General features: G+C 35.1%; 11 protein-coding genes across 20 annotated transcripts in view; 6 read left to right on the top strand and 5 right to left on the bottom strand.

Annotated features, from left to right (window-relative positions):
- The window catches only part of LOC106074543 (uncharacterized), a 29,353-nt gene extending 24,546 nt beyond the window's left edge, over positions 1–4,807 (top strand). The window contains exons 16-21 of the mRNA XM_056021227.1: positions 172–295; positions 651–836; positions 1,653–1,772; positions 2,260–2,408; positions 3,157–3,272; positions 4,585–4,807. Of these exons, the coding sequence (XP_055877202.1) occupies positions 172–295; positions 651–836; positions 1,653–1,772; positions 2,260–2,408; positions 3,157–3,272; positions 4,585–4,766 (877 nt within the window). The 3' untranslated portion in view covers positions 4,767–4,807. The remainder of the gene's footprint in view (positions 1–171; positions 296–650; positions 837–1,652; positions 1,773–2,259; positions 2,409–3,156; positions 3,273–4,584) is intronic.
- A 1,823-nt stretch (positions 4,808–6,630) lies between these two features.
- On the top strand, positions 6,631–17,223 carry LOC106074542 (dynein intermediate chain 3, ciliary-like). Of its 3 annotated transcripts, XM_013235319.2 has the most exons (17): positions 6,631–6,732; positions 7,940–8,168; positions 8,545–8,706; positions 8,809–8,927; positions 9,032–9,174; positions 9,301–9,414; positions 9,648–9,904; positions 10,637–10,816; positions 11,327–11,370; positions 11,483–11,618; positions 12,154–12,300; positions 12,454–12,540; positions 12,723–12,770; positions 13,260–13,418; positions 15,052–15,223; positions 15,823–15,855; positions 17,100–17,223. In XM_013235319.2, exons 2-15 carry the CDS (start codon positions 7,986–7,988, stop codon positions 15,217–15,219), a joined length of 1,947 nt encoding a protein of 648 aa, XP_013090773.2. In that variant the 5' UTR covers positions 6,631–6,732; positions 7,940–7,985; the 3' UTR covers positions 15,220–15,223; positions 15,823–15,855; positions 17,100–17,223. The 3 variants fall into 3 exon arrangements, with proteins under 3 accessions (XP_013090773.2, XP_013090774.2, XP_013090775.1); XM_013235320.2 differs by lacking the exon at positions 12,723–12,770; XM_013235321.2 differs by lacking the exon at positions 15,052–15,223.
- Positions 17,224–21,378: 4,155 nt separating this feature from the next.
- Positions 21,379–26,837, top strand: LOC106061815 (phosphomannomutase 1-like). Its single transcript, XM_056021485.1, has 7 exons — positions 21,379–21,521; positions 23,442–23,559; positions 23,747–23,823; positions 24,618–24,709; positions 25,586–25,685; positions 25,796–25,987; positions 26,113–26,837. Exons 1-7 carry the CDS (start codon positions 21,447–21,449, stop codon positions 26,212–26,214), a joined length of 756 nt encoding a protein of 251 aa, XP_055877460.1. The 5' UTR covers positions 21,379–21,446; the 3' UTR covers positions 26,215–26,837.
- Positions 26,838–34,123: 7,286 nt separating this feature from the next.
- On the bottom strand, positions 34,124–40,468 carry LOC106061816 (calcium-regulated heat-stable protein 1-like). Of its 3 annotated transcripts, none has more exons than XM_056021482.1 (4): positions 40,348–40,468; positions 37,882–38,032; positions 35,960–36,085; positions 34,124–35,608 (listed from the first exon to the last, which is right to left on the bottom strand). In XM_056021482.1, exons 2-4 carry the CDS (start codon positions 38,004–38,006, stop codon positions 35,428–35,430), a joined length of 432 nt encoding a protein of 143 aa, XP_055877457.1. In that variant the 5' UTR covers positions 38,007–38,032; positions 40,348–40,468; the 3' UTR covers positions 34,124–35,427. The 3 variants fall into 3 exon arrangements, with proteins under 3 accessions (XP_055877457.1, XP_055877458.1, XP_055877459.1); XM_056021483.1 differs by having other exon boundaries at positions 37,882–38,042; positions 40,348–40,440; XM_056021484.1 differs by having other exon boundaries at positions 40,367–40,437.
- Positions 40,469–43,616: 3,148 nt separating this feature from the next.
- On the top strand, positions 43,617–49,783 carry LOC106057033 (active regulator of SIRT1-like). The gene is made up of 4 exons (XM_013214060.2): positions 43,617–43,805; positions 47,927–48,085; positions 48,593–48,696; positions 49,640–49,783. Exons 1-4 carry the CDS (start codon positions 43,763–43,765, stop codon positions 49,763–49,765), a joined length of 432 nt encoding a protein of 143 aa, XP_013069514.2. The 5' UTR covers positions 43,617–43,762; the 3' UTR covers positions 49,766–49,783.
- Positions 49,784–53,455: 3,672 nt separating this feature from the next.
- Positions 53,456–65,244, bottom strand: LOC106057011 (COP9 signalosome complex subunit 3-like). Of its 2 annotated transcripts, none has more exons than XM_056021481.1 (15): positions 65,226–65,244; positions 61,885–62,014; positions 59,210–59,322; positions 59,023–59,072; positions 58,257–58,349; positions 57,892–57,966; positions 57,662–57,766; positions 57,137–57,226; positions 56,527–56,577; positions 56,308–56,409; positions 56,055–56,126; positions 55,075–55,161; positions 54,408–54,521; positions 54,096–54,176; positions 53,456–53,802 (listed from the first exon to the last, which is right to left on the bottom strand). In XM_056021481.1, the coding sequence occupies exons 3-15, from the start codon at positions 59,295–59,297 to the stop codon at positions 53,743–53,745; spliced, it is 1,068 nt and encodes a 355-aa protein (XP_055877456.1). In that variant the 5' UTR covers positions 59,298–59,322; positions 61,885–62,014; positions 65,226–65,244; the 3' UTR covers positions 53,456–53,742. The 2 variants fall into 2 exon arrangements, with proteins under 2 accessions (XP_055877456.1, XP_055877455.1); XM_056021480.1 differs by lacking the exon at positions 65,226–65,244 and adding an exon at positions 64,639–65,195.
- Positions 65,245–67,472: 2,228 nt separating this feature from the next.
- On the top strand, positions 67,473–78,436 carry LOC106072621 (5'(3')-deoxyribonucleotidase, cytosolic type-like). The gene is made up of 5 exons (XM_056021479.1): positions 67,473–67,759; positions 68,682–68,782; positions 71,125–71,185; positions 76,949–77,063; positions 78,065–78,436. Exons 1-5 carry the CDS (start codon positions 67,514–67,516, stop codon positions 78,208–78,210), a joined length of 669 nt encoding a protein of 222 aa, XP_055877454.1. The 5' UTR covers positions 67,473–67,513; the 3' UTR covers positions 78,211–78,436.
- A 2,928-nt stretch (positions 78,437–81,364) lies between these two features.
- Positions 81,365–85,071, top strand: LOC106057018 (5'(3')-deoxyribonucleotidase, cytosolic type-like). 2 transcript variants are annotated; one of them, XM_056021478.1, is made up of 6 exons: positions 81,365–81,540; positions 82,473–82,672; positions 82,900–83,000; positions 83,102–83,162; positions 84,470–84,584; positions 84,768–85,071. In XM_056021478.1, exons 2-6 carry the CDS (start codon positions 82,493–82,495, stop codon positions 84,914–84,916), a joined length of 606 nt encoding a protein of 201 aa, XP_055877453.1. In that variant the 5' UTR covers positions 81,365–81,540; positions 82,473–82,492; the 3' UTR covers positions 84,917–85,071. The 2 variants fall into 2 exon arrangements, with proteins under 2 accessions (XP_055877453.1, XP_055877452.1); XM_056021477.1 differs by lacking the exon at positions 81,365–81,540 and adding an exon at positions 81,579–81,705.
- Positions 83,258–104,156, bottom strand: LOC106057023 (ribonuclease Z, mitochondrial-like). The gene is made up of 20 exons (XM_056021476.1): positions 103,626–104,156; positions 102,906–102,959; positions 102,638–102,726; positions 102,017–102,141; positions 101,483–101,537; positions 100,928–101,014; positions 100,737–100,801; positions 100,231–100,289; positions 99,751–99,866; positions 99,272–99,434; positions 98,206–98,517; positions 94,230–94,369; positions 94,040–94,136; positions 93,326–93,467; positions 90,823–90,974; positions 90,035–90,134; positions 89,657–89,777; positions 87,277–87,355; positions 86,022–86,169; positions 83,258–85,641 (listed from the first exon to the last, which is right to left on the bottom strand). The coding sequence occupies exons 1-20, from the start codon at positions 103,859–103,861 to the stop codon at positions 85,492–85,494; spliced, it is 2,490 nt and encodes an 829-aa protein (XP_055877451.1). The 5' UTR covers positions 103,862–104,156; the 3' UTR covers positions 83,258–85,491.
- Positions 104,157–116,867: 12,711 nt separating this feature from the next.
- LOC106059445 (uncharacterized) lies at positions 116,868–121,055 on the bottom strand. 3 transcript variants are annotated; one of them, XM_056021474.1, is made up of 3 exons: positions 118,697–121,000; positions 118,110–118,198; positions 116,868–117,458 (listed from the first exon to the last, which is right to left on the bottom strand). In XM_056021474.1, the coding sequence occupies exons 1-3, from the start codon at positions 120,701–120,703 to the stop codon at positions 117,161–117,163; spliced, it is 2,394 nt and encodes a 797-aa protein (XP_055877449.1). In that variant the 5' UTR covers positions 120,704–121,000; the 3' UTR covers positions 116,868–117,160. The 3 variants fall into 3 exon arrangements, 2 of the variants coding, with proteins under 2 accessions (XP_055877449.1, XP_055877450.1); XM_056021475.1 differs by lacking the exon at positions 118,110–118,198 and having other exon boundaries at positions 117,268–117,458; positions 118,697–121,005; XR_008776694.1 differs by lacking the exon at positions 118,110–118,198 and having other exon boundaries at positions 117,322–117,458; positions 120,802–121,055.
- A 1,171-nt stretch (positions 121,056–122,226) lies between these two features.
- On the bottom strand, positions 122,227–135,312 carry LOC106059444 (uncharacterized). 2 transcript variants are annotated; one of them, XM_013217074.2, is made up of 6 exons: positions 134,801–135,312; positions 133,630–133,755; positions 132,066–132,227; positions 126,374–126,545; positions 124,742–124,925; positions 122,227–123,415 (listed from the first exon to the last, which is right to left on the bottom strand). In XM_013217074.2, exons 1-6 carry the CDS (start codon positions 134,924–134,926, stop codon positions 123,055–123,057), a joined length of 1,131 nt encoding a protein of 376 aa, XP_013072528.1. In that variant the 5' UTR covers positions 134,927–135,312; the 3' UTR covers positions 122,227–123,054. The 2 variants fall into 2 exon arrangements, with proteins under 2 accessions (XP_013072528.1, XP_013072529.1); XM_013217075.2 differs by having other exon boundaries at positions 134,841–135,312.
- Between the last annotated feature and the right edge of the window lie 8,327 nt (positions 135,313–143,639).

Raw genomic sequence — 143,639 nt, 5'->3', positions numbered from 1 at the left:
TGTAATTACCTCCCCTTTTGAAGTCATCTGTAAGTTAAGAAAATATTCAGAACCGTGATGTAATTGACAAATAACGCCAACTAAAATGTAGTTAAGTAACATGAAATTAAAGGTTCTAAATGATAAATCGCTGTCTGTGATGTCTAACCAGACAATTTCTCTTTTGGACAGTCATTTGGACTTCATCAACCTCATGTCATACGACTTCCATGGAAGCTGGGATCCTTACACCGGACATAACAGTCCACTGTATGGTCATGCAGGTGAAACTGGAGAAAATGTCAATTATAATATTGTGAGTATGAAGGCTGTATATGACATCTAAAATGTAAATGTTTTATGCAACGGAAAATGTGCAAATTAATATTAAATGTATATTAAATGTACCAGTATCTAAACATTGACTAGAATTCTAGCTGATGAATTGGTGTTCTAGGAAAAATCTGCATAAACGTATACATAATTTAAGACTTTGTCTGAAAAGGGGATGGATTATTTGGGTTTAAAGTTTAATTTTTATTACATTATAAAATTGTATATTTTTTCCCCTTTGCAGTCACTGTTCTTGTTCGCCACACCAGCAGGCTACTAATTAAAGTTTCAAGTTTCTGCTATTATTTATTAGATTTTAATTTTTCTATAAAACTCAGGACTTTGCTGCCAAGTACTGGGCTTCCAAAGGAGCTCCTAAAGACAAAATCAACATTGGTTTGGCCACCTATGGAAGAACCTTCACCCTGAGTGATCCAAATAAACACGAACCTGGAGATGCTGCCCCTAGCCCTGGTCCAGCTGGACAGTTCACCAGAGAGGCTGGCTTTATGGCTTACTATGAGGTTCATTTTTTACTTGTAATGTTTCTGTAAACAATTTTAGAATGTTACGAAATATTTCAACATGTAATCCTCAGTACACCTTAATGATCTTCGGTCATTTGTATTATCTTGTATTATATATTTTCGTATCAGCAATCGCATCTCAAATTAGGGGCATTATATTCTTCCATATCCCATTGGCTTATGTAGTGCATTGCTGCTGAGTTAATGAGGCGTGGTAGAGCGTTTAGCTTCCAAAGTTTGAGTCCCGGTGAAGATTGAAGTTTAACTTCGGGGATTTATAAGACTAGAATGATTGCTCCCAACTCTAATGGAACATGACATTAGTTATGGAAAGTAAAGGCAGTTGGATGTTGTGCTGACAACCTGATTATCGGTTTACGTCTTTAAGATGAGATATAGGCTCCATCATCTGAATAATGCTCGAAAAGTCTTCTCATTCAAATCAATTCTTGTTTCTTTTACTAGCAGAACTTACGCTCATCTCATCTGTCCCTTGACTTTCGTGGTAACGGTGTTGTGACAATTCGTGTTACCAAATCCCTCCACTTTTCCAGGTCAGCAGCTGTTCTAAGTAGGACATCAAGAGAGAGACCGGTCCATTCTTTTACATAGTCCAGCCAGCGTTTCTTTGAACGACCCTGTCTTAATAGAACATAATAAATATTTTCTTTACTACTTTTTAAATTGTTGAATAGTGATTTAATTAGTGACAACTTGGCTAACAATAATGACATTTATTGCAACACCGTCATGCTGATAGCAGCAATAGAATTGTTTCTTATTTTTATTAACTGTGTATTATTTGTATTCTAGATCTGCGAGCTGATCAAGAGCGGAGCCTCAGTTCATCAAATCAACGATCAACAAGTTCCCTATCTAGTCAAAGGAAATGTCTGGGTTGGTTACGACAACCCCCAGAGTTTGAGGAACAAGGTACAGCTGTGAGATGAAAAATGAAATGTAGTTTTTACTGTTCAAAGATTATGTTATATCATAGGGCAGTAGAATTTAGGTCGTCACTTTAATCACAGGATGCAAAGTCGCGGAAGCGGTATAAGTTCTGCTGTTCAAACAACACTGAATTGAAGAATAATTGTGAATATCGCGAAGTTTCTTTTCATATAGAATAGAACAACAACACATTGCTTGGCAGTGTCGTAGCTAGGTTGGGGGAGGTGGGAGGAGAATTTGAAAATCCCCAGGGCCCCCCCACTTAAAGGGGGGGGGGGCAAAAGAGTGTTCGAAATTATTTTTTACATTAAATATTACGCAAACTGCTAGGGCCCCCCCCCCTGAAGAGGTCAAGCCCCCAGGGCCCTCAAATAATGTCTAATTCCTAGCTACGCCACTGTTTGTTGGGTCATCTCTTACCATCCTAAGAAATCATTTACATATCAAGATGTGTTTTTTAACTAAACAGGTGAAATACATCAAAGACAATGGCTTCGGTGGTAGCATGATCTGGGCGCTTGATTTAGATGATTTCCACGGCACTTCTTGCGGCCAGGGAGCTTACCCCCTGGTCCACGCCATAAGTGATGAATGTGGATCAGCACCCTCAGGACCTAGGTACCCTATAGCGATTATCATGTCCAGTACCACACTAACAACTACATCCAGTACCAGACAAACCTCTAGATACTCTGTAGCTAACTCCACATCCAGTACCAGACAAACATCTAGATACTCTTATAGCAAAGTCCACGTCCAGTACCAGACAAACATCTAGACACTCTATAGCAAAGTCCACGTCAGCTACCACAGACACAACTACACCCTTCTATTAGTATAAGAATATATTTGTTGTGAAAATTATATGCTGTATCTGTTGTCGTTCTTATGTTTACATGTGCTTGTAACTCGTCCGTGAGAATGTGTTCACGAAATGTGTGTTGTGTAGTCATTCAGTGTATTAAAGCCAGACTTTACAGACATGTTTTTCGACTCTGTTATCATTATGTTCATAACAATAGTATTAATATTATTGTTCGCTATAGTCTAAAACAAACGTGGCTAATCACATAGACATCATTATAGATATTATATCGATCCACGCTTTTCGCTTAATTGTATTCCACTTGAAACATTTTGAAACAAATTCAAAATGTGTTCTCCTTAGAATCATAGCATATATTTACTTATAAAGTAGGATATTTTATCGTGAGCAGTATGTTTCCATAATTACATAATCCAGCCATCTTCTATATTTGATACCTTCATCTGGCAGTTGTTTTAGGGCTAATCTTTGTCAGTAGTCGATTAAATAAGGATATATTTCAATATGTTTGATAAGAGTTTGTATTTGTCTTTTTTAAAGTGTGACATTAGCTCCAGTTGTCACATCTAGACCAGTGGACACACACACCCAGGCCCCAGCTCACACACAAGGACCAGTTGTCACACATACTGATCAGCCAATACAAAGTGGAGGAAGTAAGTATCCATCTGATGTGCCCCAGGTTTGAATGCTGATTATAGTTAATAAAAATAGATTTTAAATAAGTAAAGTTTTCTTATAGACCTTCATACCTATATGACTGGTGATAGAAAGGTCATCTGTTTCTCTGGCCCACAGTTAACGAGAGTGTCATGTGACCAGCACAACGACCAAAGCATTTCTTTTCCCCAAATAATGTCAGGCACCCATTAGAGCTGGATGGAATCAGAGGCGCCCTAAAGATCCTGAAATTCAAAATCTTAGCCTTCAGGATTTGAACCCGTGATCCCTTGGTTCAGAGTCCAAGTGTTTTACAACTCAGCCAATGCGCCTCCTGAAATAAAGATTACAGTTAATAAATTAGATTTTAAAATTAAGCTAGCCTTTAGATGAATTTTTTTTAAGTAAAAATTATTGTTTCTAGATTACATCATCAGTTGCGTAGCCATAAGTTCTTTTTCTCTTGGAGAATAAGCGTCACACTGTTCTTAACCTAAACACAAGGTTTTGCTTTTACCATAGTTAAATCCAGAATGTTTTCCTGTAAACAATATTTTGCCCTGATAACTGAGCTGAAATCCATAGTGAAGATACCTCAGGAAGATACATTGCATCCTCAACTGAGATTGAAAACATGAAAATGTGTGACTGGAATGACAAGTTAATTAAGCGTCACGATGACTTTCTAACCAATAAAAAATGCAGAATCTCAGGGATAGATTCTTATCACAATAGAATCAGTATTGCAAAGAGATTCTTGATAGGTATTAAACCAGACAAAGAAATAGAAGCAGACAATGCAAACGAAGTCAGGATCTCAAAGAGCAGACAAGCCATGCACAGTATGAGACTATTGAGATGCTAGAAAAAAAAAAGATTGAAGACAAGAATTCAAAAGTCTATATGAGTGATCAAGAAATAAAGATTTGGGAAAGGGTTTACAAGTCTCCCTTTCAATTCAGTAACAAGTTTTAAATAATTAAACTTGACTATGTTTGGAGTGCAGTGGACTGTAACAGTAATGTACTATGTTTTGCATGTTTCGGGTGTTCCTTTAGAGTCACCGATAATTCACTTACTGGTCCGAACCCCCGCAGGACTACGGCTGATATCAGCGGGCAGGGTATGAACCCGGGACCATCGAGAAGACCGAACGACAGTCCAGAGCGCATACTGCACGACCAGGCAGACTTAAGTCAATCAACATCAGCACCCGGTTAGGCTGTGAGATACTATAAAAATCATACTTGTTTTGAACATTACGTTACTATTTCCTAATTCCAATGTACTCTCTTCTCTTACTCGTAGATTTGGCCACCATCTGCAAGGACCAGAACTTGAGTGACGGCATACACGAAGCACCTGGGAACTGCCAAGAGTTCATTGAGTGTGCTGGTGGGCAGACTTTCATCATGCAGTGTGGGTCTGGAACTGTCTTCAACAAGGTCACCAAGAATTGCGACTTCCCTGCTAGAGTCGCCGGTTGTTGATAATAATTATAATTTCGTCGAATAAAAATGTATACAACTTATCTTCATTTGAATGAAAGTTGTTTGTTTCTGTGAAGATGTGCCTTGAGTTCAAGAAAGAAAGATGGTAAGAAGTCCTGAGATATCTTCACTTTGGTTTTCAGCTCAGAGTACAGAAACTTGGTGGCTGAGTGGTAACGCGCTTGGCTTCCAAACCTAGAGGTCTCTGGTTCGAATCTCGGTGAAGCATGGGATGTTTAGTATTTTAAGGACTGCTCTTTAGTCTACCTAGTTCTAATGAGTACCTGAAGTTGATCGATAACCGTTGACTAAAGAAACAGTTGACCTTTGCATGACTAGATTGACACATGAAATGCGTAGGACGTAGTTATCTTCTTTTTTTGAAGTATCTTCTGTAATATTTAAGATCTGCCACATTGATAGCAAGGTCTGAAAAGGGTAGGTACCTTATTAGCCTACTTTACTATCAGAGTACAAGAATCGTAGAGACAAAAATCTGGATATAGTCTAACCAAGGAGGGAGTGGCCTATAGAACTAAAAAAAAATAAAGCTGTTTTCTTAGGCAGAGACAAAAATGTTTGGGTTTAAAGAGTCTGGGGATGGTCGAATCTCTCTATGGTAACTTAAATAGAGGTCATGATGAAACTATTGCTGAAACAATGAAGTAGGCCTAGTCTGATCTAGCAAAATCAAAATCTTAAATGAAAGTAGGTCTATCATGCTTACATCTCATACAACCTACTCAACAAAACAAAGAATCTATTACAAACACAAAATAGAGCCGTGAAATGTATAACATGAATATTCACATTTGACAAGAGTAACACCATTAGCCTAATGGTCACGAGATTTAGAGACGCTTCAGGACAGAAGACTAAAAAAGTAAAACAGCAATAATACAAAAAAACACAGAACCAAAACTTATAAAGTAACACACAACCTGATAAAATACTCAGAAAGACACTTCTTCTTCTTGAAACTCTCAGGTAGAGCTGCGCCTTCGGCTCTTGGAACTCTAGGCCAGCAAAAGTGAACAAGAGCTCCCTCTCAACGGCCTGAATGAAAACAGTGTACACTCTTAAAATTCTGTCTTGCGGGTGGGTCACGGCAAGAGGCCACGTACACTAAGACCCCCGCCATTTTCGTTTTCTATACCAGGCTAACTGTGCGGGACACGCCATTTATGTAACAGCCCCTTGAGGAACAGCGCCTAGATTGTGACAAGGTTGTGGGAGCTTTTTTACAACTCCGCGCAGTGCAATGAGGATGCTCTCGCACCCCCTTTTGCTACCCTTTAGCCTAATAGTTTCCTCCAACGATCGTTTCCACCCGGGCGCCACTATGAAGCAGGGGCTCAGAAAGACACAAAGATAAAGGCACGTTTCCTATTCCATATGCTAGGACTAATTCGTAAAGGTGTTCCATCTTCGGCCCTACTTCCATTATTTCATGAAACGAGTTACCTGAAGCAGCCAGGAAAACAAACAACTTAGCAGAGTTTAAGTCTTCAATCGATATAGGCTACACGCTCAGGGCGTAATTATCTTCTCTTTTGAAGCATGTGTGTTATTTATAAGATAAGATGATTGTAAGAAGATAATTTTTTTATCATTATTAATTTTTTTATACGTTAATTGTTTATACAAATTATTGATAGCTAAATCTGACTCTTAGATCTAGGACTTTTACAAAAGAATGATAAATTCCATCTCCATTACTTTTTCTCGATATCGTACGAAACACCCCCCCCCCCTTCCTTTTTTTTTCCAATCCTTTACCTTTTACCTCGAGTAAGATGATTGCTATTATGAAGTTATTAAATACATTAATTTACAACGTGGCGAAAAGGTTTGACTACGTTGAGTTTGTCGTCTCTTCGACCAACGCGAGATCGCAGTTGCTATGAGAAACGATTATAGCTTTGAGTCAATCCAAAATAAATTAGATCTATATACTGGAGTTAAGGTAGGACTAGATCTTAATCCGATTATTAAAATCTTTAGTCTCTATTGTATTATTATATCAAGATCTAAATGCAAACAAAGAAACTTTCTTATATGATATATATAGTTCAAGACTGAGTCGGCTAGATAAACTAGATTAGTCAGTCACTCAATCAGAGTCAATCCACTGACTACAGAGTCTGTGGCAGAGATCGTGATGTGATTATTTATTATTAATAGATGTAGATCTAGATCCTAGATCTAATCTTTCTTTTTAATTTTTTCTTTTATTTGTTTAAAAAGATATTTCAAAGTAATCCAGCTCTGTTTGCTTGCTAAATTATAAACATAATAAACTTATTTGTTAGTCTAGTACTTCACAATAATGTACCTTAGTTGTATCCTTGTTTTCATTTCTCATTTAGTTTTGACTTTTTTTTTTCTAATTTAGTAGCTTGGATTTATTATATAATACACATTTATCTTATGTACATTGAAGACTTTATAATTAAAGTATCGTTAAATAACACAGTACAATAATTGATCTTTCAAAATATACTTACTTTTATGCCTCAGTTTGTGAAACGTTTATCAAATTTATGACAAAGATTACAAAGATTGTTCATGACCATTGTGTATCTTTGTGACTCTAAACTGAGTGTTTATAAAATTAAGCTTGTTGAGAAAAAACGCTAATAAATTTAGGGGGGGGGAAATGAAAACATGGTGACTGAGTGTTAGATCCCTTATTGGCTGGCACTCAGAAATTTTATTTCCTAGAGCTTGCTAAGAATTTAATTCATATATTTTATACCAGTATTGAAGCTATTATAATTTTTGTCATGGACATTTTTTCAGAAATTAAGATTATTATATCCTAGCCTTAACCTTTTACAGGATGGCAGTGGACTAGGTTCAAACTCTGTATCATTTTGATGACAGTCCTAAGAGCATATTACGCTGGGTTCATCCAGCTTTAATTACATATGACTGTCAGCTGTGTAGATGAACTGGCCATTTGGCATGGTCTCAGAACCAAATTAACTTTATGCCATCTGTCTTTTAGAAATTAGGGCCTCGAAAGGATTTTTTTTTTCTAGACAGATTTGCTCATATTTTAAAGTAGATGATGAAAACATTTTAATACAGCTATTGACACACTTTTTTTTTTCCTTGTCATTTTATATTGAAAGTACAAACCTAATGGATCAAATACATTCTGTTAACAGATCTGGATTCAGAAACGTGTAAAAGACTTGAATTTCAAACACCAAAATGGAGATAGTTTATGTGTATACCAAGAAAAGGTCAGAGTTTGGCAGGCAGTGCAATTTCTCTGACAGAGCTGCTGAACTTCACGTGGATATTCCTCCAGATGACAATGTGTTGGAAGACTTTATTGAGCGTAATCCAGTGGATATCGGTATACAATGTGTTCAAGAAATGTCTGAGCATGATGTAATTACCATAGTTTCTTTGTTGCTTTTATTTTTGCACTGCATTTTGTAGTGTCTCAGGTCAGAAAAAGTATATGTTAAAAAGGTTATTAGTGATTTTTTTTCTCACTAAAGCTATGGCACAGACCAAAGGTTTGGAACTTACTACTCATTGATCTCAGACAGACAACATGCTACATTACATTGAAGAACTCTAAGATCTATCTGTTTAAAACAGTTTTTTAGATTAGTTTGTCATTTTAGCTCTTGTGTTTATGTTTGAATGTTATCACAGCGCCTTGAGCCTACATTGTGTTTGTTAACAGCTGTCTATAAATTAAATTATATATGTAAGCTCTAAAAAATATTTGTAATGTTTCATACATTTCTGTATTTAGGCAAACACAGAAAGATTTGAAACAAATGTGCGAGGTATCAACCATACTGAAGGAGGTTGGCCTAAAGATGTGAATCCTAATGAGCTAGAACAAGTCACACGTTACAGAAAAAAAGTCGAAAAGGATGAGGTTTACATTAGTGCTGTACTTCAGCTGGGCAATGTAAGAAAACTAAAAGAACTTGATCAGTTAGTTAGAAGTTTAAAATAGTTTTTAAAAGCAATTTTTTGATAGTACATTTCTCCTCTTTTATCTTCTATCTAGTCCATGGAGCACTGCATCAAACAGAACAATGCAGTTGACATCTATGAAGAATACTTTGAAAATGTTGATGCAGAAATTATAGATGAAGCAGCTACTGCCAAAACTATCAATGTTTTTAGGTATTTGTAAAACTAAATATATCTTTCAGTCCTTATGATTTGGTTACATATGAATCAAAAAGTTAGTCTATTTCATTTTAAAATATTCATTTATATCTTAATAGAGATCCAAATGATATAAAACGAACAGCCACGCATATTTCATGGTATCCAGATGGACCCCGCAAGCTTGCAGTGGCTTATTGTAACCTAGTATTCCAAAGCACATCTCCAGAGACAAGTATGGAGTCATATATCTGGGATGTGGGTAAGTTACAAATAACTTTGTTGTTACATGTATTCACATAATAGAGATTATCTCTTTGTAATACTTTAATTTAAAATATTATAACATGAAGCATATCTGTACGTATTTTAATAAATGTTTTTACAGAAAATCCCAACAAGCCAGAAATGACAATTAAGCCAGTATCTCCTCTGACATGCTTGGAGTACAATCCTAAAGATGCTCATATATTACTAGGGGGATGTTACAATGGTCAAATAGGTACATTATGTTAAACATCAACCTATAGAAAGATACAAAATCTTACAACAGAGTTGAGTACACATATAATGATTAGTTAACACACAAAAAATTTAAATAAGAGAAGAAGTTTTTTCTTCATAATCATTACAATAAAACGCAAGACATAAATTCTTTAGGACTTTATTTCACAGTAAGGCCTTTTTTTTTTTGTTGTAAGCAATATGTTTCAATGAATCTATTGATTGTTATAGCTTACTGGGACACAAGGAAAGGTTCTCAGCCTGTGGAACTGACACCCATTGAACAATCACACAGAGACCCTGCCTACAAAACAATATGGATTCAGTCTAAAACAGGCACAGAATGTTTCTCCACATCCACAGATGGTCAAGTACTTTGGTGGGACATTAGGAAAATGGGAGAGCCTACAGATAAAATGTATTTAGACAAAAAGCAAGAATTTCACAATGCACAGGGTGCTTACTGTTTAGAATATGAACCAACAATGGTAAGATTTGAATTATCTCATTTTGGTTTTTCTTTTTCCTCTAAAAAATTAGTGGGTTTTTTTGTGCAATGTATTTGTGGTGTTCTTGTTAAGAGCTGGTGTAGGAGTGACAATTTTATTAAAGTAGTGTATACAATAAAATTAAATATATTGACTCATTCTATCAGTAATGAAACAAAAAAATGTTGAATTCTGTTTTGAAAAAGACAATGACTTTTTAACAATAGGGCAAAATGCGAATGGCTGCCTGGTCGTGTGGTTTGTGCGCGGAAATGTCATTCAGATCTATCTATGGTCCCAGGTTCAAATCCTGCCCACTCCCATCCCCCGTCATCCAGTGAGAGGTTTGGACTAGGAAGTAACTTATTTTCAACTCTGAAAGAACATCCCAAACATGTAAAACAACAAAACAAACAAACAAAGGATTAAATTTAAATTTAATGACAGATGGCAGATACATGTTTATTCATGTATAAGGTCAGGAATGTCATCTGTTGAGACTTTTGAGACAAATAGTTTATAATCAGGACACCACCTTACACTGTATTGTTGTTACAATATTAATTATTTGTTGATAAACACACCTTTTTTTTTTCTCCTGAATTCAGTTGCATCCTCACCTCTGACATACTTCACACTTTCACCTGTAAATATATATGTTACAAATACTTTGTATGAATAATATGTTTCTTATGTTAAATAATTAATGTGTCAAGTTTTTTCCTTCTGCAGCCCACAAAGTTTATGGCAGGAACAGAACAAGGCAATATTATATCATGTAACAGAAAAGCTAAAACTCCCTTAGATAAAATAGCAGCAGTTTTCACAGGTCATATAGGTCCAGTGTATGCATTACAAAGAAATCCTCAATTTACCAAAAACTTCCTCAGTGTTGGAGACTGGTGTGCAAGGGTAAAACTTTTTTTTTTAAAGACTGCTTTTTATTAAGGAAAGAAGCCAAAGTCAATAACCAAAGTCTTCAAAAAATTCTTCATCAAAATACTATTTTACAACTTGATACTTACAATTAACTCAATCAAAAATCTGTGATCCGTTTAGAAAAAGTGAGGAAAAGTAAAAAAGAAATAAAATTTAGTTTTGAGAAAAAATGGTAATACTGACCAAAACAATTCAAATATCAATCTATTCATAAATAGAAATTTACTTTTAAACAACTTATTCTGTACAAAAATCAAGCTTTATTCAGATCAAGTCAAATTTTTTTTCCCTACAAATACCCTAATTTTATTTTCAACATTTTCCCTCTCCTTAAAGATTACAATTCTTTGATATCTATATAGGAATTTTAATTCATATCTTTATTGCCTAGCCTATACATTTCAATTATTATAAATAGTTTACATTATTGTTTAAAGTATAAACAGAAACATTTACATTTGTTTATTTTCAAATTAAATCTAGATTTGGTCAGAAGATATTAGAGAATCATCTATTATGTGGACCAAGTAAGAAGATTTTGTTTTATTGTCTCGAGAAGTTTAAAATAAAACTTGAACATTTCCTAAATAGAATGTTTAAATCTCAAATTACAATCATATCATTTGTTTATTTTTTCAGGCAGTATTCATCATACCTCACAGATGGCTGTTGGAGTCCAATCAGGCCAGCAGTGTTCTTCATAACTAAAATGGATGGTACACTGGATGTTTGGGATATCATTTTTAAACAGAACAATCCTACTCTCACACTTCAGGTACCAATACTATCTAGGTGTTTCAACATACAAAATTACTGAAATAAAAGTTTAAAAATGTGATGAACAATAATTTATGCTTCTTACTACAAAGTTCCAGTTTAATTGGTAATCTACTATAAGAAAATATTTCACTCATAAGTAATCAAGAAGTCAACATATAATTTCTCACTTTGCTAGTCCAATCATTATATAGCTAGTACAAAAAAAGTACCCCTTACAGATCTTGCAATATATAGTGCAAATAATGTAAGGATCATCTATTTCAATGGCAGACAATTAAGAAGGCTGCCATGTGTCTAGAACAATGACTAACCGCATTTACTTTCCCCAACTAAGGTATCCATTTGAATTGGGTGGACTAATCATATCAATATATAGTTACTTTCAGAATAATTTATCTATTAGATTTCTATGCTACAAAATCTCATACAATTATAAATACTTCTCATGCTCTTTAACCTATAAGCTGTCTACTTTAGTTAGTAAAATAATAGACAAAAAAATGTTGATGATTGGTTGATATATCCTCTAGGTATGTGACTGCCCATTATACAGTTTGAGAGTACAAGAGTCCGGGAAATTGATAGCAACAGGTTCACAAGATGGCACCACAACGTTATTAGAACTTTCAGAAGGACTGTACACTATGGGACGCAATGAGAAAAATTTGGTCACAAATGTAAATAGAATTTTTATTTCAATTTTACAGGGCAGATCGCCTCTGTTTCATTTGGTTTAAATATGTAAAAATTTGCTCTAAATCATTCAAGCTCCATTTAAGGTATTTAAAAAACTACTATTAATTATTATATTTTTTGTTCTTTTTATGAAGATGTTTGAAAGAGAAACAAGACGAGAAAAGATTTTGGATACAAGACATAAAGAAATCAGACTTAAGGAAAGAACAAAGGAAGGAAAGGTATTGTGCTATGATATAAACCAATCTTTTCTAAAGAGTATAAACTCAGTGTTTTCGGTTAACAGCTGGAGACATCTAGTTTACTTAAACTTATATATTGCTTTTGTTAAATAGATTGAATTTAGGGAATCAAAATAATCAAAATAATGTTTATAGAAAGATTTCCAATGAATAAATAACAGGATGAGAAAAAAGATGATAAGAAACATGAAACTCATGAAACTCACAAGGTTGTTTAAAAAGTTCTAAATTTTTATATTTGAAAAATTTGTTCGTTACTAAGATTTTTTAATTTTCATTATGTTTTGGTTTGTTATTTTCTTGAAATAACTTCTTGTTTAAAAGAAAAAAAAGAATTGAATTTTTTTTTCTATTGGCTAAAACCTTACTTAAGTAGATCTACTTTTCTGATATAGTAAAATAATAATGATAGCATTTAAATTATCCTCTCTTTAGAAGAATGTGTATAAATTGTAAGTTAAAATACTTTTACGTATATTTTTCTGAAATGTACACAAGAGTTCAATATCTGTTGAAGAATATAAAGATAGCTTGCCACATCAGACCCTAGACTGGAAATAATTAGTAAACTCTAATTAACCTGCTCTTTAGTATTTATACAAAAGTTTTCTGAAAGCGATTAGTTATTATATGTGGTATAAACATTCCACTCTGTTACATTAAAGATTTTGTTCATAACATTTTTTTTTAAATTTTAGACTGAAGGTGAAGAGGGAGGAGAGAAACCAAAAGAGGAAGTGGTGGAGGATGAAGAAAACTTGTACACAAAAGCAGAGAAAGAATTCTTTGATATTATATCAAGTGAAAAGAAAAAACAGCCAACACCAAACAATGATTTCAGCGAGGTAGAGAAGAAGGTAACGAAATAATGATTTCTTCCTATACTTCTTGTTTTCTTTTCAAATATGCTGTACTCATTGTTTACTGAAGCATGGACCATCAGTTATTTAACTTTAATGCAGTTTGTTTCTAATGATGTTAAGCCAAACTGAAAAGATATAAATGATTCCCATCAATTAAAATGAAAAACCTTTTTTTTTTCACATTTAAAGGATTTCTGTGCCTAATTTAGAAGATATTTTTTTTTACAAAGGAATCAGGCCTAAGTTTAATTTTATAAAATGACTCTGAGAGCTTTAACTTTCTGAGAATCACAATAAAATTTAAGGACTTTGATTTTGTGAGTGTGCGTTTGTTTGTGTGTGTGTTCAAAGGATTTGGTTTCGTTTTGTGTGTGTAATGTGGCAGCTGAAGAATTGGTGGGCTGTTATGTGGTGGTTGAAGAATGTGGTTTAGTTGTTTTATGTGATGTGGTGGTAGAAGAATGTGGTTTAGTTGTTTTATGTGATGTGGTGGTTGAAGAATGTGGTTTAGTTGTTTTATGTGATGTGGTGGTTGAAGAATGTGGTTTAGTTGTTTTATGTGATGTGGTGGTTGAAGAATGTGGTTTAGTTGTTTTATGTGATGTGGTGGTTGAAGAATGTGGTTTAGTTGTTTTATGTGATGTCGTGGTTGAAGAATGTGGTTTAGTTGTTTTATGTGATGTGGTGGTTGAAAAATGTGGTTTAGTTGTCTTATGTGATGTAGTGGCTGAAGGAGTTGGCTTAGAATCCAGGTGAAGAATAGGATTTATTGATGTTTCTTATTCCACCTAACCCAAACTGGGAACTTGACAGTTTTGAGAGTGGCTATTATTGGTTTGGTTCCTAAGTGACCAGTTAAACATCAAAGCTATTTCAAGCTTTTTGAATGGTAATTTAAAGTTGTCTTCTTGTTTGAGATAAACAATGTTTTTAGTTGATTTTTATATAGGCCTATTTAATAATTGTATTAAGTTTAAATATTAAAATAATTTGTAGCTACAATGTTTAGAATGTTATAAATGAAATTGTTACATAAGAATGGCATATGTAGCATTTTTAAAATATTTAAGAATGTTAATAATATATTTGGAGACTTGTTTGTAAAATGTTTTACATGTTTCGGATGTTCCTTCAGAGTTGAAGATAGTTTACTTCCTAGTCCCAACCTCCCGCAGGACGACGGGGAATAGGAGAGTGCAGGATTTGAACCCTGGACCATCAATAAATCTGAACGACAGTCCAGCACGCAAACTGCACGACCAGGCAGCCATCCAACCACATTGAGTGGCTGAGTGGTAAAGCGCTTAGCTTCTGAACCCCGGCTTCGAATCCTGGTGAAGAATCGGATTTTAATGTCAGATCTTTAGGCACCTCTGAGCCCACCAAGCTCAAATAGGTACCTGACAATAGTTTGGGAAAAGTAAATTTGGTTGGTTGTTGTGCTAGCCACATAACACTCTCATCAACCATGGGCCACAGAAACAAATGACCTTTACAGCATTTTCCCTATAGATCGCAAGGTCTGAAAGGAGAACTTTACTTTTAATATTTTAATATAAAAAAAACTGATTTCAGTAGAGTTTGATACAGATTAATAGTGAATGTTTCATAAACTGGGTGTCCCTAGGATTGGTTAGATGAACAACTCAAAATTACTCTTGATATCCCTGAGAGTGTGGATGATTCACTGGCAGATGCCACTGAAGTACAACACTCATCTATTGTGGAAGATGACGAGAACAGCAAAGTAGAGACTGTTCCTGTAGAGGATGAAACCCCTGATGAACATGACTAGCAAGGCAGTTAAAAATAATTCATATTTTTTGCATCTTTGGTTTCAAAAGTTATTTGTTTGGAGCCTTTGAATTGATGAAGTCATTATTTCATGTTTTCTTTACTTTGTTTAGTTTTAATTGCATTTTTTTCCCATTTCTTTTTGAGATTTATTTTTGGTCTCATTTAGCATTGTTTGATTAGAAAATAACAAAAATAAAATTTATATTGATAGCAGTAATGAACTATTTAAACCTGTAGAAAACCTTGTCCTATCAAGCATTTTCCTTCATCCCTCACTGTAGAGTGGTTTCCTTGGTCTGGTATTTCATGTCAGCCTGTCTTTCTTTTTCTTAAAGGAGGGTCCTAACAAAAAAAAAAAAAGAAACAAATAATATTAAATGAAAATAAAAGCAAAATGGAAAGAATTAATTTAATAGACCTTTAGTCCATGTGACATTCGTGTGAGCTTTGAATTTGTTAGTGTACTCTCAAAACACTCTCTAAACTAAAAAGTGCAAACAAAAGCTTAAATTAAACCCTCATAGCTCAGATTTTAATCATGTCTCAATTTTTTTGTTTCATTTATTATGTTATTTCATTTTTATGAATATTTTCATTGCAGGAGAATGATATTAACTCAAGTGATGCAAATGATGTAAGTCATTAATCATTACTTAATTAAAGTTAAGAAAAAAAAAGGAAAAATTTAGCTTTTAAACAGTTTTCTTAGGGCAGAAAAGGTGCTAAAAAGGTTTTTAACTATTCCAAAACTTGAAAAGCCCCCCCCCCTTTTTTTTTTTTGTCTTCATTCTCATTTGAAAATTTTTCTCTATAGTTTTTTTTTAATTAAAAACATTGCTTTAAAGGATAATTTTAAAAATTTTCATTGATACTAAAATCATTTCTTTCATTAGGCCTATGTTATTTCTACCATCTACCATCACTTGATTTACAAATCTAAATAGAGTCATTATTTTTAGGCTAGACACTATATATTTCTATATATGTGTGATATTATTTAGCCCCCCATTTAATTTTATTATACCAAAGGTAGAATGAATAAGAAAAAGTAGTCACATGTCACTCTTTTTCTATAACCATACACCGCATAAGCAAGTTAGCTGAAGAATTTCAATTTCACAGTTTTAAGGACTTTTTGTTGTGTTCTGTTTTTTTCTTGTTAAAACATTTTTAGTGGTCCCTGAAGTATTTGTGCAATATGTCCATTACAATTAGATTTCCAGAACTGAAATTAAAAATCCGATTTCAGTATGGTCATTATGGTGCTCTAAATAAGTCAGATGGGTAATTGTGGTATTCTGAAAATTCATCCTTTTCTTTCTAAAATTAGGTATATATAGTGCATTTGCTTTTTTAAAGAGTATGGTATTCTTTGACTGAATATCCTTTTGAAAACTTGTTTTGAAGTGTATTTTTCAATTGTTAAAATTTAAAAGCATCTTTAGTTCTGGTTTGTATTTTGGTCAAAAAGGGCTTGTTGCATTTTTTTTTTATTCAAGTTATGAGGATATTTTTAGTACTCTGTGTTACATAGAAGTTTTATGGTAGCTAAGCAGTAGAGTGCCTAAAATTTAAATCCATATAAGAAGATGTGATTTTTATTCAGAAAAATTTCAACATTTTAATAAATGTGTTCTATGGTCCATGAAAAGCTTTGAAGACAGCTATATGACTCATGATATTGAGAAAAGCAAATTAACTCAATAATTAATTTTTAAGAAAGGTTCTCTCTTTGCTACACCATTTAAAATAACTTAAGATTACATTTTTGAAAGTTGAAATAAGCTGGTCATAAAATTACATGTGAAATTGATTTATATAGTGCAATTCTGCTGAATTTTAAGAATAAACTAATAATTTTGTTAACATTTTTTGCAGGAATCAGAAAAGAAAGACTAAACCTACAGTCTCAAGAAAAAGAAAATATTTAGGAGGAATAAAATTAGCATTTTAATTTTATTTAAAATTCTGAAACAAAAATTTCCAACATTAATCACAAAGATGTATAGAAATATTGAGGCAGCAATTAATCATTTCTAATAAAAGTATTGTATCTATACATGTTTCTAAACAGATTTATACAGATACTATTATCATAAATATTTTTAAATACAACTTCTCTTTAGTGATATGAACCAAATTGGTAAATATAAGATACAAATAAATACTACATTCTTAATTGAATTGTATTAATAATTATATATTACAATAATGTTAATAATAACTATATCAAGAGAATTATGCTTCTTTTCTTTTTTCAAGTCTATAATGTCCATTTGTTGATTGAATGTTTAACAAAACAAACAAACACAAAAAAATATGATTGTTTGCAATGTAAACAATATATATATTCTTTAATAATGTATAAACTATTACATAAATTAGTTCAATACTTAAAGCCAAGGAGACTTGTTTATTTTTCTGTTTATTTTTCTATTTGTTGTTTATATTTATATATAATGCAACATCAAGTCTGCCTTTTTTTTTAATTACTACAACTTTTAAGAAAGTTTGGTACAGCAATTGTCTCAATAATATATGATAGGATATTAATTAAATTTTTTTACAATGAAATAAAAAAAAATACAAAAAAAAATACATATATTATTGTAGTCTACTAATTTTGTTGATAATAAATGTGTACATCTTTTTAGATTAAAAATTATTTAAAATATTTTCAATGTCATTGAGGAGCATTCATATCAATCTGAAATGCTTGTTATTTGAATTTATGGTGATGATTCTCTCATTAGCTGATGTGCTTGGATGTTTTGGCGACCGTGATGATGTTTCATTTTTTTAGCTAACAGTCTTTTTATGGTTTTAAAGAGAAGATGAGCAAAGATAAGAAAAATGACTAACTTGCCATTGGGGGATGACATAGATGGTGAGGAAGGAACAGAGAAAAAGCTAAAGAGCTAGCTGACTTGGTGTTGACTGACTTCTACAGCAAATATGGCAAGCAAATCAATGCTAAAAAACAACAACACTGTGACCAACAGCAAACAAGGCTTTATCATAGACATTGGTTGTGAAGGTGAAAAACTGATATGTGTCAAAAGATTTAGATATATTGGAGCTATGATTTAGACAAAGGAAACAATCCTGAATTATTGGCCAGAATAATATAGTCCACAGCTACACTTAAATTTCTAGCCTCAAGACTATTTAGAAAGTCAAAGGCAATTTCCTGGGCTTAAAAATCAAACTGATGTGCTCTTTGGTTATGGTGACTCTTGTATACTTGCTTTTTTTTTACTCAACCAGGTCTACCTGCAGAATTACTGAGGAGGATCCTAGCCATGAAATCAAGATGCTTTCACCTACAATGACAATACCACAAATTAGAAAATTCAAAACAGGATCATAATGGCAATTTAGCCATGACGTGACTATTGTAAAATAAAAACACAAGCTAAGACTTCAATGTCATAATACAAGATCTTCAGGGCTGGAAAAGAGCTTTCTGCCAATAACAGTACCAGGGGAAAAAAAAGCTTAGCAGTCAAAAGAAGCGTTGGGAAAACTCATCTAATAATGGACGGGTTTGTCAGTGAAAGAGACTAGTTAGCAAAAGACAGAGAGGAATGGAGAAAGCAGACAGATCATGTTTGGTGCTTCAACAGACCAACAGACTGAAGAAAATATTTTGCATTTAGGCTAGATGGGCTTATCAAAGTATAGAATCTTATTTCTTATTTACGTCTATCATTATTTAATAATACTGTTATAAACCTGGTGGTGGCACAAATGGGGGTAGTGGTGTGTGTGTAGTCAGCCGACGCAAATCGCCCCAGGCCAGCGTTAGACGAGCGGTCAGCCGAGACGAGTTACGACGGTCAGCCGAGTAGCGTGTCAACAGGACGGTTCGGGAAGGATCGCCGTCGTGAACAGAGCTCAGGAGCGTCACGAGAGTTGTAGTCATCTGACCACCTAGAAACGTCGAGCGGCGTTCTGTGCGGTTCGAGAAGGAGAGTAGGGACCCTATATAAGAGCGGAGGTGTCGCAGTCAAGACGGTTCAGAAAGCGGGTTCACGACAGGAGTTCAGAACACGGTCGACTACAGCACAGTTCAACGGTGTGGTTCTGTACGGAGCATTACGACGGTTCAGTGCGGAGTACTGTCAAGTACAGTTGAGACGAACGGCGTCTTGATCTTGGTCTGTGATCGAGTCCGACACAACGAGCCCAAGTGTGTGAAGTCAGTCCCGAACTGTTGAACCCAGTGCAAGCCCGGAACGAGACGGAGAGGCCAGTGCAAGACTTGATACGGCGGAACGGTGTTATCGGAGAGATATTTGTTATCGCAGAGCTATTTGTACTGTTCTACGTGCTGCCAATTGTACAGTATTGGCTGTTATTTATGGACATTAAACCTTTACGTTATTTTGGAGCCCTGACTTGTCAAGTTATTTAAGTTGGTGGTGTATGGTGCAGTTTGCAGAGAGCCTGGATAGTGAGTAACTACAAATTAGAAGAGGTATAAATTAATACAAAAATCCTTTAAGTGCTGTTATGCATTAATACCTCTGCAGACATAAAAATGTTAACATGTTTTATCAATTACATTTTAAACCTAGTTTGTTTTTAAGTTTAGTCTACTTTTAGTACTTTTATCTTTTTTTTATTTTGTCATTCTTTGTCAAGCTTTGTCCTTTTTAATTGTGCATGTGTCTAGTTAAAATTTCCACTTTGGGTACATAGTTGAACTTTATTTATCTTTTCTTACAGGTATTGCACATGTAGGCCCTATTAGGCCTATTGTGTTCCATTTGTTTTATCTTTATAGCATGTCTACATTTTAGAAATAGATAAGAATCTACATTTGGCACTTGAAATTTTTTTTTTTTAATGGCATTTGGAACAGAGGTCCAGAAATAGTCTGCAATCATTGCAATTAACAATATTATAAGTCATCAAAGGGCACCTGACCATCCATTGGATTACTTCCAAAAAGTGTATTGAATTCTGCCAAAACTGCAGGTTTGTCCATATTGCTCACCTTGCTTAAGACTATGCTTAAATAAATTGCCATAGAAAATTTCCCTTGGTGTCTGGTTCTGCCAACAGCATGGGAGCATAGGCACTTATCACTGTAAGGAATTTAGATCTATCCATTGTGCAAAATGTATGTCCTGTAGATTCTTGGCAATATATTACTTAACAGAGGTGCTTCCTTAAGCACAATAAAGATCAGCTTGGGCTCCATTTGGTATAGAGTATGGAGGGTAGCAGATGGACTCTGAGAGAGACAGCTGGAGACCCAAAGAAAAGCACTAGCCATAGACAGAAGCAGATGCTGATAAGAAAATATACCTAAAACAGCTTTGTCTGCATCAGGTTTTGCAAAATATGTAGGTCAAGACTTGATTTACGTGGTCATGTTAAATAGGCCTACTTAACTTGTATGCTTAATCTTGGGACCAAATTTTAAGTCATTGCCTTATTTTAATATTTTCCTAAAAGCATATATAAGGTGCAGTATAGAAATTTCATCCCGTTATTGTCTAAATCATGCACGCTGTCTTCTGTGTTGTAATATTGTGTGGACAGAGTCAATAACTGCAGTAGAACTAGACTGCTATAAATTACAGACGCTGAGACGGTACCCATGCAGTTTGTAAGTTTATGTAACCTGTAGGCTACGAGACGAAGTAAACATTGGTACAGAAAATATTGAATGGCAAAACAGCCTTTATTCTTTATTTAGCCTTACTTTTGAATAAGTATTAGATCTAAATATAATTCAATAACTAGTCTTTTTATATATATTTTTTTTTCATTATACATGAATCCTTGTGAAAACTAGGATTTTAAATTTCGGGATCTTTAGGGCGCATCTGAGTCCACCCAACTCTACTATGGGTACCTGGCATTAGTTGAGGAAAAAGTAAATAAGTCGGTTGGTCATTGTGCTGGCCACGTGACACCTTAGTTAACCTTGGACCACTGAAACAGATAACATTTACATAATCTGTCCCATAGATCCATGAGCGTAGCCAAATGGGTTTTGAGTTTAAACCCCTCTTCAGCGGGGTTTGAAAAATCCCCCTCCCCAGTCTGGCCACGCCCATGCGTAGATCACAAGGTCTGAAATGGAAACTTTACTTTATATACCAGTAGGCCTTCACGGATGTGTACTTATAAAAATAGATACCGGTATCTGTATATTTAGGTTTGTAACTCTTTTTAGCGGAAAGATTGTTATAGTCTTCATTTACAAACATGGCAGCCTCGCGACGTGACACGTCCACTATATGTTTATTTGATGTTGATGGAACACTTACGCCATCAAGACAAGTAAAAATAAATATTTTTTTAAATATTGTATAGATAAAGCTGTTTTATGTTTATTCTAATATATTGTCATGAATTTTAATTAGGCCTTATCACTTGAATTAAGAACTCAAAGCCGCAACTTCATTTGTCATTTGAGTTGAGTCACTAACACTTCAACTTGAACTTGGATTTCATCATCTGAATCTCAATCTGATTATATTATAATTATTCAATATTATTATTATATGATTATTATTATCTTATACTTATCATATCAAGATTAATGATGATTATGCATGGATGCATTTTGATCATTGCTGCTCATTTATTGCATCGGCCATGGCTCAGGCTGGAAGCTTCATCCCTTCTGAGTTCTGCTGTCAGCACTGTGCTACTGTCACTACTTACTAGATCTAGATCTAGTACTAGTCTACTACTAGTCTACTAGTTGAGTACTACTGTCATCACTAGACCTAGATTCTAGATCTATTTGAAGTATTTGTCATTAAATGACTCTAAATGAGTAAAGAGTGAGAAGAGAGATCTATTAGAATAATTTAGATCTTCCCAGCATCTTTACAATCCTCAGACAGTGCCACCTGGCCCTGCACTTGTTTGGTCATGACCGCTGGATGGAGGACAATCATATCCCGAGAGTTATCCTTTATGGTTGCAACAGGCTCGAGAAAAACTGGTCACCCCCACTTCCTTTATGTGGATGTAATCAAATGGGACCTCAAAGCAGTGGAAATTAAAACTGATTTCAGGAAAGACTTAGCCCTAGACTGCACTGTGATGACTGTGTGACAGTGTAATTGATTCTTTGTTTCATTAATTTTATCTAAATCTTTGGGCTTTGGCAAGCTTTTGAATGATGAATTGATCATAAGTTATCATATGTTGATCTTTTTAAATATTGATTTTAAAAAACATCATGCAGGGAAGCTTCAGTGATTTCCTTAATCCAAAAGCCATGATATAATATTGATTTGTTTACCATCTCTATTTTAGATCTAAAGCATCCCAGGTAAAAAAAAAAAACTTTTGAGAAAAAAATAGAAATTTATAAATGCAAAAATGCAATATATATATTATATTAAAGAATGCAGCCTATTCTTTGAAATCAAACTCTGAATTAAATCCTAATGATAATTGGGTTTGGAATTATAACATCAACTTACCAATTTCACTCCTAACATGTGTTATGCATTATATAAAAAGAAAAAGAGCTTACACTTGTATGTTAAACTTATGTTTTTGATTGCCTCAGCTTCTGGATGTCTGGTTTTGTGATTAATTGACTCCAACCATCTAAAAAGAAGCTTTCTCTAGCATTTTTTATAAAAGTATGAATAATACAATTATTAACAGAAGAACATTAAATCTTTTTCTTGTATTTAGTAGTTGTGAACTTCACTCTTCTCTAAATAGGTAAAAGCCAATTGTTAATATTTTGTTAAATTGTCATTACATTGAAACAAGTCTGATAAGTTTAAGTTATTCTTTATTTTCATTTGCTTTCATGCCATAATAACTATCACACCTTTTTTTCTTTGTGACACATAGTGGACTGATATTTAGTAGGCTTGAGTGCCTTTAAGATTTACTTCCTTTTTGATCATTCTGCACTTTATTCAGAAGCCTCTTCCCAACTTCCCATCCATGAAGGTGCTGCACTGTTTAATACAGACATCCCTTTTTGCATTTTCCTCACATATTGACCTCAATTTTATTGCTATTATTTGTATGCATGATTCATTTTATCAAAGGTTATTGCTATTGTGATGACATATATATATATATATATATATATATATATATATATATATATATATATATATATATATATATGAATGCAGACTTGGAAATTCTATGTTGTAGAGAACCTGATAGTTTAACTCTATTACTAAGCAGAGTTTTACATAAATCTTTTGTCAACAGCTTATCAGACCTCATGTTGAGGAATTTTTGCAAGAACTTAAAAAAAAAGTTTTGGTGGGTCTGGTTGGTGGATCAGACTTTGTGAAAATAGCTGAACAGATGGGAGATCACTCAGACAGTAAGTACATCATTTAATTGAAAAAAAGCAATAAAATTAATTAGTATATATTTAAAAACTATTGTTGATGTGTATATTGTCATAAAGATTTTCTATTTCAATTTTTTAAACTCAGATTAGTTCATGTTATGAAATACTGATAAGTACTTTTCTTTTGAAATAATTTTTTTTTTAATTTGTTTTCTAGTATTGAATCGGTTTGATTATGTTTTTGCTGAAAATGGATTGGTTGCTTATAAAGGAAATGTTCAAGTTGGTCAACAGGTATTTCTATTGAACTATTGTATATAATGTTGTTGTAAAATTCTAAAGTTAGTTATGATGGAACTCAACTGTGGTAGATAAAAAAAATAAATTGAACATTCTTTCTTCACCTGAGCTATTGGATTAAGGTCAGCAGCAGAATACTTTGTTTGCCTTTAAAATCACCACCACTTTGTTAGTCAGAAAAAGATGGTCTCATTCTACCAGGCTAAAGGAAATGTGTGGTTTATCTGATGAGCATTATTACTGACATTTTCTAAGACTCTCTTTACTACTCTCAGTACGTTTTAATAGTGCTTTTTTGTGACGGTGCGCACCCACTGGTATGGTGTACTGGCAGTTTTTCAATGTGGGGAAAAAAATTATTACTTTTTCTTGTATTTTAACTTTTATTATTAATTTATTAGTAGGTAAAAGTTAGGCAATCCAACTCTGAGTACTGGCACGAATTTCTTTACAAAAAAAACTGCATTTTAATATCATGTAATAAAAAATTGTAGTCTTTTATCAAGTATTGTGATTTGTGCTTTAGATGGCCTGGACTAGTCCTGAGTTCAAATCATGGTGAATGTTTGGAAATTATTGTATAATAATATTTACAGAAAGAACCTATGAAACCTATAAAACTAAACAAGATATTAATTTCTTTAATACCAATCATGTTAATTTTTTGCATTATTCACTGTTTTCATATGTTTTTCTTGGTAGACAGTTATTGTGTATCTCTATAAAAAGAAAAATAAGTGAATACAAAATTTAAAAAAAAAAATGATGGTAATTTTTTTTTCTTGTAGAATCTCAAAAAATATGTTGGAGATGAAATCTTACAAAAACTTATCAACTTTGCTCTAAGATATATGTCTGAACTTATTTTACCTTGTAAAAGGTAGGTGTACATATTTTGTTTTCATGTGTGTTAATAAAATAACCGAGAAATCAAACAAGACTTAGGTTGTTTTTTTTTAATTTTACAGATCAATTAAGCGAATAGGACAATAATTTATTTAACCCTAGACCAATACATAATGCATTCTCTTTTCACAATTGTAAGACAAATTTTCTCACTGATGATAAAGATTATTATTATTATTATTTCATAGTAAGCTCTGAAAAACAGTTTGTGTTATCCAATGTTTTATCTCTAATACATTGAATATCATAACAAAAGTAATTCCACAAACATCCAACAAGATTATTTAATAAGTGAATACAAATCTATACGTTTCTCCTTCACATACTTTCAATACTAATGCTTTTGTACTAGTTAATTGGAGGTGTCTGTGTCAGATTGTGTACAATATATAGATTGTCTCTAGATATTAGGTATTAAAACCTGACATTTCATAAATATATTTTTGATACGGTCTGAAAGAAATAGCAAAGAAAATCTACAAATTAAATTTTAACTTTTAAATTTTTCTTCTTCCTATTGACATTTTTTATCATTATTACAATCTAGGATTCTCAGATGTTAATGTATTATAGTTTTTATTTATACATATGTGACTATGAAATTTCAATAATGGACTTCTTAAATCATCAGTTTTCAATTTTATTTTGGAGTTGTAAGGTGGGTGCAGGAATAAGGAGACTACCGGCACTGAAACATTGGGACAGATTTTGCAATGGCACAGCTTCAAAATAAGTTTTAAACATTTAAACGGTTTTATCATAGGAGTACATGCTGCTTATGGATTTTTCATCTTATTAAAAAAAGAAAGGGGGGATGATATCTGTACAAACCAATTTTTTTTTATTTTAGAGGGACTTTCATTGAGTTCCGAAGTTCTATGATCAATATATGTCCAGTTGGAAGGAGCTGTTCACAAGAAGAAAGAGATGCTTTTGTTGTTTTTGATGAGGTCAGTCTATACTTTGACCTCTCCAAACATCGTGTATTTTATATGACATCTTTACTTGATGTTTTCTTGAGTTTAACTGACATTAAGATGTATTGTTCCCTATTTAATAGGAACACAAGATCAGAGACAAATTTGTTGAAGCATTAAGAGCAGCCTTTCCCAATGAGGGTCTTGTATTTGCAATTGGTGGTCAGATCAGCATAGATGTTTTTCCAGAAGGTTGGGACAAGCGTTACTGCTTGCAATTCTTAGAGAAGGATAACATAAAAAATATACATTTTTTTGGGGACAAAGTTGAAAAGGTGAGAACTTTTACTGACGTTTACAAATAGTTGTTTGTAATCAATGTATTTTAGATTGTGGTTTAGTTTCTACCCAAATTAAAAAAAAAAATTAATTAATATTAAAAAAAAATTTTTTTTTACAGGGTGGAAATGACCATGAAATATATGAAGATCCAAGAACTATAGGGCATAAGGTTGTAAATCCTGATGATACAATGCAGCAGCTTCGGGACTTGTTCTTTTAACTTAAAAAATAACTCCTAAATAAATAAATGTTCATTTTTTATGCAAAACATTTCATTGAAGACCACAAAGGAATGATGAGAGTTAACTTTTGGAAACGTTAATATGCCTTTGGACTTGTAGTCTTAAAGTTTTGTTTGTGATATATTTAATTAAAACTTGATACCGTATAGTAATTTTGTTGTTCTGTTTGGAATTAAAACAGTATCTAATACATTCCTCAGAAATAAGTAAGTATAGCAAGTTTGCATTCCTTTGCGGTCTACATTTTTTTTTTTCTCATGTTCACACAAAAAATATTTATAAAACTGTTTGCGGGCAGTATTTGGTTTTGTTAATTATATATATTGTATGTTATAAATGGTGCTTTATCTATCAATTCCAAGTGATATTTTTATGAAGGTGAACAAAAGGATTTATCTTGGGTTAGAATTCACTGATAGCTGCAATGTATGTAAAAGTAAAATGTGATTGAAGTCCCATTCATTTCTGTTCTTCAAATGTTGAACTATTTCCATTCAATCATTTATTCCTCATTAATTTGTTACATATTTTGATTGCATCATTTCATTATTAGTACATTCTCTTCATTTTTTACATAACTCCCTAATGGATACACAAGGCTTTAAAAAGTTTAATTTTGTACATTATTTTTTAACAAAAAGCTCTTTATATCTCTAACATAATGACTTTTTTCTTCAAGTGAAAACCTAATTGTGCAGAGTTACTTTCAATTTCTTTCTACAATCATCTCAAATAAAAGAGTTGATACCCCATTGTATAAAGCCAATCATAATAATGGAGTGTTTTATGTTGTTTTTTTTTGTTTTGTTCTTAAGTAATTGAAAAATATTATTTGGAACCTGATTTTTTTTTTTCGCTCGATTGAGAGTTAAGATACATTTTTGGAACTTGAAATAGAATTGAATGGGTAAAGCCATTGTTACTTATAGCAAACATATTGTTATAAACCTGGTGGTGGCACAGACGGGGGTGGTGTGTGTGTGTGTAGTCAGCCAACGCCAATCGCCCCAGGCCAGCGCTAGATGAGCGGTCGAGCGTGACGAGTTACGACGGTCAGCCGAGACGAGTTTCAACATGACGGTTCGGGAAGGATCGGCGTCGTGAACACAGCTCAAGAGCGTCACGAGAATTGTAGTCATCTGACCACCCAGAATGGTCGAGCGACGTTCTGTCCGATTCGAGAAGGCCAGTAGGGACCCTATATAAAGAGCGAAGGTATCAGAGACGAGTCAGTCACAACTTCCCGATCTACAGTTCGTTACAACGGCTCAGTACAAGGCCAGTGAGAGACGAGACAGACCAGTGCAAGAGTTGATACGGCGGAGAGATATTTGTACAGTCTTGTGTTACGTGCTGCCAATTGTACAGTGTTGGCTGTTATTTATTGACATTAAACTATTACGTTACTTTGAAGCCCAGAGTTGTCAAGTTCTTTAAGTTGGTGGTGTATGGTGCAGTTTGCAGAGAGCCTGGATAGTGAGATTCGTAACAACTGGTGTCAGAAGTGGGATCTGCAATGGCTACTACGAAAACGCTAGACCAACTCCTTGTGAAGGAACTGAGGCAAGAGCTCCGTAATCGAGATCTGAAGACGAGCGGAAACAAAGAAACCTTACAAGAACGCCTTCGGGAAGAACTGGTGAAGGAAAAAGAAGATCCGGACACATACCTTTTTGAAGTCGAACCGGACTTGCTGGGACAGATCGCCAGTAGCAAACAGGAGCAGATGGCAGCTGTTCGTGAGGAGATCGGTTCTATGCGAGAACAGATGAACTCGGGGCTAGAAAACACCAATTCCAAGATAGACACGATGGACTCGGGAATCAAAACGGAGTTATTGGCAATGAACCAACGCATACATGCTGTGGAGGAGAGAATCACCAACATTGACGAGCAGATGAATCAGAGGGTCGACGCAGTGGAGAAGGCCATCGACGAAATGAAGCTACAAGCCCAACGCAAGCACACCAATGTACCAGAAGCAGATATGACATCATTTGTAACTGAAGTCTCCGCGAAAATGAAGCCCCCCGTATTTGATGGTTCCGTGTCCTGGTCAGTATACAAGAAGCAATTTGACGCAGCAGCCAAAGTTAACAATTGGAACAGTGAGGAGGAGAAAGCAACAGCCCTCGTGTTATCCCTAAGAGGAAAAGCCTCCGAATTGCTACAGTCTCTACCGAACCAGCAAGACTTCGCCGCCCTTGTCCAGGCTATGGAACTCCGATACGGGGATGAACATCTGCAAGAAGTATATCGTGTGCAACTAAAGACCAGACAACAGCGCCTCGATGAAACACTACAGGAGCTAGAGACAGACATCGAACGTCTCGCACATTTGGCCTACCCAACAGCCGCACAAGATTTTCTGGAAGTCATTATTACAGACGCCTTCATTGATGCGCTTCGAGACCCCGAGTTGAAGAAAGCCACCAGAGTTAGTGGTAGACGTAAGGCCAGTGAAGCCCTCGTATACGCTCTCTCATATGAAGCCGCCAAAGACGCATCAGGGAGCACTCATCAAGGCCGAAAGTTGGAAGTCAAAGAGGAAGAATTTGCACAACTTGTGAGAAGGGTGACAGAGGCACTAGATGAACGACGAACAAACCAGATACCAGAAAATCAACCTAGGGCTCCTGTACGATGCTGGAATTGTGGTGAACTTGGTCATATACAAAGAAGCTGCACTAGAAGATTCCCACAAACTGGAACCCATTACAGATCAGAAAGGTATGCACGACCAAGTTCCCGGGGCTACCAGGGAAACTAGCACGCGCCGGCTTCAAGGGGCGGAACCCGGCGACACAGACAATGAGAGCCCCCGCAACCATCATCCCGGTCGCCGTGCTAGGGCAGAGTAAGAGTCTGAAAATCAATGGAAAAATTGGATGTCAAAATTATCACTTCCTCCTAGATACTGGTGCTTCACGATCAGTCATACGGACGGATAAAGTGGACAGTAGCAAGAAAACGCCAGTTAGGGCCTACTCGTTGAAAACAGCCAGTGGAGAACTGATGCCCATAAAAGGCCTGATCGACACAACAGTCGAGATCGGAAATCAGTCATTCAAACACGAATTCCTGATTGCTGACGTCACAGATGACTGCATAATAGGGCTCGACTTCATGCTGAAATATGACTTTTCCTTGAATATCGGCGGAGGCACTTTACAATGTGGAGACCTCGAAATACCCTTGCTTGGCGACGAGAATGAAGAAGATGGCCGTGTCAGAAGGATTAAGTTGGTAGAAAATACAACCTTGCCTGCTAAGTCAGAAATGATCATTTGGGGGAAAATTGAGGACGGCTATCCCACGACAGGAACAGCGCTGGTAGAAAGCTTGGACACCAACCCCAACGGGATAGCAGTAGGAAAGACACTAGTCAGGATTGGGAAAGACCTAATGGTGCCCGTAAGAATTATGAACCTCAGTACAGTAGAGAAACATTTGCGGGAAGGTTGCACCATCGCTGGCTGCCATGCTCTTGAGATGATAAGAAACTGTAGCAGTGAAAACCCCGACGAAAGACTCGAGTCCAGTGAACCGCACGTTACTAAACTTCTGACAGAAGTCAAAACGATCTTGTCGAAAGAACAGTACACCAAGGCAGAACAATTCCTCAGAGAGTTTTCTGACATATTGCCATCTGATGAAATGGACTTTGGGCGAACAAATCTAATCCAGCATCGAATAGACACAGGAAACACTAGGCCTATACGACAGCAACCACGTCGCCTGCCGCTAGCAAAACACCAAGAAGCTATGGACATCATAGAACGAATGAGGCAGCAAGGGGTTGTTGAACCATCCAACAGTCCATGGTGTTCACCCATCGTCTTGGTAAAGAAGAAAGATGGATCCACGAGATTTTGTGTCGACTATAGATTATTAAACGACGCCACACACAAGGACAGCTACCCGCTTCCTAGGATCGACGACACATTGGACACACTTGCTGGGTCACAGATCTTTTCCACCCTTGACCTGAAGAGCGGTTACTGGCAGGTGGGACTACACCCCGAGGACAGAGATAAAACAGCCTTCTCTGCTGGTAATGGTCTCTGGCAATTTACCGTTATGCCTTTTGGACTCTGCAACGCCCCTGCAACCTTTGAAAGACTTATGGAGCATGTGCTAAGAGGACTTAACTGGACCACGTGTCTTGTGTACTTAGATGACATTATCGTCATAGGCAGAACCTTCGAGGAACATATCGCAAACCTGAAGGAAGTATTCGAACGAATCAGAAACGCTGGAATGAAATTGAATCCAAAGAAGTGCTTCTTGTTCAGAAGGAGCGTCAAGTACCTTGGGCACATCGTGTCGAAGGAAGGAGTCAGCACAGACCCGGATAAAGTTGAAGCTGTAAAGGGATGGCCGATCCCCGCTAATATCCAGGAGTTAAGAAGCTTTCTTGGACTCTGCACGTACTACAGACGTTTCGTACCAAACTTCTCCAGCCTCTGTAGCGCCCTTCATCAATTGACTGAACCGAAGCGGCCGTTTATTTGGACAACGGAATGTCAGGAGGCCTTTGAGCGACTTAAAAAGGCTCTTGTTTCATCACCCATTCTGGCCTACCCGATACCAGGCGAGACGTTCATACTTGACACCGATGCGAGCAATACTGGAATAGGTGCTGTCTTATCCCAAAAGATAGATGGAACTGAGAGGGTTATAGCTTACTTTAGTCGGAGCTCGTCCAACGCCGAGAGAAACTACTGTGTCACAAGGCGTGAGCTACTGGCAGTTGTGGATGCCATACAACATTTCCACAAATACTTATATGGGCAAAAATTTATCCTTAGGACAGATCACGCTGCTCTTCAATGGCTGTTGTCATTTAAAAATCCTGAAGGTCAAGTCGCCAGGTGGATTGAACGTTTGCAAACCTATGACTTCGAGACACAGCACCGAAAAGGACTAATTCACCAGAATGCTGACGCGCTGTCTCGACGACCTTGCAGAATGGAATGTAAACACTGCAGCAAGGTTGAAGAGAAGGGATTTATCATTGATTGCCAACGTCTTGGGGTACAAGCTTCCGAGTCATGGTCCGACGAAAGAATTCGAGAAGACCAGTTAAAAGATGAAGATCTGGCTCCCATTCTGCTTATGAAGGAAGACGGGCAAAGACCGGAATGGCATCACCTTTCTGATAAGGGAACTGCAACCAAGGCATATTGGGCGCAATGGGACTCACTGACAATCGACAATGGAGTTCTCAAGAGAGTCTGGGAAACGGCAGATGGAACATGCAATCGCTTACAGATGTTGCTGCCCAAAGTGAGAGTTGCTGAGGTGCTGCAAGAAATCCATAATAATTCCAGTGGGTCACATTTAGGCGTCAACAAGACCTTTGAAAAAGTACGCCAGCGGTTTTACTGGTTCGGCTACCGAGATGATGTAGAAGAATGGTGCCAAAGGTGCGACACATGTGCAGCAGCAAAAGGCCCACACAGGAGAACGAGGGGACGTATGCAGCAATACAACGTCGGAAATCCCTTTGAAAGAATAGCGATCGATGTAGCCGGACCATTTCCTGAGTCCCAGAAAGGAAACAAGTACATTCTAGTAGTGATAGATTATTTTACTAAGTGGCCCGAAGCATATGCAATACAAAACCAAGAAGCCACCACCATAGCGGAAACACTCGTGGAGAATTGGATTAGCCGTTTTGGTGCTCCTAGAGAATTACACTCCGACCAAGGCCGAAACTTCGAATCCAAGATATTCCAAGAGATGTGCCAGGTACTCGGCATCGAAAAGACACGCACAACTCCTCTTCACCCCCAGTCAGACGGAATGGTAGAACGATTTAACCGAACACTGGAACAACACCTGTCGAAAGTCGTCGATGAACATCAACATGACTGGGACACCTATATCCCAATGTTCCTTATGGCATATAGAGGATCGATTCACAGCACCACCGGTTACACTCCAGCAAAGATGTTGTTCGGCCGAGAGCTGCAACTACCATGTGACTTGTTATTCGGGATTCCGGGAAATGTGCCAGCCTCTTCGACAGACTATGTCGCAAATCTCCGAAAACGGATGGAGAAAACTCACGCTCTAGCCCGCAGAAACATCAAGATCAACAGTGACCAGGTGAAGACAAGGTACGACAAACGGGCCAATGCCGCTGGGTTTCATGAGAACGATCTAGTTTGGTTGTACAACCCACAAAGACGAAAAGGCAAGTCCCCAAAACTTCAAACAGACTGGGAAGGACCCTACCGCGTGGTAACAAGAATCAACGATGTCGTGTATCGAATACAAAAGAGCCCAAGGTCCAAACTGAAGGTCGTCCACATCGACAGACTCCACAAGTACCATGGTGAAGCCGGATCTGCCCGGGACGGACAGATCTAAGGAGGGGGCAGTGTTATAAACCTGGTGGTGGCACAGACGGGGGTGGTGTGTGTGTGTGTAGTCAGCCAACGCCAATCGCCCCAGGCCAGCGCTAGATGAGCGGTCGAGCGTGACGAGTTACGACGGTCAGCCGAGACGAGTTTCAACATGACGGTTCGGGAAGGATCGGCGTCGTGAACACAGCTCAAGAGCGTCACGAGAATTGTAGTCATCTGACCACCCAGAATGGTCGAGCGACGTTCTGTCCGATTCGAGAAGGCCAGTAGGGACCCTATATAAAGAGCGAAGGTATCAGAGACGAGTCAGTCACAACTTCCCGATCTACAGTTCGTTACAACGGCTCAGTACAAGGCCAGTGAGAGACGAGACAGAGAGACCAGTGCAAGAGTTGATACGGCGGAGAGATATTTGTACAGTCTTGTGTTACGTGCTGCCAATTGTACAGTGTTGGCTGTTATTTATTGACATTAAACTATTACGTTACTTTGAAGCCCAGAGTTGTCAAGTTCTTTAAGTTGGTGGTGTATGGTGCAGTTTGCAGAGAGCCTGGATAGTGAGATTCGTAACAATATGTTACAACCTTGGCATACCAATCAAAAATGTCACTTCACCTGTCACACATTGTTGTTCTTTTTTTTTTTTAATCTTAGTTTGAAAGTTTTAGTGTTAGTGATCAGGTAAAGAAGCTGTTAATGCCTACCGTAACTACTTATTTAATCAACATTTTTTTCACAAAGCTTTGCATTTCAGTCAGCTTTACAAAATCATAATAGTGGGAAGGTATTTCTAATACCAATTATCACCTGATCATGAATATACTAGCAACTAAAGATTAAATGTTTTGTTAGTGGTTAGTACATTTTTAATGAATTGGTCAATATGCTGTGTGAAAAGAATTAGCATTTCTAGGTTATTAAAGAATGTATCAAGATTGTAAGCATGGATGTATATGTTATATGACAGAAAGTTTCATGACCATGTGTAAATGTTTATGTATCTCTATAAAAATTTTAATTCATATTTCACTTGTATACTATGGGATTGTTTTATTTGATTACCAGTAGATGTTAATGCTTTTGGAACTGTAATGGTTGGTACTATGCATTTATACAATGCAAATTAAAAGTTGTGTATTTATTCTTGCTTTTTTTTTTAATTATTCATCCCTTTTTGTCAATGGACCTCATTCACCAAACAAACAACATTTAGTCACGTGATCTTATTGAGAAAACAACAAAACAAACGGTCACGTGACAACCATCATAAATTAAACATGAGATCGTAAATTATATAGAAGCGATAGAGCACCAATAGGCTAAATGTTGTTTGTTTACGATTGGTGAATGAGGTCCATTGAATTTAAACACCACACACATAAACAGAATTCTGTTTTGTTCAGATTGTGCAGACACATTGTCTGGCTTAGTTGTTGATTACAAAATATACATACAAAAAAAACAACAACTAGCATATATACAAGTTGAAAATAAATTGAAACACACCTAGCAATTACATTTTGTAATCCAGCATTTATTTCTTACAAGTTAGGCACTTCAAAATCACTCGTCTAAACATTACACTCAGCAAGGAAAAAGTGCATGCCTTCCATTCACTCATTAACAAATGAAACTAAATAGTATTCTTTTCTCTCTTGTCAATCATAAGTACTACTGGGCCTACTCTTTGTAATCAAATACTTTTATGTCAAAAGATAGTTCTAATTTCTTGAATGAGAGCTTTTCATTTTGGGTGGAATTAAATCTGATGAAACAATGACAAAATGGCAACAAGTATTGCTGTTGAGTTAGTTAGCCTGTCAGCTTAAGTAAGGACAAACAATTACTATAAGATATATTGCAAGTATATTTAGTAATACAATAATACAGCACAATAATGATTTGTTAGTGGAACACTGTTGTGTTATTGGTATACACATCTACAGTTGATTTAGTGACTGAAGAAGATAACAGTATCAAAGTTGTTACCAGCTGTACAAAATTATAAGAACAAATAGTTTGAAACACAACACTGCTATGATTGGTGAGCTATATACATATTATGTTTATATTGCATACAACTAATGATGACTATAAAAACAATATGACTACTAATGTTTTTTCTTTCAAATTTCTTTAATAGTACTTAATGAAATGTAAATAATACTAATTCAGTGAGCACAAATAATTCTTAACTTTAGATGAGACCCGTCATAATCAGAATTATTGGTGGCTTTATGCAGGCAACGCTGTTCAAACCTTTCCTGGACCCATAAGACTTTTCCAAAGTAAAGAAACAACCATTGTCAAAACTGACACAGAAATGATCAAGAGAATATGGAAGAAAATGTCAACAATACATTTTTGTACAAAATGCGTAACAAGTAACTGAAACTCACCAAAGAGACATAAATGCAAAAAAAAAATAAAATATACATATATAAACTTGTTTAAGAAATAAAAAATGTGTAAAAATTTAACATGATAAAAACATAGTTTACAATCCAGGTTTTCGAGCCAAGAAAAAAAAAAGACAGTCGCCCTATTATTTAAATGAATGCTATTAATTTGCTATCAAAATCATTTTGCATATATCCTGTTTAATTGCATCATCATCCTTTACTGTTATTAATTTTTGAATGTACGTATTTGCAAACAACATTCAAATTAATGTTGAAAAAATTTAGATGTAACTTTAATAGACATCTTTATAGCAAAATGATCAAAGTGCAAAAAATGTATTAGCTCCTAGAAAATTTTAAATCTTGGATTTTAAGCATTCCAGTTTTTAGTAGTTTGTACATTTTAAAAAGCTAACTAATCTGCATATTTTTCTGGTGATGTCGGCACAGGAGAATCCCATCTTTCATGCAGTACTCCAGGCTTCAAATGTGTGATCACTACATGGACAGCTTGAAGTTTTTCATTTCTTGGTGGGATTGTCACTGTTTTAAAAGTCACATGATCACCTTCTTTAGGCACCCATTCACCTTCAATGCTGAAATGTTAAGATTACAATATAATACCTGATTTAGAGATTCCAATATACCCATAAAGTACATTCAAAAATGTATTATGGTGGTAGAATGAAAAGTGATTGAATTCTGAAGCTCAATTTTCAGTAAAATTCCATGTAAGATAATCATAGAGACCATTCAGCTTTAATTTTATTGAAATAGTATATTATTTTAATTTGTAATATTATTATAATTTGAAGGAATATATATTTCAATCTAATACTTAAGAATTTTTTTTATAAATTCCAATATTATTATAAAGTATGGCAAATATATTGTCCTAGTGCTTGTTGCTTTCCTATTAAACTATGAGACAGGTCAGTTGAACTTACTCTGAAATGTGGACAAATATGTCTTCCTTTTTGCCATCTTCTTGGTGGATAAATCCATGACCTTTTTGTCTACAGAAACTTTTGACTACACCTTTACAAGTTGGACCTTCAGCTGCTCGCTCCGACCTAAAGGATATAGATTCATATTTTTAAAAATAATTTTCACCTAATATTTCTATATATATCTATATATATATATACTAGCCACATGTTACCCGCAGCCTGCGGGTCTTAATTTGCGTATCACTGTCGATATAGTCACTGAGAGTGTTTTGTAAACAATTAAACGAAATAATAATGTTATAAGTAAAGCGAATGCGTGAAATAATGTAAAAATAGTATGAATGGAGCTATAAAAATAGCTAATTGACCTAAATCCAATTTTTTAAATATAAACATTTGCTTGTAGGCCTACATATATTTGATTAAAATATGAAATGAATAGACTTTATTTTGTATGTTCATGTGTTAAAGTATAAAGTAGATCTATCATCTTGAGTTAGAGATAGCCTAAATCTAGACTTAAAATATTGGCTTGGATAGAGTTCTTTATGCGCTTGCGTGGAGGCTTCGATCTGCGAATGCGTGACCTTTTTTGTTAGATGTACGGAATCATGAATGGAACTATCAAAATGTATGTCGATTCGGCTTAGCAGCTATAACGAACGAATGTATGAAAAATGCTTTCAAAAAACCAATTTGAATGTTAATTTGATTAAAATATGAAATGAATGGACTATAATTAGTATGTGTTATTGTGTTAAAGTATAAAACTATCTTTGCGAAGAGAAGTTTTATCATCTTAAGAGTTGAATTAGAGTTTTAGACCTAGGAATAGAGAGATGTGTAACCTTTCTGCTTATCTAATGAAAGAATGTACGTCAGGACTTTTAAATTTTTTTGAGGGTATTAAGTTTGTTTTAGGGCTACTATACATACGTTACGGTTCTAGTTAGTACCCAAGGAACATTTCTGCCAAGTTTTATCAAGATTGGTCAAACGGTTTTGATTTTATGCGGGACATACATACGCCTTAATTTCTACTTTATAGTATAGATATATATTTCTATATTATATATATGCACACACACACACATTGTACACTCAGATATGAGTAAGAAGGTTAATTTATTTATGATCCAATTATATAAATTAAATCTTATGAACCAAATGTACTTCTTAAATAATAATAATAATATATCCCATGTCTAATTTACCATAAGACAATGACAAAAGGCGCAGAAAAATAAAAATTAAGGGTGTCAGGGGTGAATGTTTCCATCTTTTAAACTACGCCTTTAAACATGCATTGTAATGTGTAGTCCAGTTATATTAACTGTCCTATTCATTAATGCACACACCATCTTTTTCATCTGAATGTGTTACAGAAAGAAAGTTGCTTAAAATATTTTTCATTAAAGTACAAAAATCAATAAAAAGCTCAACATAATCAAACAACTGAAGTTGATGATGGTGCAGAAAGATTAACCTTTTGTGTAATGAAGATGGTTGCTTTATAATTTTTTTTTTTACATTCCTTCAGAAATGAGTATTTGTATGCCCTACACCAAATTTCCTGCAGAATGATGGCAGGGGAGCTGCATATCACATGACCAGGCAGCCATAAGGCAGAGATTAAGGCATAATTAAGTCTGATTTCAATGATTTCAAATAGAAGTTAAGAAAAACTGAAATTCTTTATTCAAAGATCAGTCTTTCAGGGTTTAACTGTATCTAATGTAGGCAAATAATAAAAAAAAAGATTTGCTGGTATTCTTCTTCTTAATTTTGTGTTACAAGCCTTTAAATTTATTATTTTGACACATTAAATGTATATTCCCAAAATTATTATAGTCCACTTTAAAAAGAAAAAAAAAGTGGTTGTTTCATTTCTCATTTAGAGGAAGAGAAAAGAAACTTACATAGATTTTGTTCTTGTTCTCCTTGTTGGAATAGGACTAGGTATGAGAAACCTTCTGCCAGGAGACTCAGAAATCTGAGCATTGTTGAACGCTTGAGTCTGTGGGATGTCTTGTGGACTTGACATTCTATAGCACTAGTGTCTTTAATTGTCTGTAGATATCTAATACAAATTAAGAAGAAAAGTATTTTCAATACAGCATGGACCAAAACTATAGTATTATAGTCTATAAGTTAACTTGACAAGTGTGGAAGTTGGAATTGTTAATTAGATCTAGTTAATACTAAATCATCTGAATTACATATTTACAGAAAACAATTAAATATGTCACAATTTTCATCTCATTGCATTTAGATTTAGTAATGGTTAATGTATACATTGTGATCTTTTGAGATTGAAAAGTGCATAGTGTAATTTTAAAATTAAAAAAAAAAATATGTGACATGGTACACAAAATGGCATCTTTGATGAAACACGAAACACCTGGGTTTGGTTATAGTAATATTCTACTAATTCCAAAGAGTATTGAACAGACATTTTTGTTGAAATTGGTTAAAACAATATAATCTTATTGCAATATCTGATTTCATTAGTTTATTTGAGTTATTTCTTAGACGTGGTCCTAAAAAATGTGTCACAGGTGCATCAAAAAGTGTCCTACTTGGAATTTTAATCCTATATCAATTGTTAAGCAGTAGACCTGTTCCCAAGTCTGCTTTTACTAAAAATATCAATAATAAATGAACACAGTGTAATTTTTGTTTGAAACTGTACAAATTTATATAACTTTGGTAAAATAGGCAGAGGTGGAAGTGAAGCACCTCAAATGCACTTGAAAAATAAGACTAGATTTTTTTTTATACAAAGTAATTTATGTAATGGGAATCACTTAATGGCCTCACTGATATGGCTTAGTACACAAGTTGAGCAATTTCCACAGGAAAAGGCTACATGATGTTTAGTAATTAACAGGAAACATTAATAGACAAGGTGTTCCACATTTTTTCATTGTAGCACCTGAAACGCTGCAGCAAAAAAAATTTTTTAACTTGTACTGGAAAATCTCAGAAATCTAGGTACAAGTTATTTTTTCAACAAAGTTTTGGAATATATGCATAAAATTAATTATTCTCAAGTTTGATCTGAAATACTTTGAATACTTTTTCTTAAATTTTATTTGAAGATCTCATTGTTTATCTTTGTTTGTCGCGCTTCATTGGACAAGTCTTAATCTAGATCTAGTGTAGATCTAAATCTACTCTATATATTATATTTCATGTAAATCTAGTTCTAAATCTTGTTCTTGGTGCATTCAAGTCATAACCCTGCATCCTTTAGTCTTTGATCAGGCAATTATGTCTACTGTATTTTTAAAAGATTGCTGAACACACACACACCTAAAAGTATAATAGATCTATTAGTGGTTAATAAAAACTATTTTGTGAATCACTCATAAAAGAGTAATTAATAATGTATTTACAAAATGCACCTGAACACAAATGTGGGTACCCCCTTAATCGGCACTGCTGTGGAGATGTACATGTCCCTAAGGTATTTATTTTTTATACATACATACTTTATATAATATATTATTGAAATGGGTTAAAACAATATAATCTCATTGCAACATCTGATTTCATTTTTATTAAGTTTCTTTTTATACATACTATAATATCATTGAAAAGTTCTAATAAACTATTTTAATGATAGATATGCTATCTTACTAGATTTTTCCAAAGCTTTTGATAAAGTTCACCACCATAGTTTGCTTAAAAAATTAAAATATTTTGGCATTGATGGTCCATTGCATCATTGGATTAAAGATTTTCTGATAGAGAGAGAAAAAACTGTAATAATAAATGGCTCTAAATCAACAGCAATAACAGTAAACTCAGGCGTACCTCAAGAACAGTCTTAGGTCCACTACTATTTTTAATTTACATTTTATAAACGATTTACCAAATTGCATTAGTTCAGGGAAAAAAAGTCAGATTATTTGCAGACGATTGCATAATATATAGAATAATAAAAACAACACAAGATACAGAAATTTTACAATATTCTAGATCTAGAGTCTAGAGCCACTATTCACTAGACTCTATATTATAATCTAGCTAGGATTTATTAAAATTAAACTTTTGGGTATTGGACCTGAACTTCTGGGCTGGAGACTTGACTGGGTTACATTACTATGATTAGATTTCATTAGATCTACAAATTTGTTACACTCACAACTCTGAACTACTCACACTAGACAATCACTAGTCACACTCACACTGCCACTGCCTGACTGCGGGCACTGGACTGGTGACTGGGTTATGGGCCGCCTAACTAGGTATGGTATGGACACTATCATAGTCTATGGATGTGCAATTCGAATTCTACTAAACTCTAGGTATCTATCCATCTAGTAAACTAAATCTAGAATAGATCAATTGTAAAATCTACACACTAGATCTAATCTTACCAAGCAGAATGCAACTCACTCTCGTCTAGATCTAGAGTAGATTCGAGTCTGGTTGTAATCTAGATTTTAGAAGGATCAGGTTGTAACTTCCGGCCAAATACACTGGCCTAAAAATAAAGAAGACTTTAAAACTGCGCAAAACTAGTTTTTACTATATAGATCATGGTCCTCAGCCTGTGGTTCGCGGCCCATTTGGGGGTCGAATGACCATTTGCCAGGGGTGGCCTAAGACCATCGGAAAATGGTTTGGTTATTTTTGCTATTTGTAATCAGAAGTTTTCGTTGTTGTTGTTGTTTTTAGTTTTTAGCATGTTTTAACATACACACTTGTAACATGGATGATATACATTTATATTTATGATGTGGTTGTACAGATAACTACATAGACTTTTTAGACTTAGACTTAGGTCCTCCCGCGCCGTTCGGCGCATTGGGCGGCAAGCTGTCTCCATAATGATCTGTCACTGGCAATGTCTGAAGCCTCTTCCCATCTGGTGTCCACTGTTCTGAGGTCCTCCATGAAGGTGTGTCGCCAGGTGATACGAGGACGTCCCTGTTTGCGCTTTCCTCGTTTTGGCTTCCATGTTATCGCAACTCTTGGTGTGCGTAATTCATTTTGACGTAGAACATGTCCCGCAAACCTCATGCGACGCTCAGTCACAACCTCACTAAGTGTTCGACTCCCAGTTCGGCAAAGGATTTCCTTGTTTGAGATCAAGTATCACTAAAATAAAATAAAAGGTGGGGATAACACATCTAGATATAAGAACAAAGACATAAAGCCAGGGGATATGGATGGTATTTGGAGTCAATGTAACATCATTGTTAGAAAGTAGACAATCTTTTTATTGATGGTTTCTTCTTTGTAGTTGTTAAAGAAGATATCTTCGTTGTTGCAGAAATGATTGAAATTAGAGTCCATTAAATGCGTCGTAGCACCATTGATGGGTCAAATGTTTCTTTGGTTAAGATTTAATGACGTCGTGAAGAAACTTTCATTAACAATACGCTATCGTATTATAGTCCACGTTATAAAGGAAATAAATTCATTATGGAACAATCCATGAACATGGACAAAAAACGTTAAGAAAACAAAATGACAATTTTTTGCGGTATGTTTTACTTCAATAGTTTAAGCTGGAACTGAAATACCAAGACGCGTCATTGGTAAAGCCAAATGTATGAGGCCGAAACAATATCCGAGCTTTGCTGATAAGGGAACTTTTGCTGGTCAGTGTTCAGGCCTTCCATGACAATAGGTCTCGATTAAGGGGGCTCGAGGTTCGACACCTGACTAGAGCAGAGTTGTAGGCCTACTCTCGAGCGCCTGCAGGCAGCAAGGAAAACCTTCTCCCAGATACCCCCTCTTCCCACTGATTCACTGAATATATAGTAACAAATTGTTAATATTCTCGTCGCGCTTTTAATTTGTTTACATTTGCACGTGCTTCAATGAACCTCAGAGCTATATCAGCGGGAGTTCATGCAGGGGTGGACTGGCTATATGGTCATTCGGGCAAATGCCCGGTGGGCCGGTACTCAAATGGGCTGGTAGTGCCACGAAAGGACCGCATGGATGCCACTATGGCACGCTAAAATTGTTAAAGGTTTTATAAAACCTTATAAAATAGCCCTCTGAGCGTTGTGTTTAGAAAAAAATATTTCACAGACTATGTAGTGTAATACTTTATTAATCTAACACAGTTTCCGAAATATTGTGATAGCCTACATTTGTAGATAGTGCTACTAGGCTTCATCCTTTTAGGGCCTATACATTTAGCGATTAAAAAGCAACATAAGGCCTATTTTCATATAAAGATTTAGAGCTCATTGTATGAATGCATATCGATAAATTATCATACTTAGCATAATGACATAGCCTATAGGGCAATATAGGCCTAAAATTAGATGCCAATCATGTGATATACAAGTTATAGGCATAATTTTATAGGAATGCCAGGGCCGATTTCGACATCCAGTCCGCCCCTGGAGTTATGGCAGGTACGTTTGTTTGGAAAGGGGTCAGATCAGTGCTTTTTTTTTTTTTTTTTGGAAAAAAATAGGTGCCGGCACTCAGTGATGGATTGCCTAACTTTTAACTACTAATTACATTGAAATGGGTGCCGGTACGCCGTACCGGTGCGTACCGTCACAAAAAAAAAAAAAAAAAACACTGGGTCAGATAAAATATAAGGTCCATATAATCTTCTCCGGGCCAGATCCGCGAAACGGCCGGCCATTCGGCACATTGGGCAGTCGGGCTCTCTGAGCAGCTCATTAACCTTGCATGGTCTCCACTCAGAGCTCAGCTCTCAGCTGTGGCTCCAAGCAGTTGTCCCTGCATGTGGCAATTGCACACCCCGGCAAACCGTGTCGACTGTCTGAGCGTCTAAGCAGCCCCTTTTAGGAATGCACAGCTTACCTCCTAAGCATGAGCTAGGAAGGGGCTAGCAAAGGTGCCCTAAACATTGCCTGTCCCCCATGACCCTGGCCTGAGATGAACTCCAATTGGTGACAAGGCACGAGACCTTGGACCGTAGTACCCTGGTAAGGAATTCTGCTGTTTGGCGTAGTGCCTCATAGCTTCCATACAAACATAGTGAACCACTGGATACGTCTTCCAGCAGCTCGCGGAGCTGCGGACACTCTTGCAAGACGTGCGCCACCGTCTCTTCTGATTCCCCGCAGTGTCGGCAACGGGCATCAAAGTTTGGCCGGAACCGGGCGAAGTAGCCTACGCACCTATGGGACAGTGTCCCGTACGCCACTGCGCTATTGTTGTCTGTTCCGACCTTTTTAGCCTCCACCACGGGTCCTCTCGATTTGGACGACGCATGTGCTGCCAGACTCCCCTGGAAGTGTTGGAGTCATCCCAGGATTTCAACCATTTTTCATGTACCCACTCTCGTATAATTGTGGTAGCCCATGACCCTGGCCAGTCTCCCGCGACTGGCGGGGGATCCCACTAATGCGGGAGAAGCAAATCAAAGAGAGAGAGAGAGAGAGAGAGAGAGAAATGGAGAAAGACGGTCGACAAATCTTGTGTAGTCTGTTAATATTATTTATCTATTTCTATTTTTATGTTATGAAATTTGGACCACAGACCTATATATAATTATATATCTATGGGTTTCCTCAATAGAAGAAATTACCAAAGTATAATATATATAGGTCTGTGTAAATTACATCTTATTAAATTATATTCAGGTCTGTGATTCAGTACTGTTCTTTTTTGTTGGGAAATTAAATTTACGAATAGAAATCGAGTGAATGAGTAAATAAGCACACTCTTAGTACTCTTAGTGAAGATCTAGATCTAGATGTTGTAATTAACTAGTAGTCTTACAAGATTTACTAGATATAGATTTAGAGATCTGATACTCATAGATAAGTTAGATATCTATAAAATCTTAAAATGTCAGTAGAATTAGTGGCAAGATCTCTGCGTTTAGATTTAGGTAAGACCTAGGCGACCTAGCCTAGTAGCCGTCCTCCTAGGCCTAGGCTAGTTAGTAAGTTACTAGTACTTAGTAGTACTACTCAGGACTACTGTACTAGATCTAGTACTATTAATTATTAAACTATTTACTAAGTCTAGTAGACTTAGAAGACTTAGTCAGTGACGTTAGTCTTAGTGAGACTTACTTAGACTTAGTCTTAAAGTTAAGTTAGAATTTTGGCCAATAAATTTAGAATATTAATTACATTATTAGATCTATTATTAAATTATTGAATATAATTATTAAATATTTATAATATAATAATATATTATAATAATAATATATTTTATATAATATATACCGGGTAGATCTAGAAAGATCTAAGTAAGAATACCCATGCCCATGTACGCATCTTCTCTCTGTTCACTGAGTCTGAGTGTTCTGTAGTAAACTGTAGTTGTAGACTCAAAGACTGTTTTGTGTAATCTGTAGTTTCAGTTCTACTCTGTTTGGGACCTTTCAGCCTCAGACTCAGGATCAACTCAAGAAAACATGAAACTGGAACGCTCCAACATAAAAATGAACGAAGAAGAAGAAACCAATAAATTTTAAATATAAATGAAAGAAGATGAAAAATGCTTTCCAAACAACACCAAATTTATGACGCTGGCATTATTGGTTCAAAAGTTATTGATTTTTTAAAAGATTTTGTCCAAAGAGCCCTGACTTTATAAGATCTTGAGAAATTTTTTAAAAAGTGAAGCAATTTTTTTTTCAAATGGTAATATTGCAAAAAATATTATTGTGAATACATAATATCCAAAAGTATATTTCAAATGAAGTTTTGAAAGATGAGTTTGAAATTATAAGTTGCAAAGGAAAATGAAATTATATAATATTTAAAAATATTATGAATAATAATTCATGACCAAAAAAAATGTAAGTTTGCTTGGATTGTGTATAAAAAGATAGATTCTCCCCATTGTCATGTTTCTGACCAAAAAATCTAAAAACTGATCTATTTAGTTCTAAAACTCTCTAGAGTCTAGATCAGAAAAAGTCTCTTAGACTTAAGATTTATTCCTATCTCTGTATGTAAAGTAAAGTTCCCCTTTCAGACCTTGTGATCAGTGGGGAAGATGTTGTAAAGGTCATCTGTTTCTGTGGCCTACAGTCAATGAGGATGTCATGTGACCAGCACAATGTCCAACCACCTTAACTTTTCCTTTACTAATATCAGGTACCATTAGTGCTGGGTGGACTCAGAGGAACCCCAAGATCCCCAAATTGAAAATCCCAGTCTTCACTAGGATTCAAACCCAGGACTCATGGGAAGCCAAGTCGTTTACCACTCAGCCACAGCGCCTCCTATTTCAATATATAAAGTAAAGTTAATTTCCCCTTTAAGATCCTGCGATCAATGGGGCACAACGACCAACCACCTTTACTTTTCCCCAACTTATGTCAGGTAACTATTAGTGCTGGGTGGACTCAGAGGCGCCCAAAGATCCTGAAATTAAAAATCCCAGTCTTCACCAGGATTTGAACCCTGGACCTCCAGTTCAGAAGCCAAGTGCTTTACCACTCAGCCACCACACCTCAGTATATAATATATAGAATATTTTAGATCGAAGCAGGATGTTTTAGCAGCTGTTTTGGCACGGTGGTTATTTTGGCCCAAAATGTTTTGATCACACTATTTGTGCTCATTATTTATTATATATTATTTTTTTAAAAAGAATAATAATTAACTATGTTTTGTATGTGTGTGTTTCTGTCTAGCGTATTATTCATCTATTGAACAAGATATATTTTGGTCAGTTATTTTTGGTATTTAATTTTCTGTTTTAATTATTTTTAAATCAAATTATAACATGGTTATGGGATTTAATATTGTCCAAATCAAAATAAAACAATGATAGAAAAAAAGGATGCAAATTTAAGTAGAAATGAAAATAATTTGTTTAATTTAAAGTACTTTCAACTAAAAAAGGAGGGAAAACAGATGAATGTCATCCTGTGCGTTTCGTGCACCTCACCTATAGTTTATCTGGGTGTGGAATGCATGTTAATATCATGGTCCCAGGTAGAAATCTGCCCTTTCATACTTTATATATATTAAGGATTATGACGTCCTAATACAAGCCTTCCACAGGGTGGTGTGGGATTGCAGCAGGAAGGCTTCGAATCCGGGACTTTCGAGACCACATATCACGAGACAATACCACATGACCGGGCAGCCATCCATAGTTCACACTATGTCCATTAATCAATGTGATATATCATTTATTGCATGTATATGTGTGTTTGTGTTTCACTTTATTTTCTTATTATTTTGACTTGTGCATGTTTGTTAATTAAGTGGAACATTTTTATCTTCAAAAATATTTGATTACACTAATTTACAAACAAAAACAAAGTGAAACAGTAATGGCAAAAAAATCGATGCAATTTTTGTTTGCACAAAAAAAAATGGTTTATATTTAATTTAATTAATTTATGGTATCTCCAGCTATATATTTAAAATATGCTCATTATAGGTTTTGTCTTCAGTAGTCAAATATATAAATATATATACCTTACCCAAAATATTTTTTTCAATTAAAGTTATTTTGTAAAAGTTTCTTAGCTTTTACAGACATTAAATTAGTGTCTATTACTTTTAAAAATTGTCTTTTGGAAATAGAAATCAATGGATGTAATCCAGTTTGCTTGGCAGAACTTGCATGCTATATAATTTAGGGGGGAGAGGGAAGCATGCAATTACCATGGTCTCAGGTAGAAATCTTATTATAGCTTCATTATATAACCAAAACCTTTATCAAAAAACCATTCAGTGGATGGGGGTAGAATTCATACTATACATACATTAATTTATTTTAGTGAAATAAATTTTATTATACAAGCTACATGTTTCTTAAGTTATAGTCAGAATATCTCATGCTAAAACGTACCCTGCACCCAAAACTTCTGCGTCAAAACATTACATACCATTTTTAGGCCTAGATTTACATTTAGTGAGTTAACTACACCCCCCCCCCCGTCTCAACACCCTAAAAGAACAGCCGTATATGCTTACAGTCGTGGAAACAAGTTTTTTTTAATATTAGCATGTTACAAATCAAATATAGTATAAATGTTTAAAAAAGCACACCATTAACTTTTTAAGTATAGTTACTTCCATTTTTATTTTATTTATATAAAAACTTGCACTATTGAGAATTGCTTATCTTGGAGGGGTTAAATTTTGTTGGAATTCCTAAAGGGTTGTTTCCTCATTTAAACATAATAAATTTGGTATCATTTACAAAGCTGTATTAATTTTCTAGTTCTATGGTTGAAAGATTTTTATATACAGGGGCAAATTTTTTTTTTTCATCTTAGAAAATTAAAGATTTTTCAGATAAAAGTATCTTAGAAATTACATAAGATAAAAAAAAAATTGTTTACACTAGTTTGTAGAACTATTTTTAAAGATAATCTGTATTAAATGTCATAAAAATGCCATTTTAAGAGGCAGCTTCTTTTCTTATGACATGCTTAAAGTCATTTCTGTAAAACATGAACAGAAAATGGTTACTGATGTTAAACAGGTTTTAAGATCCAAAATGGCCAATTGTGCTAGTACCTTTGCTACAGTGAAATCATCATATTTCCTTTGTGTTCCTCAAGGAACATAGGGCCTCAGTAAAAGTATGCCACGCTCCACGGCCTCTTGCTAGTTTTTTAATGGCTTCCCAGCTCTTTCCTGTCCTCTCGGCTTCATCTGGTACACTGCTTTTTGGTCTTCCTCTACGTCTTGTGCCCTGGGAGTTCCTGTCTAGCTTTGTCGTTGGTACCTTTTCTAGCTATGGTGAAATTGTTGGTATTAATAGATCTATATGTTGTTGTTGTTTTGGGGATGGACACTTTTGGCTCTTGTATCTTCAAGTGGAACTGTTACCCTTAAATTCCAAAAGCACATTTAATAATTCATTTCTGGTTACTTTGACCTTAATATTTTTTTAATGTTTATTTTTAATATCCAGTGAAACATTGCATAATTTATTGACATCTCCCAATAGAATGCCCTCATCCCCAACCATGAAATTGTTTTTAGCATTTCTCAATTTGCAATTTAGTTTTATTCTATTTTGCAGAAGATGTTGAGAAAGGTCAATCTAAAAAATCTAGTGTCAAAGAAAGTCAAGTATATACTGCTCGTCAAGGAATCAACAGAAAAAAACGCAAGCTGGAGAGGAAAAAGGAAAAAGAAATATTGGAAAAACGCAAAGGAAAAAAGTTAATGTCAGCTATTGGTAAAAAATATATGATATATATATATATATATATCAATTTTTTTTTTTGCAGATATTTTATTAATTTTGAAAAGATTTTATTAACTGGATAACATTCCCCTCCAAATGAATGTAATAATAATAATGACCACAATTCTTTATTATCCTTGAAAAGAAGTGATTAGATGATGTAGTTCAATTGTTATTTTTTCTCTCTCTCTCTCTCTCTCTTTTTCCCCCCTCCTTTTTTTCCCCACTCCTCTGGCAATGTCTTGTAATTTAATTTTCACTCTGTGATAATTAATTTAATTAATAATTAGGTTGTTTGAGTATATAAAAGGACCTTGATAAAGACAATAATTATATATTTTTTTTGTTATTGTTTTTGAATTATCAAAGGTTTTATTTATAAACTTAAGATTATTTATGATTCGGGAGATATTACTCAATATTTTTTTTTTTACCTTTGATTACAGTAATGAGGGTTTTTTTGTCCTGTTTTCTCACCAAAACAAACTTTTCTTTCAGAGAAATATAAAGAAGAAAATTGTATAGATAACACAGAATCAAATGTTGAGGCTTTGTTGAGGTTGACAGAACTTGGGAAAGTCAATAACATTGTTGCTGAAAAGGTCAGTTTTAAATAGATAAACAATTTATCCAATACACTGATTATTGCTCATGTTGACCTTTCACTTAAGGGACAGGTCGTTTCTGCTCTTAAGCGCTTTACTTTTTATTGACAAGTAACCACAGTTTATAGCAAGAGTAGACTGTTGTCTTGTCAACATAAATGTTATGCAGCACTCCATTGTTGGAATTAGCTAGTAGAAAGTAATCTTTTATAACTATAATGAAAAATGAACACAAAGATAAAGGAGCCAGTGTACAAAAAGGCTTAAAAATGGCTGTAGTGTGAGTTGAACATGTCTCTAATGTTGGATGAAAATGTAATCTAGGCAGTATGGATTTACATGTCGGCTAGGCTCAAATATTTTGGAACAAATTAAGACAGCAACATTAAGTTTGAAAGAACAAGGCCTGACTGCAAATGTACAGAGTTTAGCACTTAGAGACTTGAGAGAAATACACAGCAATGGAAGACATCTAACACATGCACACACCTATACAGTAGAAACTGGAAAATAAGCAGAAGTAAATTAAACCTTGGAGGTCTACAATTCATTGATAAGTTGGTGTTTTTTTTTGGTGTTTGTTAACATTGAACCAATATTTCTAAGTGTGTTCAAATGTGCGTTTTTAAGGACTGTGCCATCTTTGAGTGAACATGCTAAGTATGAGATTCAAGTGTGTTACTGGAACAAAATTACTCAGAATAAATTATCTTGACTAAAAACTTTTTAAAAGTTTGAACATTTCTTTGGAGTATTTAAAAACCAGAATTTTGCGATTATTACTTTTATACTACAATAATTAGTTATCCATTTATTTTAATCGTTATGTGCTTTCTGGAGTTTTGCAGTATTTATTAAAATACTTTAAGGATTTTTTAAAAACATTAATTAATTATATTTATTTTTTAGCTTCTGATTGATATTCGATATATTTTTATAGATTTTATACAAACAGCCATGTCAGCTCTCCAGAGACTTAAAAGTTGAAATCATTCAAGAGACAAAGAGTACAGTTTTTACAGATGAAGATTTTAAAAAATTTAGCAAAGAATATAAAAAGAAATAAAATGTTATTTATTTTAAAGATACTTGTTTGTTTATTTTGAAAAATTTGTCTGGAGTAATATAAGAGAAAAGAAAAAGATAAATTTTAAAATAAAAACAGTTGCTCAATTGTGAATGTGTAAAATGTTTCGTTGACACCAAGAAGCATAACTGTTTAATTCATTAGGAAATTTCTTTTGATGTACTGGTAGTAAAAATCTTGTTATCTAATTAAATACAAATGTTAAGTTTATTAAATGTTAGAAAGGTAAACCTTATCTCTCTCCCCCCCCCCCCCCCCCCCCCAATGAAATAGTAAGTTCTAAAATACAAGCTCTCTACCACTATCCTATTTTCCTCCAAACAAAATGTACATTTAAAGCATGATTGCTGCTGATCATTCGCACACAATGTATGAAGTCCTGTTTGTCGTCTGTATATTGCAGAATTTACTATATGCAAAGATACCAGAAAAAGGTGGGAACATTTGTGTGTCTTATGGTATGTTTACTACTTATAAATAACACCAACTACTGCCTATCCAATCTTGTTTTTAAACAAGTATAATGTGCATTTTTAATTTTTTAAATACAAAAATACAACATTTTTGATAGACCTTTAGTTTTCTATAGCATTATTCTGACAACAACTTATGCTAGTTTATAAATGTTACTAAAAAAAAAAGAAAGAAAAAATCACTATTGTCCCTTACATCGTTTCCTGCTGCTACTATTTACTGCAGTTGTAGAAGCTGTCGGAGGGAATGTCACAGTTGATACTCTCAAAGCCTAAGGGGCTTCACTCCTGATTTTTCCTAGAGGTCGTCTCCTGAAGCCTTATTACCGCAAGGCAGCGGGGGTTAGAAGTCAAGAGTACCCTTCTCCTAGATGAATTGCCTTACTAGGCTGACGAGCTTCATCTGCCCGAAGCTCTCGGTTTTGTGGCGCCAGGTATCTGCCTTCATCTGTTAGTAAGAGCAGTTTCGCCGGGCTTAGTATCTAAGCCACACGAGCAGGCCAGGTGCTGGACTTAGTTGTCAGAGGCTATTTGAGACTCATGCCATAAGGAGTATTTTATAGACAATTGGAGCTTATCCCCATTGACACCCCTGGCCATGACAACCTTTGATATACTGGTAGTAAGAATCTTATCTAATTAAACACAAATGTTTAGTTAGTTCACTATAACAAAGGTACCCCCCCCCCCAAAAAAAAAAATGAAATAGTTCTAAAAAACAAATCAGGATGTTCTGAAACGAGCCAATATGCATAACATCTATGCTCTGCCGCTCCAGAATTGGCTTGATCAGTCTATGTACTACTATGTACGGGTGCTCCACAAGGTTGTGTACTTTCTCCTGTACTGTACACTCTTTACACTAATAACATAAGAAGCATCTATGACTCAGTTAAACTCATTAAATTCGCTGATGATACTGCCATAGTCGATCTTATTTCAGAAGACGAAAGTCAGTATCGAAGCTCGATTGAAGAGTTTACAAACTGGTGCACCGACAACTTTCTAGAACTGAATGTCACAAAAAACTAAAGAACTTATTATAGATTTCAGAAAGAAAAAACAAACTATACGTGAACTGCCAATAAACACTGCATCTATAGAACAAGTGAAGGCATATAAATATCTAGGCGTTATCATTAATGACAATCTCTCATGGGAAGACCATCTTGGAACTCTGACAAAGAAATCAGCCCAGCGACTTTTTTTTTTCTATACAAACTCAATAGCTTTAGACAAAATAAGAAGATCCTTGAGACATTTTACGGCGCGACTATACAAAATCTGCTAACTACGGAATAACTTGTTGGCAAGGCAACGCTTCATCTAACCTGTTGCGCCGTCTAGAAACCATCATAAAAGGGCATCAAAAATTACACTCACAACATTACCATATTTAAAGGAACTTTTTGAACAAAAGTGTCTAAGGAAAATCGAAAAAATCTTGGAAGACAACGGCCACCCGCTCCATCAGAACTATGTCAGGTCGTCGCGAAGTGGGCGACTACTGTCAATCAAAACAAGAACAGAGCGATACAAAAACTCGTTTGTACTTCACTCGGTCAGACTATATCAACGCCACTCGTTGATCAGGAAACATGATCAGGACCAAGATGCCTGTGTGTAGTCGCTGAATGAACATTATATGTTGTGTCTGTTGTATTTATGTGTATGTTTCCGTTGTGTTGTCTTTATATCAGAAATGACTCCTTGTAATCACAACAAACTTCCATAAGGATCAATAAAGCAGTCTTAGTCTTAGTTAGGGCGTGGAGACGAGAGGCCCAGGAGAGGTCTGAATGGAGGGATGTGTTGGAGCAGGCCAGAGCCATCTATTGATTGTAGCTCCACTGGGATGTTCCTTCAAACTTTAAGGTAATCTACATCCTAGCCCAAACCTGCCTCAGGACGACTGGGGATGGCAGCAGGCATAGTAAGAACCCAGGATATTTGAGGTGACTGAACAACTGTCCTGTGCCTGTGTACAATACCGCACAGCCAGGCAGCCATCCTAATTATTCAAAGGCCATTGTAAGGGGAAAATGGGAATAGATATTTTTAGGTAACCTTGAGTCCGGGCTTCCTGTATACATATCTATGTTCTATTTCAGTAACTGAGATGGAATATCTTAATAGGTCTGTCAATGTACACATATGAAAGGATTGCAGATTTATTCTGTTAGCCCCCTTCAGTATAGAACAACTATGGTTCATCTGGTAGAGCAGGGCTTTGAATGAGATGAGAGCCTGATCATTAGCTATAGTCACCCACACAATGGTTGGATTATCTCATTTCATGAGTTTGAACAAATCAAATTAATTACAGCACAGAATTTCTTCAGTGTATAGCTAAATAGGCAACTCTGAACCTGCAGGTGTGTGCTTGAAGTAAAAGAGTTACAACTTGAAAGATATTGGGATATTCAAAAGTAAACACACTAACTTTGTAACTCCTAATTGTTTATATCATCAATTTAAAAAAAACAACTTTGTTTTCTTTTGTTTATGTAGGCTATGACTGTATGTGTCGAGTACGTAGCTAGTGATGCACCATAGTTGGCAGACTTTAATTAAAAGTGACATGCTAGTACCGTCATTGATATTGGGGTTTTCTAGATTTTTTTCATTTACTGACTTGAATCTTATGATGACTACCATCGCTTAGTGTTGGAGACTAGATCAACAACTCATATAAAAGGGCCGAGGTTTCTACTAAATACCAACCAGCCACCTTCTTTACATATGGCATGCCGTGAATAAAAAGTATACATTTATTTGCTGATCATTTTAATAAAATTCACACAATAGCAGTAATTGTACCTTTTAATGAAAGATTTAGTTTTGAACCTGGAGTCCATGTCCACATGGTACCTAATTTTTTTTCATGGCTTAACAGCAGGGTTAAAGTTATTGTTGAGTCTACAAACTATTTAGTCATGTGTTCTTGAGATTTAAAACTGCATTTCTGGACTTGCAAGTCTAACAGACTTTAATCAATGTAATAAGAAATCTTTCAGTTTGTTTCTTTTTTTTTTAAAATCTTTATTCCTTTTATCTGTAGTATTCCTAGCTCTTCACAAACATTTTATGAGATGCAATGACATTTAGCATAGTTCTTTGGAACGTGAGCAGTTTGTATAATAAGGTAATACCTTTCTAAGCTATTAAAATTTTAAAATGAGAATAAGGCAAATAGTGTAAAATGAGTTATATTTATTTAAGAAAGGAACATATATATTGGGCAGTAAAATAAACTTTGAAAAATATCAGAACCTAGAGTACTACTCAACATTGAAAAAAAACGTTAAAAAAAAAAACCAACTTCAAATGTATTGGTTGTAACCAAAAATTATTTTGCACATTCTGACCAAGACAATATCCACTGATATATTTTCAAAAACAAAAATATCTAATTCGGATAACAGACAAACAGTCTTAATGTTTCTGTGGCCAGTGGAAAGAAATCTTAAAACAATATAGGAATCAATAAGCTTGAATCTTGCCAGAGGTTCCAGGAAGGTCATCATCATGACTACCAGAGCTCTGCAATTAGAACAAAATAAACAAAATTTTTTTTTTTATTCAGTATTGAATCTAAATGTCAATTTCGTCACAAAGTAATTAGTAAAATCCTGATTCATCAAGTGCTGTGTGTTTAATGTTGTTTGTATTTGTATCTATATCATTGTTAGAGCTGTAATGCTGAGGTTGACAATTATTGTAGTCAAACAGAGTTTTTGTTTGTTTTATTCCCAAAAATTCCATTTTAGATACTGAAAAACAATCTTTAATGAAAGTTCTAGTTAGAACAATGACAACATTCTGAAGCAACTTACTTTCTGAACATATTGAGGATTGATGGCAATGTCTCTGTCCATATCTCTCAGCTTCTCATCTAACTGAATGCAACGCTGCATCTGAAAATGATAGCATTGTTACAAATGACATAGTCCTTGCGATAACTAGAAAACATTAGAAAACCTAGAACCATTAGGTACAGTAACATCTCTCATGCATAGATGATCATCAAGGCTTTAAAAGGAATGTTAGCATTAAACTTTTGAGATTTTTTATTTCACTTACATTTAAAAAGTGGCACCCAAAACATGTAGTTTAAATTATACAAAGAACCATAACTTCAATATTACCTCTTTATCCAGTTCTAACAGCATGTTGGGACTGTTAAAGTTTTCTGGGTTGTCATGGAACCTCACCATTCCATCTTTTTGGTTTATTGTTGCAAAAATTTCTCTATCTTCAATCTGATAAAAAAAAATGTAGTTATATGACTATGTTCTAAAATTATAATTAATTACTAAAATAATCGAAATAACAAAAGTTTAAAATAGAAATTACTTATCACAAGTTCACATTTATTTTCTGTTTAAGATTATTGTGCACAAAAACATTATATAGGCCGTGTCACACAATGACAGTCTAAAGAGAGTTTCACTGTATGTATGTCATCCTTGCCATACTAAAAACATAGGTTTGAAGTATTTCAGTGCTACCAAACAGAGAATTTCAAATTTAACGGCCACAACCCTATTAGCTGACTACAAGCTACAAAAACTAGGTGACCAATTCTTCCTAAGAGGTTTTCTTTTGATATTTGGTGGTGTGTCATTCTCTGGACAGTTAGCAACTAAATAATCTCATGTGCTAAGGAAGTGTGACATAGTGCCACTGTCACATGATACTATGGCTGTACAAAATGTTTTTTTTTTAAAGTTACAATTCTGAATGTGAAAAAAACAACAACATTTAAATGAATGTGACTGTGGAGCTATTGTATGAATATACAATTTGACTCACCATATGCAAGACATATTTCTCTGCTTCTTTAGGACTAACAAGCTGGACTCGATTGGCCATATCAGCCAAAGATAATGTTAAGAATGTCTGCAATCACAAATGAGAACAATTAACAATATTAACTAAAAAAATTTCTAGGTGAATACATATATGTGGTGGATTAGATTATTTGTGAAATGATTATAAACTCTAAGCCTGAGTTGATAACTGAAGATCTTACACATTTTTGAGACAGAACCTTATGACGAGCTCAACATAATGTTACAAAAAATTATATAATTAAATTACTTTACATACAATCATAAAGGTAATTGAGCCTAAATCTCAGCATTTATGTAAACTAGCCTTCCTAATTTGCATAATTTAAAAACTAAGAATAAACATTATATAATGTAAAATATTAGTGTGAATGTTTTGCTAATTACACATTTTATTTAGTCTTTACATGTGTTTACATATAAAAGCCATTGGAACCATTTCTAACACCCCTGACATATGTTTCTACTACTTTTTTGCACTTGAGTAGTATTCTGTAGCCACCAACTAGTCATTGAATGCCACTAGTTTATGACCCTAAAGCTTTCTTTTTTGAGCTTAGAAAGTTTGTTTTTTTTACCACTATTTTTTTAAATGCCTAAATGGTCTCTTTTGCTATCCAATAAATCAGAATTAGGCTAAAAAAAAAATAAACAGCCTTCCACTTTCTACCCTAGGTTTAACTAGACTCCTTTCTATTCATTTTTGAATTGTTTTGGTTTATAGCTGCAGCCAGCTAGTTTAAATCCAACCTAGCCTATATGTGTGTAAGTTAACCCATGAACTGATTTGAATAAGAACTTGAAATGATCTTTTATGATCAAAATGAGCTATCCTGATGACTCACCAGTTATTGTCTTTTTGGCAAAGTAACCTTGGGCTGATAAATTGTAACTTCTATAAACGTTTGAACACTAATACATTTAAGCTGTTTCTATACAAACCTTTGTTAGCCTCTGGATATTCTTCTTGATCAAAGATGTCATACATTGTTTGACAAGGCCCATATTGTTATCCTGTAAAAGAGCCCAAACAAAAATAGCACACTGAACAAATCAACCTGCACTTTAATCAATAAAGACGTAACAAAACAGAAAAATAAAGAGAAAAACATTATATTACTAAAAGTCACTATCTGAACTTAAGCTTTATAATTACTAATTTACATATTTCAACAAAAATGCTCAGACATCTTACACGATTGAATATGTCTGTATGCTTGGTAACAGTCATTCTGAGATCTGCTAGATTATTTTGGAGATACACAGCTGCAAGATCCATATAAGCTTGACACAATGGCTGAAAGAAATATAAGATATGTATTCTATGGGAACCATAAAAATATCAGTTAGAACTTATTTATTCAGCACTGTGAAATTAGTACACTCATACAGCATCAGACTTTTAAAAATGTACCTTTATATATCTCTGAAGTACTTGTGGTGTGTATTTTGGCAGAGATATGATCTGTAAAAAATAAAATAAAACAAGTTAATCTTTAAAAACACAGTAGTCCTGTTGTGAAGGAAATTTTGGTGTGGGTTTGTTAGCAGTAGAATATTATTGGGTTTGTGTATATGTATGAATTTCATGTCTTCATAAATATTTTATTACAACATGGTGCAAGGAAAGGATGCAGCATGAATGAAGAATAATTTAGAAAAGAGAGAATCTAATTCAAAATTCTTTCAAAAACCCTGAACAGAATCAATAAGGTTGTGCACAATAAAATATCTCCATACACATTTGGTTTCCCAGACAAAATGAAATAAAAGTTGTCTAGTCTGGGACAGTCAAAACAAATATGAGACATGTTTTACTTCACTTTTGTGGGTTACAAACTTGACTTTTGTGGGTTACACCTTGACAAGGGAGAATAATACATGCCAGCAATGTAGCAATGGTACTTTACCCAAGTGAAATTAGGATTTTATTTGCAACTGAATGTTTATAAGCTAATAATACGATTCTGCTCATTATATCAACAGCAAAATTAAGTTAAATGAGACTATATTCGTATACAAACCTTGCCATGTAAAATTAAAGAAACCAGAGTAAACTTTTTATAAGCCTCCATCATGATGTGACTGACAGCAACACTTGGAGTAGTTATTACCTAGGGGAGAGAAGACAATTAGAAGAATATAAGGAATGTTATAACAACAATTTTTGTCTGAAATGATTAATATTTTTTTAAAACAAAGCTTTTAAAATAAAGTGAACATTATCCTTTTATAAATGACATGTATTTCTTAAAAGTAGAAAATTATGGCCTCCTGTGCTTAAACATGTCCTCTAGTCATTTATCTTAATCAGAGATATAAACTTTACAAAGTCATTGGTTATACTGTTTGATTCAAGTAACCGTTTCCATACACAAATGGCATTTGGAAAGAAAAAAAATTCTATTAACCTGTAAGTTTCATATGATCTAATTTTACTTAAAGCCATTTTGCTGTGCAATAAGAACTCAGGACACATTATATTTGTTTTATTTTGATATTTTCTTCAAATTATATTGAGTTTCGACTTTAAACTACTGCATACTTACTATTTCAAAACAGTATAATGCTCTTTCATAGTTCTTTAAAGCTAAATAAATCATTCCACCATAGTAATAGTACAACAAATAGTCTTTAGCATCAAATCGACCACCCTGAAACATAAAAATAACAATACTTTCCAAAAACACATTAAATAAAATTAATGCTCAAAGAGAAAAAATTAAATGTACTTTTCAGGCATTTTAATAAATAAAACAATCATTAAGACAAGATCTACCTCTCTGCTGATATCTGTGATATCTATATCTAAAAACACCAAAGCAGGTTTCAAGTTTTTGGACAGCAAACATAACTGTTGAATAATGACAAAAAATACTTGTTAATTTAAATGAATGCAGCAATTTAAAAGTACAAGAACAATGCTAAATAGGAGTCGATAGTATAGTTAACTGGAAATTAAAAGTGAAACATTTTTTATGTTTTAACTTGTTTGTATAGTAAAAAATATATATATCCATTAAAATGTTGCATTAAAAACATAATTTCTAGATCTATTCAATAAAAGGAATAAGATTTAAAAAAAAACAAAAAACATTTGACCCAATGTTGAATAATAAAATACAAAACCAATGATGCATCAACCTGACACAAGCTTGAATGAATGGAAGTCAACTGAGCAGGATGAATTTGAATTTTCTGAATTGCTTGAACTAAAGGTGCTATTCCTCTAGCATACTGATGTAATAAAAAAACAACAACAAACAAACATGAAAACATTTTTAAAATATTTTAAATTATAACAGCTACATTTTTAAGTTCACAATGTAAACAAAATAAGAAACATCTTGATCATCAATCTTTTAACTTTAGTTATGATGATGAATATGAAAAAAAAAAAAACACACTATATAGCAAAACATAATCCAATTTGGAGTAGCATTCATTATAGGGAATTTAGTCATTCTTAAAGTCTCTTATAATATATATCCTTAAGAACCAAATATATTTCAAGACAAATGTTGTTTCAATTAAAAAATGTTTTAAAATCCTGTTTAAAGAGTAATAATGTTATAGACATGCTTTTTACAATAGTTGTTTTTTATGTAAATCTTATAAAGTGTGATGCTAAGCTAATTTCAACTGCGGTAACGCAGCTGATTATTGTTTGTTCAATTAAAAAAAAAGTGGAGAATTATAAAAATGAAATTCTATGATATGATTTGTTCTTAAACATATTTTTTTCGGGAGGCAATTTTCACAGTTTGGTATGCAAGTAACTGTAAACATCAGATATATAATAGGGATTCCTTAAAATAAAATTTGTTAAGTCTACAATACTTATTTTTTCAAACCTTCAATTATATCATACACATTTCATTTTTTTTAAAGAACACTTTCAAATACTTACCATCTTTCTATCAATAATAGCTTGGGCAAACTTGTGACAAAGTTCTGCATCTGCAAGTATTGTGAAATTGGAATTTGAAAATGTATGGCATAGCCAAACAGTTTTAACTTTAATATAGTTGACAAATGTTTGTTTTTTTAAAGTATAATATGTCAGAAAGAAATAACTACACACACACATAACTTACAGTTGTCTGTGGCATAGCGCACATGTTCCCCATTACATTTAGCCAAGAACTCAGTAGTCTGTATGAGAGTAGTTTCCAGGTCAGGCATGTTGGATAAGCTGAATTTTACACATCTGTGAAAAAAAAAACAACAACAAAAGTTTAAGATCTTAAATACTTCTAGTCATAGTATTTAATGTATAGTTATTTTTTTCTAAATAATTGTTAATTTAAATATAATCACAGACTAATACACTATTGCAATCACACAAATCTTGATAATTTTAGCTGTTTTTTTTTCATTTATTTTCTTTATAAAGTAATATCAAAATATTTTATTGAAAAAAAAAAAAAATATATATATATATATATATATATATATAAATATATATATATATATATATATATATTAGGGGTGCACCGGATAGTACTTTTTGATATCCGGCCGGAGCCGGATATGACCGGATAGTAAAATTTGATATTCGGCCGGGGCCGGAGCCGGATACCTAAGTGTCTTGTTAATAGCTTGTGTTGCTGAACATTTTACGAAACTGTTAAATAACATATGACCTATATTGGTTGTTTTTTTTCCTTTTATAAACCGTATTGTTTTAAACTCTGTTACTGATTGATTTATTCAAGCTTAACAGTATTTCTAAAAATCTGTATAGCATGAGTGTGTCTGTGTGTATGTACGATGCCACCAACTGTAAAGGATGTGTGTAGGAAGGTCAATGTAAATAATGTTAGTATATATTTAACTAGTTACTAATGTAAATCTCTCATAAGTAAAGTGCAATCTGCCTTGTATAGTGGTCGGATGTATGTGTTCATGCATTTCAGAGCAACAACCTGGTCAGATATACCTAGTGAGTCTATACATGTAGTCCTAGAGTAGTGTGTATAGTTGTTTGTGTTAACCATCAAGCATTGTTTTTTCCTTGAGCATACGCAAGCCATAGAGTTGGGTGTCAGTCAAAAAAGATAACAGGGTTTTCCGTTATTTATTAAGTCAAAAGAATTAAACAATGAAATTAGCTTTCTTTGTAAAGATTTTAATACAAGGCAAAAATACACACACGCAAACATGCACATCTTTGTTTTATTTTATTGTGCAAAGAACGTACGTAAGAAACATTAAATGCAAAGATCGTATGTTTGAAACATATTTCTTAATTAATACTTATTAATTATTTTATTCGTGGTTTCAGTAACTGTTACAAAAGGGAACCATAATAAGCCTATGGATGTTAGGTGTGTAAAAGTCGTCCTAGCCTGATACACAGTGGCTAAGTACACATCTTAAGTAAAAAAAAATAATAATGATAACAAGGAGTTAATTGACTGTCACAAATTATTAAGAATATTGTTATCAAATCAAGACACTTCACTGCAGGAGTAATATTCAAGTTAACATGTTAGAAAAAGTATTTAACGTTAATATTTATTGACAGTGTAATATCCTTTGTTAGCACGTTGCATTTTTTTCATTCAGGGGTTGTTTAGCTCTCCATTTAAAGATAGCCCTGGTCGTGTCTTCTACAAAATAATTAGTTACTGGCTTACTGGGCTATATAATCTCGCGGTTTGTGTTCTGTGTAGCTAAAAGTCACTCGTTTAGGTGCGTGTGATCTATAGTCCAGCTTACTAATTGAGATTTATGTTCAAGTAACTTAGCACACTTGAAAAGGTGTGGCCTCTAGCCCAACCACGTGATTAAGATTTTTCTCCTAATAAGCAAACTCTTTGTCCGGATACCCGTGTAGACGTTTGGCTTGAAGTCCAGTCCCCCCCCCCCAATTAAGATTAACTATTAAGTAAACAAACATAGTTCCCTCGTGTGACCTCTAGATAGTGCTTACGTCCATCGTATCTGACTTGTGGTCACCTGTCAATCAATGAACTCAATGTGATGGACTAAACAAATAAAAGGGGGAGGGAGTTCATCTGGAAATATACCTAGTTACCTTAGAGGTGTGGCTCTTGTAGTCCAGCCCACCTAATAAAGATTAACTACTAAATAAACAAACTCAGTTCCCTCGAAAGGTGTGACCTCTAGAGACTGTCAATACGCTGACATTAAACCTACGTCCATCGTATTTAACTTGTGGTCACCTGCCTATAAAAAAAAACTCAATGTGATGGACTAAACAAATAAAAAGGGGTGGGAGTTATTCATCTCTACCTCTGGAGATATACTCGCACAGCTAGACAGACGTCTGGTCAGCATGACGTAGTCAAGGAATGTAGCATTTTAACATATTAACTAACCTACTCAAAGGTCTAGACAAATTGAAAAAAGTGTCAGCCATTGCTGCTCTGTATGTAAAGCGCATTTATGATGTAAAGTTTCATTTCTATTTATATTAAGTTATTAACACTCCTTGTCTTTATATTAAACGATGTTTGGTGCATATTCATAATATTTTTAAGCACATTATTTTGTTTTCATATAAACATTAATACATTCTACAACAGACATTAATGGAACGAGGTCCACTTTATGCATATTAAATATGTGTATTTTTTACTATCCGGTTTACTATCCGGTAGTGATATCCGACCGGAGCCGAATAGCACCGGATAGTAAAAAATGCCGGATATTCGGCAGAAGCCGGAGCCGGAGGGACTATCCGGTGCACCCCTAATATATATATATATAAATATATATATATATATAAAAATTAACAGCTTACAATATTCCTAAGACCCCAAGTGAAGCTTGTTGAATATCTAAAGTAGCATAGACATTGTCAAGATGGGAAGCATTTTTGGCCAGCGTATCACTACTTTTGTTGATGAAATCACACAGCTGTGTAAAATTACCTGCAAATGGAAATAATAAAAAAAAAATATTTTACTTTAGGAGCCTGTCAATCTAAACTAAAAGCTGTGAGGCAGAGTTTGTAATACACTGAAGATCCTAGATTATATGTCATACTTAGAAACTAATAACCCAGGATTTCAAGATCAAACAAGATTACTCAATTCTACTGATAACCCACACATTAAAAAGGCCTGAACAAGAATTATGTATGCCTATATTTAAACAAAAATTATATCAAATTTAAGAAGTCTATTTTGAACTAAGAAAAAAACTTCATATAATTGAAGTTAAAATGCCTGTACATCTTAACAGTATGATAAGAGATATGGAGGCTTACATATATAAGTTATGTATTGTTATATCTGTATTCTCAATAAAATATTTGTTCTTATATTGGCTTTAAAATATCAGAAATGAAATTTATACAATAAAATAATTTTAAAGTCAATTGAAACTAGAAAATCAAAAGTTTTTTTGTTTTTTTTAACACCAAACATTTCTAGTGTCTATGAAAGAGTTTGTTGAAATGTAGCCAGACATTTATAAATGCTACATTATATTTATATATGGTCGCTGGCCACATGACACCCTTGTTAATCATATAGGCCATCTGCCCTACAAAAAGTCTGAAAGGGGAACTTAAATTTATATATATATAATATATTGTTACGATCTTCTCTATCTGTAAACTCTGTAAACCCTGCTAAACAACACAGCACATCTAACACAAGAACTTGACAACAAGAGCTTCAATAAACAATGTGGCGGTTTAATGACAAATACACCAAAAACCAATAAAACACTATTGGCTACACTAAATTCAAATGCTTTAAAAAAAAAAACAACAGAACTGCCTACTAAACACTACAAGTCTCTCTTTCTACTCCTGGACTTGTACAGTTACATTTTCAAGGACTCACATGGTACCGCACAGTCCTTACTGCCTTGCTGTCCTGGACTCAACTGTCCTTTCTTACACACTGTCTCTCATCCGTGAAGGCTTTTGATCACATGACCATAACACAGGTCATATTTTCGCGTACTAGCAGTAATGTCCCTTGTCCACCAACAGCCGTTGACCTGTATTATTGGCCTGACCCGTGTGTGTCAGTAGGTCGCACTGACATTAACCCAATCAGTACACCACTGGATTTACAATATATAAATAAGAAATCATGATCTCATCTAGTCTTAGAACTAGACCTTTAATTGTAATTCTTGAACCATTCCTTGATCTAGTTAACATGTAGAAATGTATTTTTTTGTTGGGACTGGGGATGTCTTCCTCTGTGCTCTCTCTCTATAGATAAATATACAGAAGAAGCAAAAAAAAAAAAAACTAGTGCTAGATCTACGTTGTAATATATGTTCGGAAGTTACTTCAGAGTTGATAATCTACTTCCTAGCCTACTAGCCAAACCTTCCACAGGATGATGCAGGATGGCAGCTGGCAGGGTATGAACCTGGGACCATCAAGATGACGGAACCACAGTCCAGTAAGCATACTGCATGACCAGGCAGGCAGTGAACTGCAAAGTGGTTTCCAAATCAGGCGATTCTTCATATATATAATATATATATTATATAGTTGTTTTTTTCTAGAATATTTATAAGGCTAGAAAGAAGGAGGTATTGTTAGCCAATCAGATTCTATGTCTATATATTGTTACGAATCTCACTATCCAGGCTCTCTGCAAACTGCAAATCTGAGCCAATACTGTACAATTGGCAAAACGTACACTGTACAAATATCTCTCCGATAACACCGTACCAACTCTTGCACTGGCCTCTACGTCTCGTTCCGGGCTTGCACTGGGTTCAACAGTTCAGGACTGACTTCACACACTGGGCTCGTGTAAGACTCGATCACAGACCAAGATCAAGATGACGGTCGTCTTGACTGTACTTGACAGTACTCCGCACTGAACTGTCGTAATGCTCCGTACAGAACTGCACCGCTGAACCTCACTGAACTGTAGTCGACCGGACTGTATTGAACTGTGTTCTGAACCCCTTTTGTGAACCGTCTTGACTGCGACACCTCCGCTCTTTATATAGGGTCCATGCTGGCCTTCTCGAACTGGACGGAACATCGCTCGATGTTTCTAGTTTTGTCACATGACTACATCCCTCGTGATGCTTCTGAGCTCTGTTCATGATGCAGATCCTTCCCGAACCATCATGTTGACACTCATCTTTTGCTGACAGCCGTAACTCATCAAGGTTGACCGCTCATCTAGCGCTGGCCTGGGGCGATTTGCGTCAGCTGACTACACCACTACCCCATTTGTGCCACCACCAGGTTTATAACAATTTATATAGTTAATTGACCAGGTCTGTGGAGTACTATATAAAATGTTTTCTAATTTTAATAAATAGTTTTGATTACTGCTTCTCCAGAAAACGCTTTGATATGAGCCCTCAGTGCTATTCTAGAGTCTACTCTAGACTTACTCTAGAGTCTAGTCTAGAGCTTATCTTTTATTGTTTGTACTTTAGACTTTAGAAAATAGATTCTAGATCTAAATCTACATACCTAACTGAGGCTAACTCTATAGATTTTAAAATTATATTAAAATTTTATAATAAATAAAACTAAGACACGTTTATGAAATTGATTTACCTGTTGACGACATTGTTTGAACCATATTCACATAATGCTCCAATGATGATGCCATTTTATTGTTTTCCAGATCTAGATCTAGTCTAGAATTAATTTACTTACAAAAATTGTAAATTATAGACTTGTAATAAAAAGCTTGTTAACTTGTAAGTCTTGTATACTTGACTAAAGTACTAATGTCTAAACTAAAGACACTAAAGTTCTAAAGTATAAAGTCTTAAGTTGTACTAGATCAAGTAGATTTTAGTAGATCTACTATTGAATAATAATCTAAACTAGATTTTATAATCTTAGGCTGACTTAGACCTATCTAAAATAGTATTTGTATCTTATTCTTAGAGTCTTCTAAAGACGGTCCTTAATAAGTCTTAATTTACTCTTACTCTTATCTCTTTTACTTTTACTCTTACTAAAACTAAAGACGTAAAGACCTTAGAACTGAACTTCTGAAGTCTAGTAGATTATTAGATTACTAATCTAGATTAAGACTAGAAACTTTAGATAAGATAAAAAAAATATATAGATCTAGATATCTAGATCTAGAGTAATCTAGACATCTATTTAAAAAATGTGTCAAACAACTCAACTAATTATGAACAAGCCGATGTTGTTTTTATGTACATTATCGAAAACTGATTTAATATCTCAGTTATTTCCCTTTTAGTTACCAACTCCAACTAATAGGAAAATCCGTAATCAAAAAAAAAAAAAAAAAGAAACGTTTCAATTGTAACTTTTTTTTTTTTTCCAAATTTATTGTAATCTTTATTTTTTTAATCTCGTCAAAAGCTAGATTTATATTTTAAGAATTCTTTATTGTATAACTTATCAGAGGGTATATGCAGCATGGGCGTAGCCAGGATTTTTTTTCGTGGGGGGGGGGGGGGTGGAGGGGGGGGGTCTCCTCCCCCAGCCCCCCCCCCTGAGAAAAAAAATAGTTTGTATGTGTGTGTGTGTACATGATCTTTATTACATTCTGACCTTTCATTCTTTCGAAAGATGTTTATTATGCCCTACAATGTTTCTTCCTGGAGTTAGTGGACAAATTGTAGTCTTGCACTGACAGCAATGGGGTCTGGGGGAGCGCTTGGAGCTCCCCCAGCGCGGGGCGAAGCCCCACCGCCAAGCACTATTTCTGGTATTGAAAGCCAACAAGATGAATGTTCTGAGGTATCTACAGTAAATTTTCCTGCTATTAAAAAGTTTTATTTCAAAAACCTCAAATGCTATTCTCACTGCCTTACTGGCGCTAAGTTGTACTAGGATGTCATCGCAACCCTTAAGTATGCGTAATTCATTTTGTCGGAGAACATGTCCCGCAAACCTCATGCGACGCTCTGTCACAACCTTACTAAGGGGTCGACTCCCAATTCGGCATAGGATTTCCTTGATTTAGACCCGATCTCTATAACTGACTCCTAAAATCTATCTTAGCCATCTTTGTTGAGCCACATTTAGTGTTTTTCAATTTCGATAGATGACTTTTCAAAGCACTTTATTAATGGAGCCTCGCTACTGGTAGAACTATGTAACCTCTCTTGAATACGCTCTTGGAATTAGGTGACTGTAGTTTGCTTTAGATTTTATATCGAAGAGGGAAGTTTTATTGTCAAAATCATCTGTTGTGGATTTTAAACTAAAAAATCTCTGGAGTTGTTGTTTTTTAAAATTCAAAACCCCATTTAACTACGGTCATAGTATTTGGTAACTGTAGTTTGCTTTAGAATTATTATTTTTAAACTCAAAACCATCTAGAGGGGTTTTAAACTTTTAAGAAAAGCAAACTGTAGGAGAGGGGTTTAAACTCAAAACCCCCAATTGGCTAGGCTACGCTCAAATAATTTTTATGTGTAATTTGCTTTTTTTTTGTATTAAAGAGGTATTTTTTAGCATCAAACCCCGCAAAAAGGGGGTTTAAACTCAAAACCCCTTTGACTACACTCATAGAATTTTGAGTGTATAATTTGCTTTGTTTTTAATATTAAAGAGGTATTTTTTACCTTCAAACCCCGCTAAAAAGGGTTTAAACTCAAAACTGAGTCGAAACCCATTTACCTACGCTCATAGCATTTTGAGTGCGTAATTTGTTATTTTTTTTTTATATTGAAGAGGTATTTTTTAGCTTCAAACCCTACTGAAGAGGAAGGGGGGGGTTCAACTCAAACCCCTTAGGCTACGCTTATAGAATTTTGAGTGTGTAATTTGCTTTTTTTTTTATATTGAATAGGGGGTTATAAAATCAAAATCTTTCTTAACTGTGCTCTTGGAATTTGGGGATAGTCGTTTCCTTTTTTTTTTTTGTTTGTTTTGTTTTATTATTAGGGATTTAACTGCAAAAAAAAAAAACATGGTAGGGGGTTTTAAACTCAAAACCCCCTGATAGGGGTTTTGAACTCAAATCCCCCTGGTAGTGGGATTTTAAACTCAAAACCCCCAGGTAGGGGGTTTTAAACTCAAAACCCCTTGGCTGCGCTGGGGCAAGTGATGGTATAGAATTAAAATGTCTCCCAAAAATAAACAAAATCAAAGCAAAAAATCAATTACTGAATTCCGAGCTCCCCCCTTTCGGGGGGAGAATTTCATTTCGGGGGGGGGGGGGGGGTTTGAACCCCAACCCCCCCCCCCCCCTGGCTACGCCCATGATATGCAGTATGTTTTAATGTTTTGGACGTTCCTTCATAAATGAAGATAAATCCTAGTCCAATTATAGATCCTAAATCTAGTTAAAAATAAGTCAGTGCACTCTTCTCCTATGCATGCTATGACGAACTCATCAATAACTATTTCTTGCTATTATTATATTAGCGTTTTGAGCGAAAAAAAAAGCTGGCATGACTTCCTGTTCAGTGTAATTGAAATTTCAATTAAAAATAAGATGGCTTATAATGACAATTTTTCAAATACAAAAGCTATTGGTAAATCATTTAGCAATAAGAATGAGTCTAGTGTTCCCAAAAACATCAGAGTTTTGGTTGATTTCGAGAACGTTTTATGTGACTTTGAGCAGAGTCTCTTGAAATCATATCGTAGGAAGTATCCCAAGGAGACGTACATACCTCTTGAACAAAGGAAAGGCATTAGTGTGAAGAGACAGTACGCCGATGTTAGCGAAGAATTAGGCGTAAGTCTGTTGTTCTATCTAATAACCCACATTTCTGTTAATATTTCAAATCAATGATTCTTTAATAACTCGAATATCTCGAAACTTTGATCCTCCTACGCCGTTTGGAACACCTTTATTTTCTGAGAAGAAATTAAAGATTAGTAGGCCTATGTGTTAAGTTTGATTAGAAACATAATTTTAAAATATGTAACGACCACAATGAGACATATTTTCATGCCTGCATATGACAGATACTAAATTAACTGAGTAAGCACCGTGCGCATCGTTAACACAAAGACTACAAAACAAAACAACAGCCTTTAGCCAAATAATCTTCAACAGATATACTATGTCTTAGAAACACATACTGAGATCATGCTCAGATTCTGGCCTCATGATTTCAATAAAAGATTTTTTTTTTCAATCTCTAAATGAAGCCTAGTATTTAGGGTAGCCAAATGTCTACTAATTCACCTTTTCAATTTGACTTGATGTGTATGTTTCGGAGTTCCTCAAAAATGAAGATTATTAAGTCCTAGTCAGAGATCAATCGTAATAGAAAGCCAGAACACTGACCTGCGACCCGACGCCACCACATGTGACGTGGCAACGAGTTATTGGTCTAAACTGCCAACAGGTGGCGACGTCGCAGGTCAGTGGTCAGGCCTTCTATAACAATTGGTCTCGCCTAGCACAAATCTCCTTCAAGGGCCGAACCCGGTACCACTGAGACTACAGTTTGCAGCATACATCACATGAATAGGCAGCCTTCCTGCTTATTATTAAACATTGAGATTTATAACATGGTAAAAACAAAAACCCATTAAACATGTTCACTTATTATAATGTTGATTTATGCATGTTGTATGATAGGTCTACATCCATCCATAATATATTTGTAAAATATCATTTAAGATGACAACTTTTTCAATTTGTTCAGGAAAAACTTTCAAGTGTTTATTGTACTCCTGGATTCATAAGCAATTTACCCGAAATCCCTGGAGCTTGTGAGGCAGTAGATGCAATGGACAAACTCTATGGGTACGCTGCCTTGTTCTTTACTTAGTAAAACTACATGTTCGTGTTAGAAGTGTTCCATTCTAGATATTATATTGTTTTTACAAACGTGGTTGTTTGCTTTTTGTTTTGTTTTTTTACTTTAAAAAGCTAAGTCTTTGATAGATGGAATGAAAGAAAGGACCAGCTAGTGATAATGTTTTTAATGGCTTCATCGTGACACGCTTTGACATACAATAGATATGCGGACATGAGTAAAAAATATGGTCTGTAATATGTAGCAGAGTGTGATGAATGTTAAAGTAAAAAAAAAAATAAAGTACCCCTTATAGACCTAACTCTTTATCTCTTTCCATGGCCGATGGTTATCAAGAGTGTCATGTGGCCAGCACAACGACGCACTGCTTTTACTTTCCCCAACTTATGTCATGTAGGCCTACCCATTAGAGGTGGGTGGAATCAGGGGCACCCTCCAAGTCCTGAAATTCAAAATGCCAATCTTCACTGAGATTCGAACCTGAGACCTTTTGGTAAGGATGCCAAGGGCTTTAACCACTTATCCACCACGCCCACTAAATGCTAAAACAATTAGATCTATTTGTCTTCAGCTAACCATATTGAGCCTTGTAATTTCGGTTTGGTAACAGAGGATTCCAGCTACCCGTCGCCTCAGCGTGGCGCCTGCGGTGGAATCGTCTAGTAGTGGAACTTGATAGGCTAAGTACGAGTAGCGAACCAGGCCCTTGCGGGACCCCCTGGGTGAGCTTTTTTTTTTCTCTCACTCGGGGGGTAGGGATGGAACAAGTAGCCCGCACACCAGTCCAAAAAGTCCTTCACGCGTTCCACAAAGGGGGCCGTCATAAGACTCGTGGCTGGAGTGGCGGTCCCTGCACGGAACAGTGGCGGTTACAGCATAGGAATATGAGACAATCTCCCCGCAGTTATCGCTGTTCTCGCCACTTATAGCGAGTGGAACCCAGGAACGGGGACGGTGCGCTGTGTACACGGCACGGCCCGGTCTGGCCCAGTCAACCGATATGATCATCTACCGTTGGGAGCCCTCAGACAGGACAGGGGTGAAGAGCCCCGTGTCCAGGCCTGGTAGTTAGATAAAAACCTTTCTAACCACCAACGGGATAATGGCGCCGTAGGCGCCGACGCCCTACTGGACTTCACTGAAGGTAACAGAAGCAAAAGCCACTGGACGTCACTGAAGGTAACAGAGAATATGAAATACACAGGGTCGAGTGATATGCGATTCTGTTGACACGATGGCACAGAGTTTTAGCTAGAACGTACAAATAATCTTCATTTCTGAAGGAACACTCGAAACTTGTAAAATAAAAAAAAAATAAATAAAAAAAACACCAAAGGAAGTTCACCACTGTTTTAGCGCTAGTCGCTTGCTCTAACAGTTTTGAAACAACTTTTTTTTTCTGTACTGTGTGGTTTCACCCAAGATGTTTTTGTCTAAGGTAATTGGCTCAATAAACTAACAAAACTCGATACCGAGGTTCTCGATTGAGATTATACTTTACAGATTCGAGATTGTGGTCCTGAGACTTTAATATTACATTTAGGGATTGTCGGAGAGCCTCGGGTGAAGACAAAAATATGTGAAAATTTTCAAATAAAAGATACAAAATAAGGGAGAGGAAAGGGTTGAAGTGTAGACATTTCTATAAATCAAATAAGAACATAAAACTAAAATGTTATTTAACCTTGGTTAGGCCAATAATAGAATATGCATCCTCTGTTTGGGACCCCTCAACTCAAGAAAACATTAAGAAACTAGAACAGACACAAAATAGAGCAGTGCGATTCATAACAAACGAATATTCACATTTGACTAGAGTAACACCTTTAGTAAAATCACTAAATTTAGAAAGCCTTCAGGACAGAAGGCTCAAAAGTAAAGTAGCAATAATACATAAAACACTGAACCATAATCTTCAAATACAAAAACAAAATTTAATAAAATACTCTGAAAGACACAAAGATAAAGGCACATTCCTCGTCCCATATGCTAGGACAAATTTGTACAAATACTCCTTCTTCCCTAGTGCTATTAGAGCATGGAATGGGTTGCCTGAGCTAGCCAGGAAAACCAGTGACTTGGCAGAATTTAAGTCATTGGTTAATATGCATGACTAAATGCATGACGCGTAGGACGTAATCATCTTCTTTTTTGAAGTAACGTCTGTATTATATAAGATAAGATAAGACCCAATCGTCAAGTTTGGCACATTTTATGCTCTGCACTCAGTATTGCAAGCCGTAAGATCAGTGAATGAATAAAACTATGTTATTTTCATTTTTTTTAAACTCTATATTTCAATACACTATTCATGTACTTCTTCTAACAGTGTGAACGTCTTTATATATTCTGGGATAACGATGCCTTACGGATACAGTCTCAAAGAGAAGGTATCGGCACTTTTATATGAACAATATTAAACGTGTGTTAAACAAGTCAACGTTTCTTATTTACCCACCACCGTTCAAATAGCTTTCATTACAGCACACTACATTACAGTAATATAAAGTGTCATGTTAGGACAAATTATAATCAGCAGCAAAGAAAGTAGAAACGGGGATTTTGAAAGGGGGAGGACCCTTCAGCTCTTGTACATCCCGAAAAGAAACCATACAGTTGTGCTTTCAGTAATGCATTGATGTTACACTACAAGTCGGGTGCAAGCTGCTTTCCCTTATCTGAAGAATCGTAATTTGGCAAGTCTGAGACAGTCAAAAGAAAACAAGTTATTGGTCCATGTAATAGTCTTCCTCTCTGCAATGGAAGTATAGTGAAACCATAGATTATCGGAGTTCATTATATCTTAAGTACCTTAGAAAAAGTTAGCGCCCCTTACCCCGCCGTCATAGTGTCCTAGCCCAGGGGTCGGCAACCTTCTGAGTCGGAAGAGCCAAAAATAACAATTTACAAAATTTTTAAATTTTAAAGAGCCACAACGTTGTTGTTTTTTTCTTGCCAACAATATGTAGTACTCACATTTATTCATAAGTAGTGCTTTCACAGCAAAAGTAGATAATATATATATATATATGCCAATATATGGCATTATTGTTTTGTTTATGTTGGTAGCAAATAAAGCAGTTAAACATTTATTAGCAACACTAACTTGTACTTCAAATAACAAACAATGGAGCAAACAAATTCAATGGGAGCGATGGCTTTGGTTTTAGAAATTTTTCTATACATTTGGCTCATAACTTGTTGTTTTTAGTTTCAAACACGACTCTAAATTTTCATTTGTTTGTTGACTTCTTAGATCCGGATATAGCACTCGAAATGCCAACTTCTTCACCTCAATGTTGCAAACTGGAAGATTATTCCTTGCGCCGAATCAACTCGCGACATTTGTTTTAAAGATGTCCACTTGTTGCGTTACGTACATGCATTTCTTCCAACTTGCTTTTCAACTCTTTAAATTTTCAACTCCACAAAGTTTTACTTTCAATCAATGGCATTTCTAGAAATCCAGTATCAATTTCAAATGGATCAATGTGGATTTCGTTACTATATGTGTTGATTTACTAGTAATGCTAGAATGATTTTGTTAGTTTGTAATTCTTTATAACTGTCATAGAAAACTGTCAACAAATTCATCTTTGAATTACTTTTTTTGTACCTGTGCTGAAGTAATTCGTGTCAACAGATGCACCGATATTATCGCGATATTTCTTTAGACATTGAATAAAAAAGTAACTTACCGCTCTTCTGCAATAATATTTTTTTTTCAAAAGAAGCCTAATCTTCTACCCTACCATCGGCTGGGTCTCCATTTCCTTGTGGTTTAACATTCAGCTCATTTAATTTCGCTATGTAAAGTACAAATTTTTCAAACTTTTGCTGTTCTCTAATTCAGGGTGATAAGTATCTTTTTTATTTAGGAATGTATTTAATTCATTCAAGCACAAGCCAAAACGTTTCAACACCATACCTTTGGAAAGCCATCACACTTTATTGTGAAGGAGATCATAATACGGAGTTTCCATTTCGCTTAAGAATTCTTTAAACTGACGATGGTTAAGTGCTTTTGACAAGATGCTGTTAACAATCTTTATTACCGAACTTATGACCTCAACTATTTCGGCCTGAATCGTTTGATCTAAAAGCGCTTCTTGGTGTATTATTCAGTGAAACGTAAGAATTTCGCAATTTATTTTGCTTCGAAGAATCGTAGTTGCTTCTTTATTTTTTCCTGTCTGGCTCAATCAGTTGTTATTTAAACGATTTTAATGTCTGCAAGGTATTTGTGCTCGGCATACGCTCTATCATCCCCTCTAGTTTGTCTCCAGAGCGGTAGCAATCCAAGTTCTTCTTTTGGAACTTGGGAAGACATACATGACAAAAAGGGTCAACTTATCCTGTCTTTTATGTTGCCAATTCATCTATAGCAAGTGACAAGACAGAAGAATATTGAATATATTCCACCTGCAAATATGTTACATTTAAAGTCATTTTAGCTCTTCTATCTTGTAGTTTTAGCTTTGATTTTTTTCTTCAAGTTTTCTTTTTTTCGAAATCATGAAAATGTTTTCCAGATGCACGTTGTGACAAGTCAAAAACTCGCTGTCAGAGTCACTCAAATTTATCACAGCATTAATTATTATTTTTCCTTATTTATTTATTTTATTTTAATTATTTCCCCATCCTACCCCTGAATTCTCCACCCGCACCACCTTTTCCGCTCCAGGCTAGACTTAGTTGACCACCTTGGAGATAGCTAAGGCGCGTCCTTTCATTTATCTGCCCTTGATCGGGGAAAGGTAGACACACAATCTCTTTTGTCTTGCCCGCCGGATGTCTGAAGGACGGTCGCGGTTGACCCCACCTTGGTTTGAATGCAAGCTAATCCTTCCCCCCCCCCTTCTCTCACGCCTCTCTTTGATCTAAGAGATTACCCTGGTCAACACACCGCGTGATATTCCAAGGTGCGGCTCCCACCTCGAGTCAAATCCACCCACGTGTAAGATAAATCTTAGCCTAGGACACTTCCTGTGTCCGCCCGCACTTTCCAGGCTTATATAAAGTAAACCAACTCAAGCCAGACCCTTTTTCATTTCTCATTCGAGCTGAGCTATCGAGTCCGGACTATATCACTTATTCTCTCTCCTAGAGGAATACCTGGTGGTAAGCCGAACTTAATCACAAGTTCCATCTTAATTACTCTGTGTATATTTCCATTGGATTTTATCATGTGTATTTTGCCTAGTTCATTTATATTTAATTAGTGCATTGTGTATTTCTCACTGGCCCTCCCTCAGGTGTCTGCCTATTTGTTTGATATCAAGAATCACCTACTATCTTTGTGCTTAGTGCTATTCAGCACTGCACTAGCTCACTGACCTGCCTATTGCCCATTTACCTGCCTATTTATTGGATCAACGATCTATTTACCTGCATCTGTGCTTAGTGCTATTCAGCACAGCACTTGCCCACTGAGATCTACTCAACTCTACCACTTGGCGCTATCGGCATTGCCCGCCTATTCGACAGCCCATGTCAAGCTATTAGGTGCGACGTCCCTATAGATTCAGATCTGTGTGAGACGTTATAGCTACGCCAACCCTCTGCAACTCACTGGACATATCCTGTCAACTACGCTGCCCACGGCAGATCAGCTCTGCCCGCAGTAACCTTGTGCCCACGGTAGCCGGCCACCCGTCCTACTGTGCCCACTACAGATATTAGATTTTGGGGATTGAGACTCCACAAGAACTATATCGCCGGCGTCCCTCTATCCGCTAGAGCGCCACCTCCAGCTGCAGAACCTCAAGCCAGGACACAGCCAGCTGCGACATCAACAGGACAACCAGCTAAGTCAGAGGACAAAGTGACATACTCTCTTATTATGTGCAAGAGTGATGATTAAACATAGAATATACTAGAGATAGATGCAAACCCTCCCCCTTTTTATTATTATATGTATATTTATGTAAATAAATATCCTTTATTTTAACTTTTGTATCTATCTTTCATTGCTTTGTCTCGTTGCGTGTCTGCTCCCGATTCATATGCTGATAAGTGGGGGTGTGATTGCTTTCAAAAATAATCATCCCCTAGACATAAAACGTGCCAAACACACGTCACATTTCCCCACCTGTCACATTTTGGCGAGCCCGTCCGTGGATTTAACCCATTAGTACAGCAGGCACGAACAGGCGGCAATAACCAAATTTCCTATCAATAATTTTCTAAAAGTATTTATAAGTATCATCACTTCGCATTATCAAGAGTGTCACTTCTGTCATATTTTATATTACTATTATTGCATTTCATGTGTAATATTTTCTTGCAGGAACTTTGTGATTAACGTAGGCAGACACCACATTCCTTTTGCACTCTTCCCTATAACCAGCGACTCACTTTCACTAACCCACTTTCTTTAATTCTAGCTCAATCCTACTATCCATTCTATCTGTCCCTCCACCATCCTAGTACCTCTCATCTCCCACCCCTCACCATTATGGCCAGCGGCACACGCTCGAAAGCGGACTCTGACATGAAGCAGAAAATGGCTGAATTGAAGGATTTTGCGGCCACCTTATTTGACGATGAGGCAGAACGGAAAGAATTTGTGAGAGCACGATTTGAGGCGTTTGAAAGAGAAGAAGAAAAAAGAAAGGAAGACGAAAAGGAAGAAAGAAGATTAGCAAGGGAGCATGAGCTAGCAATGAAGGAAAAGGATAATGAAATGGCTAAAGAAAGGGAAAGAAAGGAAGCTGAAATAGCTATTGCTAAAGAAAAAGAAGTCACAGAGCGAGAAAGAGAAAAAGAGCAACAAATTACAGCGAGAGAAAAGATAGCCGCGGACAAAGAGAACGAGGCCGCCCGCCAGGCTTCTTATGAGTCTCGCCCGGCTAGCCCAGCATCCTTTCAAAGTTCCTTGAACGGTCTACCCCACATGCCAATGGAGCACTTCGACGACAAGACAGAGAACATCGAAGTTTATCTTGTCCGATTTGAGGAAGTAGCACTATATCGCCGGCGTCCCTCTATCCGCTAGAGCGCCACCTCCAGCTGCAGAACCTCAAGCCAGGACACAGCCAGCTGCGACATCAACAGGACAACCAGCTAAGTCAGAGGACAAAGTGACATACTCTCTTATTATGTGCAAGAGTGATGATTAAACATAGAATATACTAGAGATAGATGCAAACCCTCCCCCTTTTTATTATTATATGTATATTTATGTAAATAAATATCCTTTATTTTAACTTTTGTATCTATCTTTCATTGCTTTGTCTCGTTGCGTGTCTGCTCCCGATTCATATGCTGATAAGTGGGGGTGTGATTGCTTTCAAAAATAATCATCCCCTAGACATAAAACGTGCCAAACACACGTCACATTTCCCCACCTGTCACACACGTATAAAGCAATCTTTGACATACCATTTGTAAATGGTTTGCCTTTTTGTGCAATTTCTAGTGGTACGCCCTGGTACCCCAACGATTGCCAGATCAGCATTACTTGTAGATTGCTTCTAACTTTGAGAAGATAATTCGCTTCTAACTCATTTACATGAAACAATAAACTATACGTCACAACCAAAAGCGAATTAAAGCGTGCATAGAATCATCGGACGACGGCGTCATTCAAGAGCTTCCGACGGACTGATTACAGTGACGACGCGTGTAATGGGGGAGGGGTGTGGTGAAAGGAGAGTACAAGTGGCTGAGAGATAGAATCAGTGCCTAATCCTCGTTAAAAGATTCAGAACTTTTTGAAAAAAAAAATGTCAATAAAATAAATAATATTTGCGTATGTAACGAAAGAGCCGCAGCTTCACATCCAAAGAGCCGCATGTGGCTCGCGAGCCGCAGGTTGCCGACCCCTGTCCTAGCCAAACATCTATGAACTAACTATGGTGAGACCTGAACCAAATGGACAATGGTCAGTCAAAAATTAATAACGTTGTAGCTCTAAAAAGTTACATTTTGTTCAAGTTATAAAAATAAAAAATAAACATCAGTTTTAATTGTAAACTTAGTAAGAAATAAACGTCTCAGTAAAAGCTTTCAATTAACGAAGCCTGAACTTATGGAGCCATTGATGCCAATACTTAGCTTTTATTAACATTTATTCAACATTTTGTATGTCGACTGTCTTCTTGCACATACCCTGAATTAAACACAGGTAAATTAATTTATTTTCTCTTTAGTGTCAGTGGGTTGAATTTCATCTTGGGGTGAGATGGCTGGATAAAATCATTTTCACTAAAGATCCTACACTGCTTAATGGAAACCTGCTGATTGATGACAGAGTTAGCATCAAAGGTTAATTATATAATAATAATACTTGTATCAAAAAGTTTGCTATATTTTAGAAGAAAGAAATATAGAGTCCTTGTAAATTTTATATCACTTTCGTATTAAAAATTATATTTAAAAATGCATATTTTAGTTTTAAAAGTGTATATTTTTTAGCTGCATTTGCATATTCTGAGCATACTACAAGCGGGCCCAATCCAACTCCTGACCTTTAAGTCACTAAATGTGACACAGTGTTGTAAAGCAAAGTATAGTTCCCCTTTCAGACCTTGTGGTCATTCTTTACGGTTAACGAGGGTGTCATGTGGCCAGCACAACGACCAACCGCCCTTACTTTTGCCAAACTAATGTCAGGTACCCATTAGAGCTGGGTGGACTCAGATACGCCATAAAGATCCCGAAATTAAAAAGTCCCAGTCGTCACTAGGATTCGAAACCGGGACTCCCGGTTCGGAAGCTGAGCGCTTTACCACTCCGGCGCCGGAAGATCCAGAAATAAAAAATCCCCGTTTTCGAACCCTGGTCCCCGGTTTGGAAGCTAAGCGCTTTATCGCTCAGCCACCGCGCCTCCGACACAGTGATGGGTCCGACGAAACTGTTTTCACTAACAAGAAGAAAGGGCGAAGGCGTTTAATTGGCACCTAAACCAATAAGCTTCGGGCACGGGGGGCTCATTAGCCTTGGATGGCTACCTACTTAAGAGAAGAAAAACACTAAATTAAAAACTCTGCTGCTTACAGCTATACCCAATCATGGGGAAGGCTTCGGGAGTTATCCGTGAGGAAAAAACAGCAGCCGGCGACGCTTAGGCAGCTTAAAGCACACAGTGCCATATCCTTGTAGAGCTGGGCAAACAATGACCTTTCCGAAAGCCTTTTGTCATATTTAAACATTTTCATTATCAATGTAGGTAAGATGTTCCGAAAATCGCTAAAGACAGCATATGCAAACCTTGACCTTGGACCTATACCCTGCTCTGACATGTCTATTTAATGTCTGCCCTGCAGGTGTTATCAAAAATCCGACCTGGGAGCATGTAGTCTTCACATCTTGCCACAACGTTAGGATCAGCGTTGGCACAAAGACGAGGCTGGAGAACTGGACTGATGGGGCATGGAGACAAATCATTCGGAAGGCACGGCATGATATTTAAAACAGTCAAGACGGGAAAAAAAATCGCCAGTACCGTGTAAAAATATTATGTCTGCGGATTTGATCGCAAATGTTTGACATAATCTGATACTTCAAAAACTTTTTGTTTCCTGCTTTTTAGGTTTATAATATAAGTGGATACATTTTGTTTCCTGCTTTTTAGGTTTATAATATAAGTGGATACATTTTGTTTCCTGCTTTTTAGGTTTATAATATAAGTGGATACATTTTGTTTCCTGCTTTTTAGGTTTATAATATAAGTGGATACATTTTGTTTCCTGCTTTTTAGGTTTATAATATAAGTGGATACATTTTGTTTCCTGCTTTTTAGGTTTATAATATAAGTGGATACATTTTGTTTCCTGCTTTTTAGGTTTATAATATAAGTGGATACATTTTGTTTCCTGCTTTTTAGGTTTATAATATAAGTGGATACATTTTGTTTCCTGCTTTTTAGGTTTATAATATAAGTGGATACATTTTGTTTCCTGCTTTTTAGGTTTATAATATAAGTGGATACATTTTGTTTCCTGCTTTTTAGGTTTATAATATAAGTGGATACATTGTGTTTCGCCTTTGAGTTTGTGTTTTAGTCTAGAAAGTAATTGTAACTTATAGCCTATAATCCTATCCTATCCTGTCTATCTATCTATCTATCTATCTATCTATCTATCTATCTATCTATCTATCTATCTATCTATCTATCTATCTATCTATCTATCTGTTTATCTATCTATCTATCTATCTATCTATCTATCTATCTATCTATCTATCTATCTATCTATCTATCTATCTATCTATCTATCTATCTATCTAACTATCTATCTATCTATCTATCTGTTTATCTATCTATCAATCAATCTATCTGTCTATCTATCTATCTATCTATCTATCTATCTATCTATCTATCTATCTAACTATCTATCTATCTATCTATCTATCTATCTATCTATCTATCTATCTATCTATCTATCTATCTATCTATCTATCTATCTATCTATCTATCTATCTATCTATCTATCTATCTGTTTATCTATCTATCAATCAATCTATCTATCTATCTGTCTATCTATCTATCTATCTATCTATCTATCTATCTATCTATCTATCTATCTATCTATCTATCTATCTATCTATCTATCTGTTTATCTATCTATCAATCAATCTATCTATCTATCTATCTATCTATCTATCTATCTATCTATCTATCTATCTATCTATCTATCGTTACCAGGAAAAAAAATATGAATATGAAAATAGCAAGGACTAGAATCCATAACACAAAGAGTAAGATCCCTAAAATTGGTACAGATACATTGTCTCAACCTTTTTTGTGCGACTTTCTACATTTTGGTCCGATGTTTGGGCGGGCCGGATAACACTATGTCGCGGGCTGGATCTGGCCATTGGGCCGTATTTTTGCATCACTGATATATTCGACTTAAATAACTTCGCTACAATTGACATACTGGAGTGGTGCATGTCTTACAAGAGTGTCCAAGAGCTGCGGGGAGACAACGAAAAGGTCACTTCAACCCCATGGGAGTTATGATGCACAATGTTCAACAACAGAGTTTCTTACAGAGCACAGCGGGAGGCCTTTCCTGCCCTGCTACCATTAGGAGTTTATCCAAGGTTCATGTATTTGTATGCAAAGTTTAAGTATTGAAATTCAAATTTATGGATGCGCTCTTCAACCTTTTTCAAAACGTAAACATTTTGGTTCACATATTACAGAGTTAACATATTGGTTTAATTAAGCAGCAAAACAATTTTTAAAGTGTCGTACTTTGAACTTCACTTTTAATGTATTAATTAATGAAGATCAATAGCCTACAGACTTTTGACCTCACATACGACAGTCCAGAGCCTTACAACACGACCAGGCTTAACAATACGTTATCATTAACCGCATTTACTTATACTGTTAAATATATTTCTGCTGCGACAATTAAAATGTTTGAAATCAATTCTGATTCAGCTGGCTGCAACATCTATCTTCGAAAAACAATAAATAGGCCTGTAGTAATTCCATGTGTGTGTCAAGGATTACATGTTAGAATAGGCCAAAAAAAAATCCATAATTTCGATGGTCTTAAGCGACCCCTGACATAATTGTCAATCGACCTCCAAGGGGGTCGCGATCCACAAGTTGAGAACCCCTGATCTATCTATCTTATCTATCTGGCACTGATGGTCCACTTCTGTTCTGATATGTTTGAGATCTGATCCAAGTTTCGCATTTTTTTTTAGTCCTGTGCTAGGCCCCTACCAATCGGAGGCCCTAGGCCGCTGCCTAGTTTGCATATGCCGGCCATGATAGTGTTGTTAAGACAAAGGCTAATGTAGGCCAAATTAAGGCGCAATGATAGCATAACAGACATAGCCTATATAATGGAACCTAATATGGCTTTCACCAAAGATGCTTGCGCTCCATCATGGACATACGGTGGCAGGACCGCACTACAAACAGCGATGTCCTTGCGAACGCCGGTATGGACAGTATAGAGGGACTTCTTATGGTCGGACAGCTACGCTGGGCAGGGCACGTATCCCGTATGGGAGACGAACGTATGCCAAAGGCAGTCTTTTTTGGTGAGCTAAAAGGTGGTCGACGTAACTGCTTGCCCTGGATGTGGCAAAATATGTAGCTCGCAGCTGGGGGCTGCGCAGCCATAGGAAATACTGTATTCCTCACTAATCTTCGGACTCGAAGACAAGCCTTATTATTATTATTATTATTAATAATATGGCTAATTAATGTAGAATACAACCTAAACAAATAGGTCTTAAAGTTCTTCTTGAATGTAGTGAAGCATGCTGTTAGATCTAAAAAAAAAAAAAATAAATTAATTTCAAAATATTAATTAAATGATAATAAACGTTTGATAATTTCAAGATTAATTGTGTTGGTGACGCAATATGAAATTAAACATCAATCATATGAATTATATAAATTACAGACGTTCTTTCAAAGAATTTAAGAAGATAGGCATACATACGTAGGTCTACTATCCCTGTGACAATCTAGTCATAGGTGGTTAATTAGAGACTTACACTTAACTCTAGTTTAGTCTTCGGTTTTCCTGGCTAAGCTAAATATAGGCTCTTGGAACATTCTAGTCGAGACTATAGTCAGCAACATTTATAGGCCTATATCGATTTGTAGTTAAATTTCATATTATTTGATATTAAAGTAAAAACACAATTGCTATTACTCTGTTCTTGCAAACCTTGATATAAAACTGCTGCCAGATGATTCAGATCCTTTCTAAAGCCTAGTAGAAGAGTTACACCAAACATAATTTTTGTCATGCGACAAATACAACCGGTAAACTACTTTTGTCTGTGAAGGCCTACGACTATTAAGCATAATTTTGAGCTTTCCTTTGAAGTTAAACCTGGCAATTAAATTTAATTTTCTTTGTCGTGGCAACAATTCAAATGATAATGGTAGATCTAGAATCTAAATGTTGAAAGAGTTAAGGAAAAGAATGTAAACTATTCTTTTAGTTATTCGAGATTATACTTCTAGTTTTGTTGTATTCTGATTTCTGTATGCCCCATTAATAAAGCCGAGTCTATTTGACATCAGCGTGAACTAGATCTAGACATTTAGACGTCTAGAAATACATCTAGACATCTAAATATAAGCCCTAGTCTTCAGACTAGAGCGCAAAGCCAGAGTAATCTAACAATCTAACATTTATTAGGATCTAGATCTAGACGGTGCACCCAACACTGATCAAGACTTGTCTATTAGAATGCCAGTAGATTTAAAAAATAGGCCTATTAGTCTAGTAAATTAACATTAAATCATGAAATACTTATATGTCTATGGCTTCCTTCAGTCTGGAAGCGACTACGAATCATCGCATAATGCCTGGCCATTAGCTGTGACCGTTAGAACCATGTCGCCCAAACAACAGTTCTCCAAACAGCTGCTATGTGCCCAAAGTTTGGCTTTAACTAATGCACAGGCTTTGACTACATCTCATTTCTAGGAATTTTATTGGTAAAATGATTTACGTTTTTCAAATAATTACATCTTAACCCAAACCTCCCGGCTCCCGCAGGACGACGGGGTAAGACGGCGGGCAGGGATCAAACACGGAACCACCGAACGACATTCTAGCACTCAAAGGTCTACCACACCAGGCAGCCTGCCATGTCACTTAGCGACTAAAGGAAGCCATAAAAAAAAAAAAAAGAAAAACAATCTAAATTCAATGTACATTGATTTGAGTAAATTAATTGTTCTAGATCTACACTAGAATTGAAACATGTCGGCTGATAAATCAGCAGTTGTCGTGGTTGATATGGATAATGTCATCTGCGATTTTGAACAGCATCTATTGAATGAATATCGCAAAAAGTACCCAGATGAAAGATTTATTCCTCTGCACAAGCGAAACGGGGAGCCTGCTGAGAATCAGTACACAGCCTTACAACAAGACTTAGGTGTACGTTTTCGTTACTGACTGTATCTAGTAGCCTACTTTCCATTGGTTAATTTCTAGTGTAGCTTAATTCACCACACACCAGTCATTTAGGAGCAGTCATTCCTATGTAAACGTTATATTCCAATGCTAGACTGATTCAAAACACGTAATGTTACTTCAATTAGGCAATTACCTGATATTAGAATATCAACATGTCTAATATTGTTATATCGTATTCATTGTTGCAGGCAAAAATTGTTTCAGTTTATACTTCTTATGGATTCTCATTAAACCTTCCAGAAATCCCAGGAGCTTGTAGTGCTTTGAAAGCCATGAATGAGATGAATGGGTAATACTGATCTATAGGTTTTTGTTTCTCCTTTGAAAAATAATGTAGTAGAGTGTCAGCTAATGTTTTGAAAGAAAAAACTTTGTCTTTTCAATTTTCAGAGTAGAAGTATTTATCTGTGCACCTCCTTTGGTTTCATATGAATTCAGCCTCAAGGAAAAGGTAAAAGTCTTGTGCAAGGAAAAGCTAGTTGTGTACTAAGTGATACCTAACCATAACAAAAACTTTGAAATCCATTCATTATATACAATCAGACATCATAAATGAAATTCTTTTTATTTGAAAGCATCAAACAACACATTGTAATCAATATGCCAGTACATTAACTTTTTGTAACATGGAATAAATTAAACATATTGGGGAGTCTGTTCCTAGAGGTGTAATATAATCAGATTTGACTTATTTTGTAACATGGAATAAATTAAACATATTGGGGAGTCTGTTCCTAGAGGTATAATATAATCAGATTTGACTTATTTTGTAACAATACACTAAAATAATTAAGGGGGCATGGTGGCTGAGTGGTTAAGTGCTTGGCTTCCGAATCTGAGGTACTGGTTTCAAATCTCAGTGAAGACTGAAATTTTGAATTTCTGGATTTTTAGGTGCCCCTGAGTCTACCCAACTCTAATGGGTACTTGACTTAGTTGGGGAAAGTAAAAGCGGTTGGTCATTGTGCTGACCAAAGAAACGGATGACAACATCATCAGCTCTTTAGGTCGCAAAGTCAGAAAGGAGAACTTTACACTAAAATGATTGATTATTTCAGAGTCTTAGGGTAATTTTCTGAAATGGGTAACATAAGCTGAGGTAATTGAAAAGTTATTTATAGATATATTTATTTGAAATAAATGGATAATAATATTGTATAAATGTGCACAGCTAAAGAAAAAAACCATTTAGGTTATTTTTATTTCAACATTTCAAACTGTTTGGAACTTCTCTGCAAAGACAAATTCTAAGAGAAAAATAAAAATTGGAGTGATAGGAAAATTTCAATGTTAAATTTTAATAACTTAAATTATAACAGGAATTGATTCAACTATCTGGGAGGTTGAAGTACTGATTTAGACACTTAGAAAACGAAACTCAGACTTAGTTAGACTTTGAGCTCGAGGCCACCCCCCACCCTACAGCCAAGGGGCTTATACCTCTCAGCCACACATCCCTTGAAATATATTTAAAGTTGAACAAAAATAAAAAAATACACAAAAACAGAAACTATATACATCTGGGATAGTTATATCATGTAATGTCATAGAATGATAATGAAACCTTTTTACCTTGTATATAATAATATACAAATATTCTTCAATTCAAATGAGAAAACATTATTATTAGACAGACATCTGAATGCATCATGCTAGTCAAAGCAGTTTTTTTGACATTAGAAAATATGAAGTATGACTATGAATTAAAAAAATTATTATTTAAGCCAATCCATCTTTGATGGCAATGTTCTGTTCTAGTGTCAGTGGATAGAAGAATATCTAGGTGAAGACTGGGTAGAAAGAGTCATTCATTGCCTGGATAAAACTCTGATCAATGCACATTTGATTATAGATGATGATATACGCATTAGAGGTAAACTGTTCATAATTTTATCATCTTTAAAAAAGTTGATAAATGTATCAATATATTGAATTCTCACATTATTCATGTTTCAAGTACCAATAATGGAACATAAAATATTTATGTACAAAGATTCTATATTAAATAGTATTTTCCTGCATCAAAATTAGTAGTATAAATATTCCAAACACATAGGTTCCGAGAAGAATCCGCCTTGGGAACATGTTGTGTTTACAGCTTGTCACAATGTGAATGCCAACATAGGTGCTAAGAAGCGTCTCAATAACTGGACTGATGGTAGTTGGCAGAGAATCATTGAAGATATAAAGAAACAGATTGTTTAAATAGAACAATATATATCAGATCAAATGTTAGTTGTTTTTTTTTTTTAAATGTTTTCATCTTGCAAGATAATATAAACTGTTTCTTTATGATATTTTATTACCAGGTGTGTTAACTGTGAGATAGTCAATAATAAAATATTTTGTAAAGAAATCGATTCACAGTTTTAACTTTCTATTTGCAATCTTTAGTTTTTTTAATTTAAAAAAAATTTATTCATTCACATACAATGCCCTTCAGATTGGCATACTCTATCAAGAGGCCCCAACATCACCCTGGCCCCAAAACCCCTTAAAAAACAAAAACTACATGGAGAGCTGGAAACTACTGCACAATTCATTGCAGATATAGGACTAGTCTGAATCCTCTAACATAAAAATGAGAAAGAAGATTTGCATGCAGCATTCACAGAAATCACTTGATCAAATGCTAGCTGCAAAAGTATTTCAGATTTCTTAACAAATAATTTAAACTAGGATGAACTATAACACATATTTACTGTTTATAAATTTGTTTTAATCAACAACTCCTTTTCACATGAAAAGAGTAGAAATAAAATTAATTACTGGGCCTATTGCTATAATGAGTCTTTAGCAGCCATCTCTAATTTCTCATTGTTTCTGTCGTACTTCAGAGTTTTACTTGCTGATTTCTGCAGCTCATCAAAAAATAATTCTGTAAGGGCTGGTATAAGTTTTGGTAAATATTTCACAGTTTGAGGATTCACCTGAAAATAGATGACACTGACATTGATTTTAAAATGAAAATATAAAACTGAAATTGTATTTAACACAGATTTCACCAGCATGGATGCAATAATCAAATGCTAGAAAGTTTAGCCTCTGAAAAGAATGACCTCTAGTTCAAATTCCCAGTAAAAATTAAGAATGGTTACAATCATCCCAAGTTCCCCAAATTAAATATATTTTTGACATTAATTAGGTAAAAGAAAAAAGTAAAAGATGCTAACTTTAGAAAAATGGAGAGCTTTCTTTCTTTCATCTGTTTTTATATATATATATATATATATATATTTAAAAAATAATTAGAGCAATTACTTTAAAAAATTCAGGATTTCTGTAAAAAAAATTCTAGACTTTGACCCACCTGCATGTTGTCAAAAGCAACTCCAACATTATCTGGCAGTTCCACCTTATAAAGAGGTACCATATGAGAATAGCGTTGACTGAAGTGAGTCAGAATAATGTGTTTGGCCTCCATCTTCTTTCCAATATCAATAGCTTGTGAAAAAGTACTTTGGAAAGTAAACAAATAATGTGAGTGAGAGCTTTCAACCATGTCCATTATTCAAATCTCTTGTATTCTAAATTTCAAGACTTCTGCAAGTTTCAAGCCATGAAACATTTTCCTTATCAGCAGGAGTTCCTAACTACATTTAAATATTTTTTTTATTACATTCTAAACTCAAATAATAAAAAAATAATATCCCAGACATCCTGAGTTGATTTCTTGAACAAAACTTAAAAAACTTTTTTTTATTGAGTAATTCAGTTCTTTGTTGTTATACTGGTAACTCTTATATTGACACTAGCTCCAGCTGGAATAACCTGCCCATTGTGCAGCCAAACATTCCGGGCTCACATAGGTCTCACCAGCCACATGAGGAGGCACAAAACCCCAGTGCAAAGCCTTCAGCCCCCCCCCCCCCCCCCCCATGACAAAAGTGGTCATCATTGAACCACGATGGACGAACTATTATATGTAAAAAAAAATAGGTGCTGGTACTCAGTGATGGATTGCCTAACCTTTAACTACTAATAAATTGATAATAAAAGTTAACATACAAGAAAAGTAATATTTTTTCCCCCACATTCAACAAGGCGCCGGTACACTGTACTGGTGCATAGTCACAAAAAAAGCAGTGTGCGTTTGTGTATATATATACATATATATATTGTTTAACTGCACACCCCCTCTTACTAAGCTCAATACTACTTACATAAAATTATTTCGCCCTATACTTCAAAGCTTCGGACAGGAGGGGCTATACAAAAACATGAAAAAGGCTTTGGAAGTCAACCCTGAGGAAAAATCTGCTACACCTTGGCAGAGCCTGTGAAGCCTCTAACCCAAAACAAATGAAAGAGCTAAGAAAATGTTGATTCTTCAGTTCTAATAATGTGCACACAAATGATCCTACACCTTTTGATCAACACTTCCTCTGTCTTGTACACCAGAGACACCAAAAAGCTTACTATTTATAGTTTTTTACACCAGGTATAAAATCTCCACTAACTTTTTTTTTACGACATATCACTTTAGCTTTTGCTGCTTCACAGTAGTACCTAAAGACACTTAATTATTTGAGACCTACTACTAAAGTACAAATCTCTACTTGTACCTGTGCTTGCTCACTTTGGCATGAGAAGATAAACTATCTTCGTGGGTTGCTTCATGAATGAGGAGATCACATTTCTCACCTGTTTCAAATACAATCAATAGGTTGAAGAACAACAAATGATAGTTTTTGGAGGTAAGTATACAGAAAAAATCTTTACATGGGGCTTGCTAGTCAAGAATCTGATTAGGATTCCCATATGGGCTCTCAGAATAGGGCTCGAAAGTCACATGAAAAATTGCTCTATCATAGTCATTCTATCACCAGAGAATGTGGCAAACAATAACCTCCACAATTTCAAGTAGTATTATTATCATACTGTCCAATCTATATTATAAAGTAGAATGTGAGGTGTATGTATGGATGTATGTTACCTATAGACATCAAAACCGCTTGACCAATCTTGATAAAACTTGGCAGGAATGTTCCTAGGGTACTAACTTAGACCGTAGTGTATGTATTGTAGCCCTAAAACAAACGTAAGACCCTAAAAAAAAATAATGTTGTCCGACTCTATTACAGCTATAGTATTTTATGGATCTAGGCCATGTCTACAATGTTGACATTAGAAAAGATAGAAAGGATTTAGACCTAGATCTAATTTTAAGAAATACACTTTGCGCAGATAGTTTTTTACTTTGACACATGAAAATACAAAAGAAGATCCATTGATTTCATTATATAATAAAATTAACCTTCAATTTTGTGTTTCAAAAGCATTTTTTACATTAATTAGTTCCTTATATCTGTGATTACAGATTTCCTGACGAACATTCTTTCATTAGACAATTCCGTAATGAATCGCGTACTAAATATTAATTCGTTTAATTGTTTACTTTATAATCCCATCCCTAGATCTAAAACTCTAATTCAACTCTAAGATGATAAAACTTCTCTTCGAACAGATAGTTTTATACTTTAACACTTAACATATTAATTAAAGTCCATTCATTTCATATTTTGATCAAATAAACATTCAAATTTGGTTTTCTAAAGCTACATTCGTTTACGAAAGCTGCGAAGCCGAGTTGAGATAGGCCAAGATCTATATTCATTCATGAATCGCGTACTAAAAATTATTTCGTTTAATTGTTCACTTCATAATCCCATTCATTGAACAAAGCTATCGCTCTTTTCGTTTTTAATAGATATGAATGTATCGGCTTCGGGTAAACCCATTTTCGCAAACCTAATTTTATTTTCGTAGCGAAAGAGAACAAACTTGAAAGGATTATTAGTTAAGTTTAACATACATCTAAATCCAATCCACTAGATTAGTAAACACAAACTTAGACCCGCAGGCCGCGGGTAATGTCTGGAGAACATCCTTTCATTAGACATTACCAAATGGTTACACATTAACAGTGATTAACACATCTCTCTACTGAGTCTATTCCTAGGCCTAGGTCTAAAACTCTTATTGAACTCTAAGATGATAAAACTTCTTTTCGCAAAGATAGTTTTATGCTTTAACACATAAACATACTAATTATTGTCCATTCATTTCATATTTTAGCATTAAAATTTGTTTTTCTAAAGCATTTTTAATACATTCGTTCGCTGTTCGCTAAATAAAGCTGCGTAGCCGTGTTGAGATAGGCCTATATTCATGCATGAAAAAAGGTCACGCATGCGCAACACAGAATGAACTCTATAAAAGTCTCTAGATTAGTGTAGATTTAGATCTATGTCTACCTAAAGATCTACTTTATACTGTAACACATGAACATACAAAATTAAGTCTATTCGTCTCAAATTTTAATCAAATATATGTAGGCCTACAAGCAAATGTTTTAATTTGAACAAATGGATTTAAGCCTATTATCTATTCTGATTTGATAGCTTCATTCACACTATTTTTACATTGACACATTCGCTTTACTTATTACATTATTATTTCGTTTAATTGTTTACAAAACACTCTCAGTGACTATATCGAAAGTAATGCGCAAATAAAGACCCGCGGGTCGCGGGTAACATATGTCTAGTATTATATAAAGATGAAAATCCAGCATGGCTTGCTTGACATAATATGATGATTCAATTAGCAAGACTGGATATATATATATATACATAATAGTTTGACAATAACTGTGTCTAAATTACATCAGTACGTAAGTGTATAAAACTTGGAATATATGGTTCCATGCTAAGATTGATTAAAAAAAAAAGACTTAGTTTGGAGTTACTGAATGCTATGTCAACCAAGCTGGATTCATATGATTTTATAGTGACTAATCTTTTGGTTTTGCAAAGTATTGTGCATTTTAATATTGTTACATTTACACCACAAAAATAAAACAAAAAACATAACAACAAAACAACAATTATAATTAAAAAGTAAAATAATTTGAATAAATGACAGTAATTAAACTTTACACACCTGCTTTCACAAGTGCTTCGCAGGGCATGGTGTCTCCAGAGTAAACAAGTTTGAAGCCACTAGATTGCCTGAAAGAAATACCAAATGCATTGTTGCAATGTTCTACAGGAACAGGTGTGAACTGAAACAGAGAGAATACAAAACAAATGATCATGACTGCGTCGTAGAAAATGAAAAAAGTCAACAAGGAAATGGGCAATACTGATAAGAGGATAATGAGATCAAGCTCTATATGAATTCCTAATTAGAGGTGGTAAGGCTAGGCTATACTTGCGCTGAAGTTTAAAAAAAAACAATTTTTAGTCAAAAAGAAGTACCTCTCTTAATGATCATAGGGACTCAGTTGAAAAGAAAATGAGCTTTAATTTATCACAGTACCTCAGACAAATCCAGTTCTTGTAAAACCTCTTCAAAACTTGCAGTCTTTAATTCTGGTAACTCACCAAAGTCATTCAACCAAGTCTGTATTTTCACAAACCTGACAATGCAGTCAAACAATATTGATACTTAAAATGAAACAGTGACAAGCAACAGCTTGCTATGGGGTGTGGTGTGCATGTCTAGAGTCTGATGTACCTTCTAATAGGATTGATGCAGATGTATGGATAAAAAAGGGTTGATGGCAGAGAAAGTGGAGACAGGATAGAACTATTTATTGTATCCTGAGACTAGTTATTTTTAGTGAATAGAGAAAGATTTTAAAACTCATTCCACATCTTGGAATTTAATTTGTGTTTTCATAGAATCCAAGGTTCAGATTACAAAGCTGTAAATAAATGTCAATAAAATTGTAAGTTAATTTTTTTTACAAAAGACTTTTTTTTTCAGCTTTATTCCAGCTTTGTGCTTCAGTTAGTGGTAAGGTAAGTTGGACTAACTGTCTGGAGCTATAAACCCAACACAGACACCTATCAACACAGGCAAAAAGATTTTGATAATTAAAATGTAAAAAGTGACAATGCAGTTGATTTAATAGGAGCATTGACACAAACAACATGGTGAGATGGAACTGATGACTTCAAAAATAAAAAGTGTGAGCCCTGATATTCTATTTGCAAGATTTGAACAGCTTAAAGTAATGGAATATGAATCGCCTTCTAAACTTCAAGTAATGCAATATGAATCAATATCTTAACTTTAAGGTAATGTAATCACTGTCTAGTCACCTAAACAAAGTTGTAATGTCATCATCAATCTCAGTGTGATAAAACTTTATCCATCTCTTCATCTGTACTGGGGCCACCAGTAAAAGAGGTGAAAACGTCTTATTTTTGACATCACAAGCAGTTTTCCTTTCTTTCATTAATGTAATTAGTCCCTGTGAATAAAAGGAAAAGTTATCAGTTCAACTTCTGTTCATCACTTACATGAATGATCAAGTGCAACAAATTCATTTGTTATCCCTTTAAGTGCTGAGCTGTTTTTCAGTGAGTGCAAAACAAATGGAATCACAATTCTGATGCTTAGAGGCTAAACTACCATACATGTTTTAAGGGTTAACTATGTCTTCCAAAATAAGTGAAATTTAAAAAAATTAAAAGCTTTGAATTTTTAAACAATAAACTTTTTTATTAAATATAATTTATTACTATTTGCTTCAATTATATAATAATAATAATAATAGCAGTGTGCTCTGTTCCAAAGATTAAGGATGAATGCAGGCTCGCATATGACTATGCAAACCCAGTTGCAACCTGTATACATTGTCACACCTAATGCAGACAAAGCAATTGTCAACCGAGGACAATATAAGCTTTCATATTCATCTTCTATGCCTGTCTTCAACTAAGGCCTATGAGAGCACCCAAACTATCTCTTTCAGAGGTCATCTATTTCCTCTGTCAGTAAGGGTAAAATGGCACCTTATTTAATCTCCATAATGCTTCCAAGAAGCATTTCTGTTATCTGATCCTCCTTTAAGCTTGCCAAAAAAAAGATCACCCTAAGCTCAGTGCAGCTGTCAAATGGTAAGTAGTGCTTATATACCAACCACACTGGCATCTAGCAGAACATGGTTATTTGTAAGAAATCTTGCTCATCTAGGAGCAAAGGCCCTTTAATGAAAGCATTTGAGGAGCCTTAGATAGAGTACCCAGGTCTCAGAAGTGTATACAAGTAACAATGATTTTTGTTGGTGAGTGAAGAGACCTATTCCACCATACTCTAAATTGGAGGTGGCCAAAAGCGCTGTTGGCCGTAGCGAGGTGATTGCTCATTTCTCTAGGCAAAAAAGGATGGCTGCCTGGTCGTGCGGTTTGCGCGCTGGACTGTTGTTTGGGTTTATCGACGGTCAAGGGTTCAAACCCTGCCCGCTCCCACCCCCCTTTGTCCTTTCGAGAGGTTTGGACTAGGAAGTAAACTATATGAACTCTGAAGGAACATCCGAAACATGTAAAACATTTTACAAAAAACAAAAACGTATCATCGGATATTTTTAGAAACACCATTAATATTAGAATAAGCCTTCTTAACATACGCAAAGAATGATTTGAGAATGTGCTTAGCTTTGATTACAAAATATGAGCTGCAGGTAGTTCTAGTATTTTTTCTCTGCATTATTTAAAATTTCATATGTCTGAGCATACACATGAAAGAAGACTGTTCAGCATGGAATGGTTTAGCTATGTCACATCAAAAACTTCATGGACTTGGACTATTTACAATAAAAAATGTCTAAAAACAGAAGTAGCTTACAGCATTGTGAGTTGCTAAGAATTTATACAAGAAGTGGACAAAGTTATAAGGCAAAGTTTCAACATGTAGTCTAAATTGCAGTTCTGTCAATAAATACAGTGGTATTAGATTGAATCCCAACAGTTTAAGAAGCTATGAAACTTGTTTAAATAGTACATTGTGTTCAATTTATTGACCTTTTTTCAGTTATTAAATGATTATGGTTCATTTTGTAGAGCACTTTTCATGTGACTCATGTTTTTTGCTGTCCATAGCTTTGTTTGTCGTTATCTCTCTCCACATCATGTGATCTATGACTATGTCTTCCCAGTAGTCAATATTGATGTCCAATGCTTTGAGTCCCATTAGATTACATATCTACAAATCAGAAGTTGTACACTTGACCAAACCAGTGCAGAAATCGTTGTCTCAGGATGATGAGATTCTAGGTAGACTCTTTCAAGCAAGTATCTTATGTTACACTTTCTAGCCATGGGATTTTTAGATCCACCAGAAGCAGCAGAAGTGAAATAAATTAAATCGTGCTCTTGATCATAAGTAATTTAAGTAATCCATGACTATTGAGACTAATTTAAGTTCAAATTATTATTTGACAATGAGGCATCCTGTGCCAATGTCACATCTAATTAGTTTGTTATATTAAAACTGTTTATTAAAGGTGACACAATAAAAAAGTTAATTTGTTTAAACTTTTAACCTGGTTTTAAAAAGTTTTTTTTTTGTGCTCAGTACTGGTAACTTTATTTAATTCATAAGTTAACTGAACTGGTTTCTTTTCTTTAAATTAAATTTATATCTGAATGTGAACTGTATTTCTTTATTAACAGATGTTTCTGATTAAGCTTTGAACTAGTGCTTGTACTTCTATGAAACTGAATTAAACAATCTTTTAAAATATAGATTAAACTCAATGGTCCAATAGATATTCACAAATAAATGATAACATTTCAACTTCAAACAATTGAAGAAACCTACCAAATGATGATCTCCATGCATGTGTGAAATGAAAATTGCTTTCAACTTTCTCAAAATTCTATTTGTTTTTCTGGATCCATAAAATCTATACAGCTGACCATAGGAGTCCTCTCCACAATCTAGCATGATGACAGAGTGTTTGCTGTGTTCGAAATAATAGACAAAAATGGGACAATAAATCTTAAAGAAAACAGAAATTAGTTTTATGATTTAAAAGCGTTCTTTAGGGGGAAAATGCTGTTTGTTCGACTTTGTTCTGACCATAGTTAATGCCTGGCTTTAAACTAGTTACATCCAAGGCCCCAACAACTTTAAAATTAAAGTTTTATTATAAATGCAGAATATTTAATAGAATATTGCATGATTTGATGTTGCTTGTATAAAACAATAAGTTAAACCATCATTAATGTATCACAAAATGACAATTCCACCCAAGAAGTGTAATAAATTACAATGCTCAGAACTGAGTTCTGTGGCAAGGTGTGGTTGCAAACCTATGCTACCCTGGGGGGCTCACTAGAATAAGTAAAGTAAGTCAAGTCACAATTACTTTAAGGTGGAGTAAAACTTCAAAGTAGTGCATCCAAGATTATTTATAAGATAATATTACTAATTACAAAACAGACCATAAAAATAAAGATAACCCTAATAACAACTGTTAAAAAAATGACCTAGTAGCTGTAGCAAGACTGAAGTTTAGGATAATTTTTGTACCTGAGATGTACTAATATACAACTTTGTGCTCTTATCTTGTTAGGCTCTGAAGATCCAGTTCCTAGGAAAACAACTCTTGGATACTTTGAGCTGAAATCTAAATAAGAAAATAGACCAAAAATTTAGCACACAAATGTTCAAATTGACTATAAGTTTTACAAACATTAAAACTGGAAGCCTTCTACATTACCTTTGTCATCTGTTTCTTTATCCTCATCTGAGGCTGACTCTGTTGAAGTAATTGCCTCCAGTTTGTCAAGTTGATCTTTGAAATCAAGTTTGCTTAAATATCTCTCTCGCAGATCTGCATAGTTGAACTCATCTATTTCTCTATCAATACAAAATATGTTACAGAATCATGAGAGGGATCCAAATAAATAACTAGAGTTCAAATAGAGTCAGAGATAGAAATGTATATAATGTAATACAACATCAGAGCTGATATTTTACACTCAAGAAAATCTGAATAGAAAACACAACAGTAAAATTGTTAAAACACATTATTCAATGTTTGCCCATTGGAAATGTTCATTTACTGAGGCTAACTATAAAGTAGCTACTGTTTAGAGTCTCCAATGTACAGATAATAGGAAAGGATGATAAGCTAAGCCTTTTATAATTATTAACAATAATTGTTTGCTCACTTTCTAAGCTCTTAAGGGGGTAGTCTACCTTCAAGAACTTTTTTTTTATTTCTCATATTTTTACAATGAAAATGTGCTTAAAGTATTACTATAAGTCTAGATAGGCATAATTAGAAGAAAAAAATAATTTTTGTTTGCTACATTTTCCCCACCGGGTTTTTTTGGGTTAAATTGGGCTAAATTCACAAATGACTTTTTTCTGAAACTATAATAGTTAGAGAGTTCAGATTTTGCATTTTGATACTTAATTATGTGCTTAACATAGTAACAGAAGCTTTTTTGAAAAGAATGTCAGGTTTAGGAATAAAAAAATTATATTGAAACCTTATCTTTTTTTTTCTCCGCGGATGTTAAATTTGTTCATAATCTGCTAATATCTCCATTTCTTGACTTAATTTTAAAATTTTGCTCTGTTACTATGTAGTATATATATATTTGAACACATATATGCAATAACAAAACAATTGGACAACTAGATTTCTAGAAAAATAAAAAACAAGATTGTGTGTGTCATGAAAAATTTATTTTGAGAAAAATGGGATTTAAAGTTTGTTTTCAAGAAATATGAAACATTTGAGCTTCAATAACAATCAAATGTATTTTTTTAAATAAATTGACAATAGGACAGATAAATTAAAGATAATATAGACAGAAAATATACCATTTTTACAAAAAATGACAACCTTTTCTACCCCCCCCCCCCCCCCCTTGCCACGACCAAACCATTTTTTTTTTCAAAAAACAAAGAAAAAAGTATTTAGATATCACAATTAAATGTTGTTGTTTTTTAAACAAATAGACATCAGGACATAAATAAAATTTAACATTAACAGAAATTATATTACTTTCATTTATAATGGCAGCCTTTTCACTATCCCCCCCCCCCCCCCCCATGACAACTTTTTAGAGAAAAAAAAAGTCTTTAAATATCAACAGCACTTTAATATATTTTTTTTACAAAAAAATGAATTGACAACAGTACATATAAAAGAAAGGATATAAACAGAAAGTATACCCTTTTTACTTAAAATGACTATTCTCCCCCACCCCACCCCCTCTGCTGTGGTAAAACAATTTTTTATCGAGGAAAAAGATGCAAACAGGTATTGAATGAAGACAAATTACAAATTATTTTTTACAAGTATTTCTTTAAAAAGCAGATGGACTGACCATTAATAAACAATAAAGTTATGTAAGAAAAATAGTGAATAAAGTTATATATTTGTAGTTATATATATAGAGAGAGAGATAGATAGATACCGGTATTGATATAAAGTTATTGATGGCATGGCCATCCACAAACCTGCCTTTTTTTTTATCTCTCGTTGGACAAGGAAAGCTTACTTTCAGATGCTGAATAGTAGGTTCAGATGGTGTAGAAATGACTATATCTGTTACTGAGGTGGTGGCTGAAAATATATATTTCAACCTTGCTTGTTTGGAAGTTGCTACCTAGTACTTTCTCGATAGACGAACTTCTGCTGATTGTGTTGATAATAAAGGCAGTGACTGGAGGCATGGTTCTAAAATTAAAAAGAGAGAAATAAAAATGTAATTAGCTATTATTACTAATTTAAATGTTTCTTTAAAGTTGAATTATCTTGATTCAAATCAGAATTCAAGTTGTTATTCAAACCTAGACTCTTCTCTTGTTCTAGATTCTATGCAATGTGTAAGCTTCTCTCTTTAGAATCTAGAAGAGTGGATAAGATCTAGACTCTAGAGAGTACCTAGATTGATAAACTGAAGTTGATCTAGATGTAAACTAGATTTAGCATATTGACTTGTAAGTTTCAGAAATGAATACTATCATAACTTGCAGCTAACCCAAATCTCCCAAAGGGTTCAAATCTGGGATAATTGAGATGATAGGGATAGACCTGAGATCAGCCTGGGTCCTGAGCCAATACCACATGACCAGTCAAGGAATCTAGATTGTTATGGCTATAATACTTACTAATAATAAAAGGCTTCTACTAATACTAGATCTAATGGATAGATTTACAAGTCACTAGTAGTTTATAATATATAATATGTTATAATTATTATATTATAAATTTAAATTTACTACTAAATCAAGATATAAATCAAAATAGTCTAGATTTGTATCTAGATTCTAAAACCAATTCCAACCAAGTAAGCCTACTCTAGAATCTAGATATAACTTTTCAAACGTATTAGATCTAAATCTAATCTACTATTACTTTAGTCAACTTTAGTCTTAGTGTTACTGTTACATGTAGAACCTAGATCTAGTCAATCTAGTCAGACTAGTGTAAGTTTATTGACTAGATCTAGCAAGCAGATTTGTTTAGAACTGGATCTAGACAATCTAGTATTCTAATCTACGAATACTCTAATAGTTACTAGATCTAGTCTTTTAGATTTGAGAAAGGGATTTATCGTAAGTCAAAAGTCTAGACAGTTTAGTGACCCATCCCAGGCATGCAATAGTAATGATCGCAAAAATTAAAAGTCTCTACCTCTACTAGATCTAGACTATATCTACATCTATTTTCTTTCTGAATCTAATTATAGTAATCCGATTTGTAAAAAAAAGAAAAAACAAGATTATTGTAATTTATTCTTACCTTGTTTTGTAGCCCAAAATTGTTAAAACACAAAAAATGCAGGTGTTAGTCCAAAGAATTGAGTAATAAACTTTACAGGGATGTTGATACACACGCTGTGCATTGTGGTCTAAAGTTACCCTCCGGTTTCCAAGATGGCCGCCTTGAGACCAATCGAAATAAACCTCTATGTAGTTGACTACCTTTTAGCCAATCAAATGTTACCAAAAACCTTGAGATCTACGTCATTTCTCGTGTTCTAGTTTCTATAATTAGTTTTAGCTTGGAAAACAATCAAGAAAATGACGTAGTACACAGCCTCCTCTTAAATCGATACCAAATATGATACTGTCGTAGTTAAGACTTATGCATTACCGTGTGTTGAAATTAGTTGAATTTTTCGATTTTTTCAACAAATTTAGATGCCCCCATGGTATTAAAACATGTTTTTAAGTATTAAAATGCAATATTTTAATAATTTGAAGTATACCAAGTGATTCTAGACATATTTTGCTATCAAAATATGCAGTTTTTAAAAAATCGATATTTTTGTCCCATATCGACTATTTCATGACCCGTCGACCCCCTTAAGCTCAAATGTCTGAGCTCCTTACTAGTAATACTAACTATTAGCATTATTTAGTTGGCAACAGTGATCTTTTAATAAAATGCCCTTGACATTGCTTAAAAAAAATGTTTTTTGTAAATTTCCATTACTGCTGTATTTATGTTTATATATTTATTTTTATCTAAGTACTATAGTAAATATTTTAAAATGTATTTATTGCAGGTTTAAGAACTGTCTATTTATAACTTTTATCAAATAATTATACAATTTAACTATTTCTGTTGGTTAAAAAAAAAAAAAAAAGTAAAAACCATATCAAAAAAATTAACTCGTAAATCCCCACTATTGCTATATCAGTTTTCTTACTAAAATAGTAAAACTTACGCATGAAAACCTGGCAATTTCCCTCTGCTGACATATATTAATCCTGAAAATGCCACTGCAACTTGACCTTTCTTCTGTGACAACATAAGCTCTGTTTCAGGGGTCATGACCACTATTTCATTCTCATCGTCTTCACCACTATTTTTACCCTGTAATGCAACTTCCATCTTGTCAGCGTGTTCTACTGCTGGTAGCAGAGGGAAAATTTCACTGCTAACCAAGTTGAGCAGGGTCTGGTGTTCTCGTACACGAGTCAGTTCAGCCCCAACTGCCTCACTATTCATTATCAAATGGTCAGTACTGACATGAAAACTGCAAGAATCAATAGTTAATGAATACTAATTACATCACTGTCCGATTACAATTAAAAAATATATGTAACATTTACAGAATAATAAGAAATTAAAGTAAAAACTGGTGGGCTGAAAATGGATGTTCACCAAAGACAGCCATAAAATGAAAGCTGAAAAAGGGAATGTGGTGAAAATAGGTCCGTCTGACACGGCATCACACCTTATTAGAAAGCCTAAAATTCACAAGCACTAGATAGTAGGAGGAAGTCATTTGTGATCTGGAGTCCTCCTACATTGAAGAGTGGGTTTACAAGGCAGTCTTAATATCACTGTATCAGAGTTGTCACTGGAATGATGTGTTTCTCTTCTATCTCAGAAAGGGACGGCCTAGATAAAGCCTAGCTTCTATGCAGCCAAGCCACTTGGTATAGCCTGCAAAGGCAGCACAAAGTTTTAGCAAGCAACCAGTGCTCCTGGACACCCTAAAAGAGATGAGGTTAACTGGAATGCTGCAACCCCTGTGACCAATTCCTGTGGAGAGAACTTGCCTCCCCCTTAAGGCTGATTGAAGTGGGGAACTACTCCAAGTAAAAATTATGAATGATAACATATCTCTTCAATAGGAAAAAAAAATATTAAAGTGTAAATGTAAAAAAAAGACAAGAAAATCAAATTGAGATTATTCTGATTTAAACAATTAAGCAATACTGCATATATGCTTGAGATCAAAATTATCTTATAGATAAGATGTAATCATGTAATTAAGATATAACCTCTCCATCCATGCTTGGTAAATTGTGCTATCATACACATGCTTAGGTGTCATGTGTACAATCACAGAAAAAGACCTTTTATCCACATCAGTTTTAGTGTAGTCTTGAAGTTCACAGCACCTCATCAGAGAGGGCAAGAACTCTGTGCTAGGGCAATCCAAAACTGAAAATAATATACAAAAGTTCTCAAAATATTTCCATAAAAATCAAACAACAAATAATAACTCTCACCAAAATTATTCTGATGATGAAAAATCTAACAATGAAGCTTTGACATTCCTAGGCACTCCCCTTCATTTGGGTCAATTTGAACATTCATTTTTTTCCTAATTAGTTGTCAGCTTTTTACTTTAGAAGACAATCACAAAGACTCCAGAATATATAAAAATCAATTAAAATGGAATTCTGATTCTACAGTATACAATACTATGAAAAAACATTTGGGAGCAAAGTGAAAGTAAGGTAAAAAACTAGATTACTTAGAAATGGTCTATTGTCCATCACTGGCATATCCGTGACCTGTTCTGGACGTATAACAGTGCCGTCGTCTAGAGTGACAGGGTGGCCCCTCTGCAACAGCCCCACCATAGGACCACTAATAAAGAAAAAAAATAAACAAGTCAAGCAGTGAGAAGAAAGCTGAAGCCTATAACATATGAAAAAAAAGTACATGTGATAGTAAGTGTTTTTACTTGAGTGACTAGTAGCGTATTGTGTTTGACTGTGTATGTACAAGCTATTACAGCATGAATGCCTGCCAAGATTAGTTCATGCAGTGAGCACAACCAAAATAAAAAAGGATCAGGTCCTATTTAGATTTTGTTGATCATACCCCATGTTTATGAATACAATATTAAAACTAAGTAATTCAATATATATGTTTTCACAATTTTTTTTAAATACTTAAAACTAACAGAGAAATAAATTTCATATTGTTAAACAAACACATAGTAACCTACATTGTAACTCCAGCATCAACACATTTCTCAACATTTATTTTGGGTTGTGGAGGTTTGGCCTAAAAACAAGAAAATAAATTCTTATAGTATAGAATGAGGAAAAATCCTATTTTGTAAGATTTAAAAAGTGAAATACCAAAATAGTTTACAAAACTTTAAAATAAAAACTCTTAACAATTAGAGTCTACACCCAAGTGCTAGGAACAAAACACCCTGAAACACAGTATTGCATGACAAGAAAATGGTTAATAACTAGAAAATGAAACTATTGTGAGGGCAGTGCTTTTAAAAAGTCATTAGAAAATACTAAGTTTTAAAGTTTCAATAATGAAATCAAATTGTTTTAATATTGTTGAGTAAACAATAGATTGTACTTAAGAAATAAAATCCTCAACACAATCTTATTCGAATGTCATTTGTGAATAAAATTTCATTGATTGAAATCAAGAGCACCCCATCTCTCACCATAAGTAGGCCTAGAGATGTTAATAAAGTTTTAAAATTACCTGAACAATATAGCAGTATGCAACATCATTGATTTTACATTCAGAATTTATTCTCTGTCTCTTAGCTGAAAGATATATAATTATTTAAAATTGAAAACTAATTGTTTTTGAAGTAGGTTTTTACAACTTTCATTCTTATAATCTCAAAGCTTAATATATATTATGATATATAAAACATAATTTCTATTCACCTGGATTTTGTTCATGATCAAGATTGTTATAGAAAGCTACTGGAGTTATAGTTACACACAGATCTTCATACTTTCCTTCCCCTTTGGCTGAAGAAACAAACATAGATAAGACATCATAGTGTTTACTTGATGTAATTATAATAAAATACAAGTTTCATTATATCCTTATAAAAGACATTGTCTGGAAATATACCAACTTAAACTGATCTATCTGGTTCTATGTACAAGGTGGTTTTGTTGGTATTGTGGTAAAATTGATTTTCTTCTAATAAAAATTTGGGGTTTATGTCAAAACGAATATCAGAATTTTAAAAGATTTTAGACATCTTATCTTATGAAATACAGACGTTACTTCAAAAAAAAAAAAAAAAAAAAAAGAAGATTATGTCCTATGCGTGCTTTTAAATCAATCTAGTCATGCATGTTAATCAATGACTTAAAATCTCTTAATCTAACCCATTGCTTCCACATAATGGGAATTGACAAATTGTCAATAATTGCCACTTCAATAAGATGTTTATGTAATCCATTTTAGGTATTCTATTTGTCACCTACCTATGTTCAAATTAGCAGAAACTGCAAATTTCTTTGCCATCATAGCTATTTTTTCCTAATTACAAACAAACAAAAAAAATAAACAAAATGCAAACATTGACCAGAAGAATATAAAATAAGAAACTTTAATACAAAAAAAAACACAAAAAACCAAGACCCATCTATGACCTTGTACTAGGATTAGGTCAAAAGACCATTGACCTGCTGTACTGAAAAGTTAGTCCAATGGTACTTCGTGGTCCCAAATTATATTTCCTAGGTTCTTAATTATAGCCTCTAGATATAAAATAATGGACTTAACAAAGTTTTAGGTTACAAATAATAATGAGTTTATTTAAAAAAAAAAAAAAGATCCTAAATAATACAGAAAAAAACAATGAAGAACAAAGAAACAAAGTATTGTGACTCAAGCAAAGTTCTTAAAGTTAAATAAGAAAATAAGGGTTTTAATGTATTTGGGATAAGCAAGATGAAAGAAAGGTAATGGACAAAAAACTCATTATCATTTTCTAAAAGGAAATAAAAAGAACTTGCCACATCTGGTGGTCCATATATCGTTATTTTTGGGGTACTGCTAGTTTGTGCTTGGCAGTCTTTCTCTCTTGAGCCATATGCCCTTAACTCTGTATTTTTTTGATTTTCAAGTGTCATAGCCATACCTAAAAACATTAAAAAAAAAAAAAAGTTAAAAGAAAAATTATTTAATAAGTTGTGGTCATTATTTACGTGTTGGCCGTTGGAGATCTGACTTGTTGGTGAAATAAACCAGGTTCTAATATCACGTCTCATACGTTTAGTGATGAATTTCTAGGATTTCTGTAGTGTCAAGACCACTATGAATCCCCCCCCCCCAAATGCTTTTGATATATATCTCACTTGTGGTCCAGATTAATAATTTTTTTTTAAGTAGGCTAGTTAAGGCAGAGATGAGATCAAATAAAAAAAAATTAATTAATTAAAGCCTTTTAAAATTTAAAAGCAAACAAACCTAAATAAAAATATTTAAACAACTTTGTACAAAAAATTACAGTTGAAAACTAATTATAAAAAGTTGCAATTTAACTTTAGCATATAATACAACAAGATCACCACAACTTGTGTATTATTACAGCTGCTATTAGACTATAAAGTGAGTAGTTAGTTAAATGTACTTACCTAAAAGTCCGCCAATATTTTCCCAGTTTTTATAAGTAATGAAAATGTTTTCTATGCCCGATACCTTAGCATAAGCTGCTTGTCTCAAGCTAAAGATAACATAAAATGATATAAAAGAAAATTAAGTTTTTGCTATTGAGCATCAAATTGATAATTTTACTAATATGTAGGAGCCTAAAAAAATATTGTCATCAATAAAATTGAGAGGACTGTAACCAATACCCAATTCCTATCATATTTATACAATATCTGTAATAAATAGAATTACCTTCTGCTTATTGAAATAAGTCTTCTTGATCCTTCCCCACAGTTGAACATATATCTAAAATAGCAAATGTAATGTAAACAAAATGTTGAGTCGAAAGTTCAAGGAACTGTAAATTAAACTAGTGATGATATTGTCTATGGATATTAGCTGAAAAATGCTGACTATTAAATGAAGATTGTAAAAGTCCCAAAAAAAAAAGAACAAAGTAAACCTTTCAGACATTGTGATCTATATATGGCAGATGATGTAAAGGTCATCTGTTTTTATGGCCCACAAATAACGAGGGTATCATGTGGTCAGCACAATGACCAATGACCTTTACAAATATGTTTGTCATTGGCATTGAATTAATGTGCAAAGTTTCAACTTGACGAATAGGAATGGGGAGAAATAATGCATACAAGATTTGTACCAGCAGACAGACAGAGTTGATATATAATATAAAAATTTCTATGTAAAAACACTTTAAACAGATTTAAATAAAGTTAAAAAAAAAAAGGATGTTTAACAAAGGAAATTTACTCTATAATATAAGAAAAAAAATGAAACATTGGTTTTAAAGAATTGACAATGGGGTAATTTTTTAAAGAGAAAAGAATTTTCAAATCATTGCTGATAGCAAAAGAAAAAAAATCATTCTGATGACAAGTTATGAAACATGTTTTTTTCATAAAACAAGATAAAGAAAACATTGATTAGATTTTACCCTTTTTTACTTACCGAGTGTATTCCGTTGTAAGCAACAAAGATCGTGATGTTCCAGGTCCACCAGTGCCGACAACTACAAGGTTTATTTTTGTTGGTACTTTAGCAAGTTGGGTTAATTTATCCATCCCACTTGTCTTTCTTTTACTGCGCTGTGAGTTTGGCTCACTTTGAATGTGAATCTGTTGGGTACTTTGTTCCTGTCTATTGCCTGCATTGAGTCCTAGTTGCCTTTTTCGCTTTTTACCCATTTCTAGATCTAGATATGTAGATCTAGATCTATGTGTTGTTGAGTTTGTAGACGATAAATTTGTAAATGATATACAGTTTATAGTACTAGATATAGATTTATAATTGCGCCGACAAAACAGAAGACATGAACTGTTGTTACAATATTGCTGAAGGGCAACTGGTGAACTCAAATTAAAACTAGATCTAAGTCTAAAGGCTGAGCGATGGAAACAATGTTTGCTCAGGAAATTAATACAGCAATAGACTTTATTATGATGATCTATTTGAAGTATTTTTAATAAACAATTAGTAGACATCTAGATTATTCTAGATCATGATCTGAGACTGAGTGAGTAGATCTAGAGTCTAGTAAAGTAGTAATGATGTGTGTAATGTCATGATCTACTAGACCTACAATTAACTATTAATAGACTTAAATATTAATGTTGGGATCAATATTTTAACATTTAAATAGGTAGACCAATATTGTGAATAGTGAACAAAAGTAATATAGATCTATATATATATTTGATTTCTAGATGTAGATCTCGGTCTAGATGTACTACTTGTAGATCTAGTCACTAGTCAATGATGTCAATGTACTACAATGTAACTCAATGTTAAATGTAATACTCGTGTTTGTAAGTTAAAGCTAATTTTAAAAGGCTTTGGTAGTAGCGTCCCTTGTGCACTTGCATATAAGAAATCTACATTCCAAACATTTTTTTCATCGAGTTTTATAGGTCAGGCATTTTCACAAACCTATATAGTAGTATAGTACCAGTGACCGAGTCTCGCTCGGTTGAATAATTTCTTAAGGAAAGATATACATGGGCGTAGCCAGGATTTTTTTTCGGGGAGGGTTTTTTTTTTGGGGGGGGGGAATCCCCCCCCGTCCTCCCTTCCCCCTCCCCCGCGAAAAAAAAAATATATGTGTGTGTGTGTGTGTGTACATAATTAATCTTTATTACATTCTGACCCTTTCGGAAGACGTTTATTGTTTATTGTAGACTCCTCGCCCTTGCTAGCAAGGGGGTCTGGGGGAGTTCGCAGCGCTCCCCCAGGGCGGGGCCAAGCCCCGCCGCCGAGCACTATTTCTGGTATTGAAAGCCAACAAAATGCATATTCTGAGGTATCTACAGTGCATTATCTTGCTATTAAAAAGTTTTATTTCAAAAACCTAATGTGCTATTCTTACTGACTTAGACCCTCTCGCGCCGTTCGGCGCATTTTCCGGCAAGTTTTTTCCGCAACTCTTATTTTGCGTAATTCATTTTGTCGGAAAACATGTCCCGCAAAACCTCATGCGACGCTCTGTCACAACCTTACTAAGGATTCGACTCCCAGTTCGGCATATGATTTCTTTGATTTAGACCCGATCTCTTTGACTGACTCTTAAAATCTGTCTTAGCCATCTTTGTTGAGACACATTTAATGATTTTCAATTTCGGCAGAAGACTATTCACACTTTATTAATGGAGCCCAAGCCACTGGTAGAAATTTGTAACCTTTCTTGACTACGCTCTTGGAATTACATGCCTGTATTTCGCTTTAGATTTTATATCGACAAGGAAAGTTTTTTCGTCAAATCATCTGTTGAGGGGTTTTAAACTAAGAAATCTCTGGAGTTTTTTTTTTGTTTTGTTTTTAATTCAAAACCCCATTTAGCTACGATCATAGAATTTGGTGACTGTAGTTTGCTTTAAAATAATATTGAAGAGAGAGGTTTTCAACTCTAAACGCTCTGTAGGGGAATTTTAAACTCAAAACCATCTGGAGGGGTTTTAAACTTTAAAGAAAAAGCCATCTGGAGGAGGGGGATTTAAACTCAAAACCCCCTTTGGCTACGCTCATAGATTTTATAGTGTGTAATTTGCTTCTTTTTAATATTGAAGAGGTACTTTTTAGCTTCAAACCCCAACTGGAAGGGGGAGGGGGGTTAAACTCAAAACCCCTTTGGCTACGCTCATAGAATTTTGAGTGTGTAATTTGCTTTTTTTATATTGAAGATAAATTTAAATTAAATTAAATTCGTAAATTTTGGATGAGGGTTTTAAAATCAAAATCTTCCTCAACTGTGCTGTTGGAATTTGGAGATTGTTGTTTGCATTTTTTTTTTGTTTTGTTTTATAGAAGTGGGGGATTTAACTGCAAAAACCTCTGGTAGGGGGGTTAAAATTCAAAACCCCCTGTAGGGGGTTTTAAACTCAAAGCCCCCTGGTAGAGGGATTTGTATCTCAAAACCCCCTGATAGGGGTTTTTAAAATCTCAAAACCCCCCGGTAGGGGGATTTAAACTCAAAACCCCCTGGTAGAGGGTTTTTAACTCAAAACTGCCTCGGCTGTGCTGTGGTAAGTGATGATTTAGTATTAAAATCTTACCTAAAATAAATAAAATGAAAGCAAAAATCAGTCACTTAATTCCGTCCCCCCCCCCTCCAGGGGGGGATTTCATTTCGGGGGGGGGGGTTGAACCCCAAGAACCCCCCCCTGGCTACGCCCATGAAGATATATTTTCTCTTTCTCTCTCTCTCTCAATATATATATATATATATATATATATATATATGTCTGAGGCATTTTACGTCTCGAAAGACGATCTTTTCCCTTGATACACAGCTGCGATCGCAGGTTAGGCATATATAGGCCTAATCATCAGGCGCCCTTGCATTTTTCTTCCTTCTTTCTGTTGTGTATGACATCTGCATATATATATACCCGAAGTCATTTTGGGAATATTGTTAAAATTATGAAAATGAACAATCGGATAAAGACTATCAATCTGAAGAGTTGCTTTTTCGTACTGTTAGTTATCAATGTAACTGTACATGGAGTTAGGAATAGAAAATCTCGAAGTCTCTCCGACATTGTAGAAAAACCACAGCTACGTTGTGTCGTTTTACATTGCATCTTTTACGTAAAACTATTGGGCTTTTATTGGCTTGGAAGAAAGTCTTTGCTGTGTAAGGTTCAGACATTTAATAATGCAATTAGTATAGGTCTATTCATTAAGTCCTTAATATGAAGCATCAAATGATAAAAAATCTCTAAGTTATAGGGTAAAACGAGAACGTTTGTAACAAAGTAAAATGGCGCATTTTTACCCTAAGAGACTTAAAAACATCGCGTTAGTATTCTAAAGAAGCGCTATGTGGGGCATCTCTGTGACCACCTTTCAGCTCAGTAAAAAAAGATTCCCTTTGGGTTTTGGCATATGTTTGTCCCCCAAACGAGATAAGTGGCCTGCCCAGCGTGACTGTCGGACTATAAGAAATTCATACCATTTCGCAAGAACATCACTGTTTGTAGTGCGATCTTGCCACCATATGACCACTGTGGTGTGCAAATATTTTTGGTGTAGGCGTTCAAGAAGTCTTAGTGGCTTTCTATAAAATACACATGTGTCAGATCAGGGGCGGACTGGCTATATGGGCAAACGGGCAAATGCCCGGTGGGCCGGTGCCAAATGGGCCGGTCTGGTCGCGACCAAAGAAAAAAAAAACTCAATGCAGACAACTTAAAAACAAAAGTGACAGCAGCAAGACACAAAGGCCCGAACAAGTTTTCTTGTTTTTTTTTGTTTTTTTTTTGTAAATTATTGTTACAATTAATTTTGTTTGAAATTTTATGAATTACACTATACACTGTACGTATTATCATTTGTAAAACGTTAGACCGTACTTTCTGCTATGCATGAGCGGCATGGCCTTCAACACTACTTTGATGTCTCCGAGACTGTGTTTGGCCTGATCGTTTTGCTGGTCGGCATGGGCCTTTGATGGCACTGCCGTTTTTGTTTTGCTCCTTCCCTCACCCGTCTTTTGGTGGTTCCAATGAAAACGAAAAAGAGGGATGGGAGAGGTTAAGTAAGAAAACATTGATATAATACGGCAAAAGGGAGACAATTAGCTCTTTAACAAAACGTTTATAGAAGTTAACTTTTAACACATACACACAGCCGCGAAATTGCATACCACCCAACTTATTCATAGCTCAATATGGGTATAAAGCTCTACTTTCTGCGATTTGAAAAGAGAAAGTAAGTTTCTTGTTGTTTATTTGTAATAACATAGATCTAAAAATACCACACTTAAGCCACGGCTTACAAAAAAAATTATTTAATTAAAACATAAATCTAAATTTATAGTCATAGATACAGACATTATATTTTGATTAATGGCAAACTTATGCTTATGCTTAGTATGACGTCATTAATAATGAAAATTATTACAATAATTAAAATAATTTATATTCATATAGCGCTGTCACATACGATATTTAATGAAAGGAGATTTAGAATCATTTATATTTTAAATAATATATTCATATACAATTGAGAATGTACTAGGAGGAAGCAAGAGCTTTTCACATTTAGAAGTGCCTCTCTAACCGTTCTGCTTTCTCTTATCTTGTAAAAGAATATCTATCTATCTATCTATCTAATATATATATATAAATATAAATATATATATATATAGTTTCTTCCATCGTGGTTCGATGATGACCACTTTGTCATCCAGGGGGCTGAGAGCTTTACACTGGGGTTTTATGTCTCCTCGTGTGGCTGGTGAGACCTATGTGGGCCCGGAATGTTCGGCCGCACACTAGGCAGGTTATTCCAGCTGGAGCTAGTGTCATTGGCCTTACTTTTCTTCTCTGGCGTTTTGCGTTTTTCTTCCGCCAGCATTGTTCTCTTTTCCTCAGCAACATGTGCGCCGGTTTTCACAGCGCAACGTCATGATGCTCTGTCATGTGCCTCTGTCTCCCAGGGTGTCCCTGAAGCGATTTCTTTGACCACCTTGCGAGCGCTTTCCTTCGCTTAGTTGGCCATACAATAGTCGTTTAGGGATGCGGTGGTCTTTCATTCTGCATACGTGTCCTGCCCATCGCAGCTGGGACTGCATCAGGATTGTGTGGATGCTTTGGGTCAGCCTTGAAAACCAATGATTTAGCATATTTTAAGTCACAGATCAACATGCATGACTAGATTGACACGTGAAATGCGTAGGACCTAATTATTTTATTTTTTTCAGACTACATACATGTATAAATAGAATACATTATATAAGCCTACGAAAGCATACATTCAGTTTTCGATGCGTTATCAAACTTTATATGTTTTGAATAGAATTAGGCTTACACCTATGATAAAACACATGGGCGTAGACGAGAGGGGAGGAGTTCAAACCATCACTGGCCTCAGATCTCATTGTCTGAAAGGGAAACTTTACTTACTTCCTGAGTGCAGCCAACTTAAGCAAACTACAGTCACCAATTTTCATGAACGTAGAAAAAAGGGGGTTTGTGGTTTCCCTTCCACCCCCCTTCCAATACAAAACTAAAAGCATTTTACCACTTTCTACCAGTCGCTGAACTCCAGTGAATAGAAGATTTAGATTTTGATCTTTTTAGCGGAAGAGTAACAGGCTAATTGCACTGTAGATACCTTAAAATAAGCATTTTTTAAAGCTTAAAATAACGGAAATAATAATTCCCCCACTGGGGAAGCTTACAGCGCTCCCCCAGACTCCCTAGCTGTCTCTTGGCGGTGTGTACTGCCTTTCATTAATTATAGGAAGAGAGTATTCTAGGGTAGAAAAAACGTTTAAAATAATGAAAGAAAAGAATGTAATGAAGATTAATTACATATACACACACTAATATATATATATATTGCGTAGGGGGTTTAAAATCCTCCCCCTACACCGAAAATATATGACATGCCATTTGTGGGCCGGTTTATAAGGTAATGCCCGGGCCGATTTTGATACCCAGTCCGCCCCTGTGTCAGATCCGCAAAAAGAGGGGTTTAGAGAACCACTGTTTGTAAGCCATAGGTTTATATAACCGTAATTTACAGTTTGATGTCGGCCGTGTGGCGTTCCCGTTGAGTGTTGGCTTTTGGAGCTAAACATGCTTTAGTTATATATTTTTGGCAACTTCGCTTCTATTATTGGTGAATCTATCTTGGTGAATGCCTTGATCTTGCCTACATTGCTATTTGGTACTCTCCATGTCTCTGCTCGATGCGATTGCCCATGTCGCCACCGCCTTGCGTCGCTTCTGCGGCTTGCGAAATATGTCTAAAAGCTACAGATATGTATGACTTGGTTCAAAATCTTTACGTGTTATATTCTAAATGAATATCAAGTTATTGCTTCAGGTATTCAATAAGGCGAGGTTAAATTTTAAGAAATCTGCAACTGTCTCGTTCAAAAGTCGCCTGCATTCATTTGATCTCTTCCATGTTATTTCAAGCAAAATTACACCTGTTACGTTCCTTTCTAGCATGAGACTCTTTAAACAGTACATTAACACTAAAACAACAACGTCATCGCTTAGAACTCATTTTAATTCTCATGAACACTAGAACACTATTTCGTTTCTATTTTCTCCATTTTCTTTTCTCCTCTCCGTTTAACACGCATTCGCACCATTTCACATTTACATTAACATGCGCACGTAACACCCCCCCCCCCCCCCTGTTTAACAAGTTCGATGTACATCGAACGTCCAAAATATAAATTGTCACATATCTTATCAGCCTATTCCAAGTTAAAACTACTTTAAATTCTCTGTAACATAGAGAACCATAATGTACTACAAAACAAAATCATACACAATGACATATTAATACCAATACAATTCTAACATTAGATTTAACATATAGCATTTATATTCACCCATTGTGACAGTAACAATCACAATACTAATTGTTATTATGAACAATTGACACATATATATATATCTATGCATATCTCTATGTAATCATGCAGATTTCGTTAATACCACTCCCCGCCTATAATTCAATATAAATCTATATCTGTTCACTAATCATTGTTGTGTATACTCCCAATTGGACAATCCTCTGTGGAATATCTACTACACTCCGTGCCAGAATTTACAATTGTAAACAATAAAATAGATTAATTCTTAACAGCATGTAAGTAATCATTATATACCCTACACAATCTCACCAACCTAAGTACATCGTGATAATGTATCTGCCACAACATTTTCTTTCCCTGGTATTGTCTTGATCTCAAATTTATAGTCCATCAGTTGTAATGCCCACCTAGCAATTCTATTATTACCACATTTATTTAAATTAATAAATGCCAACGGAGCATGATCAGTCTATAATTGGAATTTAGCCCCCATCAGATAAAAACTTAGCTTTGTTATGCACCACACAATTGCCAGCCCCTCTTTTTCAATAGTTGCATAGTTTAACTCTGCAAGGGTTAGTTTCCTGCTTACATAAAAAACAGGGTGTGCAATTCCACTATACTCTTGCATCAAACAGCCCCCTATAGCTATGGATGAAGCATCCGTTGCCAAAATAAATTCTCTAGTACTATCGGGCAATTTTAATATTGGGTTTTCAGAAAACACCCTCTTAATCTTGTCTAGCGATCTTTGACATTGTTCAGACCAAACTATAATGTTAGATTTCCCTTTCTTGGTAAGATTTGTAAGAGGTTCAATCATTTCTGCAAATTTTGGAACAAATTTTCTATAAAAGTTGCATAGACCTAAAAGGCTTCTAATTTGTTTTTTTGTTTTTGGTACACTAATATCCATTATTTTTGCAACTGTTTCTTCCAGTGGTGTAATTGATTCATTTTTTATCTTGTATCCCAAAAAAGGAATTTCACTAAGTCCAATTTTTATTTTTGTTGGTTTCAATGTCAGATTGTTTTCCTTGATAATAGCAAATATCTCTCTTAGACTCTGTAAGTGTTCGTTCCAGTCCTCACTGAAGATGCAGATGTCATCCAAATAGCAAATAGTGTCTCTTCTGTGGCCCAGTATCTTTGCCATCATCCTGTTAAAAGTGGCTGGGGCATTTTACTAAGCCAAAACTCATCACATTCCACTGATAGACTCCGAATGGTGTCTTAAATGCGGATAGTGGTTTAGCTTCTTCCTTTAGAGGTACTTGCCAGTATCCTCTAGAAAGGTCCAACGTGGTGAAAATTTTCGCTTTTTTCAATTTAGTAAACATTTCCTCTGCCTGTGGCATTGGGAATGGGTCAAATTCTGTAACTTTATTTAGTTGGCGGTAATCTACACACAGTCTAATGTTACCAAATTTTTTTTTAACCAGTACAACTGGTGCAGCACATGACGAATTAGATGGTTCTATCACTCCCAATTGAAGTAGTTTATCTATTTCTTTCTGTAATGCTTCTCTGTGATGCAATGGTACAGCATATTGAGGTAGTTTATTTGGAACTCTGCCTGTTAATTTGATATCATGTTCTATGATATTCGTTTTTCCTGGTAAATCTGTAAAAATATTCTTAAAATCTTCCAATAATGTTGTTACTTCCTTAGCTCTGTCTGACGAGATTCCCTTCACTTCCACATCTTTCCATGTTTGACTGGCATCAGTTGAAATTGTTTCTATGTGTCCCAATCTTTCTTCTGTCTCAATGTCTACACTCACGGATGTACCTATGACCAATGGATCTTCTTTACTGCTTTTTTCACTTTTTTGTTTCGACCTAAATTCTTTTAGCATATCCACATGAAATATTTTCAGCCTTGAATCAATATTAATTTCATAATCCACATCACTAATTTTCCTTGTTACCTTATAAGGACCCAACCATTTCGTGAATAGTACATTCTCCTTATCCTTTAGTAATACCAAAACATCTTGACCTACTTCTAGTTTGGTCAATTTCCTGTGTTCATTCACCCTAGACTGTGTTAGTTCATTTTTATCAAGCACATGTTTGCTCGCTTCCTCACAAGCCTTTATTACTTTATTTCTAGTTTCTGTCACTATATCGTAACTTTCTTTATTTCCAGCATGTTCTTGTGGGAGTATTAGTTCTTTTAGGATTGCCATTGGGCCTCTTGGATTTCCTCCATAAATCATCTGAAATGGCGAATACCCCGTGGTTTCGTTACGGCTCTCTCTGTATGCGAAAAGGATTGAGGGTAATGCCACATCCCATTCTTTGGGATTGTCATCTGCTACTTTCGACAACGCCTTCTTTAACGTACAGTTAAAATGTTCACAAATACCGTTGCTCTGCGGGTGGTACGGGGCTGTAAACCGTTGCCGAATTCCAAACATTTTCAAAAATGTTGTCGTTAGTTGGCAGTGGAACTGTGTGCCCCTATCTGACAGTACCTCTTCAGGAAATCCAAACCGTGTAAATAATGTATATAACGCTTGAACTATATCACTGGCTTCAATTCTTTTTAGTGGGATCGCTTCTGGCCATCTTGAGCAAACGTCTATTACAGTTAGAATATATCGATGACCCCTATTTGATATCACCGGCATGGGTCCAATCAAATCAATCGCAATCTTCCTAAATGGCCTTTCTGGTATATCTACCTTTTGTAATGGAGCTCTGATTTTTTTAGTGCCTTTCATTTGACAAACTTTGCACGACAACACATAATTTTTGATGTCTTTGCTAATAGATGGCCAATAAAAGTCCCTAAATATTCTTTGTTTTGTTTTGTGAATTCCCATGTGGCCTGCATATGCTTCATCATGCCCATTCTTCAATATAACATTTCTAAATTCAGCTGGTACAACAACCTGTATAATTTTTCTTCCTTGTGACTCAATTTCTCTTACCAAAATTCCTCTTTCTATATAAAATCTTCCTCCTCTACCTCCTTTCTGGGCCAACTGACGCATCTCTGGGTCATTTTTTTGTTCTGTAATAAACCTTTCCTTGTTGAATACTACATCATTAAGTTCTAATGTTTCTGAGTTTCCTATTAATCCTTCTTTTTTTTTTCTTATCTGGTAACTGAAATAATTTTTCCAGATCTCCTGCATCCAGGTCCTTACATTTGGATCGAGTAATACTCATTCCGAAACACTTCTTCCAATTTCCCATATCCTTTTCATTGCAATTCTTTATACCTGGAATATTTCCAATAATCAAATCAATATGAGCATGGTCTATTACACATGCATCCACAATTCCAGTAAAATATGGTGTATCAATTTTAATTCTAGCAACTGGTAATTGTACACTCTTCCCATCAAACATCACACAATTCCTGGTTTTGCCGGTATATTCTTGTTCTTCTACTAATTTCTTATTAACACCCACAATTGTACTGCCTGAATCTCGTATCGTCCTTGCTATTTTGTTTCCCACGAAAGTCTCAAAATACTCAAGGCTTCCTGCACATGTTAACATTGAAAGGCTTTGATCTCTTCTATCTCTCACTCCGCCGTATCTTCCCTGTACATTTCTTTGGTATCGCCCTCGGTTACTATAAAAATGTCCTTGTCTACTACCCATTTGGTTCCTTCCTTGTCCTCTAAATCTATTTTGTTCATCATATCTAAATCGTCTTCCATTGTTGATGTAGTTGTCTCGTGTATCTCTTGTTCTGTTAAATGCAACTATTTCTTCTATGTCACTGCCTCTGGATAGTTTCTTATCGGGATGTGCCACTTTATAAGCCCTTATCAGTCTCACTATGTCTTCTATGGCTTTTGGTTTCCTCTCCAACAAAAATATTTTTAATTCCTCCTGACACTCATAAATTGCTTTGTCTATCATTAGAAATGTCTTTAAACCGTCAAAGGTCTTTTCTATTTTAGCGGTTTCAGTCCAATTTTCAAAACTACTGGTCATTCTGTCCAGGAATGTCTGTGGGTCATCATTTGTTTCTATCGCACAGTTAACAAATTGTTCACGGTAGTACGCCTCTGTTTTTCCGTACGTTCGTAGTAATTGTTCTTTCACCACGCTATAGCTGCTCTGGTTCATGCATATCTTCGATGGAACCTCTGCTACGAATGACTTCGATAATAAGAATGACCATTTGTCTTCGGGGTATTCCAGTTCCCTCATTTCAATTTCAAATTTCTTCAAAAAAATGTCTATGTCCATTTTAGCTTCTTCGAATATTGCACCTTTATATTTTGCTAGTTTGTTCCCTGTAGTTTCCCTTTTTCTTTTATCACTCTCTTTTTCTTGGGTTGTTTTTAACTTTTTCTCGGCCGTCTCTTTTTCGAACGCCAATCTCTCTCTTTCAATGGCAACTAATTCGTTTTTCTTTTCCCTTTCAATGGCTATCTTTTCTCTTTCTCTTTTGTCCTCCTTGTCTAATCTTTCCTTTTCTTTTTCTCTTTCTCTTTTGTCCTCCATGTCTAATCTCTCCTTTTCTTTTTCTCTTTCCATTGCTAATCTCTCCTTTTCTTTTTCTCTTTCCATTGCTAATCTCTCCCTCTCCATCAACCTTTCTTGTACGTATTTTCTTAGTTCTGCCCCTTCAAGCTCTAACAACCTTCCCTCTTCTTTCAACGCTGCTACCTCAGCCTTGTCCGCCATTTTCTATTACTATTAATCAAATTGAATAGTATCCTATCACTAGATCTAGACTATATAATATGATATCTCTACTATCTGTTGACAGGAGATCAACTGTGTATAAAGGACTACGTAGGTTTTATCTTTACGTTGGGCGCCACTTGTTACGTTCCTTTCTAGCATGAGACTCTTTAAACAGTACATTAACACTAAAACAACAACGTCATCGCTTAGAACTCATTTTAATTCTCATGAACACTAGAACACTATTTCGTTTCTATTTTCTCCATTTTCTTTTCTCCTCTCCGTTTAACACGCATTCGCACCATTTCACATTTACATTAACATGCGCACGTAACAACACCTAAGCTGTTCTTGATAGTGTTTTTAGGTGTTCCTTTTGTTACGACTATCAAATGTTAGCTTGCAGAACAATTTAGTTTTAGGCGCATGGTCGTCCCTTATAGGGATAGATGGCCTTACTTGCGTAACTGTAAAAATGTAAGCATCTGACTAGAAAAATAAATCAATTCTATAGATATCTTACATGGGTCTATCTAAAATTGGTTCAACTTGGATAAAGCTAATTGTTTGCTAGTGTACACAATTTCTTCTTTTATTAACCAAAAATGTTAGAATGAGAAATAGAGACAAAAATTTAGGATCAATACTCTTTCTAATTTGTTGTTTTAATATTTTCTAGTTGATTATTTTTAGTCTATTTTTGGTTTTTAAATACGTTATTAAAGTATGCGTTTGTAAGTAACCAAGACTAATAGGCTTTGTAAGATGATGCACAGAAAGATAGGATTTTTGTAAATGTTTGTGTAATTGGTTGCCAATAAGAGTTTAAATCATATAAATTGTTTTATGTCACCGTGTGGCATTCCCGTTGGCTTTTTGAGCTAAACTGGCTGGGTTCAGTTCTCTTTAAGAGAAATTATTTTTTTAACTTTTCTTTTCTTTGTACTAAATAAAAACATGCACTATGTTAACCGAATAATTTGATAATTTTGTCTGAATATATATAATATTTGTTTTGAAGTAGCATTGGTTTTGAAAGCCACGAAAAAGTCTAATACTAAAAAAAAATTTATTCTGTCACGTACACAATAAAAATAGTAAGGCTATCGAGAATCGATGATGCCTTTTCTCTTTATTATTAACAAATCCTTTAGACTCTAATAGAACCAGTCAGTGGCCCACAGGACCTCTTGAAAAACATCAAGCAAGGGTTTAGCTTTTTAGAAAAAATATACCCCTAATTTGGACGTTATTTTATTTAGCACAAATCAATCTTTACCTCATTCTTTTGTATACATTAAAAAAAAGTGTAAAGTAGTAAAACTATGAAACGAAAATTCAAGATGCATAAACATTGTAAAATAATAGTATTTCTATTGCTCCTCATGTGCATAAACATTAATTCTACCAACTTGTTTCATTCGCTAATGCCCAGTTTCATATAAAGTTCAAACGACCGATTTAAATAATGCTACCATGTTTCTAGTTTGATGTGTTTGCTATTACCAGAGAAAATTGAAATAGTCAATAAGATTGTCAATTAGAACAAATACTTAAAAACAAATAGCGAGTAGAGATTGTGAAGAGAATTACTTTCTCTTTTGTTCTCAGATATTGTTCTTTGTATTATGTATGCAAATCATCTGCAAATAGTCTAACTATTGTTACTGAAACAATGAAATTAGAAAGGTCATTAATGAGTTTGATTCCGAGCCATTTATTCTTACAGTTTGTTCTTTTTCTACCATTGGTGTAATGAACCAGCCAAAGTATTATAATCGAATTCCATTGAAAAGTCCTCACTTTGGTCTATTGAGTTTCACATAACACAATTTCCTAAGGCTATGTTGGTATGGAATAAGTATATTATATTTATCTAAGTGGTGTATGCTGTTTTCCTAGATCAGATTTATTTTCTTTTTTTAAGTATTGGAGTAAAATTAGCTTCTTTCCAATCCTTAAGAAAATGATTTGACAAACAGAGTCCTAATTAGGTACTATTCATTCTCTTTTCAAAGTCTTCTCCAACCAAAAAATAAAACAGTCGCATTAGAGTCTCTGGATTACCATCAAATAATTTCTGAATAATCCATTTACTACATAATCCAGTGTTTTCTTCTTCAGAAGCATTGGTCAGTAACCTTGTATCTTTCCATGGAGATATTTTTAAATCTAGCATTCTCTTCCTTTTCAATACTTTGGGGTAATCTCTATTTTGTTTTAAACTAATAACGACTGTCTCTGCTCTAATGGGTACTTTGATTGTCTCCAGCATCTGCTCGAAATTTCTGTAGGAAAAAAAAAATTAATTAAACCTTTGCAAATCTATGAAGCGAGTTTAGTTGCAGACATTTTGGCGTAGCTGTTTTAAAGCAGAAGACCTTGAACTTTAGAAGTCAGATTCCCCCTTTTTTTTTTTTGGTCTCTTTATTTGAACGGACTCACAAACCAGTAAATTAGAATCTGATTTTATATCCTTATTGTTTATTTATCATTATTTATAGAATCTTTTCTATTGAAATAATGCTTATGGGTTGGGTGGTTGTGAATAAATAGCATGGTTTTTACAGGTATTGTATTCGATAATTTATCTGCACTCGTATATTATTTGAAAGAAAATTGAAAAAAAACATTTATTGATTATTGGTAATTAATTACTTTGTTTGATATCGAATAAGGGAAATAACTTCTACATTATTGAGATATATAGTTGTAAGTTCAGAGTTTTTCTTCTTAGTCAACCTTTTTTTATTAAAAAAAATATTTAAAAAAAATATTTTCCTTGGTTTTAAAATTGTTTTTATATAGCGAATTTTTCATGCTTTATGGTATGCATTTTTTAAAACTTTCATTGAACTATAAAAAAGAATTTTAAACGGCGAAGCTTTCTGCGATAGGCTATGTAAAAAGTATATTTCCAGGACTTTCGTAAGACTCACTTGGAATCATTTGGTCCAACGATCATTACAATCAAACAACAGTTCTCTATTACTGGATTCATTGTCTCATTTGCAAAGTCAGTAGTTTTCTGAAACAGACCAACAATTTTGTTGTTATTAGAATATATGGCCTATAAGTTTGATTTACCAGATAGGGATTAACAATTTAATCTATTTTTCAACTATATTTTATTTTATAAGGGTATTGCGTGATTGGGTTATCCATTTATTTAAAATTACCCAGGGGCGTGGTCAGCGGTAAAGCGCTAGGCTTCCAAACCGAGGGTTCAAATCTCGAAGAAGGAAATTTTGAATTTCTGATTTTTAGGATGCACCTGACTTCCTTTGGACTTAATAGAATAACACATTCACTATATTCTACTATAGAGTCTACTGGTTTGGATGCCTGACACTATAAAATAATTGAAGTACATAATTAGCTTGAAAACATGTAACTACAAACTGTACGTGATAAGGAACCCAAAGAAAAGAAAATTTTCAAATTAAATTCAATAAAGTAACATAATTAATTCGTTGAAAAAAGGAAAGTGAGATTAAACTACTAATTATAGTACTATGAAACTTACCATAACAACAGAGAGGCCAAAAACATTCTTCAACATATGATATAAATTATTTGTTAAATTAGTCTTTTCCTCACTTATATCACCACTTCTAGACTCTGTCATCAAAAGCACATCATGCGCCAGTGTCTCCATGACATCGACCTCATCTTCCTCTTCACTGACCATTCCTTCACACTGACCAAAGATTAAAAGAAATTCTTGCTGAAAGACTCGCCTGAAATCTGAGCTCTGATTTACAAGACGAGCCCAAGATGCCATTAGATACGTTCTGGATTTAAGTTCCGTAATTTCTAAGCTGGACCAAGCCGGGTTATTTACGAGATCACTATTTAAACTAACAAGGTTTAAAAAGGCCAAAGCCCCTTCATAATCTTCAACAGTTAAAAAAGTAATTATTTTTCTTCTAAACATTTCAACGTCGTCTACGTCTGGTCCTTGATCTAACATGCTTCTAATTAAAACTGCAATGTCTTTGTTTTTCACAAGCTCAAAAAGCTTAGAATTTCGGTGAATTCTTTCTTTTGGTACAGAGGTGGTTTCATTGTCTTCTAGGAGTTGTCTCAAAGATTCCCAGATCATAATTTCACTATTCGCAAAGGCTGCATTCTTTGAGGCAACGTCTACTGCAAAACTTACTGCCTTCAAAAAGTGCTGTCTAGTTTCTATACTCATTTCTCCTGGGGCTTCACTTAATTTCTGCAGACACTGCCCCGCTCCATGGTGGGCAGATATTAAACACAACAGAAATTTCCCTTCTGTTTGGTCAATAATTTGGTTGTAAAGTGCCAAAGCATGTTCAAACTGACCAGTGGAGAAGTACACATCAGCTAGTGTCTGTTTAGCAGGGACATTCTCCTCATGTGAGATCTCAATGGCTTTCTTAAAACATTCAATAGCTTCTTTTACAAGTTCATCTTCAATGTTGAGTTCTTTAAATGGATTTGTTGTGTATAACTTAAATTTGTTATACCTAGTGTCTGTAGCGGAATTCAACTGTTTAGAATTAAATCCATATTTCCTGACATTACCTGCACTTTTTCCGTTATAATTCTTCTCTTGACCAGGTCTTTTGAGATGATATTTACCTTCAGCGATTAAAGTAGATTTTCTGAGTAAGCTTAGTCCAAGGTGATGATAGGCTATGTTATTTTCTCTTAAATCTAATGATTTCCTAAGCGACTGGATAGCTCTGTCTATGTTTATACTTTTAAGACTTTTCCCACACTGAGTTAATACAGTAGGGTCACTTCCGCCAAACTCCAGTGCTTTATTACATAAGTTTTGTAAATTGTAGAATTTAAACAACTTGTCATATTTCTGCATAAAGAAGTTTTGTCTTAAATTGACCAGCTGTCCAAAAGCAAGACCTCGCAATCTGCGATCAGCTTTTTCACCTATTTCAAAAAACAAAATGACACACTCAGAAACTAATTCATCAGCTTTGAACTGCTGGTCACTGTAACACTGAATATTGCAATTCGTTAGCCTCTTACTGGTCAATGCAAGCCCATATTTCCATAGATAATTATCTGGACACCGTAAAGTACTTTCCAAAAAACATTGCCTGCACAGCTTGTAGTTTTCAAGTCCACCGAGCCTACTGTAACTATAAGCTTGTTCCGACAGAGCTACCAGCCTCAGCTGCTCAAAGTCCGGCTCCTCTTTTAGAACTAACAGCTCCTCTAAGTATCTCTTCGATTCAAGCGTATAACCCTGCAGCCTTGAAATATGAACAAGATTTCCAAGAGCTGCGATATTTTTTCTTTTCGTGAGCGCAAGAGCGTCTGTATTTTTCTCCATGGCTTCATTCTTTTCATTCAAATTGAACAGAACCCAAGTCAAAAGGTTCAGATCTCTAATGTGTTCCTCTAGGGAGCTATCTGACAGCTCTAAATCTTTTGTCACATTGGTTTTAACATATTTAAATCGTTGCTGAGAAACTTTATTTCCCGTGATCAGGTTAAAATTACACGGAAACCCTTCAACTAAGATCCTTTCCTGAGCCATTTGTTGATACAGATTTATAATTCAGAAACAATTCGATTTGAATAATTTAAAATTAATCCATCTCCACTTAAATCAACATACTTATATCTATGTATTACCTTAAATCTTCAACCTATAATTTTGTCATTTAGCAAATTAAAGTGAATAAAACGTGCACAATAAACACATATGACTACAAAATACAAGATGCCACCGATGGACAGGAGGCCTACACTTTATCTGTACTAAATTTGTTAAGCAATATAATTTGTAAAGTCGCACCAATAATTATGGGTGGGCAGATAACTAGAGAAACATTTCTTAGAAACGATAAAAGTGAAAGAAAATAAAAACAAAACCTGCCACACAAAACACACACACACAGAAACAGACACAGAGACACACACACAAACATAAATACACGAACAGACAGGTTAGGTCAGTTGAACACTCACATCGTTATCACTGTCATGTAAAATGCTGTCGTATTAACACATGATTAGACTAAGATTAAAAATTATCTGTTGTGATGGCAATCATTTATGGGACAAGGTCGTTGATTAAGATGTAATTACACAATTTCTTAGGCTGGCCTGTGGAAACTTCCCCTACCCCTGGCTAATAAGTAGCAGAGAAACACAAACGTCTACATTAAGACTGATGTCTGTTTGGGGATAAGAAAAAAAAAAAGGAGGTATCGAAATTCTCTAGTGGCCGGTTTGTAAAAGCTAGTTCTCAACAATTAATGAAAGCTGTATAGTGGCCTTTATACCCATTAAAAAGATGTTTAAAGGATACTAATATTTATAAATAAAAAAATTAATATATAACAATTTTATTTTTTCATACATCAAATTCCTTTAGCAGCATAATTTCACACACACTCAGACCTCCACATCTATCTATCTATCTATCTATCTATCTATCTATCTATCTATCTATCTATCTATCTATCTATCTATCTATCTATCTATCTATCTATCTATCTATCTATCTATCTAATATTGCTGCAAATAATTATGGTTGAAGTTTGATTTAAGGCGCCCCTGAGTCCACCCAGCTATAATGGGGATCTGGCATTAGTTGGAGAAAATTAATACTAATGGTCGTTGCACTGGCCACATGACGCTCTCGTTAACTGTTGGCCACAGAAATGGATGACCTTTATATCATCAGCCCCAAAGATTGGTCTGAAAGGGGTAACTTCACCTACTTTACTATTAATAAAGTAAAAAAGATCAAATTAACAACGTTTAAGAAATTAAATTATAAAATTAAGTGACATCGTTTTGTCTTCTAAGTGGAACCTTTCTTGTTTTTTGTTTTTTTTATTCAAAAACTTTTTTGTTTTGAAGAATACATTTTAATACGTCTTCCCCAACTCAATTCTAGTCATTTTTATGGGATGAAACTTCTCCGCGTGCCATAGTTTGGCTAACACTAAACTGGGTTAGATGCATCCAAAAAAATTCCAGCCCGTAACCTCCACTTACTAAAATCCAGCGTTGATATCATTAGAAATAAGCAATTAGAAAAAAAATGAATAAAGCGTTTTAAACACATACTTTTATTGCTTGGCTGTAGAATTTAACTTTAGATCAAGTTATAATTTAAAGAGCACACATTTATTCGTGTCTTTATTAAAATACTTCTCCATGCACACAAATCAAATGGAAAGAAGACATGATATGATAGATACACACAAGAGTTTCTAACTATAGCTCATTCAATTTCACCTACTGCATTCAACGCATTGGGTAGGCAACATTTCATACTGGGCACAGAACCATTTAATAACTGTATCTGTACTTGTTTCAAAGTTAATATGATATTACAGTCTTGATTGTTATCTATTTTAGATATAAAGATATGTAATAAAAAATATGATTTTATCACTTAAATGGACTTTGTAAGGTAAAGAATCGTAGGTCATCCACGACATTTTTTCGTAATCAGAATTACATGGATATGTCTAAATCTTGATCTACTTATTTATAAACACACAGCAAGTACATACAATCATTGTGAGCTGCAAGTCAATTACATTTTTATTGTAATAGATAGAGCAGTGCTACACCTTCTGATTATATTAAGGAAATTATCCTAACATAAAAGCATTGAACCTAGTAAAGAATGACACTTGATGTTATTTTTTGCTCAAGGTATGAATAGGCTTCTGATAGTGTAAGGCAATATTTCGTGAATTTAAAATATGTTTGGCAATCTAACATTTTGGCAAAAACTTATATTTCCTGAACAGAAACTTATATTTCCTGAACAGAAACTTATATTTCCTGAACATTTTTTTAATATATTAAATAATCAAGGATAAAAAATAACACTTTAAGGCCAAAATTTCAAACTATCGGTCATTAAAAGCACTTCCGGTGAACAATGGCTGGTCCAATCTCTGTAAATTCTTCCTTTGTGATCCACATCTGATGGAAGGTGGAGAGAGATGCCAGGATGGAGCCACCGATCCAAACCGAGTACTTTCTCTCTGGAGGGGCGATGACCTTCACCTTGACCGCGCCAGGGGCCAAGCTGCTGACCTCGTGCGTCATGCGGTCTCCTATCCCAGGATACATAGTGGTTCCCCCGGACAGGACGATGTTGTTGAAGATGTCTTTGCGGATGTCGACGTCACACTTGAGGATGGAGTTGTAGGTCGTCTCGTGGATTCCCGCTTGCTCCATGCCGATGAACGAGGGCTGAAACATCGCTTCGGGGCATCTAAAAAGAAAAAAAAATGAAATGAAACGCATTTAGAACTTTCTCAGGGCTACAAACGATTTTAAAATGCTCAATGAGATATGCAGGTTTCCTATCACTTGTGAGTATGATGTTACAACTATAAAGCATTGTCGAGAGACTTATTACGCTTTAGCTTGGCTGGGCTTGGCTACCTATGAAAAGGCTCGAGGTTCGACACCCGACATGGGCAGAGTTGTGTTTACTGAGCACCCAAAGGCAGCACGGAAAACCTTCTCCCAGATACCCCCTCTCCCCCCATTTGTCCACAAATAAGATAGGACTATAGTGCTCTGAGCATGCTAAAAGCAAGAACATAGTTTAGAAGCCGGCAGTAGCTGGCATCACAGCCAAGTAGGCTGGATTTAATTTTCGTCTGTATTGAACCTTTGTTTTCATCCAGCCGTCACTCTATATGTTTCCTTCAGGTTCCGCAAATTATTGCATCATAGCAAAAACCTCCCACAGGCCGATGGAGGATGGCAGCTGGCTAGGGTTCGAGCCTGGGACCGTTGAGGCCACCGAACGACTTTCTAGTGCTGTACCCCATGACCAGGCAGCCAACAACACCAATAATACGTCAGATAGACCCACATCACGAGGTAGGAGTTTGTATCGGGAAGAAGTGTGTTTCGATTCATTGTAAATTATTGAAATAAACCCACAGGAACATGCTAAGAGAAAATAGTCAGGGGTGTAGAAAGTATTTAGTTGGGGGGGGGGGGGTTTGTACAACAACTTATAATAACATTTGGCTCCAAACCCAGAACTGTAACTATTCGTATTTATCTGAATGGACCTCATTCACCAATCGTAAACAAAGAACATTTAGCCACGTGATTCTCTATCGCTTCTATACAAATTAAGATCTAATTTTTAATACACAATGGCTATCACTTGACAGTTTTTTTCGTTGTTTTATCAATATTTTCACGTGACTAAATGTTGTTTGTTTATGATTGGTGAGTGAGGTCCATTGGTTTCACCGCCATAATTAGACGGAAATACAAGTTAAGAGTAAGACTACTTATTTATACATACATTTTAAAACATATTTAAATTGTAATTTCTTCTAGAACTAGAATCTAGACTAGACAGTTATTTCTGTGAACGTTAGTCTGGAGAATAGTTAACGGTGCTAATACATGGGCGCTCTATAAGTCAAAAATTTTGAAGCTCATTTTCTAATCTTGTAATTCTTCATTTTAAGACAAAAAAAAAAAACAACAATTTTCTTATGTGATACTATTTGATTTCATCCATTTTTGTCCTTTTATCCCACACATTCCAAAATGTAGTTCATCTTACCGGAAGCGTTCATTTCCTACGGTAATAATTTGGCCATCCGGCAACTCATAAGATTTCTCCATTTCCACAGAGCTTACAGAGGCTTTCATTTCTTCTTCGAAATCAAGGGCGACATAGCAGAGCTTCTCTTTTATGTCCCGGACTATCTCCCTTTCAGCGGTGGTAGTAAAACTGTAGCCTCGTTCTAGGCAAAATAATAATAATTATAATAATACATTAAACTAAACTAAACTAAACTAGAACGAATTAACATAAAACACACGACCCAGAAACCTAAACGCATAAAAAACTGAGGCCGCAGTCATGTAATAGATTGGTAGTTGCAGTGTAATCAATGGAAAAGATTTCGGTGTTTTTTTTTAATTTTCATTTACGTTGTATTTGTAAATAGGTTTTAGTTGTATCAATTAGCTCACAACAAATCATGAAATCATACATATTTAATAATTGAAATATTTTTTTTTATATAAAACATTTGCCTATGCTTGGTATGTATATGGTAAATAGTAAAATTTTGACTTATTTCCATGAATTGATTTGCACTAGGTGTAGAGGTGTCGTTTTAAACACTCTTTTTGTTACATTCAGACATGATTACGAACAAAAAAAATAATTCCTGCTTATTTATACAAAAACAAAGCCTTCAATACATTGATCTTATCTACGTCCACACACAAACTTTGAAAAGTTATTTAAAAAATCATTTAGGTCACTTAAATCTGCATGTTTATTATTCAAGGACAGTTTCATACTACACCTGTCTATTGTGTTTGCCTTTTTTAAAATCTTGTTTTTGTTTCAATTCTTTATTCATTCTCTCCATACAATGTAGCTATGATACATCAAACACTAAACCATAACTTACATATAGAAAAACAAAATCTAATGAAATTCTCAGAAAGAGACAAACATAGAGGCACATTTCTTATTCCATACGCTAGAACCAATTCGTACAAGTTCTCCTTCTTCCCTAGTACCATTATAAAATAGAATGGGTTGCCAGGAAAACCAACGACTTAGCAGAGTATAAGTCATTGATTAACATGCATGACTAAATTGAGACATAAAATGGGTAGGGCGTAATTATCTTCTTTTTCGAAGTAACGTCTGTAATATATATAAGATAAGATAAGATTGGATATGTTCACATATATAAACGTTATTCATAAACTTTTTTGTCACGAAGTTTCTTGATTGTGTGTGTGTCTGAGTGGTAGTATCCAACTGGCTGTCTAACAAAGAGATAGAGTTCGAACCTCCGACTTGAGCTGACTTGTGTTTGCTCAGCGCCTAAGGGGCGCCTAGTTACTCCCCCTCCCCCAGAGCACACCGAGCAAGCAAGTTAAAATAAAGACTGTGAAGTAAATGCATTAAGATTTTGTTAGAAATGTTGTTGACCCGATTTTTTAAAAATGATCTGGAATCTGGAGTATGATTAAGTAAAACAAAATTTAATAAGCATTAAACTGAATAGGTATAATCCCCGCGGATTTAAAACTAAATTTTCACATTGTAATAACAAGAATATCCAGATATTTCTAGAAATATTTGCAGTTCTTTGTCACACACAAATCCTTTATTCGTTATTGTAGCCCATACTATCTGATTAGTTTGCTGCGTGTGTGTGTTTACCTGTGAGTATCTTCATCATGTAGTCAGTCAGATCACGGCCAGCCAGGTCCATGCGTATGATGGCATGAGGCAGTGCGTAGCCTTCATAGATAGGGACTGTGTGCGTGACACCATCTCCTGAGTCTAACACTATCCCAGTAGTACGACCAGAGGCGTACAAACTCAACACAGCCTGTCGTGGCAAGATAGAGAAATTAGATTGATAGTTATTATAATATCCTCTATAAAGTTTAGTGCCTGCAAAGTTTACTTTATATATTTTACAATGTCTAATGAAATAGCAATAGCAATTATTCATTACATTTTATTTTAATTATGCTCATCTAAATTAACTCTTGGCATAATAATTTAATATAAAAAAAAATAACAATCGTATATACGTAATACCAGAGCAATTAAGTGAAAAGGCGACCAGAAGAATGGGTTTCCAATTTTAGAATCTGCTTCAGTGAGACCTCATTTAAAGTACAAAAGAAACAGGTTATGAAAATTACCGAAGAAACAAGTTATAGAAGCTACTGTAGAAACAGGTTTTATAGGCTTCTGTGGAAACAAGTTTTAGAGGCTACTGTAGAAAAAGGTTTTAGAGGCTACTGTAGAAACAGGTTTTAGAGGCTACTGTGTAAACAAGTTTTAGAGGCAGCTGTAGAAACAAGTTTTAAAGGCTACTGTAGAAACAGGTTTTAGAGGCTACTGTAGAAACAAGTTTTAGAGGCTACTGTGTAAACAAGTTTTAGAGGCAGCTGTAGAAACAAGTTTTAGAGGCAACTGTAGAAACATATATTAGAGGCAACTGTGTAAACAGGTTTTAGAGGCTACTGTAGAAACAGGTTTTAGAGGCAACTGTAGAAACATATATTAGAGGCAACTGTGTAAACAAGTTTTAGAGGCTACTGTAGAAACAGGTTTTAGAGGCAACTGTAGAAACATATATTAGAGGCAACTGTGTAAACAGGTTTTAGAGGCTACTGTAGAAACAGGTTTTAGAGGCTACTGTGTAAACAGGTTTTAGAGGCTACTGTAGAAACAGGTTTTAGAGGCTACTGTAGAAACATGTTTTAGAGGCAGCTGTAGAAACAAGTTTTAGAGGCTACTGTGTAAACAAGTTTTAGAGACTACTGTGTAAACATATATTAGAGGCAACTGTGTAAACAAGTTTTAGAGGCTACTGTGTAAACAGGTTTTAGAGGCTACTGTGTAAAAAAATAATAGAGGCTACTGTAGAAACAGGTTTTAGAGGCTACTGTGTAAACAAGTTTTAGAGACTACTGTGTAAACATATATTAGAGGCTACTGTGTAAACAAGTTTTAGAGACTACTGTAGAAACAGGTCTTAGAGGCTACTGTGTAAACAAGTTTTAGAGGCTACTGTGTAAACAGGTTTTAGAGGCTACTGTGTAAACAAGTTTTAGAGGCTACTGTAGAAACAGGTTTTAGAGGCTACTGTGTAAACAAGTTTTAGAGGCTACTGTAGAAACAGGTTTTAGAGGCTACTGTGTAAACAAGTTTTAGAGGCTACTGTAGAAACAAGTTTTAGAGGCTACTGTGAAAACAAATAATAGAGGCTATTATCCCTGTGCCTCACTTTAGCGACGCGAGTCTTTGCTCTGTCAGTTATTCAGTTCTCGTCTAAAGAATTGAAGAATTTATTAGGAAAAACAAAGTTAGTGTGTAACGTTGTATTGTCTCGGATATTTTGATTCTAAAGTTGTGGCAGGGTGACACAATGTTCTATCTTAAGACCAAGATCCCCGCCCCCTCCCCGCACTTTATCTACTAAAACACGCGCGTCTTCAGTGTGAGAATTCGTCACGTGATGACCTTCACCTTTTCAGTAACGATCTCCTGACGACTTGAGCTATTGTATCGATTCAAGCAAACGACAAACACGACTCTGGCAGACGACATTACTTCTGCTGGTTCTGTATTACCAAGCAGGCCGTGGATGGTATTCCAACAGAGCGGTTCTGTCTCTGACATCCCAGGGGCTGGAGAGTTAAACCCTACTTTTGTTTCTGCTGTAAATACATATTTCTACGTCACGTTGAACTCAATGCAGAGCTTAAGTGAAAGAGTCAAATCATTTTGAGCTATCGCAAAATTTAGTTGGAATCAAAAGAGCGAAAAATATTGAATAATTATAAATGAGTTGAGTAAAAAGGAGGAGACTAATAATCTAGTTCCAACATAGTAACTTACATGAGCATCAGGGGTTAAGTAAAGGCCTGTTTTGTTCTATTAATATAGATAATGGAGTGGTAAAGCGCTTGGCTTCCAACCCCAGAGATCCCGGGTTCGAATCAAGACTGGGATTTTTATTATCGGGATCTTTAGGGCGCTTCTAAGTCCACCCATCTCTAATGGATACCTGACATTAGTTGAGGAAAAGTAAAGGCGGTTGGTCGTTGTGCTGGCCACATGACATCCTCGTAAACCCTGGGCCACAGAAACAGATAACCTTTACATCATCTGCCTCATAGATCACAGGTCTGAAAGGGGGAACTTTACTTTTACAGATAATGAAAAGAGGAGTTGGTCTAAGTTGGGGAAAAGACTTTAACAAGGTCGTTAAACTCAGAAAATTAATACAACAATGGCATTTGTTTGATTTCACACACTGACTGTCAGTCTGATAACAAGAGGCTAGGAGCTGCTAACAGATTCGGACATAATTGAATACAAGTCCAAACATCTTGATGTCGTCTCGAGACAGGACAAGGCACAGAACTCTGGAGCAAAGTGTTGGACAAAAAGATAATAATAGGGTATTGAAAAAAAAAAGTAAGCCATCAGAATCTCATTTGAACGAGAAGACAAAAGTACTGTCCCTTTGAGCGAGAAAACAAAAGTACTGTCCCCTTTTTGTTTTTGACGCTGTAGTCCACGGTTTGTGAAATGAAAAGAAAACAAGCGTAGTACAAGTGAAGAAAAGAACTTGAAAGATAAGGATTCATGTTTTGTTTCGTTGCTAGCTCTGCTGAAATCTCTTCTACGTTTAAATCATTGTAATGTCAGATCTTTGAAAATGTAAATATTTATATATTTTTTTAGAGATTACCACCAGAGTCAGATTAGCCTATAGGAAACACAAGCTGTTTAGGGCCCCCAAGAAAAATTTAGCAGTGACTAATAATATCTAGACTTATGAAGGGCCACAATAGAACCCCATACCCAGAGCTGGATTTACTTATATATTATTAAGATAATAGATAATACAAGCTACAGCCTATGTCTCTTGTTTGTAATGGGTCCCTCCAAAAATATTTCCAGGTATATTTTCAATCATTTTGAAAAAAGCACAAAGGAAAGTGATCTTATATTGATTGCAAGGGGCCCCTTTCTCAAATAGCTTAGGGCCTTTTCAAATCTTAATACGACAATGATTACCACTTACATACAAACCTATATTAATGAAAACTATTATAAGATGTTTATTTAAACAATAGATATAATATTATGGAAAGGCTACATTTCTTGGCGGCTAAGTGGTAAAGCACTTGGCCTCCAAACTGATGGATTTTTAATTTTGGGATTTTTAGGATTCCTTTAAGTCCAACCAAAACTAATGAGTACCTGGCCACAATGAAACCCTAATTAACAGTTGGCCATGGACACAGATCCTCTATATACCATCTGCTCTATAGATCGCAAGGTCGGAAAGGGGAAATTTACTTACTACGTTTCTAGACCTTTAGAAGTTATAAATAAGTATATATTGGGTCTAGTCAGCTGAACGCTCCAACATAATATTGAGAACGAGGAGAAGAAGAAAATTTGATTTGTTTTGCACTGATTGATATATGATGAAATTGATAATTCAAGTACAATCGAATCTGGTTAATCGGTCCACCAGTTAATGAAATCAGTCGCCTGATTGGATCCAACCTTAATGTACCAAATTGTTCAGAGAATGTACAGAGAAAGTTTATGATAATTGATTAGCCGGTTATTAGGGAATACAAGACCAATCACACACACACACCCTGGGATCAACGTAGTCGACAAACAGAAAGGTTTGGAAACACAAACTTAAAGCCGGCACATTTGAGACAAGTTCAAGTCATGGAAATGAAATGAATTCGATAAGGGCGTGGTGCCATCACCCTCAGGGGGCGTAATTTTAATAAACAGTACAAGTTATAAAACCAGGATTGAAATACCGACCGTGTGCACGGATGGGTCAGGGATTTACCCAAATACTAAACAGGCGACTATAATACTTTGTCACTATTGTTATAACCTTGCCAAGCACACCGCCATCCAAGATAGTGCAGAGGGTGCGCACTGTTTAGAGACTAGACTGAGAAGGTGCGCACTGTTTAGAGACTAGACTGAGAAGGTGCGCACTGTTAGAGACTAGACTGAGAAGGTGCGCACTGTTTAGAGACTAGACTGAGAAGGTGCGCACTGTTAGAGACTAGACTGAGAAGGTGCGCACTGTTCAGAGACTTGACTGAGAAGGTGCGCACTGTTAGAGACTAGACTGAGAAGGTGCGCACTGTTAGAGACTAAACTGAGAAGGTGCGCACTGTTAGAGACTAAACTGAGAAGGTGCGCACTGTTAGAGACTAAACTGAGAAGGTGCGCACTGTTAGAGACTAAACTGAGAAGGTGCGCACTGTTAGAGACTAGACTGAGAAGGTGCGCACTGTTAGAGACTAGACTGAGAAGGTGCGCACTGTTAGAGACTAAACTGAGAAGGTGCGCACTGTTAGAGACTAAACTGAGAAGGTGCGCACTGTTAGAGACTAAACTGAGAAGGTGCGCACTGTTAGAGACTAAACTGAGAAGGTGCGCACTGTTAGAGACTAGACTGAGAAGGTGCGCACTGTTAGAGACTAGACTGAGAAGGTGCGCACTGTTAGAGACTAGACTGAGAAGGTGCGCACTGTTAGAGACTAGACTGAGAAGGATGTTGACATTAGAGACAAGAGAACGAAGTTCCGCCCACTAAATCTAGAGTTGATGAAGAGGCTGTGCTCAAGGCAGATGCTATTTTATGCATTTGTGATGTCCCCATAAATCCATAAACATCTATATCGTTGAGTCGCCTCCCTTAAGTTTTTACGCTATATTGCCAGAAATTGAAAAGTAAAACAGATCTACGTGATGTACAAACTAAAGCCCGCGGGTCAAATCCGACCCTTGATATAGCACTTCTAAATTTCTGTCCCCCTTATATAATGAATTCGCAAAGGATCGGTTCCATTGCATTCATTGATTTTGTTTACAGGTGATGCGCCATTATTGTACATGAAACGGTAGTTAGAGAGGTCAAGGGTCAAATGAAAAAAAACCTGTTCTTAATCAGGAAGAACTAAGGACCAAAACAAAATCCAAGGATCTTTTCAAAGACACTTATAGCTCCCTGGTTCTGTGAAATGGAAGATGGAGGACGACACCTGATAATCTTTTGTGATTAAGAATAAAGTGTTACTGTAAATGTTTAAAATTTCTTTAAATTTCTACTAAAATAAAGTAACTAGTGGCCAAAAAATAAAGTTGTGAGAATCCCTGAACACACCATTTAAATCAAATCGATGGTTTTCGCTTTTTAAGAACGCACAAGCATCCGCCAAGATTTACATATAATTACGTCTGCTAGACTTGAACTTAAAAAAAGTTGAGTTACCAACCAATTACGAAAAGAAAAGCATGTCTAGAGATGCTATGGAAGAGTTAGATCACTGACCTGTATAGCTACGTAAAAAGCGGGCGTGTTGAATGTTTCAAACATTATCTGCAACATCTTCTCCCTGTTGACTTTTGGATTGAGGGGCGCCTCAGTCATCATGACGGGGTGCTCCTCGGGAGCCACTCGAAGTTCGTTGTAGAACGTGTGGTGCCAGATTCTCTGTGAAACACATCAAGCACTGCCATCACGTGACACACTACTTAAACATCCACACATCCACAATGAATTCTCTTCCTTTCTCTGCTCCACTAACTGTATATCTATCTTCTCGAGGACACATGTTTGTATCGGAGATTTTCATACATTGTGGAAAATCTATAAATAGCCAGCTTTTTGGGGTATCTGGTGTACAAACTAAAAGAATTGCTAATAACCTATGGTTTTTAAATTATGCAAATAGGATGTGCCATACGTTTTTGAATGACTGAATCAAAATTTTTAAGCTCTTATGTTTGTAATTTTTATTTAGTTAGAAATGTCAAAGTTGAACTAAGCGTCCTTGACATTGTTGAGTTTATCGAGGAAATCTCCGATAGGATCTGAAAGACACACACAAAAATGATTGTATCATATGTGAGGCTCAAAATTCACTCTATATCATGCTAAAAGTTTTCATTTCAATTGGTTTGTCTATACTGTGTTGGTACTGGCAGGACACATAGATGGCCATGCCGAAGCCTCCTAGTTCGCCTGATGGGCTGATGGTGACATTAGTATCTCCATAGTTCGCCACCCTTATAGGCCGCCTCTGCAAACACAATCAACACTTGAAGTGTGTACTAGAACTTCAATCATTTTTTTCTTAAATAAATAAATATGACCAAGTTCTTCAAAGATTACATCAGGGGGGAAAACTCATTTGTGTTGTTATGGGTAACTTTGTAAAGGTTCGTGTCATTTTTTTGGTCATAATTGTCTGTTTTTAACCTGTGCTTGATATCATCTTTGTATGTCTTCTACAATTTCTTATTCCAAGTTGTGTGCCCAGTCAGTCTGTCCAATGTCGTCTGGTGTCCATTCCATTTCAACTTTTTGCCTTGAATGAAACAGACACGAATCAACAGCAAACCAAAACAAAGCTCCGATTACATTTACGGCTCACGCAGACCCTCAATTTTTTGTAGACTAGGTGCTTGGAGTGTTCCCACGTATTCAGCAATCAAAGATTTCCAAAAACCCTTGACCTTTCAATGTGGTGACCTGTCAAGACATTTATGGTATCTCAATCAAAGTGCTAAAATGACACCAGTGAGGATCAAGTTGAAGATCACGCCGCAGATAAAGCTACTAAAGATCACACCAAAGATCACGTAGAAAATCACGCCAAATATTCTACTTGAGATCTCTTATCTTATATGATACAGACGTTACTTTAAAAAAGAAGATGATTACGTCCTATGCGTCATGCATTTAGTCATGCATATTAACCAACAACGAACACACTAATATTTCCTTTTGCTTTGAATTCAAGCGTATTTATCTGGAAGTGTCTCTATAGCAATGTTAGCAAAGCTAGATTTAAGTTAGTCGACGCCCTACCTTTTAAATAGACTATCCTTACCTCCATATCATCCCAGTTGGTCACTATCCCATGTTCTATTGGATACTTGAGAGTCAGGATACCTCTCTTAGACTGCGCCTCGTCACCTACGTATGTGTCTTTCTGACCCATACCAACCATCACACCCTAAAGATAAAACAAAAATCACACATGATCAGAAACAAGCAATTCAATCAGCAAACATCATCGCCACATGATCTGACTATAGACCCGAGTTTGCTGTTGAATGTCTTGAAAATCTTACGTGGGTAAGTTTTATTTGAAGTTACACAATGCAACAGAAATTAGAACAAATATTAAGTCCTTGTGTTAGTTAGTTTTATAAGTTTCGAATGTTTGTCAGCACTGAAGATTATTAAGTCTTAGCCCAAATCTCCAGTAGGCTGACACAGGATGACGCCGTTCAGCGTTCGAGACCACTGGGACGATAGTTTGGAGTTCTTTCGACCAGACAGCCAAATAATCTCTTTTAAGTGTTACTAGCTTTATAGGAAATGTACTGAAATATGATGTTATTTTTTATTTATACAGTAAAAACTATTTGTAAACAAAAATATCATTTTGAACGGTCTTTAAATTTAATATAGAATGCTAAAAAAAAACAACTTATGTTTAAAACCTGCCCCTTTGTGGCTATAAAAAATAAAATGATATAAAAAAAACACTATAATACTAAGCCTGATTTCAATTATACCCATAAAGAGCAAGATATAGCCATTACGACTAAAAGATCAATAATATATTTAAACAAACTAAATCTAAAACTTTCTTTAAAAACAACTTATCTAAAGATTAGAACTCTACATTTATAGCCACATATCTAGTTACATAAAGATTTATTTATCTTCTCGATATCAATGAAGATTAATGAATTACCACTGTATAGTAAACTAACTGCTTCAGTTTTTAATTTGTTAGAACAAGGAATTATTGTGCAAAGTTTTAACTTTATTCAAGATTGGGAAGTGAGAGAACTAATGTGTTGATAATTTATACCAGACAGGACAGTGTGCTGATAGAAGCTTTGTAACAACTTTTTACAAGTTGTCATATTATTTTAAAATACAGTTTTTTTATATAAGGAGTAGTAGAAACTCTCAAAATTGCTTTTTAGTTCCTGTTTTAACACAAATTTTAAATTTCAGCCGCAACAACAACAACGATATGTCACCTGATGTCGTGGCCTGCCAACTATAGATGGAAACACAGACCTCGGGGCGTCGTCTCCTGCAAAGCCGGCCTTGCACATGCCAGATCCATTGTCCATAACAATCCCAGCAATACTGTCGTCACACATTTTCTCCCCCTTAATCCGAAATTAAATTTTGATGAAATCCGCGAAACTTCTGTCGCATACAGTCGACTTATAGAAGTGGATTACAATCCAGAGATTTAATAATATCTCGTAGAGCTAACACTAAAGCAGTGATCAGATTGTTGTTTACACACTGAACAGTTTGATGGGCAGTGAAGTATCCATTTCAATAACTACACACGTGTGTAACACATTTCTACAAACTTGGCGTCATTAATTTACCCCTCAATTCCATTCGATCTGAATCTCTTATCCCGAGCATTCAGCATTGTCAACTAACTGACGTAACAATCTGCGTTTAGAGAGCAAGGCCAAGAAGTAACGGAACCTGCCTGACATATCAGTACCATCTCCATATAAGGAATATTTATGCCTACAGAATTCATTGAATTGTCTTTTTTTTTTCACCTTCCGCTAGACGATCGTTGGAGACGGAAAAACTGTTGGAGGTAGACTATTGACTTCTGCAGGTAGATACTGCGGCAGAAGATGGCATGATGTCTGGTGTCAGGGGAAAAAAACGATTTTCGCGCCACGCCCTTACACAAGTTTATGTTCTCTGTGAAATGTTGTGGGGATAAACTGTATACATGGATACAAGCTTAGTGCTCAAGCATAAAAGTACTAGAAACATTGAAACTTATAATAAGAAATCAAGAATACAGCATAATAGCATAAGTATGGTGACATGAGAGTTAGCTCCCACTTAGGGAACGAACAGATTAAATGACTTCGTAATACCGCTTAACAGTCACACGATTGAGTTGGTGTTTTTTTTTCTTCATATTTTGGATGTTGCTTCAGAATGGAAGATTTTTACATCCTAGCCCAAACCTAATACACGACAGCGGGGAGATGGTGATGGGCAGGGTTTGAACCCTGGACCATCGAGACTACACTCCATAGCTATACCATATTACGAAGCAACCATCCAACATCACAGATGACCATCTAGTTTCCAGAAGGGTCTTTCAGATCCGTAGAGTTTACTAGCCCTGGTCACATGACCTACCTAAAAGACCGCACATACTACGCCGCAACATTGAGTTTACCCACAGTTAGAACAAATTACAATGTAGCTTTTAGCAGCGTGACGTATACAATTTAAGTAGGGCAGGAGATTTCATAGTCAACAGGTCTTTACGATTAACTATACTATGAATTCTGCGCTTAAAAAGAAATAAGCAATTAGTGTAATGACCCTAAACGATACGACTATTAGCTGGTGTTGGAACTATGAGAAAATTAAACTGATTCAACTGAAATCAAAATACCAAGTCATCTAAGTCATATAAGTATTAGAGGACTTTGTTTATAATTGGATCTTTTTGATGAAATTTACAAATGAGTAAGGAAGAAATATAAAAAAAAATAAATATAAATTTAAACTCATGCATTCTGGTTTTAGGCAGAGCCATGAAGTTTACACTGACTTAGAATTAGACCTACTCAGATCCATATACATTTCAGATCAGAGTATGGATTTACAAAACGGCAAAATGTTAAAAAAAATATTCTTTAAAAAACAAAAAAACAAAGCTTGAATGGAAAACTCGCACTTACAACTGTATCTCTCAATAATGTAAAATGTATTGCCCTATTTGATTTCAAACAAAAACTTAATTACCAATAAGGAATCAACAAATTGGTGATTTTTTAAAATTCGATTTAGGTGTTGTTAGGTACAGTGAGTGGGGATTTAAAATTTCAACTTGATCGAAGAATGGGTGTGGGAACAGGAAGTTAAGGCGGCCTAAATCCAAATTATTTAACCAGATCTATATCGGTATCAAACACAACAGTTGATTGACTAATTGGTTAATTTTTTTTTGTAGCGATTCATGTCTTGTCTATGCAATTGTAAATTTGTACAAAGTTTCAACTTGATCTGTGAATGGGTGTGGAAGAAATAACATGTACTATCTATTTACCAGACAGACAGACAGACAGAGTGAGTTGATAGAAGCTTTGCTAAAATGGTTGAGAGCGTCGCCTCTGCTCGACCTCTGCGAGAATTGATCCGAATTGATCATGCATAGCTATACAGTAATAAATGGCTTGACGAATTCAATGTCATATTATGTAATCAGCCCATGCTACAACTCTGCAAATTACAACTAGTTAAGTCTAAGTACTTCGGAATTTTCTTTACCCCAAACAATAGACATGGACTACAAGGTCATAAGTACAGAATACATGACGAACGAACGGAAAGATGTGAGTCAGTTTCCATCGCTAACCAGCTAAATATCTCACGGCTAATTGACACTAACATCCGCAGTGACTCCTCAAAGGCGAGGTAAGTCTTCTGCGGGGTTGACTGACGTGTAAATCAATGATCAAGACACAGATCTACGCTCTTGTTACATAGCACAAGGTATACAGTAGAACAGAACATTCGCACCAGGAATACAAACAGTCTAAAACTTACAGCTGGTCTATTAAACAGGTTAAATTACAGCTGGGCTAGAAAATAGTCTTAATTACAGCAGGACTAGTAAACTTTCTTATTTACAGCTGGAATTGTAAATAGTTTGAATTACAGCTGGACAAATATACAGTCTAAACTACAGCTGGGATAGTAAAGGGTTGAAATTACAACTGAGCTTGTAAATAGCTTATATCACAGCTTGTATAGCTATAATATCTTAAATTAATGTTAGTCTTGTAAAAAGAATATATTATAATGGCCATTTCTTCGATTGTTATTAGAGAATGGAGTGGGTTGCCTGAATCAGCGATGAAAACCAATGAATGAGCAGAGTTTATGTCACTGATTAACATGCATGAATAGATTGACACATGAAATGCCCCTGCAATTCTAATGATAATGAAACAAACCCTATATGCCCAGTTTCTCCCTGAGAGTAACATCGCACGGAAAGAGTTAATCTGTGTGGTAAACATGCCGCAGGGTCACTAACTTTTATAACAACGTGAATAGAAAAAATACATGGCAGTGACGTAATATTCAATGTAATAAGTAATTTCGGACACTCAAGTAGGGTCCCGGGGGACTTTCGAATTTGGGCCCTACATTCCACTTTCACTAGGTAGCACAGCTACGCCACTGTTCACGTGACTATGCACACCTAGTCGCGAGCTACATATTCTTAGCGCATCTGATGCAGACAAGGCCGATGTCCGCCGGAAGTCTGTTTAAGTTTTCTCTGCATCTTCTGCGCATGCCTTCAACAAATCTTTGGACCTCAAAAATGTGTATATACAATGTTCATAAATAAAATATTACAGATGAACTAATAAACAGCTTAAAGTAAAATTGTACTGGCAAATAGATTTTAAATGACCACTGGACTATTTAATAACGTTAATTACAACTGGACAAGTAGACAACTAAAAGTATCATAGTTTGGAATTGGAAAGAAAGGAAGGCCTTGAGGATGCAAACATACACAAAAATTGTTATAGTTTTAGTAAAAAAAAAGTATTTTACGATCTAAGTTTACACTTAAGGAAACACAGTCTCTGGAGATCCGGAGCTGTTCCCAGACCATCGAATGCATCTTCAAACGACAAGCGTCTAGTTTTTTGTTAAAATATATCGCCACCAATGCTATTTCTATGACCTTGACCTCAGAGTTTGTGATTGCCGACCAGCGTGGACATGTTCTAGAAAGGACGCCCCAGATGTGGGAGGCTAGATTTTTATTTGTTATGTTATGCGGGGAGAACTATGACATATATAATTTCTCTCTATTTTTTATTATGTTACCGAGGTCAGAACATATCCATATGAGAGATGCATAAAACAAAACCCTGAGGAAATCAGACTGTATCCGTAATGCATATTCTTATCAAAGTTCCTTGAATGTGGACTGGCTTTACAAAACAGTTTGAAGAATGTATTTCGGGTAGATCTAAATGGATAAAACAACAAAACTTTATGCTATTGTCTCCAAGTCTGAAGATTACTGAAGTCTGGAGTATTTCAAGTGACGTGGTAGACCCAGTTGCAAACTAATTATTTCGGCACATCAAAAGCAGACAAAGCCTTTGTCCTATGTGGGATATATTGAAGACTTTTTTAAATTTCAAAGTCTGTTTCTGTCTATGGTAAGGGTTTTTCTTGAGCCTCAAATTTGTGTCCCGTGATCTTTGTAGGACTTCAGTTGTCTTTTTCAGGGCCCATTTGTAGGAATTCAACAGCTGTCTTTTTCAGGGCCCATTTGTAGGACTTCAACAGTTGTCTTTTTCAGGGCCCATTTGTAGGACTTCAACAGTTGTCTTTTTCAGGGCCCATTTACTGCCAGTCGCTTTGCATTATTCCAGTGAGAAAAACTGAGCAGCTCTTCTAATCCCTTCCGGGGGCATCTCTATTACGCCATCTTCTTTTAAGCTCACCAAAGAAAGAAAAAGAGAAGCAAAAAAAAAATTAAAAAAAATCATATCAAATAACCGTCAGTATCAATTTTTAAAAATCAAAACATGGCTTTTTTTTTCAAAATTTTTTTTGGACAACGTAGATTTGCTTTATCGATGTTGTCAGTCATATTTATCACTGAAACTCACGTCTCTTACAGAGTAGTCATTTTAAATTTTGGCTCCTCCTATTTCTTCTTTTTTTATATTGTATAAAAATAGCTTGTAGAAAAATTCTCTAAAAAAAAAGCAAACAATCGTTTTTTGTGGACTGAAACGCTAGATCTATAAATAAGATACGATTTTAAGTCTTTGAAATAATAATTTTGTCTCTCCTTAAATCCTTCAAAGAATAACTTCTTAATCACCTTAGAAATCATTCTGTTTCTAAATCAGGACACTAGAGAAGCTCTTTTAACCTGAGACGAAAATAAACCTTTCGTGTTAATTCATGACTTTTATTCAAAACGATAGACACCTATATTACGTTAGATAGAGGAAAGAGATTATTATCAATAAAAAAAATACATACAAGGACTCATAATGCATAAGTAGAAAAAGAAAAGAAAATGAAAGAGAGAGGATAATTAGATAGAAAACAGAAAGATCTTGGGAGAGAAAACATATTTTTCGTACTTACTACATAACAGTATGGAAGGCTATAACATTACGTACATATCAATGTAAAATGTTAGCCCACTTTTATAAACCTCCTTTCTTTTCGATTATTTTCTGACATCGTAAAGCAAACCTAACAACAAAAACATCAATAATAGGATGGTAGAAATATCCCTCCTTTAAAAATTGGTACCAAAAATATTTCCCCTTACTTCTAGTCATTTGGCGATAGTAATCATCAATTCAGTCAATACTAATTGACTTTCAAGAAATGACTGTCTAATGTTGAGTAGTGACTTTCCTTCATTCATCAAGACATCTTCGCTGTGGTCCTGGACAGGGGAGTAACTCTTCCAGGGATAATGGCTCGTCTCGAGTTACCTTAGAAAATGCCCCTTCCAAGAATTTTTCTTCTTGTCTTGACAAGCCAGACTGGACGTGGTTTATAGGAGCGTTTCTTTAGGGACCTCAAACGACATGAAAGAGTTATCCTTTTTCTCCCCCTTCAGAATATATTAGTCTAAGTTACCTTCCCCTACCATGAATACAGATGTGACCATAAACAAGATTGGCTCTATACAAGTATCACTGGTACATAGTTTGTATACATAACAGTGGTATATACTAGGCCTATTTATGCAGCAGTAGTATGTGGTATAAACTCACTTAGGTAATTATGGTCGAATGGTTCCAAATTTAGCCCTTTCCAGCTAATTGGAATATTAGTAATAGAAGAATGCGAATGTACCAAGGACACTCCCTCGCCGCTTTAAAAGGTCGACAATTTATGCGTAAATTTAAGTTCACAATATGAGTGTATTTTATTCTATAAACACAACGCGCTCAATTCGTTCGCACTCACATAATATAAAATAGTCTTTTTGTTTAAACTAATTTTTTGTTTATTTTAGAAAGTCATCAAGGGAGATTATGCAAGAAGAAACACAGAATTGTATAATTTAGTAATTAATGCTTGTGTTCTGTTTACATTTTAATGACGATTATTTCATAATGGAACCGAATCCCAAAATAAAATGTAATATCGTAGTTTCAGTGTTAGATATTTGAAACTTGTAAAGCTCATCAGGTCAGCCCGTGGGTACTGGAATGACATTAGAGCAGAGGAAGACAGCTGCTCAGAACTGAGTTCATCGGAGAGGTGTACTTGTGTCCCTGTTGTCCTGCTGTGGGCGTATATAGATTTACGTATTTCAAAATAATATACACGGTAGTAGCAATATGGCGGATATACTGGAATATTCGGACCATCCAATGTAATAGTGTTGTGGAAGGTCATTGACTTGTAGCTGGTCATCATCATCATCAAACTCCACTTGAGTGAGGGCTTGAGAGGCTCAAATCCTCTCTTGCAAAAGCCCTGGACAGAAACCCTGCTGTCTTGCGTAGCGCATACATGTCGCCATACAGGGCGAGAATCGCTGGTAGACAACTATATTCTGAACAAAATCTAACTACAAAAACAAATCTGGTGTTCTGGGGTCGTCTTTTGTGCATAAAGACCGCTGACGACAATGTCGTATATCTTACATCATTCACAACCAATGGCTAGCCTCTTCCCACCGTCACCATAGAAACACACACACACTATAACAAACAGGTTCTCATAGAACAGTGCCGCGGTGTCCATCCTTTCTCTGTCTGGGGCAATACACATTCCCTACACGATTTTCACTGGTCACTTCACTGCAAAACATTATCGAGTCCAATAGAACCAAGCCTCTGAGTTTTAATTTTTCAGGAGCTCGGACGTACATGCTTCACAGGCTGGATATGGCCCGCGGGTCGTAGTTTGGGCATCAATGAAATAAAGATTAAGTGTTCAATAAACAGATTATTCTGTGGTTATTGTACGTGGGAAATACATATAAGAATTCTTCCCGTGTCGCTTATGTTAAAAGACGCGGTAGATAATGCACTTTTTAAAAATTATCTTTGAGAAGCTACAAAGGTATCTTTTCATCATTTTTTTTTAAATTCTCTTTTCTTAAGGCCACCATTTATCACCCACCCCTACATTCTTCAAATCACTTCTCTTTTCTTTTTTAGCATTTGACTACCTCTTTTCTCGTAACATTGTTTGGTGAAATTATCAAATCTAAACAATTAAAACACAGAGTACATAAAGTGTTTATAACAGCGCTTTTACTTCAGCATGAAAAGGTTCCATATAGACATTAGTATTTCTGACTACTTCTGTGTTATATATCTCCTTAAAGTACTTTTATTTATAGGAATCTTAAGAGTGCATTCTGTAGGCCACGTAAAACAAAAGGTACATTGTATCCAATATTTATGTAAACAATACAACAAACACTATACTTACACAATAAACTTCTTATTAAGATGCATCTTTGTACGGATGGTCTGCCGTGTTTACTCTTGCCGGCTATGACGTCAGCGGCTCTGTTTTCGGCCGCCTGGTCGCACTTGATCCTGGAGCAACGCCTGCTCGCTAAGGTGTAAGGGGGAGTGTTTATCTAGCAATGCCCTGCACTAAACAATGTCACGCTAGTTAGTCCCAACAGCTTCTTCTAATTCCGCTAACTACATTAGCACTGATCTACCACCCACACCTATCGCATTGAATACGTTTCTGCTATAAACAAGCACAGTTGCTCTCTCTCTCTCTCGCTCTGTCTCTCTCTCTCTCTCATTAATTTATGTATTTACATTCCTTTACATTCTAAGCACAAGATTAACTTATCATTGTCTATTATTCCGAAAAGAAAAATTGTCACTTATTTTTCTTTCTTCATTTCGCCATCAGGTTTTTGTAAATGTTTCTTTGTTCTTTCTTTCCATTTGATCTAGTTCAGTCTCACGAAACGATTAGCTCATTTCATTTCTATCCTTGACACCACTTCCTGATCACTAGCTGTGTCCTGCAGCCCCCTAACCCTATTTAGTTTGCTATGACTCCTCTATGACTCCATGCCCTGGTTCACAATTAGGACACGTTCCCCATACCCATGACGCTATGCGCTCATTTCCCATTACGCTAGGCCCTAATTCCACATGATGTCATGCCCTGATTTTCCATGTCATGTCTTGATTCCCCATGATGGCATGATTCCCCATGATTTTATGTTCTGATTCTCCCCATGATGTCATACGCAGTTACATCCTACTCGTCTACTTTTACTTTCCTGAATAGTTTTGTTTCTTCTGTTTGATTTAGCTTTAGCTTTTCCCCCCCTATTTCTGTGATAAAGGTTCCAATTGTCTTTATTCTCCCCAATAGTCAACGAGATTTCTGTGTAAGTGAATTTTAGTACACGTGTCTAGTCACAGTCCACTTTCACAGGTCTATGACCTCCTTCAGTCGCGAATCGACTATGGATCACTCATAGAAATGAATTGAAAGGCTGGACATTAGCTAGGGTCGGAAGTCGCCCACACAGCGGTTCCCCCCTCACCTTATAGCAAATGCCAATAGAAATTGGGATTGTCGGCGTTTTTCCAGGGTGAAGCGCCTTGTGTTGTAAAGTGCTAAAGTAAAACTGGCTTCTGGTCTACCTAATGAAACTCCAGGTCTAGGTTTACCTTAAGGCTTGTCAACATCCACTCCCAAGGTTTAAGCTTAATGGTTAGCCACCATCCACTTTTTCAGATATCACAACTTTATATAGATTGAATAATAAAACATATTATGCACAATAAGACTATTTTTCTTTGG

Source organism: Biomphalaria glabrata, chromosome 2, assembly GCF_947242115.1.
Source record: "Biomphalaria glabrata chromosome 2, xgBioGlab47.1, whole genome shotgun sequence".
In the NCBI taxonomy this organism is placed as follows: Eukaryota; Metazoa; Mollusca; class Gastropoda; family Planorbidae; genus Biomphalaria; species Biomphalaria glabrata.
The sequence above is the reverse complement of the archived record's forward strand: the minus strand, read 5'-3'. Positions and strand labels throughout refer to the sequence as shown.

Bases quoted from the DNA above. Each gene is read 5' to 3' on its own strand.
- LOC106074542 (XM_013235319.2), top strand. From the start codon at position 7,986: ATGGAGATAGTTTATGTGTATACCAAGAAAAGGTCAGAGTTTGGCAGG. The intron at 8,169-8,544 runs GTAATTACCATA...TTCTGTATTTAG, and splicing joins AAGAAATGTCTGAGCATGAT to GCAAACACAGAAAGATTTGA. The intron at 9,415-9,647 runs GTACATTATGTT...TGATTGTTATAG, and splicing joins ATGTTACAATGGTCAAATAG to CTTACTGGGACACAAGGAAA.
- LOC106061815 (XM_056021485.1), top strand. From the start codon at position 21,447: ATGGCAGCCTCGCGACGTGACACGTCCACTATATGTTTATTTGATGTT. The intron at 24,710-25,585 runs GTAGGTGTACAT...TTTTTATTTTAG, and splicing joins CTTATTTTACCTTGTAAAAG to AGGGACTTTCATTGAGTTCC. The intron at 25,686-25,795 runs GTCAGTCTATAC...CCTATTTAATAG, and splicing joins CTTTTGTTGTTTTTGATGAG to GAACACAAGATCAGAGACAA.
- LOC106061816 (XM_056021482.1), bottom strand. From the start codon at position 38,006: ATGTCAAGTCCACAAGACATCCCACAGACTCAAGCGTTCAACAATGCT. The intron at 36,086-37,881 runs GTAAGTTTCTTT...TATATCCTTTAG, and splicing joins AGAACAAGAACAAAATCTAT to GTCGGAGCGAGCAGCTGAAG. The intron at 35,609-35,959 runs GTAAGTTCAACT...TTAACATTTCAG, and splicing joins ATATTTGTCCACATTTCAGA to CATTGAAGGTGAATGGGTGC.
- LOC106057033 (XM_013214060.2), top strand. From the start codon at position 43,763: ATGTCAGTAGAATTAGTGGCAAGATCTCTGCGTTTAGATTTAG. The intron at 43,806-47,926 runs GTAAGACCTAGG...TCTATTTTGCAG, and splicing joins ATCTCTGCGTTTAGATTTAG to AAGATGTTGAGAAAGGTCAA. The intron at 48,697-49,639 runs GTCAGTTTTAAA...ATATTTTTATAG, and splicing joins ATAACATTGTTGCTGAAAAG to ATTTTATACAAACAGCCATG.
- LOC106057011 (XM_056021480.1), bottom strand. From the start codon at position 64,693: ATGGCATCATCATTGGAGCATTATGTGAATATGGTTCAAACAATGTCG. The intron at 62,015-64,638 runs GTAAATCAATTT...TTCCATTTGCAG, and splicing joins TCAAACAATGTCGTCAACAG to GTAATTTTACACAGCTGTGT. The intron at 57,227-57,661 runs GTAAGTATGCAG...TCTCTCCCCTAG, and splicing joins CATTATACTGTTTTGAAATA to GTAATAACTACTCCAAGTGT.
- LOC106072621 (XM_056021479.1), top strand. From the start codon at position 67,514: ATGGCTTATAATGACAATTTTTCAAATACAAAAGCTATTGGTAAATCA. The intron at 67,760-68,681 runs GTAAGTCTGTTG...CAATTTGTTCAG, and splicing joins ATGTTAGCGAAGAATTAGGC to GAAAAACTTTCAAGTGTTTA. The intron at 77,064-78,064 runs GTTAATTATATA...TCTGCCCTGCAG, and splicing joins TGACAGAGTTAGCATCAAAG to GTGTTATCAAAAATCCGACC.
- LOC106057018 (XM_056021478.1), top strand. From the start codon at position 82,493: ATGTCGGCTGATAAATCAGCAGTTGTCGTGGTTGATATGGATAATGTC. The intron at 82,673-82,899 runs GTACGTTTTCGT...TCATTGTTGCAG, and splicing joins CCTTACAACAAGACTTAGGT to GCAAAAATTGTTTCAGTTTA. The intron at 83,163-84,469 runs GTAAAAGTCTTG...GTTCTGTTCTAG, and splicing joins AATTCAGCCTCAAGGAAAAG to TGTCAGTGGATAGAAGAATA.
- LOC106057023 (XM_056021476.1), bottom strand. From the start codon at position 103,861: ATGGGTAAAAAGCGAAAAAGGCAACTAGGACTCAATGCAGGCAATAGA. The intron at 90,975-93,325 runs GTAGGTTTCTTC...TTTTATTCACAG, and splicing joins TGCATGGAGATCATCATTTG to GGACTAATTACATTAATGAA. The intron at 86,170-87,276 runs GTACAAGTAGAG...TACTTTCCAAAG, and splicing joins GCCAAAGTGAGCAAGCACAG to TACTTTTTCACAAGCTATTG.
- LOC106059445 (XM_056021474.1), bottom strand. From the start codon at position 120,703: ATGGCTCAGGAAAGGATCTTAGTTGAAGGGTTTCCGTGTAATTTTAAC. The intron at 118,199-118,696 runs GTAAGTTTCATA...GGTCTGTTTCAG, and splicing joins TTGGCCTCTCTGTTGTTATG to AAAACTACTGACTTTGCAAA. The intron at 117,459-118,109 runs GTGAGTCTTACG...TTTTTCCTACAG, and splicing joins GTTGGACCAAATGATTCCAA to AAATTTCGAGCAGATGCTGG.
- LOC106059444 (XM_013217074.2), bottom strand. From the start codon at position 134,926: ATGTGTGACGACAGTATTGCTGGGATTGTTATGGACAATGGATCTGGC. The intron at 124,926-126,373 runs GTAAACACACAC...TATTTTGCCTAG, and splicing joins CATGATGAAGATACTCACAG to AACGAGGCTACAGTTTTACT. The intron at 123,416-124,741 runs GTAAGATGAACT...TTTTCTTTTTAG, and splicing joins GTAGGAAATGAACGCTTCCG to ATGCCCCGAAGCGATGTTTC.